Source organism: Balaenoptera borealis, assembly GCF_965194805.1.
Source record: "Balaenoptera borealis genome assembly, chromosome: 2".
Taxonomy (NCBI): Eukaryota; Metazoa; Chordata; class Mammalia; order Artiodactyla; family Balaenopteridae; genus Balaenoptera; species Balaenoptera borealis.
Genome location: NC_138867.1, coordinates 99,408,573 through 99,550,220, shown reverse-complemented (window position 1 = coordinate 99,550,220; position 141,648 = coordinate 99,408,573). Strand labels below are relative to the sequence as shown.

The 141,648-nt window shown below is 35.8% G+C and overlaps 1 protein-coding gene across 1 annotated transcript; it reads left to right on the top strand.

The window, feature by feature from the left end:
* The first annotated feature begins 22,393 nt into the window (after positions 1-22,393).
* On the top strand, positions 22,394-141,369 carry DTWD2 (DTW domain containing 2). Its single transcript, XM_082378407.1, has 6 exons — positions 22,394-22,615; positions 46,761-46,851; positions 50,831-50,925; positions 53,737-53,929; positions 135,402-135,530; positions 140,884-141,369. The coding sequence occupies exons 1-6, from the start codon at positions 22,398-22,400 to the stop codon at positions 141,052-141,054; spliced, it is 897 nt and encodes a 298-aa protein (XP_082234533.1). The 5' UTR covers positions 22,394-22,397; the 3' UTR covers positions 141,055-141,369.
* Positions 141,370-141,648: the final 279 nt, after the last annotated feature.

The following is a 141,648-nucleotide window of genomic DNA, read 5'->3' as shown; positions in this document are numbered from 1 at the left end:
AGGCCCCAAATGGCATCACTTTACTAAAGCCCATGATACCAAAGCTAGATTTAATACCTAACCTAATTGCAGTTTTTCAATCTTCACCAGAAATGTAAGCTGAATCAACCAGTCTGGAATTTTCTGGTTAGCACCAATGAAGTAATCTGCCACGTGGGCCCTCTTTATCCCCCCCCACCCCAGGGGAAATAGGCAATTTGCATGATAAAACTCTTTCACCTTTCCCTTCTCCCCGCCAAAAGATGTCCTGGTCCCAAATTAATCCTTTCTTTTGCTAATAGCTTCCTTGCCCCATCTATACAACCCCTCCAAGCTCCCTTCCAGTTGCTAGATGGAATGTTGCCCAATTCCTAAGTGGCCTAATAAAGCCAATTAGATCTTCAAATGTACTCAGTTGAATTTTGTTTTTTAAGACTTGCTTGCTGCACTGGTTAAAATAAATCACCATTGAGAGAGTTGTGGTGTTATGAAGAGGGAGTGGACTTTTGAGTTAGAATTGGCTTTATAGTCTAAGTTTGTTGTTTTGTGCCTTTGTGACCTTGAGTAAGTCCTTAACTCTCTGAACTTAAGGGGGCGTGAATATTAAATATGATGTGTATAAAAGGAATGAGCACACTTGGTACCTAGTACATGCTCAATAAACTGTTAATTTGCCTTCCTGCTTCCCTGCCTTCCTTTCTCCCTTCCTCCTTACTTCCACTCAGGCTTGCTTGCTTCTTATACCATTCTGACTTCTTCTTTGTTCCACTTATCCTGACTCTTTACCCCACCAAATCTTCCCCAGATGGATACGAAATGCTTTTCAACATTCCACAAATTCCTAATATGCTGCATGGAATGCAGGCATGAATACTTAGCTGATGTGGGCATAGGTCTGAAGGCACTTTCTGGAGGGAGCCCTGACTTACTACACATGAAGAGGCCGAGCAAGGAACATCCGTGTTTGTGATAGTCATTTTTAGTTCACCAAAAAGTGTGGTTAATTCTCACATCAGTAGTGAGAATTTTCATTTTCATGGATATCTGGGCTGTTCTTTGCTTCCTTCTTCTGCTGAGTTCCTTTTTAGATTTTTTTCAGAGTGCATCTGTAATTTGGAGGGATGTAGTACAAGGGTTGCAGTACAAGTCAATAATTCCAGAGTAGCATTCAAATGTCACCCCTTCCATCACCTACTTTCTTGGCATCTGAGATGGTGTTGTCGTTTCACACAGTGGACTTGCTGTATCAATGGAGCCAGAAAGACTAAGAGAAACTGAGACTTGGAATTAGACATTCTGTTGAGGTACTGGGTAAATAGAACCCAGCTGGGATGATAATGAGAGCTCTGTTACGTTGTTGGAGGGGGACTTCCCTGGTGGTGCGTGGTTAAGAATCTGCCTGCCAATGCAGGGGATATGGGTTCGATCCCTGGTCCAGGAAGATCCCACATATCACGGAGCAACTAAGCCCTTGCGCCACAGCTACTGAGCTTGTGCTCTAGAGCCCACGAGCCACAACTACTGATCCTGCGCATCACAACTACTGAAGCCTGTGCACCTAGAGCCCGTGCTCCACAACAAGAGAAGCCACTGCAAGGAGAAGCCCATGCACAGCAACAAGGAGTAGCCCCCACTTGCCGCAACTAGAGAAAGCCCATGCACAGCAACGAAGACCCAACGCAGCCCAAAATAAATAAAATTTAAAAAAAGATTCTCTTAAAAAAATAATAATCTTAAAAAAAAATGGTTGTTAGAGGGGCTCTCTCTCTAGAGGTCTAACTCAGATGGCTTCAAGTCTCAGGCAGTTAAGCAAATTAATAAAGGGGCAGGTGTAATACAATAGGGAGTGCTGGAGACTGTGGCAAACTGGAGAACATATTTTTGGCCTAAAGACATTCACCTTTTAAAATTTCAAATACTGATAATGCCAAACCAACTGTTAGTGGGCCAAATTTGCCCTTTGGGCCATCTGTTTGTTACCTCCCCAAGACTTAACAGAACTTAATCCCTAGGAGATATGACAACAGATAATAGTGGTGAGCCACAGAAGTGGTCACCATCAGGAAGGCTTAACCAGATGTAAAAGGAGTGACCTGAAAGTGATGTTATAGCAAGCATTAAGAGGGAAATAAGCCAGCAGTTAATGGGTTTCAGGAATGAGACTGGCAAGAGGCAGGCTCAGTGAAGGTCTCTAAGCCCTCTGTGATAGTGGAGGGAAGAAAATAGAGTTCCCAACCAGGAAGGCCTAGGGTCTGAGAATGGTGATCATTACTGGGAATCAGAACTAGGATGTAACAAAGGGCAAGACCAGGTATCACTTATTACTGAATCACTTGCATATTGAACTCGTAATCCTTAAATCCCTTAAAAGTATTTTTATTGCTTCTTAAAAACTGATTTTTAAACTTGCTTATATAGAGAATTTAGAAAATACAGAAAAGCATAATAAAAAAGAACTTTTGAACTGTCCCACTGAAGGAAAGACAGCACTGTCTGCAAAGCATGGGGCCAGGCAGGGAATCAACAGTTTCTGTCTTTGGGAAGAGAACTTTGGGATATGGGGGCAGGAAACTGTGTTAAGAGCTAGAAGTGTGTTGGCTAGCCTTCATGGGTTATTTAGAGCAGGACTGATTTCAGACTATTTTAGATAATTCATCATGATTTTTGGTTTGAAAATATTGTAGTTAAGAACCAGAATATAAAACCTCACTCCTAGGACTTCCCTGGTGGTCCAGTGGTTAAAACACCACGCTTCCACTTCAGGGGGAATGGGTTCGATCCCTGGCTGGGGAACTGGGAAACTAAGATCCTGCATGCTGTGCAGCCGAAAAAATTTTAAAAAACCCTAGCTCCTGTCTAGTTAGATCTTCAGTATTCATAATACAACCTAATCTTTTTAAGGAGTTGTGAATTCTCAGGATGTCAAATATCCATGTCTTACTAAAATGCATGTCCTAAATTCCTTTTTGGAAATTATGGACTATTTTGGATCATATACACCACTGATGTTTCACATCATTGGATTATATTGTCTTAGAATAATTTTGGTTTGGCTAAATATATGCATAGAAAAATATGAATTTTTTTGGTCTTCAACTATTGGCCTGTTTTATGTAACAGGTGTGGGTCAATGTATGTGTTTTTAGTATAAGAGCACTTCCAGGGCAAGTAACAAGTCATTGTGACTGTAACCATATGTCTCAGACCAAAATTAATTCTTGTCAACTAAGATGTTACCGTATTGAGTTCTAATTCTGGAGTTTGTATTCAAAAGCTATTATTTGACAATGATTTTGTACAAAAAAAAAGAGAGATTTTAGAAGAGAAAGATGATACTTAGAGGAGAAAATTTCAACTTAACGATTTTCTGGGCTAGTCTTAAATGGTACTCACATCTTTTCTAAAATAAACTACAAAAAATCATCCATCATATGCCCATATAATGTGATTTTCACTGAATAGGGGCTTTGTGTATAACAGGTCTCAAAATGGAACATGTAAAACGTCAGATTTCCCATATGTGACTGCCACAATGAGTCTACTCAAGCATCCTAACACCTGATATTCTAACATTTATTTGTACATTTAGTTTTTCTTAAACTTCCTCTTTTTTTTTGGCCACAGCCACAACTGCTTCAGCAATTTTGTGATTTTTAAACTTCCTCCTGCAAGAGAGTTTTAAAAACATGAATTATCTCTGGAAACTTGAAAAAAAATGTAGTAAAAGTGGTAAGAAATTGAATTATAAGCATTCTTAAGAGAATTGATGCCAGGTATATTTTGCTCATAGGTTTTAGCTCAAGGTATTTATGTAGTAGAAATGATTTACAGTGGTAAACATCTCTAGCTGAATCATCAGTGAATGTTTAATGGATTAGTTAAGAAACAGCACCTTAGGAAATGTAGGTTCTAATCTTAGCTCTTTCCTATATAATTTCATGGTGTAAAGACATTCATTTCACTCTAAGTTATCTCAATTTTGTTTATTATGAAATTAGGGAAACGATTAATAAATATCCACTTAACGGTGTGGAAAAAATTAAAGAAGTTTTATGGTATCACAGAAAGAAACAGCCTCAGAGTTAGAAGATCTGGTTTTTGAACACAGTCTTGTCACTTAAAACAGCTATTTTTTCGATCCCTGGTCTGGGAAGATCCCATATGCTGCGGAGCAGCTAAGCCCCTGCGCCACAACTACTGAGCCCACGTGCCACAACTACTGAAGCCTGCACGCCTAGAGCCCGTGCTCCGCAGCAAGAGAAGCCACCGCAATGAGAAGCCCGCCCACTGCAACAAACAGTAGCCCTGTAGCCCCCGGCTCGCGGCAACTAGAGAAAGCCCGTGTGCAGCAACAAAGATCCAACGCAGCCAAAAATAAATCAATCAATAAATAAGTAAATAAATAAATAAATAAATTTAAAATAGCCATTTTAATTTAGACAAACCATTTCATTTTCAGAGGCTGTCATTTTTCCTTATCTGGCAAATAGAAATAAAAATAAACATCTTATTTACTTTGTAAGGCTGTAGGGAAAAACAAAATGAAATAATGTTGGTAAAGAGACTTTATAAATTGTAAAGTGCTATATAAATGTAAGTTATAATTTCAGAAATAACACCAGGGCTTTACTATAGTACCATCTGCTTCAGCATGGAATTCAATATAATGCTGCTCTATTTGAACTGTTCAAAGGGTTATGTCAGTGGCATGGCTATAGCACATTCACCTTTGCAGAAATTTTGAGGTTAGTGTTATAATGAAATTCAAAAGATATTTATTTTAGAATTCTAGTTCTGTTAAGTCATATATATGCTCTTTCAATGATTTACATTTGTTTTGAGAAATATCAGATTTTTCCCTGTTCATGTGTTCTCCATTCCTTTCACTACCAGTCTTACTCCCGAACAATAAACTAAAAACAGATATAGAAGCATCAATGGTCACCTTCATGTTCCAGGCCTCTTGAAAATATATAATATAATCAAAGGGATTGGAAAAGATCTATGGAGCTGGCTATAGTAAAAGCGACATATAGTACAGTGATGGCTTGTTTTATTTGCCGTTCCCTCTCAAATCAGACAAACCCCTGGTATTTCTAGGGTATAGCTGAATCTCTGGTTGTTTTTTTTTTAAATCAAAAGCACATTTAGTAACATCATGAATATAACTAACGCTGCTGTATGTTGTATATGAAAGTTGTTGAGACTAAATCCTAAGAGTTCTCATCACAAGAAAATATTTTTTTCTGTTTCTTTCATTTTGTATCTATATGAGGTGATGAATGTTCACTAAACTTATTGTGATAATCATTTCATGATGTAAGTCCAATCATTATACCTTAAACTTACACAGTGCTGTATGTCAATTATATCTCAATAAAACTGGAAGGAGAAAAAGCATATTTAATGTTTCTATTCCTGTCTTCTCCCTCATAGTCCAGATTCTTATATCCACTGCATACTTGATATTTCTGTATTAATTTCAATGTTGGTACTTGAAACATGGCATGGACAAAACAGCATTCTTGGTACCCTGTTTTGATACCCATCTCCCCCAGACATGTTCATCACTCCAGTCTTCCCTATCTCAATTGATGACAGCATTATCACTCAGTTACTCCCATCACTAATCCCCCACAGGTTTGCTGGGCCAGGCAGAGACAGTGCAACACAGAGAGCAATTTGTGTGTGTGTGTGTGTGTGTGCTTTCTAAGGTCTTGAAGTGTTTTAATTTTTTTAAAAAATTGGCATATAGTTTACTTACAATATTGTATAAGTTTCAGGTGTACAGCATAGTGATTCACAATTTTAAAGGTTATGCTCTGTTTATAGTTATTATAAAATATCGGCTATATTCCTTGTAGCTTATTTATTTTAAGCATAGTATCCATAGTTTGTACCTCTTAATCCCCTACCCTTATCTTGCTCCTCCCCCATTCTCTCTCTCCACTGATAACCACTAGCTTGTTCTCTATGTCTGAGTCTGTTTCTTTTTTGTTATAGTCACTAGTTTGTTTTATTTTTCAGACTTCACTTATAAGTGGTATCATAGATTATTTATCTTTCTCTGACTTGTTTCACTAAGCGTAATACCCTCCAAGTGCATCCATGTTGTTGCAAATGGCAAAATTTCATTCTTTTTTACGGCTGAGTAGTATTCTGTGTGTAAGTGTGTGTGTGTGTGTGTGTGTGTGTGTGTACCACATCTTCTTTATTCATTCATCTATTAATGGACACTTAGGTTGCTTCCATATTTTGGCAATTGTAAATAATGCTGCTATGAGCATTCGTGTGCGTATATCTTTTCGAATTGATGTTTTCCTTTTCTTCGGATATATACCCAGGAGTGAAATTGCTGGATCATATGGTAGTTCTATTTTTAGTTTTTTGAGGAACCTCCAGACTGTTTTCCATGGTAGCTGCCCCAACTTACATTCCCACCAACAGTGTAAAAAGGTTCCCTTTTCTCCACATCCTCTCCAGCATTTGTTATTTGTGGTCTTCTGATGATAGCACAGAGAGGAATTTTAATAAGTCGACTTTGCTAGGTTCCTCCCTGTCTACTACACCTAGTTCACACTATAGTTATCTACAGTGGTAGTTTCCTTCTTGGAATAGGTCCTCTACATTCTTTAGGCAGTTAAGGGAAAGGTCAAAATTTCTTCCTGATTCTTTTGGGTTTTCATTGTTTTCAGCTTGGAAATAATCCACATGCCAAAGAGACATCTTGGGGTGGCAAATTTTGTTCCCCTACAGGACCTTTAAGAAAACACATGAAAGGAAGTAAGGACTTGGCCCTATCTAGTACTGCCTTGCTGTCAGGTCTTTCATTAGTAACTTAAGATGTGTGGTCCTCAGTTTTCTTAGCTATAAAATAAATAGATTATAGAAGGTTATCTCTGAGGAGCGCAGTGGTTCTAGAATTCCATAATTCCATGATGATGATTTGTGTTTCCATATTTTTGTTGCCGGAAAGAAAGTGGGGCTGGAGAGGATGGTCACTTCCCAGGTCTCAGGTGAGTGCGCTGCCAAATGTGGGTTCTTGGCTTCTCCCAGGAAAGAATTCAAGTGTGAGCCATAGTAAATGAAAGGTTTATTCAGGGAAATACACACTCCACAGACAAGAGTGTGGGCCATCCTAGAAGGCAAGAGAGGCACCAGGGTACAGGGTTGTCAGTTTCTATAGGGCTGGGTAATTTCATAGGCTAATGAGTGAGAGGATTAGTCCAACTATTTTGGGGAAGGGATGGGGATTTCCAGGAATTGGGCCGCCGCCCACTTTACTGCCTTTTATGGTCAGCCTTGGAACTGTCGTGGTGCCTGTGGATGTGTCATTTAGCATATGCTAATGTATTAAAATGAGCGTATAATGAGGCTCAAGGTCTAGTGGAAGTCAGCTTGTCTGCCATCTTAGACCTATTTGATTCTAACCAGTTTATGTCGTATCCTCCGGCTATGTCATTCTTTTAAAGGTTGTGCCCTGCCCCCTTCCTTTCTCATTTTCACCTCAAGATGAATTCTAGCACCATTTTGAAGCTCCTTGTTAATGGATGGGCTCACTACATCAAGAATAGGATGATGAAAGGCACAGTTGTTGAGTTCAAGGTCCTAGCAGGTTGCTATAGGAGCTCACATACAGGGTTGTTGCTTTGAGTAAGGAAGATGAACAAAACCTGTCCCCTCTCTCTGCTCAAGGATTGTGACTCTATATACTGGTTTTGGAACTTCAACTTTGAAAACTAAAAGTTATTTAATAATTACTTTTGCAACATTTTCCCTCAAGGATATTTGAGGATGAAGAGCAAAACATAATTGCCAGGTTGCTTTTAAGCAAAGTTCATATTTCCCTCTATACTTCAATTCAAAACACAGAGAGAATTAAAAGGAGAACTAGGGTTGGGGCATATGCCTTTTAGTTATTGGCTCAAATGAGGTATTGCCAACAGATGACTTGTTAGATCAAGATGCCCTGCAGCTCAAAGCTACCAGGAGGTGTTTTTCCTCAAGGAATTTCAAGGTTGAAATTTTTTTTATCCCCTTAGAGAGACTGTTTAACATACAGGATGTCATTTCAGGATGTCATTTCAGGATGTCCCTGAAAGCAGAAAATAAATTTCTCATATGGAAGGTGCATTCCCTGCATCTGGAGGTAGAAGGACAGGCTTATCACCGGAGATAGGGAATTTAGGGTGGAGAAGCCTATATAAACAAACATTGTTACTACTTTAATTTACTACCCCAACGACAAACTGTTTAGGTTCTTCACTAATTAAGCACCCAAAGCCCAAGTTTCTTTGTCCTCTCAACTCCTCACAAATTTACTGTTTCTTCATCTCAAAAGTATAAAAGCTGTATGCTTTGGTCACTACCTAGATCCCGTTTCAATGAGACCTCCATGCACATTAATTAAAATTGTTTCTTTTTCTCCTGTTAACCTATCTTGTGTCAATTTTATTATTAGTTCAGCCACAAGAACTCAAGAGGGGTAGAGAAAGTTTCTGCCTCCTCAACAGCGGTAACAAATTATTGTGGTGAAAATGTCCCCTTAAATAGGATTGTAGTATATTAAAAAAAAATTATATCTGCCAACAAAAGCACAGACTGAAAATTTTAAAAGATAGAGGAGAGAAATTATGATTACATTCTGTTCTTTTCCTATGAGAAAAATCACCACTTTAGGTAAGATGCAATGATTCTCAACTTTGGTGCTCATCTCAACTACCTAGGGAGTGACCGATTCTGCTTCATTAGGCTGGAGGTAGAACTTTGGGCTTTATCAAGTAATTATGACTGTTCTAAAGAGGGTCCTAAGCATCCCTGTCTGGGAGGGAGAGATTTTCCTCTACCCTCCAGGTTCTTCAGGCTGGTCTAAAAATTGACATGAGCACATTAACAGAAGAAAAATCGAACAAAAGTTTAATAACATGTATACATGAGAGAGACTCAGGAAAACTGAGTAACTTGCCAAAATGGCTGAAACCCTCACCTTAAGTACCATTTTCAGTTGAACGTAACGGAGCGTGTTGGAGGTGGCGGTTTGGGGTTTCTAAGGGGAAAAGGAAATTGACTTCTAGGTAGAAAAGCAAATGTTTGGCAGACAAATGTTTGCTGGGCCGTGCAGAGTCAATGGGACACAGAGGAATTCTAGCAAACAGACTTTTCTGTCTCCTAGTTATCTATAACTGGAACAGGTCATCTACCTACATTCTTTTAGGCAGTTAGGGGGAAAGTCAAAGTTTCTTCCTGAGTCTTGGGCCTTGATCATTTTTTCAGCTTGAAATAATCTGCATGCTAAAGAGACATTTTAGGGTGGCAAATTCTGCTCCCTGACACGGCAAAGATTGGGAACAACAAGGGCAGGGGAAAACTCACTAGGTTAGAAGTCAGGAGTTTAAAATTTTCTACCTGGCCATTTCCCCTCTTTGGGCCTCAGCTTCCTCATCTGTAAAAAGCAGGATTTTAGGATTAGTGGTTTTCAACTCAAGCTGCAAGAAGAATACTGATGCCTGGGGTTCCCTCTTTCTTTCCAGGTTCTGATTTAATTGGCTTTGGGTGGGGCTCTTCCTCTGATTCCCATGTAAGACAGGCTGGAGAAGCACCGTGTTAGATGATCTTCAAATTCCCTTCCTGCTCTAAAACTCAGTTGTTTCTAATAATAGAGGTAATTCTTGGCCATAAAAATAGTTAAGTTAAAAAATTTGCCAGTCATCTGAATTGGATTTATAAATTTTAATTATTTAACTCTATGCAGGGATATTTAATTCAAAATGTAAAAATGAGTGTCTCCAAAACTAATTGGTAAAACAAACAAATCTAAGCAAACAAGATGCTTTAAAAAAAAAAAAATCCTGTGAGCAGAGGATCAAAGTTGTATGTGTAGATAAGGGATAATAAATTTCCAAGTTAATTAAACCTAGAAATTTTAGAAAATATGAAAGCATAACTGCACAGTCAGGAAATATAAAAATTAGAGTAGATCCTTGAGGAAAACCAGGCAGAAAAACAAGCATATTTTTTTTTTTTTTTCAAGCATATTTTTATGTAGAGTCATATTCAGAAAAATTAAAGAAAGAAAAAGACAAGCATTATACCAATGATGTAACTACTGAAGACATGGTGCAGGTGGTCTGGGAGAGAAGCTGGGTTAAAAGCACAAAGCTGTGAAGGAAGGCCTTACCCTGAGAAGAATCTCAACCCCTTCACTGGAATCAGAGGGAGCAGCAAAGGGTCCAGTGACTTGGGGGTGAGGGAAACGCAATCACCTCCCTATCATCAACTGGGTCACTTAAGAACAATTTATGTCAAAATAAGCATGACACATGTACTTAGGGAACTTGCATTAAATAAAAGAACCACTAGACTCACTACTAATTCACATAAAAAAGGCCCAAAAATACAGTCTTAAGGAAAGGTAGCCTAAGGAAAACAAGGAATGGAATTAATAGAAACCATCTTCCACTTTATATTACTTGCCATTAATCATACCATTTAATATTCTGATATCTAGTTGTTAATGTTCTGAATTCTTCTTTCTGAAAATGTGGTTTACATGGTCATTGTGCAGAACATTTGTAAGATAGAGGAAAACACACACTCACACAGAGACTTCTAATCCCAGCACCTTGGTGTAAGTATCAGTAATACTTTGGGTATATATTTTTCCTTTTTCTTTTTCATGTGAAGTTTGTATGAATTGCATCCGTAGATTTAGATGTGCAGATATGGAAGGTAAGATTTTGGCCCTCAAGTTCTGCATTCTCTGGTGTTATGCCTGAGACTATGTTACTTTACACAGCAAAAGGGAATTAAGGTTGCAGATGGAATTAAGTAGTTAATCAGTTGACTTTAAAATAGGGAGATTATCCTGGATTATCTAGGTGGAAAAGGAAGTGGAAAAGGAAGTGGAAAAGGAAGGCAGAGAATGAGTCAGAGAGATGTGACTATGGAAGAAGAGGCAGGAGAGAGTCAAATCATGGAGGGATTCAAAACCTGCCATTACTGGCTTTGAAGATAGAGGAAGGGGATGAGTTCAGAATATGCTCCCCCAAATATATGCCTCTCTGGCATATTGACTCTTTTGAGTTAAAGCCATGTGAAAAACTGCAGATAGAAGAAAACCACTCTGACTTTACTGTTTTTCCCTAAAAGCAGGAAGTGAAATTCCTATGTGAAAGATATCCTCCCTATACCAGAAGGAAGGTACATTCTAATCATCAAGGACAGGAAGTTAAGATCAAGAGAATGCTATCCAAACAGACTTTGTTAAAATAATTCCTATCTTCCTTTAGCTTGCCCACATAGTTGAGTCACTTTTCCACGACTGCCTCTTTGTTCAACCTAATATAAAAACAAGTTGGTGTCATATCTTTGGATCTTATTCCTTATGAAGGGTCTCGTGTGACAAAAAGCTTGTATTAAAAAAATTTGTGGGGCTTCCCTGGTGGCGCAGTGGTTGAGAATCTGCTTGCCAATGCAGGGGACACGGGTTCGAGCCCTGGTCTGGGAAGATCCCACATGCCGCGGAGCGACTGGGCCCGTGAGCCACAACTACTGAGCCTGCGCGTCTGGAGCCTGTGCTCCGCAACAAGAGAGGCCGCGATAGTGAGAGGCCCGCGCACCGCGATGAAGAGTGGCCCCCGCTTGCCACAACTAGAGAAAGCCCTCGCACAGAAACGAAGACCCAACACAGCCAAAAATAAATTAAATAAATAAATAAATTTTAAAAAAAGAAAAAAAAAGTATGCCTTTAAAAAAAAAAAATTGTATTCTTTTCTCCTTTTGATCTGTCTTATGTCGATTTAATTCTCAGGCCCAGCCAAAAAGAACTAGTTGGGGAGCGGGATATTTCCCCCTCTACCCCTGTTGAATTTTTGTGGCTTGACTAATAGTAAAATTGACACAGACAGATTAACAGAGAAAAAGAAACAATTTTAATTCACGTGCATGGAGGTCCCATAGAAATGAGACATGGGAAGTGGCCAAAGCAGGCACTTTTTATACTTGTTAGGTGACTTTGTGAGGAATTGGCAGGACAATGAAATGTAGGTTTTGAGTGCCCAATTAGTGAAGAATCTAAACAGAGTTTGGGCTTGACTAGTAAATTAAAGAAGTAACAATGTTTGTTTACACAGGCTTCTAGGCTGGAATTCCTTATCTTTGGCGACAAGGGCGGCCTTCTACCTCCAGATGCAGGGGTGCACCTTTCACATGAAACACTTATTTCCTGCTTTCAGCGAGACAGAAAGGAAGGTCGGAGTGTCCCTCTTGTGTTGGCTGTTTCTTAAGTAACTTTAATTCAAAATAATCAATATGCCCTTGAGGCACACTTTTCACAACCTACTCTGGGCCCCAACAGTTCCCTCCTCTGAAACTTCCCTGGAAGTTTCACAGAGTCAGAGCTGAGCTGGTGACCGTGGAGAGAGAGAACAGGTTAGCAGAGTCCTCCATTCCATTGAACCAGTTTCTTAGTTCTGAGAACAGGTCATTTAAACAGTTGTATCTCATTTCAGTGATGCAGCTGGGCTCCCAAAGCTAGGTCTATGGTGCAAGGAGTCGGGTATTTAATAAGAGGCACTTCTATGGCAACAAAAGAAAAACAAAGGTTAAGAATTGGAGCAGATTATAAACCAGTTTTTTAGCCCAGGGGGCAGTCAGTCAAGAGGATTTCTAGATATCAGTGTCCAAGCATCTTTTGCAGTTTGAAATGTCTCTGATGATGTCATTGGGTGTTCAGGTAAACTTTCTGCGTGACTCATACAGTAACAGGCACAAGGATTAATTAAATATAAGCTGTTGTGGCAATTTCTCTGAAGTTTATATCAAGTCGTTTAGCTTCAGTTTGAAGGGCTTCAGGAAAAGTTTTAGGTCTCAGTGATTCCAAGTCAAAAGGATGGGAAGAAATTGGAAAAGTTAGTTTAGAGAGTTGTAGCCAGATATTGGAGAAAACTCAAAAAATTCAGTCTAGTTTTTAGGTAAATTACAAAACCTCAAGGAAAGTTAATAGCAAAAAAATCTAATATCTACAAGTATGTATTATAATTTAATTGAAACGTAACTATTCTCTCTAAAATCTCACCCTAATTTCTAACAAAGATAGCCGAATTAACACTAATTTGTTTGCAAAGTAAGTCTAGATTTAATAAACTTGACCTGATTATTTGTATAAGTCTAGCAAGAGTAGTGACTAACCATATAGGATCCTTTAAATCTGTATTGCTTGAACTTTTATAAGGAATCTCTGGATTGAATTTTTAAATGCCTTTTGAGGCCAGGAATCCATACCAAAGACTTGCTTATCAGACTTGCCTGTAATACCTATAGATTTGGGTGAATTCCTCCCTTCCTGAGGTCCCCCCAATATCCTGAGTTTCCTGCACCTGCCAGGATGCAACCTTCCTTACTCACCTGGTAAGGCTGCTGGGACCCCTGTAAGCAGGAGATGAGGCTGTTTTTACAAGGGGCTTTATTGGTTCCATAAAGTCAACCTTAGTTCCTTTAAGCTGTCTGGTCACATCTGAATCTACATGTGTCTCTCTCAAATATGACCATTCTTGGGAATTCCCTGGTGGTCCAGGGGTTAGGACTCTGTGCTTGCACTGCGCGGGCCCCAGGTTTGATCCCTGGTGGGGGAACTAAGATCCCGCAAGCCGCAAGGTGTGGCCAAAAAAAAAAGACCATTCTAGTCAAAGCCTTGGTAATATAATCAGTGCTTCCAATTGTGTTCTGTTATAAGGAGAAAAGATTCTTCTTGAACTTATGCAAATAACTATATTGCCAAAAAATAAGGATACTCACTGAGAGTTTCTGAATTCTGATCAGGTAGAGAGGAAAAAGATGTTTCATTTCTGCTTACAAAGGTATAATTTACCAAACTGCTATAAACCTTTAAAAAAATAATTCCTTGTATCTGGAAAACAAAAGATTTAAAAATCAGTAATATTTTAGACAAAAAGTCATAAAAATTGTAACCGTATTCATTAGTTCATTCAATCCCATGTAATTAATTCTTGCTCTTCGAGTCCAGTTTTTCCATTAGTTCTGTTGTCCTTGCCTGATAATTGAGAGTGACAGGGGCAGTGATAATTCCAAGAAGTTTGCAAGGCTTTTGTTAAGGCTGGTATGATTTACCCAGTGAAGTGGGTACGTTGATCACTGGAGATTACAGAAAACCTCAACTGGAAAACATGTTTTTTTTTAACTGTCTCTTTGCCAGTGTGAGGGCATCAGCCTTGCAGCGAGGGAAGGCTTCAAGCTATTGGGAAAACATACATATAGTAACAAGAACATTTTGATAACCCATACTAAGTGGCAGTCGAATGAAGTCCAGCTGTAGGTGTTCAAAGTTACCAGAGAAAGGAGGTCTGAGGTCTCTGGGGACAAAAATAGTTTTTCCCAGGATTATGGACCTGACCTGTCAGACAGTGCTGATAGGCTGTTTTTGCAATTTTATTTTTATTTTTTAAAAATTATTTTTGCAAGTTATCACACACTAGGTGTAAACCTTTTTTACTTATATTATCATTCTTTTTTTTTTCTTGTTTTTGGCCCCCGCCATGCCACATGCAGGATCTTAGCTCCCCGGCAAGGGATTGAACATGCGCCCCCTGCAGTGGAAGTGCAGAATCTTAACCACTGGACAGCCAGGGAAGTCCCTGTTTTTGCAATTTTATAGAAATCTTCTTACCAATGTCTGTTTACAATTCGAGTCATTTTAAGTGAACTGTGGTGAGGGAGGAATCCAAGAAAAAAAAAATGAGGTTTGCCATGGGGCTGGGAAAAATCAAGTGGCTGTCTTGGGTTTCCCATAACCCAACTCTTTGTTTAATTTATAGCTATTGTTTACCCATCTTAATTTCTCTGATTCAGGAGCAGACTGTTGCTATGGTACGAGGATATCAACATGGCAAAAGTTTGGCAATAAGCAGTCAATTTTTTTTTTTTTTTTTTCAGAAGCAGAATGGACTTCATTCACACGTGTCACCATCCTCACAGATTCTGGTGTTGCTGCCTTTGAGTGAAAGTCAGTTAGGGCATTTCCCTGATACCTGGGTTCAGTCCCTTTAGTGTGAGTCTCAATTTTGATGACAGACAACATTTTATGCCAGGACATATACAACTTCCAGGAATTTCACATTATTTTTGGAACACTTATAATTCATATCTATACAGACACAACATAAAGAAGGCTTAATGTTACTTTTTATTTGATGACTCTTCCTATGTAATTTAACGTATCAAATACACCTAATTAGTTTAATCTCTGTTTTTTTATAAGGAGAGAGAACAAATTTTTGAGATATTTCAGGGGCCCTATGAAATATTTCATATTCCAAAGTTAGTTCTAAGTCAAAAAGACTTCATTTAGAATTTGATTTTTGGGAAGTTTGTCAAAAATATCAAAAATGTTTTAAAATGCTTAGTTAAATAGGTCTCTGTGAAACAATGCTTAGTTATTCATTTAACCAAAATAAGAATTAAAGATTTCATAGGCAAAGTTAGAAGGTTATATAGTTCTGAGCAGAACTTAGCTCTTTTAAAATTGAGAGGATTTGGTTTACTTAAGTAATCAAAGACCTGACAAAGACACCACAGAACATAAGTGATTATTTTGACAAGACATAAGATCTATTTTATTCCTAGGCAGATTACTTAAACGTAATGAAAAATCTTTCCTAATCTCTTATTAATATCAAGAGAAGACCAATGGGGGGAAAAAAACTTTGTCTTTTTAACAGAGAGAAAACCAAATTCCAATTTTGCACCAGTTTACTTTTGATATTAAAACTCATTTACTTAATTAAATTCATTCCAGTCTTAACCAGTCCTAGACACATATAAAATTCCTTCCCAAAGATTCCTTTATTTACAAACCTTTTATAATTTTCTATGTCCATGTTAGTTAGTCTCTTGTTTTCTTTCCCACTTAGAAGTAATCGCACTTGGACAAAATCACTTTCTTTTTCCTTAACAAAAACATCGCCGTACCTTATACCTCTTCTTACTCCCAAACACATCCTATTTCTATTATTATATCTGGTAGTTTTAACCACATATATTAATTAAAATTATTAATCCTTTGAAATCTTAATTTTTAAAAAAAATTTATTTATTGTTTATTTATTTTTGGATGCATTGGGTCTTCATTACTGCACGCGGGTTTTCTCTAGTTGCGGTGAGCGGGGGCTACTCTTCGTTACGGTGTGCGGGCTTCTCATCATGGTGGCTTCTCTTGTTGCAGAGCACGGGCTGTAGGCGTGCGGGCTTCAGTAGTTGTGTCACGTGGGCTCAGTAGTTGTGACTTGCAGGCTCTAGAGCGTAGGCTCAGTAGTTGTGGTGCACGGGCTTAGTTGCTCCGCAGCATGTGGGATCTTCCCGGACCAGGGCTCGAACCCATGTCCTCTGCATTGGCAGGCGGATTCTTAACCACTGCGCCACCAGGGAAGCCCTGAAATCTTAATTTTTTTAAGTGAAAATAAAGAAGTAAACACGTGTGAACTGAATACATTTTGTGGCTTGGCAAACTTACAAATACGTTTTAATTTTTAGAAACGTATGCTACTTCATAGTACAATCTTTCCATAAAGCACAAGATATATTTACTAACAGAGCCAAGCATACTTAGTCTTGAAACTGAGTCCCCCTAAAACGAATTTCCTTTGCCGAGTTTATGTTTACTCTCTCGATCCAAAATGTTATTCCCTGTCTTGTCCAACACCTGTTCCCCTCAAGATTGAGCAGTATCAAAGAAAGAGGGGACACGGAAAGACTTTTGTACCCGGGAGGGCCCCAGAGTGTCCTGCTTGTTTCAATTCCCCCTTTTCTCCTAGTAGTTTTGGGGTATATTTGTCTATTATCATAAGTCTTAGGGTAATTATTATTAAAATTTTTTCTTAAGTACAGGACAATTTTGCTCCAATATTCTGATCTTTTATAATGCCTATAAGCTTTTTGAGAGGAATAGGTAAGGTCTTGAGAAGAGTAAAGATAGGTGGGCCCTGACTTGCTTCTAGAGTTGTACTTCTGGTTTTGTAGACATTTACGAGACACAGACAGTTGTTTCTATTAGCCCTTGAATATTGGCCTCCAGCTGATTTATTTCCTGATTGTTTGTAGGAGGGTCTGGAGAATTGCGTTGGAGATGGGGCAGTTTTTAAGAAGGGAAATTTATGTTGGATTTTTGTTTCAAGTCTAATTTCTGTTCTTTCAGCTTAATAAGGGCTTCTTTAAGGCTAGTTGTTATACCTTTTCTCTCCTTTTGATTCTCCCGTAAGTACCAATATGACAGCTGTTTATGATGAGAGCTCTCAAAATATATTTTCTTTTTAAATACAGCCAATTTAAAGGATCCATCATCTGGCCATTGATGAGTAGAATCTTGTATTAATTTCAAATAGTGACTCAAACCAATAAGCATTTTATTATGGCTTAACTAAAGATTCAAGAGGTGTCTCACAAGAGTGTATATAACCCTAACAAGATCCAGAAAGTTCACTCCCAGAGTTAGTCTATGAAAGTAAAAGCCTTTTGTTGCTACAGGTGGTAAGAATGGTATAGTGAAAATGGTGTCTTTGGTTTCCCATAAAAATATAGGGCATCTCCAGTCATAAACCTACTAATTTATGGCACTGGGCAGGCGCTACTGGAGTAGGACTTTTCTGCACTAACAAGCAATGAAGATCACGAGGACAAAGGCACCTTTTGGACTGGGACCCCTTATGACAATTCCCCTGAGAGCTGGCACAGCATGACAAAGAGAGTGCTGCTTGTGACTTCATGTCTCAGAACACCAGTCTTTTTGACTGGCCACCAGGTACACCCTGGTAAGTGCACCTTTAAGATGGCGGAGACCAGAAAGAATATTCTCACTAGAGACAAAGCCAGGCTTTCAGGACATAGAACAAGATGGAAGGAAAAAGGTCATCCAGTTTTTCATGGAGGACTGACAACAAAGTTTGTCTCAATAGATACCGACCTGGTAAGAGCTGTTAGTTAACTCACTAGCCTGTGAGACTGGCTCTAACAGCAGGCTTATGAGGCTTATGCCTGTGTTCTGCCCTGTGCTTCTTCCTCCTTATGACCAACAACACAATAGACAGGGACAAAGAAAAACGGTGACCATCTCTGGGAGGAAAAGAATCCTCTTGAGTTGCTAATCCAAGGAAATAGCTCCACAAATATTTTCTCTTGCTTATCTAAATTGAAAGAGAGAGAGAGAAGAGGGACCCTCACCACTTTCCCTTCTAACAGACTTTGCAGGCAGAGATCCTGGAGGCTGATGGGATAAGAAATCTTACCTTCCACAGGCCTTTGTCATATGTGCCATGATATCTTAGCTGCACCAGCCTCAGGACAGAAAGCAAGGTCCAACCAGCTTCCTGGTTGGCTCACCAACTTTCGGGGGGGGGGGGGCGGGAAATTTCCTCCCCTACCCCTCCTGAGTTCTTGTGGCTGGGCTAATAATGAAATTGACACAAGACCAATTAACAGGAGAAAAAGGAACAAATCTTAATTCATGTGCATGGAGGTCCCACAGAGATGGACCTAAGAAGTGGCCAAAGCAGGCAGCTTTTATATTTTTTAGACAAAGAAACAATAAATTCTCGAGGAATTGACAGGACAAAGAAACAGATTTTAGGTGCCCAATTAGTAAAGAATCTAAATAGAGTCTGGGCTTGGGGTATTACATTAAAGAAGTAACAAGGTTTGTTTATATAGACTTCTAGGCCTGAATTCCCAATCTTTGGTGAGAAGTATGTCCTTTTACCTTCATATGCAGTGAGTGCACCTTTCAAATTAGAGATACGTATTCTTTCAGGGAGACAGAAGGGAGGGTCAGAGTGTCCCTCTTGCGTTGGTCATTTCTTAAGTAACTTTAATTCAAAATAATCAATACGCCATTGAGGCACATTTCGGGGTGGCCTGCTGTGGGCCCCAACAAACTTTAAGAAGTTTAGTAAATATAACAATTTGCCTCCTCCATAAGTCAAAGAACATGTGTGACCTCTAGAAGCTGGGAACAGCCCTCAGCTGATAGCCAGCAAGAAAATGCTAACCACTAAGAACTGAATTCTGCCAACAACCTGAAGGATAAGCAAGGAAATGGATTCTGCCTTAGAGCCTCCAAAGGAATGCAGCCTGCCACCGCCTAGATTTCACCTCTATGAGATCTTGTTAGATTTCTGACATACAGAACTATAAGATACTAAATATATATTATTTTAAGCCACTAAATTGGTGGTAATTTGTTACAGCAGCAATAGAAAAGTAATACAGCAAGGAATGTTTTGTCTTTACTTCATTTAAATCAAAGTTTATCCAATACTGAATCCTTATTCTGTTGGACTGGCAGGGTATTCAATCCGAGACGTTACTGAGGCCCTTTCCCGTACCGGTGACACACAAGGTTCCAAGGATCTTACCATGAGCCAAAATATCAGGGAGGTTCCCTTGGACCTTCTGTTATCACCGTTATCATCTGCTACCAATGAGATGCCATAGTCCCTGCCTTCTTGGTCCCATGTAGTCTGGTGGCAGCAGCAGGATCTTCACAAGGGGGGGAAACCTGGGATCTAGGGTTCATCTCCTCTAGGCATACAGGAAGTCATCCCCTCATTCCTCCAATCTGGATGCTCCATCATTACCTGGGAGCAGTGGGGGGTTAGGAGTGGGGTTTTGGTTACCCTTTGTCCCTTTCTGAGTTAGGGGAAATCTTCCCTCTAACAGTCTATAACAGTTTTTGCTTTTATCCTACGGACACATCCATCTCACCCCTAACATACATGTGCACAGACATCAGGCCTGATACTGAGGTCATCGCTAATCTGTTTTTACCTCTCAAACTCCCTTGAAGCAAAGAATCATGATGGTCTGGTTACTAGGAGTTGGGAGATAAATAAAATATAAATTAACATCTCAGTAGATTATTTTGCAATATTGATGCACTGGTAAGTTGGTTGCATCCCTTAAAGGAATTTTTGCTTGCCTTTCTAGTATCTTGGTATTTCTCAGAGGTTTGGTCACTGACGGTCTTTATTTTGATACCAGGGTCTGTCCCAGGCTGGTAACATAAAGTAGCAGCTCGCTGGATGGGTGATACATTTCCTCAGGCTTCTCAAGGTCAGGGTTCATAAACCTGGATTCTTGCTTCCAGAGAGAAAAATGACTCTCTTTTCTCCCAGCTCTGGCTGTATCCCTCCCACATGGGAATTTTCTTTGACTCTGGTCAACCTCTGGGAGAATGGACTACAGAGAAGCAAGGATGGAGCAGGGGACCACTTATGTGCTTATGGCAATAGTCTAGGCAAGAGATGACAGGGGCTTGAATCAGGGCAGAAGTAGTAGGAGAGATAAACGGTTGGATTTTGAATATTTTGATGGGTAGAGCCAGTGATCTCATGTGGGGTATTAAAAGAGAAAGCCAAATATAAATAGGCTTGTTAGGACTCACCTGCCCTCACATAACTCATAGTTGGGAGTCTGGAGTGACCTTAAATGACTTAAGAGAACATTCCCCATCTTGAGATTGGAGACGAGAGTTTAAGGGTTGTCACAGGAGAATTTAATTTTGGTAGTTAAAGAACTGGTTCTCCAACCTAAATCTGCAGCCATATTTCTTTATTTTCGGATTCACCTCCTTTTCTATAGTCTCTGGGATTTCATTATCTCCCAACTCCAGTTGGCATTAAGTTCCAGTTTTTTCTTCCATCCTACGTCCATCACCAGGCAGGTTTTTCAGCCTTTTTCTATCCTCCCTTAGAGTACTCCAAAATAAATGACAGGTGCCATTTCCACGGGAAAAGAATGCGGGAAAGTTGAAAACAATAGCCCTGTTTTCTATATACAGACTTGATTTTAAGATGACTAAAAACTTAATAGTGAGATAAACACTTTATTTTAAGAAATACAATACTGCTCTATTACTGTTAGTGATAAATCTACTTTGTTTTATATTTAATCTTTCATAGCTCTAGAATCAAGATAATTATGATTGCAAAACTTAGCTCATATGACTGGTGAAAACTTAATTTTTTTGTTTAAAACGATGAATGTTGGTAGAAGTAACAAAGTATTAATAAATGAAAAGAATCAGCACCGATATAGGGCAAGAAGTAGTCCCACTTTCATTCTAACGTGAAGTTCATTCTGGCTTTTAAAAAACTGCGGGTATATTGCTGTTTTCAAGAGCTGTAAAAACTTGGGCAAGGTAGTTATCTTTCTGTGGCTTATTTTTCCCCTCATACATGAAATCTCAGCTCTCTTACTGCCTTGGCTCTTAGGGGCCTCGGACAATTTAAAAACCGCATTTAAACAAATGTTTAGTGTCTAGCGTAAAATAGTATGCTTGATGACGAGTAGAAATACCAAGTACAAGACACAGGACACAGGTCCCTGCCCTTCTAGAGCAAGAAATCCGCTGAGGCAGACCAGCCGTGAATTCAACTTTCAATCGGTACAACCTCTCCTTTGTAAGCCTGAAACAAGTACACAAGCTGATCAAGTACATCAGATGCTGAGACTGCTGTGCGCACTCACCCAGCTAATTATTTTTTAAAATTTAAAAATTATTTTTTAAAATTTTACATTAATTAATTAACTAGTTAATTAATTTTTGGCTGCATTGGGTCTTTGTTGCGCGCGGTCACCCAGCTAATTCTTAAACTGCCATCCTAAGGCGGAAAACGCAGAATTCCATTTTATTTTCACTTTTTTTTTTTTTTATAAGGAATAGCAGGGTGTGGGAGGGAAGATTGCAGTTTTATTTTTCATTTTTTAAATTTAATTAAATTAATTTATTTATTTATGGCTGTGTTGGGTCCTCGTTTCTGTGCGAGGGCTTTCTCCAGCTGCAGCAAGCGGGGGCCACTCTTCATCGCGGTGCGCGGGCCTCTCACTATCGCGGCCTCTCTTGTTGCAGAGCACAGGCTCCAGACGCGCAGGCTCAGTAATTGTGGCTCACGGGCCCAGTCGCTCCGCGGCATGTGGGATCCTCCCAGACCAGGGCTCGAACCCGTGTCCCCTGCATCAGCAGGCCGACTCCCAACCACTGCGCCACCAGGGAAGCCCTATTTTCACTTTTAAAGGGGTGAAAATAAAGAAAGTACATTCAAGTTTGCCACCTGAGGTGTTTTCAGAGGAGATTCCTTTACTTCTCCCCGAGACGCTTTCCTAACCTCACCTGCTCCCCAGAACAATCCACACTTTCCTTCCGGGTTCTAGGTGAACTGGCCCACTGGGAACAGACCAATGGGTTCATTCCTTGTCCGCTGCGGGGCGGGATCTCCAGCCTGGGCTTCGGAGACCCGCCCCCCGTACGTGGCGTGCGTGCGTGGCGCCGGGCGGCGCAGGCTGGTTTCTCCAGCTTGTGGCGCCCCCTGGCGGCAGCGGGGCTTCAATGTGACGGTCGGACCTGAGCGCCTGCCATGGAGCCGCAGAAAGAGGCGCGAACACCCCGGGACCCCGTCGCGCGGCTACCCGGGGCCTCTAGCTCTCAGAAGCTGGACGAGGAGGAGCGGCGGGAGGGCGGCTCAGCGCCGGCGGCGACTGCCTTGGACGCGGAGGCGGACGGGGCTAGTGCGGCCGGGCTGTGGGAACTGCCCGTGGAGCCGGCTGAGCGGAGGCCCGAGTGCAGCCGCTGCAGGTGACCGCCGGGCGGGGGCGGGGGCGGGGACTGAGGCCGGCGGCCGACTTGGAGGGGGTTGTGTGTCGCGGTGGCTGCCGCGCCCTCTGCCGGGGAGGCGGCTGCTGCGGCTCCAGTCCGGGGGAGCGCCGGTTCTGGCATCTCCGCGCTTGGGGCGGCAGGGTCCGCTGGTTGACCTTGGAATCACTGTGAAATACCTGTCACAGCTCTTTAGTAAGAAGCCATTTCTCCAGGTTCAGGATTATTTAGCCTTACCTCCTGCAAGACACTGAGCGGGTCATGGGATGAGTAGACAGAAGTTCCGCTGTCAAGAAGCTTGAGCGTCTGATAGGGGAAGTAAGGCGTAATGACAGTAATATTTGTAAAAACACGTTTATGCTTATGTGACATAGTCATCTCACAGTAAAAAAAAATAAAATGGATCAGAGGAGACAATCAAGGTGGCTGTTACAGTAGTTGAGATTGTATTCAGAATTATGAATTCACTTAGAAATATTTATTGAGCACCTACTGTGTGGCAGGCACTGTTCTAGGTTCCTAGGAACCTAGGCATGGATAAAACATACGTTATCTCTGCGCTCACTGGATCATTTATAGTCTAATGGGGAGAGAGTTTATTAACTAGCAACACCAACAATTAACATTATTTGACCATTGAATTATGCTGGTGTACTTTCAGGATTGTGAGGATTGCTTTCCCTGCTTGTTTGAATCTCATGCTATACAGATATACTATTATATTTACCTCCTGGGTGTTCAGGATCATTTATCTTGGTTACTACCTCTCTGTTGTCCTTCACACTTTTAACAATTAGTGTCTCTACTTCCTCACCTGGGAATCACTCTGTAATTTGTTCTCAGATCCTACGTGCTCTGAAATGGCTCTCACTAAGGTCACCATTAACCTTAATGAGGTGAAATCTAATGGATCATTTTCTGTTCACTTTTTACTGGACCTCTTGGCAGAATTCTGCAGTTGAAATACTCCTTGAAACACTCTCTCTTTGGTTTCGCTTTGATTTATCTGACTTCTGTATCCTAGTCTTCTTTGCCTGTTCTGTTAAAACTCTAAATGTTGGGCTACCTCAAGGTCTTGGTTCTAGGTTCTCTTCTAACCCCATACACTTCTCACAGGTGATCTTACCATTTTTCATGGCTAAGTTATCACCTCTACCCCAGTCTCTCTAGCTCAGACCTTTCTCCTGAGCACCAGATGTACTCATTCATTTAATCATTGAGTACTGAGTGCTTTGCTGATTACTGGTAATATGGTGGAGTCTTTGTCCACATAGAGTGTTCAGTTTGTTATTGGATACAGATGATAAACCAGTAAACAAGCAACTAAATATGTAATTACAGATTGGAAAAAAAAAGAACAGCAATGAAAGAAAGAAGTGGGATGCTGCCATAGAAAATAGCAGGATGGTGTCAGCAAAGATTTGTGAAGAGATAGTCTTTATATTGAGACTTGAAAGATAAGGATTCAACCAAGAGAGAAGTGTTCCAAGAAGGGGAACAGAAGGGCAGGCTCGTTGATTGTCTTTAACATTTGCATACTTGGAGTCTCTCAGGGCCATTTTGACCTTTTCCCAGAGCTGAACTGTAAGACCTCAGAGGAAGGATCTTGAGTGTAAGGATCTTCTTATATTTTCTGAATGTACTATGTGCAGTAGATACTCAGTAGACCTTTGACAAGGGTAAATAATTTGTGTCTAAAAGAGACTGTGTGTTGGAACAGAAGGGGTGTGTGAATACAATTTATTTAAATAAGTTTTCTAAAGTTGTTAGGAGATAGCACTTAATAATGCTTCGGGGCTTCCCTGGTGGCGCAGTGGTTGAGAATCCGCCTGCCAATGCAGGGGACACGGGTTCGAGCCCCGGTCCGGGAAGATCCACGTGCCGTGGAGCAACTAAGTCCGTGTGCCACAACTACTGAGCCTGCGCTCTAGTGCCCGCGAGCCACAGCTACTGAAGCCCAGGCGCCTAGAGCCCATGCTCCGCAACAAGAGAAGCCACAGCAGTGAGAAGCCCGTGCACTGCAACGAAGAGTAGCTCCCGCTCGCCGCAACTAGAGAAAGCCTGCGCACAGCAACGAAGACTCAACACAGCCAAAAATAAATAAATAAATAAAATTAAAAAAAAAAAAAGAATGCTTCGAAGGGGTCTCACTAGGATATGGAAAGAAAAGTGTTTCAAATACAAATCCAGAGCTAAATTATGCTAGCTTTATCATGTAGTTTTTAGTCTACTCAGAACTGCTAGTTATAATAGTTTAAAAATTAGTCTTCTATGGCTAGCAAAGATTTATAATTTTTCTGATCTCCTCCTCTCTGCCCCATTAATAGACTTTATTCTTTAGAGCACTTTTATTTATTTTTAAAAATATTTATTTATTTAATTTATTTATTTTTGGTTGCATTGGGTCTTTGTTGCTGTGCCCTACTTTCTGTAGTTGCAGCGAGCCGGGGCTACTCTTCGTTGTGGTGCACAGGCTTCTCATTGCAGTGGCTTCCCTTGTTGCGGAGCACAGGCTCTAGGCACGCGGGTTTCAGTAGTTGTGGCTCGCGGGCTCTAGAGCGCAGGCTCAGTAGTTGTGGCGCATGGGCTTAGTTGCTCCGCGGCATGTGGGATCTTCCCAGACCAGGGCTCGAACCCGTGTCCCCTGCATTGGCAGGCTGATTCTGAACCACTGCGCCACCAGGGAAGCCCTAGAGCACTTTTAGATTGACAGCAAAACTGAGAGGAAGGTACAGAGATTTCCTATATATTCTCTGCCCCTACACATGCATAGCTTCCCGGTTATCAACATCTCCTACCAGAGTGGTACATTTGTTACAATTGATGGACTCCATTGACACATTATTATCACTTAAAGTCCATAGTTTACGTTAGGGTTCACTCTTGGTGTTGTACATATTTTGAGTTTGGACAAATTTGTAATAACATATATCTACTATTATAGTATTGATAGCATACAAGAGTGTTTTCACTGCCCTAAAAATCCTCTTGCCTCTGCCTTTTCATCCCTCTCTACCCTCTAACCTGATCTACTGTTTAAAAACTAAAAATGCCTTGCTGGATTTTAGCTTGTTTTCAGTTTCATTTAGTTAATCCTTTAGAATTATAATTCATTCTGACATTTCTGCACTTTGTTTTTTCTAGTGAAATTTTCTACCTTTTAAAGACTCTTCTCTCCCTTGGCATGCTATGCATTTTGTTTGTTTTAATTGGTTAGAGTGCAGTTCTAGAATTATGGAGAATATTTAGGTGTCATCAGTATAATATTTATAGCTCTTTATATTTTATTTTATTAGGCGGTTAGGGTTTTAACTAGTTCCCTGAGTGAACTTCTTTACATTTATGCTTATAGTAGTTTTTAAAATTAAAATGCATTCTTAGATTTGGGTGATTAGTAAGTCACAATTATTTGGCCATTTATTTAAAACGCTATTCATTTCTCTAAACACATTACTATAATTGTCACAGCCTAAAGAGTTCTAGAGATTGGTTTTGTTCAGGAGGTGCAAACTCAATTTAACTTCTCAGCAGAATCTTGCTCGTTAGAAATACAACATATCTTAAACATTAATGAAATATTCTTTAAAAGATCCCAAACTCATTTGTTATTGCAAGATACAGATTTTATAAAAAGTGTGTCCCTGTTAGAAGGAACAGCATGTACAGGAGTACATTGTATAGAGTACAGTGTATTTGGAGAGCTTGGCAGAAAGGAAGGAGAGATGAGGCTGCAGAGATTAATGGTGGTTGCACTGGGAAGGGCCAAATAAACTGTGTTAGGGAGTTTGAGCCTAAAGCACTAGAACCCAACAAAACAGCCACTGAAGTATTTTTATATTTGAATGGAGGTTACAACTTGACTTCTATAGGTACCTTTTATCACAATTTGTACTCTGTTTTATATATTAAGAAAAATGCAAACTGAATGGTGATACAATGGTAAAAGGCTTGACTGGGAAGAGTTAGGGCCTTATTCCAGTAAAATGCCAGACACCTAAATTATTTTTTTATCTCTTCTGTTTATATTCCTGCCTGAGGACAAGAGTTAGAAACCACTTGAAATTTATTGATCATAAGAATAATGGAATAATGTCTAAATACAGAGTATTTTTTAATTTGTCTGAGGGAGGAAGACAGCAGGGAGAACATGTACACAAACTGACACAGATAGGCCCTGAGACAGAAATTTTTCTCTCTCCAGTGCTTTCTTCTTAAAAAAGTACAAAGTTGTAAGGATTATAACAAGCCACATCAATATATTTAGCACCTGTTTATTAAGCACTGGTCATCTGCAGGTTATTCACCAAGCCTAGGTGCTTTATGTATAATATTTTATTTATTTCTCATAACAGCATTCTAGAATTGATGATATCATTAGCTTTTAAATGATAAGAAGGTAGAGGTAACAATCAAGTAGCAGAGTTGGGTCTCCAGCTCCAGTCCGCTTGGCTCCCAAGCTCTTGCAAACGCTTGGCTTTGCTCTTGCTCCATGCTTGCTGAAGAAGCCTTATGATTTTGTTTGCTGAGTGGATGTAGTCACTAGTTGAAGTGGAGCCACTAAGGCTGCAGGAGTAGCTCTGATTTTCATACTTTTTAAGCTGAAGTATGTTTACTTCAAGCTTAGTAACAAGATTCCTGAGCTTTGGTGTTCTTTAGCTCCTTTTTTTTAAAATAAAAATTAAGATATATTTGTTGTATAATTTTATATAAGTTTAAGGTGTACATCCTATTGATTTGATACATTTATGTATTGCAGTATGATTATCACTGGTAGTGGTTAGCTGTTGTCACCTAATTATCATTTCTTTTTTTGTGCTGAGAAGATTTAAGATGTAGCCTCTTAGCAACTTTGAAGTATATTAGACAGTATTGTTGACTATATCACAATGCTGTGCATTAGATCTCCAGCATTTATTCCCCTTCTAGTTCCAACTTTGTACCCTTTAACAACGTCTACTTCTTTATTCCATGTCTTAGCCTTTTCCGTATTCTTTAGGCTTGGTTATTCTGGAGAAGAAGGTGATGGGGAGAAAATAATGAGAAAGCCAAGCAGGGAAGGTTGCAGGTGTTTAAGAAGGATACAGGAGCCACAAACTGGCAGCCCCACGGAAGTTTTGTTTAAAACTATATTTTTACCAGTTTTAAATTACTAGTTGCTAATAGTTAAAAATGAAGGTGTTTTATATCAAAATCCAGATTTCTGTTTTCTGTGAGAATGGGAAGATCTAGCAGCTCGGGGGCCAACTTCCTGAGCAGTAGTTGGCTGCGCGGAGTATTGGTTGTGCCTTTAGATTGGGTGTGATCTGTCCAGGTCATCATTGCTCCCAGTCATTCCTGCTTAATTCAACTATGATTAACTGCCTGCCTCTCATAGGCATTTGCTTTTTGATCTGGGTCTCATGTACGTCATTGTGGGCTGGTCAGCCTGAGCAAGAGGGTAAATCAGTCTGCAGGTTTTGCAGGTAGAAGTGAAAAATGGTAATTCCCAAAGCAATTAGTTTACAATAGTTAAGATTGTTGAATTGGTATCAACACTTAGAAAACCAACTGTTTTGGTAAATTTAAAATAAACTAGATTATTGACGGTAATTTTTAGGGTAAAAATTTTGATGGTCTGCAAATTTAATTCTTTGTGCATTAACTAAGTTAATTTGTTATTTCTTGTTAATATAGAAAATATGTTTATTCTTTGAACTAGTTCGTTCCTAAGATATGTGGGAAGCTAACTGATTTACAAATTACTGTGCAAGCTAATCATATGTTCAAAGTTGAGCAAAGATGATATATCTCAAGAGGAAATTTTTTTCTTAATTAAGTCTCCAAAGAGGAGTGACCAATTTTAAGAAACCACTTTAGAGCTTTCTAAATGTTTGATTTATTTTCCCCAAGAAAAATAAGAACATTATTATTACCCTGTGATAGATAGAAGTTTTCTTCAAAGAATATCAAAGCACATTAATTTTTTAAGTATGTTCACATTTGCCCCAAATTAATAATTCATAGCTCTATTAGTGCTTATGTAGTGAGAGAATATATTCCTTAATAGTCTAGTCTAAAATTTGTCTTTTTCATTTATTTTTAAAAATATGTAATGTATTTTATTTTTTTCCTCCAGTTTTATTGAGATATAATTGACATACAGCACTGTATAAGATGTACAATATGATTTGACTTACATACACCATGAAATGATTAAGTTTATTGAACGTCTATCATGTTATGTAGATAAAAAATAAAAGAAAAAAAATTTTTCCTTGTGATGAGAACTCTTAGGATTTACTTTATTTATTTATTTATTTATTTAGATCGCTCTGCGTGGCTTGTGGGATCTCAGTTCCCCGACTGGGGATTGAACCTGGGCCACAGCAGTGAAAGTGCCGGATCCTAACCACTAGACTACCAGGGAAGTCCCAAGATTTACTTGATTAACAACTTTCATTTATAATGTACAGCAGTGTTAATTATATTATGTTGTACATTATATCCCTGATACTTATTTATCTTACAACTAGAAGTTTGTACCTTTTGACCACCTTCATCCAATTCTCCCGCTCTCACCACTCCTCGCCTCTGGTAACTACAAATCTGATCTTTTCCTTTAAGTTTGTTTGTCTCTTGAAGTATAATTGACCTTCAGCACTATGTTAGTTCTTGGTGTACAACATGGTGATTCGATACTTCTATACATTAGAAAGTGATCACCACGATAAGTCTAGTTACCATTGTCACTATACAAAGATATTACATAATTATCGACTGTATTCCTCACACTGTACATTTCATACAGGTAACATTTATTTTGTAACTACAAGTGTGTACATCTTGTATTTCCCTCACCTTTTTCACTTATCCTCTCACCCACCTCCCCTCTGGCAACAACCTGTTTGTTCTCTGTGTCTAAATAAATTTGGCATTATTTTAAAAGACTTCACAGGTTACAAAGTGCTTTCTTACATGTACGTTTTTATTTACTATATAAGACAACTTTGTGACTTAAATAGTTATTCTCTTTTATATATTCTTAAGGTCAGGTGAGTAGTAGAGGCAGAGCTGCTTTAACTTTCATATTTTCATTACTGCATCACGTAATAATGAATTATACTGAAATGAACAGTATGACTTTCTTTGTTTTCCTGTTGCATAGAATACATACTTCCAGTGAGGTGTTCCTTTGCCTTCTTCTAATCCATAGATTCTTTTCCTTTTCCTTTTCCTTTGTCCATGGCTATTTTTAATTATTTTGAGATGGGCAATTTTATTGTCTTTTTTAAGGTCCACCTTTTACCTCCTGAATCCTTTACCTGCCTATGGTCAGCTTCTCATTTCACTTGGTGGCTCTCCACATTTCAATTAGAAAGGCAAATTTGAAGGTATGATTGATTGATAGGTTTTTTTTTTTTTTTTTTCTCTGCTGAGTTTTTAGTTTGCTTGTTTCTTGTTTTTCGTCTGCTGGAAGCCTAGTGGAAAAGTTGTGGGGAAAAAGGGAGCAGTGAAGTGAAGTAAGTAGAAGTGTTCCAGGATTAATCAAGGAAAAAAATGGAAAGGTTTGGAATGATTCTCCTGACCTTGCAAAGAGTTAGAGAGATTGACCTGATAGAAATGTGTCTGATCTCACAGGTGTGACCCCTAGGAATAAATAAAAATAAGAATTAAAAAAAGAAAAAAATACTGAACAGACATACCAGTGACTCCACACTACAAGAGGAGGGAGTCTGCAGGTTAAGTCCAGGCAAGTTTCCAAAGAACAGCAGCCAGAAAAATTAAATAGAATCCAGAGTTTCTACACTATACTGTCTAAAACGTCTAGTTTTTAACCAAAGCTTACTAGACGTGCAAAGAAACAGGAGAGTGTGACTCACATACAGGGAAAACAACAGCAAATAGAAACTGTCTTTGAGTGGATCCAGATTTTGGATATAGTAGAAAAATACTTCAAAGCAACTCTTATAATAGGTTCAAAGAATTAAAGGAAAAAAATATAATGACCATGACTCAACAGAGACTCAATAGAGAGTTAGAAATTATTTTTAAAAGTCTATGCAAACTGTCAGTGTAGGTTCATCATTTGTAACAAATGTACCACTCTGGTGGGAGATATTGATAATGGGGAGGCTATGCATGTCTTGGGGCAGGGGGTATATAGAAAATCTCTGTAGCTTCCCGTCAATTTTGCTGTGAATCTAAAACAGCTGTAAAAAAAAAAAGTCTTAAAAAAAGAGATGTGTATTATCTACTTGTTTATGTAAATCTGTTACTTGGCAGGTCAATTTAAAAAAAAAATTATGTTAATATGTATATAACATATTTATCATTTGAACCGTTTATAAGTGTACAATTCAGTGGCATTAAATACATTCATAATGTTGTGTAAGTATCACTACTATCTATACCCAGAAAATTTTCATCATCCCCAGTATAAACTCTGTACCCATTAAATAATATCTTCTCATCCCCTCCTCCCCCCAGCCCCTGGTAATCTCTATTCTCCTTTCTGTTTCTATGAATTTACCTATTCTAGATACTTTGTGTAATCATACAATATTTGTTCTCTGTCTGACATTTCACTAAGAATAATGCTTTCAAGGTCCATCCATGTTATAGCATATATCAAAATTTCATTTTTATAGCTGAATTGTATGTATATGCCATCTTAATTTATCTGTTTTCCATTCTTTTGTTGATGGACACTTGGTTTGTTTCCACTTTTTGTGTATTGTGAATAGTGTTGCCATGAACGTTGGTATACAAATATTTATTCTAGTTCCTGCTTTTAATTCTTTTGGATATATACCTAGGAGTGGAATTGCTGGGTCATATGGTAGTTCTGTGTTTAACTTTTTGAGGAATTGCCAAGCTGTTTTCCATAGCAGCTGCAACCATTTTACATTCCCATCAGCAATGTACAAGAGTTCCAATTTCCACAAAATTGAAGGTACACAGTTATCTGAGTAGTTAACAAAGCATATATATCACCCTTAATGTACTTGAAATTGAATCTTTAATGCAAACCCTCAAAGAAAGAAATCTCTGAAAAAATGCAGCAATTACCATTGCTCCAGCAAAACATGGATTCTTTTTTATATTTTTATTGAGGTATAATTGACATATAACCTTATATTAGTTTCAGGTTTATAACATAATGATTTGATATTTATATACAATGCAAAATGATCACCACAGTAAGTCTAGTTAACATCTGTCACCTTAAATAGTTAAAAGTTTTCTTTCTTGTGATGAGAACTTTTAAGATCTACTCTCTTAGCAACTTTCAAATATGCAATTTATTTTATCACTGAAAGTTTGTACCTTTTGACCCCCTTTATCCATTTTTACCACCCTCTCAACAAATAATGAATTCTTTGAGAGGAGAATCTAATGTAGTATGTACAAGTTTTACAGTGGCAATGATGACTCATTATTATTATTACTTTCTTTTGGAGTATAGGAGTTGGAATTTGGCTACTGATTGATTTAATTTTACCTGAAAAATAATTTTAGACTTACATGTTGTAAAAATAGTACAGAGAGTTCCGAATACCTTTTTGTTTTGTTAATAGTTTCCCTTGCTGTGCCAAAACTTTTCAGATTGATGTAATCCCTTTGTTTCCCTTGCCTGAGGAAATGTATCCAAAAAAATAGTGCTAAGACCCATGTCAAAGCATACAGCCTATGTTTTCTTTTAGAAGTTTTATTTATATATTTATTTATTTTTAAAAATAAATTTAATTAATAAATTAATTAATTTATTTATTTTTGGCTGAGTTGGGTCTTCATTGCTGCACGCAGGCTCTCTTGAGTTGCGGCGAGCAGGGGCTCCTCTTTGTCGTGGTGCTTATGCTTCTCATTGTGGTGGCTTCTCTTGTTGCTCAGCACGGGCTCTAGAGCACACGGGCTTCAGTAGTTGTGGCATGCGGGCTCAGTAGTTGTGGCTCGTGGGTTCTAGAGCTCAGACTCAGTAGTTGTGGTGCACGGGCCTTTTAGAAGTTTTATGATTTCAGGTCTTACATTTAAGTCTTTAATCCATTTTGAGTTCATTTTTGTATATAGTGTGAGAAAGTAGTTCAGTTTGATCCTTTTGCATGTAGCTGTCCAGGTTTCTCAACACCATTATTGAAGAGGCTGTCTTTGCCCAATTGTATATTATTGCCTTCTTGTCATAGAGTAATTGGTTTATTTCTGGGCTTTCTATTCTGTTCCATTTATGTATGTGTCCGTTTTTGTGCCATACCATACTGTTTTGATGACTGTAGTTTTGTAGTGTACTTTGAAATAAAGGAGCATTATACCTCCAGGATAGTTCTTTTTTCTCAAGATTGTTTTGACTATTCAGGGTCTTTTGTCCTGCTATAAAAATTTTTAGAATTATTTGTTCCAGTTCTGTGAAAAATGTCATTGGTATTTTGATAGGGATTGCATTAAATCTGTAGATTACCTTGGATGGTATGATCATTTTAACAGTATTAATTCTTCCAATCCGTGAGCATGGTATATCTTTCCATTTGCTTGTGTCATCTTCAGTTTGTTTCATCAATGTCTTATGGTTTTCAGTGTATGGGTCTTTCACCTCCTTGGTTAGATTTATTGCTAGGTATTTTATTCTTTTTGATGCAATTATAAATGGGAATTTTTTCTGAAACTTTTTTTCTAAAAGTCCATTGGTAGTGTATAGGAATGCAACAGGTTTCTTTACATTAATTTTGTATCCTGCAACATTACTGAATTCATTTATTAGCTCTAATAGTTTTTTTGGTGGTGCCTTTAGGATTTTCTATATATGGTATCGTGTCATCTGTGAACAGTGACAGTTTTACTTCTTGCTTTCCAATTTGGATGCCTTTTATTTCTTCTTCTTTTCTGATTGCTGTGGCTAGGGCTATGTTGAATAAAAGTGGTGGGAGTGGGCATCCGTGTCTTGTTGCTGATATTAGAGAAAATGCTTTTTACCTTTGAGTATGATGTTGGCTGTAGGTGTTTCATAAAAGCCTTTATTATGTTGAGATATGTTCCTTATATATCCACTTTCTTGAGAGTTTTTATCATAAATTGATGTTGAATTTTGTCAAAAGCTTTTTCTGGATCTATTGAGATGATCATATGATTTTTATTCTTAAATTTGTTAATGTGGTCTGTCACACTGATTGCTTTGTGGATATTGAACCATCTTTGCATCCCTGAGATAAGTCCTACTTGATCATGGTGTATGTTCCTTTTAATGTATAGTTGAATTTGGTTGGTTAATATTTTGTTGAGGATTTTTTTTTTAACATCTTTATTGGAATATAATTGCTTTACAATGGTGTGTTAGTTTCTGCTTTATAACAAAGTGAATCAGCTACACTGTTGAGGAGTTTTGTTTCTATGTTCATCAGTAATATTGGCCTGTAATTTTTTTCTTGTTGTGTCTTTGATTTTGGTATCAGGTTGAAGCTGGCCTCATAGAATAAGTTTGGAAGCATTCCTTTTTCTTCAAATTTTTGGAATAATTTAGGAAGCAAAGGTGTTAACTCTTCTTTAACTGTTTGGCAGAATTTACCTGTGAAGCTGTTTGGTCCCTGACTTTTGTTGGTGGGAATTTTTTTTATTACCGATTCTATTTTGTTGCTGTTAATTAGTCTATTGATATTTTCTGTTTCTTCCTGATTCAGTCTTGGGAGATTGTATGTTTCTAGGAATTTTTCCATTTTTCTTAAGTTCTACATTTTATTGGTGTATATAGTATTATATCGGTGTTCATAGTGATCCCTTATGATTCTTTGTATTCTGTGGTGTTGGTTTTTACTTCTTCCCTTTCATTTCTGATTTTATTTCCTTTTTTTTTGGCCGCACCATTCAGCTTGCAGGATTTTCCCCAACCAGGGGTTGAACCCAGGCCACTGCAGTGAAATCCTGGAATCCTAACCACTAGGCCACCAGGGAAGTCCCTGATTTTATTTATTTGGGTCCACTTATTATTATTTTTTGATGAGTCTGGCTAAAGGTTTATCAATTTTGTTTATCTTTTCAAAGAACCAGTCTTAGTTTCATTGATATTTTCTTTTTTTTTTTAGTTTTTATTTCATTTACAGTTGACCCTTAAACAACGCAAGTGTTAGGTGTGCCAACCCTCCGCACAGTCAAAAATCTGCACATAACTGTACAGTTGGCCCTCCTATCCGTGGTTCTGCATTTGTGAATTCAGCTAGTTACAGATCTTGTAGTACTGTAATACAAATTTATTGAAAAAAATCTGCGTACAAGGAGACCCATGCAGTTTGAACTCATGCTGTTCAAAGATCAATTGTATTTTTGCTCTGATCTTTGGTATTTCTTTTCTTCTACTGACTTTGGGTTTTGTTGTTCTTTTTCTACTTCCTTTAGATGTAAGGCTAGATTGATTGTTTGAGATTTTTCTTATTTCCTGAGATAGGCTTGTATTGCTATAAACCTTCCTTTTAGAACTGTTTTTGCTGTTTCCCATAGATTTTGGATTGTTGTGTTTCCATTTTCATATGTCTCCAGATATTTTTTGCTTTTCTCTTTGATTTCTTCAGTGACACATTGGTAGCATATTGTTAAGTGTCCATGTGTTTGTGTTTTTTGCAATTTTTTTTTATTGTATTTGATTTTTAGTCTCATATCTTTGTGGTTAGAAAAGATGCTTGATATGGTTTCAGTCATCTTAAATTTGTAGAGACTTGTTTTGTAGCCTAGCATGTGATTTATCCTGGAGAATGTTCCATATGCACTTGAAAAGAATGTGTATTCTACTGCTTTTGGATGGAATGTTCTTTCTTTGAGCTTTCTTTGACTTTGACTTTTTGCTTCTTCCTTGTCTCTTTCAGACTGTTAGGTTTATCACCAAATATTTTAATTTTAGTGCTAGGCCTTCTGGGACCTAGGGCAGCTCTACAGAGTTATGTTAAGACTTTTCATTGACATTAAATGCTTTTATGGAATCAACAAAATGTATTGGTTAAGGGCGTACACTTTGGAATTAGAACAGGGTTCTAGCCCCAGCTCTGTTTTCTCTTGAGAAAGTTATTTAACCTTTCATAGCCTTGGTTTCTTCATCTGTAAATTAGGGCAATAATACTACCTTTCTTTGACAGGTTTTGTAAGAATTAAATGAAGGTAAAGTATTTAGCATAGTGCCTATAGCATATGCACATATGCACAAAGTTGTGCAGTTGTTAAACTCTTCCTCTTTCCCTTTCCTCCTTGTTCTCATCTCTTATCTTTTTCTCTTTCCTCCTCTTCCTTCTCCTTTCTTCCTTCTCCTCTTTTTCTCCCTCCTCCCTCGTTCTTTTTCTCCTCCATGAATTATCATTATTATTATTTATGAAATTGGTTTATTTTGTAGTTAGTCAACTTCTTCCCTGTTTGGGTTGTTTTTCTAGATTCAGAGATTAAGGGCAAGTAAATAACTTTGCATGTGTTAATGTTGCAGGTCACCATAATTAAATTGCCTCATGATGGAGATTTTATAATCCTAGGACTTTTAAAATACTCACTTTCCAGCTACAAATAAATATTCCATTGATGAAAAATACTTTTTTTAGGGACATCAAAATCGGTGGCTTATTCATAGCATTATTGTGTTCTCTTATGTAGTAAAGTAACCCTATCTTAAACCTTATGTATTTTTCTCTCTTATATCAAAGAAAATTCTCAATTCTCTTTTGAAGAAATGGACCTTTATATAAATTTAGGAGGAATATTTCCTTAATAAATCAGGTATTCCAAATCTGCATTTTAAAATATAGACAGCTTTTAGGCAAGGGAAAGGAGAAGAAAGAATAAAGAAAATGAAAATGTTTTCTAGTAACATGGTCCCTTCATTCTATGCTATTCTTTGTAAAATATCTCTACTGAGCTATAGCTGGTCCTTGGGACAGTTTAACCTCTGACTCCTTCCTTGTCAGGATGGCCGTTCATGCTGTTCCCTTTAGTTGACCAATGGCTAAGGAGCATAGAATTCTGCTGCACATGGACCTGGAGGCTTAATTTGATGAATCATATGGGTAGTCTTTGTTCATTCAATCATTATTAATTCAGTATGCAGTAAAGGCACAGCTTGGGTCATAGAAAAATAATTAAGAAATTGTTTCTTCTAGAATTCATAGTGAATTGAATGTGAGGGAAAACATGTCTATGTAATAAATATTTAAGACAAATTATGAAAGTATAAAGTAAGAGTTTGTAGAGCAAAGAGTGATTTACTTAACTTGCTATTAAGAAAGATGTTTATTTTTTTATATTTGTTTTATTTCTATATAAGAAGACAAAGTAAATAATAGGATAATTGACTATAGATGATTACTTTATGACAAGATTCTCAGTTGATCTGTCATTTTGTCATTGCAACTCTAGTAGGGGCTTTATATAGATGCTGTATATAGTCATCTCTCTGGACACAAGGCTTTTGTTTTCCAAGCATCTGGCTCCTCTGAAGGCTTCTTTAATTATAATAACACTTACTAAAATTTTTCTTAGTTATAGATCTTGTAGTAGGAACAAGCTTATCTCTAGGCCAGTGATCTCTAAATTATTTTGAATACATACCACAGTTGGTTAAAATATTTAGGATGTAATTCTAATAGGTATACATATTTATCTATGATAATATACATTTATCATATACTAATGTATGACTTGCATCTTAAACCATAAAAAAACATAGATAAAAGGGAAGAGATAATGGTGAAATAAACTATTTAAAAATGTTTTACTAATTGTGATGGAGTCCTAGTCTTATTATTTAGTATTTTTGAGACATAATATATACTTACAGTAAGGTTTATGATAGTAACTTACTGATAGTAAGATGTGATTTCGCAGTTCAAATAATCTTTATAATTTCTACTTTTTAAAGTTATTGTCATCTGATTAGATTTATTAACTCTAATGAAGAGTTTGAAGTAGCTGTAAGAAAGGAACAGCTCTGCCATATACTTGTTTATTTGTGATTATGTAATTAGAATTTCTTCAGTATAGACTCTTTGTGGGTACATACAGTTTCTTTGAGGGTGCTGTTGTTAACACTTCATGTTTTGAAACTCCTTCTTTTCTATTAGGATACTGCATATCCTGACACATTACCATGTGATATACATCCCACAGAGGGAGTGTTATTCTATGTACTAAATATTAGTTGTTTAATTAAAAATAGAAGTGATAATATTGATACTATCTTCTTGCACCCCATTGGGATATTTTACTTAACTCACTTTGGATACCACTCTTCTAACCATGCCTAGGTCAATATGTCTCATCTAAAGATATTATTGTCTTTAGAGAGTTACTTCCTCTCCTATGACAGTGATTTTTTTTTCTAAGTCTATTGTTCCTCTACTGAAGGCATTTATAAAATAAAATAATGTAGTGATAAAAAACAGATTTAAGGGGTTATGAGAATATCATTTTTTTTACACTTGAAGCAATCAGACATGGTTGAGATTGCTTCTCTTTATGAGATGAAATTTTATTATAATATTATATTAATAATGAAAAACTGTTTCTTCTTTCATTGATTATATTAGATATAGTTTCAAAAATGTAAAACCTAGAGTTTATTTTACAGATTATTTGTTTATTTAAAGTGACAGTAGAGGGCACTGTGGCATTTTGTTTTTCAAAGTCTGTTTTAAAATTAGAAAGTTGTTGCCATTTTTATGTGTAATGCAGTGTATCTATTCAACTGATCTATTGAAAAGTAATGAAACTCTTTGTTCTTTGCTTTTTCACTCTATGGGACTAAAAATTTTTTGTTCAGTGTTGGAAAATTTGAGGTGCGTTATCTTTCTGGGTTCTACATTTGCTTTTGTTTAGTGGGTAAAATAAATTCTTTTTAAGATAGTGATTCTTGTAAATCTATTCACTGATCTTTTTTTTTAAGATTTAATTTTATTTATTTTTGGCTGTGTTGGGTCTTCATTGCTGCGTGCGGGCTTTCTCTAGTTGTGGCAAGTGGGGGCTACTCTTTGTTGCGTTGCATGGGCTTCTCTTTGTGGTGGCTTCTCTTATTGTGGAGCATGGGCTCTAGACGCGGGAGCTTCAGCAGTTGCAGCACGTGGGCTCAATAGTTGTGGCACGTGGGCTCTAGAGCACAGGCTCAGTAGTTGTGGCGCACCGGCTTAGTTGCTCCGCGGCATGTGGGATCTTCCCCGACCAGGGATCAAACCTGTGTCTCCTGCATTGGCAGGTGGTTTCTTATCCACTGTGCCACCAGGGAAGTCCCGTATTCGCTAATCTTTAAAGTATGCCTTATTAGTACTATGAGAAAAATAGCTTTCAGTGAATATTATGTTAGAAATTAATTAAACTTTCAAATATTAATTAAACTTTTGGAAGATGTTTTTGTAGGTTTTAGCATCTCTAGTCATATGTCAGATATAATTTTATTTCCCTGCAGGCTGTCAAAGATAGCATACCCAGAGTGACAGATTACCCCTGTTTTACAGCATTCACTTCAGAAGCCAGTCAGTCCTAGTCTGACAGAAAGCCTACGTATTTATTTCTACAACCTTATTGAGAAAAGAAGAAAAAGCTTATTTCATAAAATTTGTTCAGGGAAATTATTTGAAAATTCCATTTATATGTTAAGAATATAATTAACATTAATTGGTTGTATAGATTTTAAAGAAGATAAACCCCAGTGATAGAAAACAGTATTTATAATACATTTCAGTGTGTTGTAAGTGTAGAAGAGGGAAAAATCTCAGCTCTTACTTTGGTCATTCTGTTATAAGTTAGTTGAAAAATAGTCATAAATGATTACATTTTTATTACATTTGCCTGTGATTCAGTAGTTATTCACCAGAACTTTCTTGGTGCCTTATTACTAGTTCTATGAAGAAGGAAATTGAAAACCTCTGACACAGTCAGGATCACATAGCAAGACAATGATATTGTCAGTGACATATCTTAATAGTTACTCCCTAAACCTATACCCAATTTACCAGTTGATATTTATTCAGATACTAATTTTTCTTCCTTAGATCTATATAAATTCTAGAAGTAGTTTGATTTTTATTTTAAGATGAATGTTCATTATTTATTAATAATGATAAATAATAAATAATAAGTTTTTATGTGTAGTTATCTGATCTGTTTTTTTCCTATCATCCATAATAGTTCATAGAAAGCAAGGAACTTTTAAAAAATTTTTTCTGACACAGTGAAAACATACACATTCAATGAAAGCAGTAATCTTTCTCTCTTTTATTGTCCCAAGTGCCTAGTGTCTGGTACATAGTTAGATGTACAGTAAATATTTGAATAAAATTTTGTTGAATTTACAAATTATTTAATCCATTATTGAGTTGAAATATTTAAACCTTCAAGGATTAAGTTTGAATGTAGGGAGATTTTTTGTTCTTTGGAAAAAGATTTTATTTTTATTTAAAAATTTTACTTACTTTTTTGTTCAATTTTTTTAAACTAAAAAATACAAAAACAGTTCATCCATTTCTCCCCCTTCCATCCCCTGCCTCTGGCAGCCAGCAATCTTTTCTCTGTATCTATGAGCTTAGGTTTTTTTGTTTTGTTATGTTTTTTTAAAGATTCCATATATAAGAGAGATCATATGGTATTAATCTTTCTCTGTCTGACTTATTTCACTTAGCATAATGCCCTGGAGGTCCATCCATGTTGTCACAAATGGCAAGATTTCATTCTTTTTTTATGGCTGAATAATATTCCATTGCATATATATCACAATTTCTTTATCCATTCACCCACTAATGGACACTTCATCTGTTTCCATATCTTGGCTATTATAAATAATTCTGCACTGAACATGGGAATGCAGATATCTTTTTTTTTTTTCATAGCACCATTAATTATTATTTATTTATTTATTTTTTGGCTGTGTTGGGTCTTCGTTTCTGTGCGAGGGCTTCCTCTAGTTGAGGCAAGCAGGGGCCACTCTTCATCTCAGTGCGCGGGCCTCTCACTATCGTGTCCTCTCTTGTTGCGGAGCACAGGCTCCAGACGCGCAGGCTCAGTAGTTGTGGCTCACAGGCCTAGTTGCTCCGCGGTATGTGGGATCTTCCCAGACCAGGACTCGAACCCGTGTCCCCTGCATTAGCAGGCAGATTCTCAACCACTGCGCCACCAGGGAAGCCCAGATATCTTTTTGATTTAGTGTTTTCATTTTCTTTAGATAAATATCCAGAAGGGGAATTGCTGGATCATATAGTGGTTCTATTTTTAATTTTTTAAGGAATCTCCATACTGTTTTCCATAGTGGCTGCACCAATTTATATTTGCACTAACAGTGTAGGAGGGTTCCCTTATCTCTACACCTTCTCCAGCATTTATTGCTATTCTCTTTTACAGTAGCCATTCTAACAGATGTGAGGTGATATCTCATTGTGGTTTTGGTTTGCATTTCCCTGATGATTAATGATGTAGAGCATCTTTTCATGTACCTGTTGGCCATCTGTATATCTTCTTCAGAAAAATGTCTGTTCAGATTTTATGCCCATTGTTCAATTGGATTGTTTGGTTTTTTTTTTTTGCTCTTGAGTTGTATGAGCTCTTTATATCCCCTTATGAGATATATGATTTTCAAATATTTTCTCCCAGTTTGTAGGTTGTCATTTCATTTTGTTGATAGTTTCTGTTTCTGTGCAGAAGCTTTTTAGTTTGATGTAGTCCCACTTGTTTATTTCTGCTTTTGCTTTTGCTTTTGGTGTCAGATTAAAAAAATCATTACCAAGACCTAAGTCAAGGAGCTTACTTCCTATATTTTCTTCTAGGAGTTTTATGGTTTCCAGTCTTACACTCAAGTCTTTAAACCATTTTGAGTCGATTTTTGTGTATGGTGTAAGATAGTAGTCCATTTTCATTCATCTGTATGTCTAACTTTCCTAACACCATTTAGAAGAGACTGTCCTTTCCCCATTGTATATTCTTGGCTCCTTTGCAGTTAATTGACCATACATGCATGGGTATATTTCTAGGCTCTGTGTTCTGTCCTGTTGATCTATGTTTGTTTTTATGTCAGTATAATACTGTTTAAGTACTAGGGCTTTGTTAGTATAGTTTGAAATCAAGGCACACGATGCCTCTAGCTTTATTTGTCTTTCTCAAGATTGCTTTGGCTGTTTGGTTTAATGGTTCCATACAAATTTAAGGAATTTTTGTCCTATTCCTGTGAAAAATGTCATTGGAATTTTGATAGGGTTTGCATTGAATCTGTAGATTGCTTTGGGTAGTATGGACATTTAAAAAATGTTAATTCTTCCAATCCACAAGTACAGAATATCTTTCCATTTATTTGTGTGTTCTGCATTTCCTTTCATTAATGTCTTATAGTTTTCAACATACAGATCTTTCACCTCCTTAGTTAAGTTTATTCCTAGGTATTTTATTCTTTTGGAAAAAGATTTTAAATTGAGGAGAGCAATTTCTCTGCACTTATTCACTAGTTTGGTAAGAGATGGTTTAACATTTGGATAGCTAGTCACCAGCATAGTACATGCAGACAATTGTGGAGTAGGAAAGTATGAGAAAAATTGCTGTTAATAATAAATAAGCCAAATTCTTAATTAATTAATAAGGTTAATAAAGGGGACATGCTTTCAAATAAATGGGTAATGATATTTTATGAGCATGTTAAAGCATAAACCAAAACAATTAAGTTTAGCTTAAATCACAGTTACAGTGTTTGTACGTAAAGTGCTTAGCTGTTTTTTTTTTTTTAAGTAAATATTTTCTTCAGTAAATATTTTGGCCCCCTATATGGTATTGCTTACCAGAAAGATCACAAATGATAACAAAGGAAGATCTGAGGGAATTCCCTAGTGGTCCAGTGGTTAGGACTTGGAGCTTTCACTGCCAGGGTCCAGGCTCGATCCCTGCTTGGGGGACTAAGATCCTGCAAGCTGGACATTGCGGCCAAAAGGAAACAAAACAACAAAAATGTCAAAGGAAGATCTGAGACTCTGAATTTCATTTATAATACAAACTAATTGCTTTAGTACTAGAGAGGAAGTGAGGGAGAGATCAGTATTTGATATGCAAGAAAATGAAAGGATAGGATAAGAAATTGTGTAGGAGGAGAAAGGAATTTCAAGGTTGAGGTAAGAGGGAATGCAAAGGTATTCCCTCATGTATTCAACAGTATTTATTGATAGTTGACTATGCTAGGTGCTGGGATATAAAAGTGAAAAAAGTAGGTCAAGTCCTTGCTCTTAGGTAGCTTACATTGTAGAGAAGGAAACCTACCTTAACATAACATGATGTCAAATAGTGGTAAAATGCCTCTTTCTTACTAATTAGGTTGAACATTCTTTTTTCATTGCATTTTTATATTAAAAAAAAAACAGCTTTATTAAGATACGATTCACAGACCATGGCATTTATCCTACTAAAGTGTATAATTTAGAGGTTTTCTGTTATATTAGCAAAGTTGTGCAAACACCACCAGTATTACAATGATTTTAGCAGATTATCTTTGAGTATCTCTTTACAACATCTTTCTTTAAAGCTGCCTTCTTCTTTTGGTATTGCATCCTGTCCATTAGGCTCCACTAATTATCAGTTGATCATTTTATCATTTCCATACAGTGCCCTGGAGAATAAATTGCTCAGCAGTCTGATCCAGTTAAATTTGGAGAGGGGTAGTTTTTGAGGCCACTCTGAGTTTTTTTCTGACTGCATGTGTGTTCTTCTTAGCTGTCTCTTTCCATGGTTCTTTCTGATAAACTAGCTGGCCTATGATTTAGCTGTTGCTCTTAATTAAGAAGAGTTATTGTTTTTGAGAGCACTCTTAGGCTTGAACTTCTCACACTCCATTTCAAATAAAGTCAGTTACTTTGGGGAGAGCTTCAGAGCTCTCTTTTCTTATAGTCTGCCTCTCCTCTAGGGTGGATTCTCTGAGCCACTGTTCTGGGCACAGGGCTGGTCAGTAGCCTCTGACTTGCTGCTTCTGGTGTAGAACTTCTGTCCTACAAGTGAACTGGGGTGAGAACAGTTGGGGTCCCAGCATTTTCAGCCTACTGCACTGTGGTAAAGCTTCTGTTTTTTAAGTGGAGGCTGGGTGGAGGAAGGGAGACTGCTCTGTTGGCCACACTCACCAGGAATTTATTTTCTTCAATTTGGAGTTGGAGGGATGAGAAATGCTGATGGTCTACCTTTCTCTGTGACATATGGTAAGTCTTGATTGAAAGCTGAGAGGAAGCTCTGTTCTCTTGGCCACACTTACCTGGAGTGGAGTTTCTGTCAACCTAAACTGGGGCAAGGTAGTAAATGGGTTATGGATCAAATGCCACAAACTATCCCAATACCAAGTTTTCATAGATTTTCTTGAATAATGTTTCTTCATTTGAATATGCCCTTAGGACAATTTCCAGAGACTTTATTTATTTTTTTAAGTTTTTAAAAAAAGATTTATTTATTATTTATTTGTTTATTTTATTTATTTTTGGCTGTGCTGGGTCTTAGTTGCAGCACGTGGGAACTTCGTTGAGGCACGTGGAATCATTTGTTTGTGGCGTGCGGGCTCTTTGTTGTGGCGTGCGGGTTTCTCGTTGTGGTGCGTGGGCTTCTCTCTAGTTGTGGCGTGTGGGTTTTCTCTTCTCAAGTTGTGGCACGCGGGTTCCAGAGTGCATGGGCTCTGTGGTTTGTGGCACGCAGGCCCTGTAGTTGAGGCGCACGAGCTCAGTAGTTGTGGCATGCGGGCTTAGTTGCCCCGTGGCATGTGGGATCTTAGTTCCCTGACCAGGGATCGAACCCGCGTCCCCTGCATTGGAAGGCGGCTTCTTTACCACTTGTCCACCAGGGAAGTCCCGCCAGAGACTTTAAATGGTTGTTTTTTAAAACAGTATTTGTCAGTTTTGCTTGTTTCACTGGAGAGTGGGTCTCTGAAGCAACTTTCCTTGTTATCCTGGAAGCGGAACTCTCCAAACTACTTAATTCTAAATCTTCCTAAAGATCAAACATGTCCTTCCAGTAAAGAAATTACTATCCCAGGTAACTTTTTTCCCCCCCATGAACAGAGGTTTTGGTCAGACATGAAACCCAGAGCTATCAATAGCTAAAGCAGTTCTTTGCACTATCCTGTCATACTAAGGACTTTTATAATTACTATATATGTCATGAGCTAAAGATGTTATTTTTAGTGTTTATTTTACCTAGTTTTCTGCTCCCCGCAGAAATCTACAGCTTTCACTCAGCTTGTTTACTTGTTGGGTTTTGCAGTTCTTTGGCCCTGCTGATATGTAGATGCTTCCTACATAAAACATATGACATTTTTGCACTCTTTCATATTCTTAGAATCATATAATTTATAAATATGTAAGTTGATATCCATTTAAATTCTGATTTTTTAAAAATGGCTTCATCTGATCTTAAATTACATTTTATGAAAGAATTTTACTGACATCTGATCATGCATTGCAGTCATATGCAGAGTTTCATATAAAAAAATCAGAAACTTAGGGACTTCCCTGACAGTCCAGTGGTTAAGACTTTGCCTTCCAATGCAGGGGTTGTGGGTTCAATCCCTGGTTGGGGAGCTAAGATCCCACATGCCTCGGGGCCAAGGGACCAGAACATAAAGCAGAAGCAGTGTTGTAACAATTCAATAAAGACTTTAAAAAAATGGTCCACATCAAAAAAGTCTTTATAAAAAAAATCAGAAACTTAAACTTTTAGAATTCTAATGTATCTTATTCTCTTCCTCCTCCTGTTGAATGGGAAATCCTTTCTAATTGCAGCCCTTGATCTGTTTGTCAGTATACGTAGTCCCATCAGTCACTGCTCCTGTGTTTACTTATGTTTAAGTGGTCTTCTTGGGACCACTGAAAGACTCTCCATTCCTATAAATCTGCTCACATTCCTGAGAAGGAACCCATTGTAGGACTGAGTAGTCACACGGAATCATTTCAGACATCACTGGAAAGCAAGTATATTGATTTTCCTTTGGTTAATCATCCACTCTGGGTTCAGTGGTGGAGAGGGGAAGTGGGGTCATGTTGTACAATACATTTCTACCTCTGCGTAAGATATTATCTAGATGATTTCTTCAGCAGGAACAAAGGTTTGACAGTTTCTTGCAGAATGAGGTGGTAGATATAATTGAACCAATTTACTCACGCTGTGTTTTATTAATATAAGTATTTCTTACCTTAGGCTATAACTCAACATAAGTAAAATTGAGGGAACAGTTGATAACGATCAGTTTTCTAGTAGTAAATATGCTGTTGGGAATTCCCTTTAATATAACATTCACTTGTATACTGTTGTAATGGCATGTAACATCTGCCTATAATAGTGATCCACTGTGAAAATTTACTTCCATCATATACTGTATCTGGCCGTTTGTTGAATTTCATATTATAAACACACATATTAAATATAGGATATAATGGTAAACTACTTCAGTACCTTTGGAAGGACACACAAGAAACTAATCACTGGTTGTCCTTAGGGAAGAGAATGCACCAGGCTGGAGGACTGAGATGGGAAGTATACCCTTTTATTCCATCTGAATTTTGTAATAAGTATTTTTGAAACAATAGTAAAGCACTAAAAAGTAAGTAAAACAAAAATAACAAAGTAAACAATAACAAAAGGGAAAACAAATGGATAGACTGGCGTTCTGTGGATATAATTCTAGCCAAATATACTTTGGTGGCCCGTTTGGGTTTCTTCTCACAATTGGTAAGCTCTCCATGTTGACTGATGGCTAAGTTTGATTAGAACTCTCTTCTAGGTGGTAATTATATTCTAATATTTTATCATCATTTTGTTCCCTCCAACTTCAGATGATTTAGATCAGTTGCCAGGTTTCTCTTTGACATGAGATCTGTTCTTGATTTGGAATGCAAATTATTAGAAGTATTTCTTCATGAATAAAAAGACAATGGTGGTGACTTATGAGTATTCTTCCATTGAAGATAATTAAGGCAAGATCTTTTGAGGTACTTTGATCTATATGGATGGTAAAAAATTTACTTGAGTCTTTTTTCAAATTCTCATATTGAAAATATGATTGATTAAATTCATTCTTGGTATCATTTTAAAAGAAGGCAGCTTTAGCAAATCTATATAATGAAGTGAGATTATATTCAAATTTTAGGTTATTGTTATATAATTTTATTTTAAACATACAGGTTTTCATTTTTTTTCTGCCCTTTAGCCGACCTCAGAAAGTGTGTTTGTGTCCATTTCTACCAGTGCATCCTCTACACATCTCTACCCACTTGTACATAATTCAGCATCCAGCAGAGGTAAGATGTCATAAAATGCACAATTTCAGATAGAATATTAGGACACAAGAGGGAGCATACGGATGAACATACTCGTCCCTTTCAGCTCTTCAGCATTTTTGAAAATAAATTGATGATAAATGCTTTCTCTTTGGGAAAAAATAGTTTCTTTTATATATTATATGATAGTATAGTATCATATGCTTTATAGACAGACAAAAATTGTGTAATTTCATAAAAAGTACATTACTGAATTGTATAATGAATATTGAATATATAGAAATTTAGAACTCCGACAATTTTGTATGGAGGAAAAAAAGAGATTTTGTGAGTAGAGAGCTAAGAAATTATTGCTTTTTAAATTTTGGTCATAGCTTGTATCCTTTGATGTCTTTTCTTGTTAGGGCAGAGGTAACGCTCAGCATTTTAGTGTTATAAAATGAATGCGTAAAATAAATTTTTTACTTCTTTAAGTGAATAGAACAAATATGTATATTTTACATGTATATATAAAAATAATTATATAAAATATGTATACGTGTTGTATAGAAAGACTTTTTAGTTAATTTCATCTGTTGGTGAGAATTATGCATGTGCTAGTGTGTACGTATGTTAGTAACTCTTGATTAACTGCAGTAATGAAGAGAGGAGGGAAGGAGATCATAGAAAACCAGAAATTATCATCAATACCAAACTAGTTGATGCATGGTACAAAAATGGGTTTAGTGTAAACTGAAGTTAAAACTCTTCCAGGCTTTCGAAGGGGGAATAATTTTTTTCTTAAATTTCTGAGGTGTATACCACTTGAAGACTTTAACAAAGACATTAAAGGATATTAATCTGTCACTTTCCTTTTCCAAATGATGAAGCAATTATTCTTTTATTGCAAATTGTTAAATATTTCACTTGTCGGGCAACCTTTTTTTTTCAGTGTTAACAACATGCTTTTGTCAGGATTGTGACACTTTAATCACTAGCATTATTTTACTGCGTTTAAACTTACAACACGGTGCAGCTCAAATTTACATAAAATGATAGCTTACTGGCCATAACAGTTGTGGCTAAAACTTGACTTTTGATGATGAATGCTGTTTTCATTTTGCCATATACATAGTATGGGGCCTTTTCATTGTTGTATGGTTCCAGACATAAGATGGCTTCTAAAATGTAGGTGTTTTCATTGATTTGTGGCAGTTTTAATGTTTTCATATCTCTTATTTGTTCCTTTTTTTGTTCATTCCTCTCTTGTCCTCCACATCCCCTCCCCCACTTTCTCCTCCTCTCCCTCCTTCCCTTCCTTCCTTCCTTCATAGTTAATTCACAGTTTAGATGATTCATCCATAATTGTGTGTGCTATAAATGTATTTTATGTATGTACAAGTACATCCATATTGTTTTTCCTTAAAGTTCCAAGGAACTTTACAATCTTAATCTAAGTCAGTCATACTTGGCTGCCTTGTGCTTAATCTCAGCATACTGTTTTCAATAAAAGAATAGGCCAATTTGATGACTTCCCCTAAAAAGTGATTGAAAACCATTTGGATAGGCTCTAGGAGGGGGCTTTGAGAAAAGAAGACTTGATGGAGTGGATGAAATGGAGGTGATATGATGGAGCATTTAAAGAGTAGGTATATGCATATAGAAAATTACTTAAGGATAAAAACAAAACAGTTATCTCAAGAATAACAAAAAACTTTACAAGAAAGAAACGTTGTGTTAAATTGCTTGGCCTTTTGTGAACAACGTATATATAGGCATTAATGATGTAAATACTGTTTATTGATTTAACTAAAAATATTAGAAGATGTAAGGGTAAGGAGTGTTGTCAGAAATCTAAATTTTCATTTATTACGAGAGGCTGTAGTTATAGAATGCTGTAGTTAAGAGTAAGGCTCAGGAGTTTAAATCCTTAACAGCTCTGTAAACTCTGTAACACTGGGCAAGATAATTAACCTCTCTGTGCTTCAGTTTTGTCGTTAGTGAAATGGACATAATAAAAAATATACTTCATTACTTGTTTGTGGTGCATAGTAAATGAATAATATATAAAATGCACTTAGAATTATATACGTTAAAGTTAGCTATTATGATGATAATAAATGGTAGTTTGTAGATAATATCTAAAATTGATAAGAAATAGCAAGACATATATAGAAATATGGACATAACTACTGGAAGAAATAGCTAGAAGAGTTAAAGTGATTGCCTCTAGGAAGTAGTATTGGGGAGTGTATCTGGGAACATTACAAATCTTTAGGCACCATTTAATTTGACTATTATACATGTGTTACTTTGACAAAAGTTTGGAAAGTGATTTAATTATGTGTCGAAGTCTCAATAGTGATGGTAAGGAGGGAAGAAAACAGTATGAGACACTGGAAAATGTCCTGAAACTTCCCTCTCGCCTATCTCCTGCTAGTCCCATTCATCATAGGAGCTGCTCCAAATAGCTGTTTTCAGGCTTCTGCAGAGTGCCAGCCTGCTACATGTTCTTTTTAGTTAAAATCCCAGCAAATTCTGACTCTTCTGTTTCCTTTTTGAACTTTTTATTAGGTAGATCAGTTTAACTACTCTCAGCATCTGTAAATTTACCTTTTACATGTTATTTTAATCAATACTTCCAAGACCCAGGGGTGAAAGAGGTAAACACAAAAATGTCCCTGAGGGTATATCTATGTGTGTGTTTGTGGTTGTTGAATACTGTTACTACAGTACTTTTGGTTTCTGTTTAAATGTAAATAATGTAATTATAAATTTATTTTTAATTACTTTTATAAATTCATATATAACTTTATTATTTTGTATATCAATTTGCTAAATAACTCTGATATTCCTAAAGGAAAGTAATATTTGATATTCCTTTAGTACATTGTCTTTTTTACAGACACAAGTTATTCACTGTGAGGATATATATATGCAGGATTATATAAACTGGTAAAGATAACATTGGGCTCTATGTAAGTAAACTGATTAGAGAGGGCCTCTGTCACTTATTTGATCAAGCATGACATTCCCAGATGGGCCAGTGGAGAAGAGCCAGGCAGTGACTGAGCACTATAGACCAAAATAACCAAGAAAAGTACGAGGCTAAAGCAGAATAGCTAAGCACCTGACTTTACTAGGATTAAGAATGGAATTCTTGTGGCAACCAGAAAGGTGGTTTTTAGTGTTGGAAGTTAGGACGTTGAAAAAAACCCACTGATTTATGGTGAACATTAACTATGATGATAGTTAATGCAATTTACAGAAATGGTCACCAGCTTTTTTCACACTGAAGTTATAACTTTTTTTCTCTTTCCATACTTTATTCCTTGGAAGGAAAGCCATAAATCCAGCCCACACTCAAGTAGGAGGGAGAGATTAAACTCCACCTCCTGGAGAGGGGAGAGTTTATGTTTATTACTTGGAATTCTTCTATGAGGAAGATTTGTCACTTCTCTCCCATTTATTTATTCATATCAGTCTAGACTCTGTATTTATTTTATACTTTGGGTTATAATCCAAATACTGTTATTTTGTTGCTTAAGTTGTTCCATTGGGTGCTCTTTAAGATTGGCTTCTGTGACCCTTTGATATGCCCTATTGTTTTGTTTTTTTTGAGCACTTCCTTGCTTTCGGGGCATAAATATCTAGGCAGTTATCTTCAAGTTGACATACTACAAAATGTAATTACTAGTGAAATAAGAAGTTTGTCAGAATAAATGATTCAACTTAGTTAAACACAAATTTACATTTTTCATAATCTTTATTATTTAGATTAATGTTATCCTTTTTGATCAGTAAACATGTAAACACACCCAAATCAAATAAAAATATACACTTGTATTATATTTAATACTGATAAGTCAGAGAAACTATAGCTCTTTTTATTAAACTGTGGTCTGTAGTAAAAGACTTGTGAAAATTATACATAATGCTGTGAATCAGATGTTCATCAAAAAGTTTTAAAAGCGTGTTTATCTAATTAGAATCTACATTTTAATAAATTTTTTAATTACAGGAAAACAAGGTGTTGCGGACAGTTCCTCTGCTAGCAGCTTGTCTCCCCCAAGATAAGTGTAAAGTCAAGATTGGTCGTCGCTTCAGTGAGGAAAGGTAAATTAACTTTTAGGGCAATTTAAACAAATTCTTTTTTTACTTTAAAAATGGTTTCCTTCAAGTTATCTATTAGACCTAGAACATGGTACATTGGAAATGGTTAAAAAATTTAATTTCTGCCTTTTCTCTCAAAATAATACAAGATAAGCAAAACATAAACAAAAACAGACCAAAATGGAATAAACAAATTATAGCATTATCTAAATTCCATGGTATATATGTTGAGCCTAAAAGGCATGTATATTTCCTGTTTATTTCATTTTTGTTAAGATATTTTATTTCAGGATGTTAGGGTACTTGTATTAGATTTACAATTTTACAATTATATATGATACACATTTACATAAACATATATTCATTTCTAGCCCATGAAGGCTTTCCTAAGGTACAGTGACTAGGACTATATTTAGTGTTCCAGTTACAGGCACATCCATATTTTAAAAAAATGATAGAATGCCTTCTCTTGTTGTGTTTAAAATATATATATATATTTTTTGATGAGGCCCAGTATGTGCAGCAGTTTGTTAGTTGATATCTTCACAGACAGTTCTGTAATATTCTTGGATCTTATTTTACACTGTATTACAGAACCCATTATTATAAATATGTATAATATGCTGGATGTATATTGAAATTTTTCTACAAGTTGTTTCTTACCTTTGAAGCATATTTGTTGCTTTTCTACCTATTCACAGGCTTCACAAATTACCTTGATCCTATCTACACAGTTAAATATATTTTTAGATGCAAAATTTAATTTCTCTTGAAAATATTGAGATTTCTTTTTCAGTTCACTTATGAAAATGCTAAGTAAGACTAGTGCCAGCACCAAGCCCAAGGAATTGACCAAACTTTTTCCTTCCTTTATTATTTTAGCTTTATATTACAAAAATAACATCATGTTAGAACTTTATAAAATCATTTTTTCCTTTCTCTGAAACTATTGGTTAGGCATTCTTTTCTCATATAGATTTTTCTTTTGCACAGTTTGCATTGCCTTGTCCCCCAGAGGTGAGCTTTGCTCTGGGCTTGGTGCTGCTGTTGCAGATTCTGCTGTTTCGTTGGGAGTGGAGGCACCATCCAGAGCTCTTCACATGGGGAGCAACCACATAATTTACACTGTGACACTTCTTTCACACAGAGGCTCTTTATAATGATAGTTTCTCTGTAATTCTTGGATAGGTGTGGATATATAATCTGCCAGCTTGGATCTCGGTTATTTTATTGCAAAAATGGTGAGCATCTATGGTGGTAGAAGTGGAAACTATCTGAGTCATCCCTGACATTTGGCTGTCTAACCCTTCCACAGATGTGCGTGGGGATGAGAAACTTGATATTTTTCTAAATAGCCTATCCCATTTTGAGCCTATGATATTAAGTTCAGTATTTTTGATGGTACCAAATATAGTGCTTACTCAGTAAATTATTATTCACTTATGGATTTTAAACTAAAGCTGGTTAAGATTATTGACTTTATTAATCTGGTAATTGAATGATTGATTTATTTTTTTCATAAATGTATTTATTTTATTTATTTATTTTTGGCTGCATTGGGTCTTTGTTGCTGCATGCGGGCTTTCTCTAGTTGCGGCGAGTGGGGGCTACTCTTCGTTGCGGTGCGCAGGCTTCTCACTGCAGTGGCTTCTCTTGTTGCAGAGCACAGGCTCTAGGCGTGCGGGCTTCAGTAGTTGTGGCACGTGATGTCAGTAGTTGTGGCTCATGGGCTCTAGAGTGCAGGCTCAGTAGTTGTGGCGCACGGGCTTAGTTCTCCACAGCATGTGGGACCTTCCCTGACCAGGGCTCGAACCCATGTCGCCTGTAGTGGCAGGCGGATTCTTAACCACTGCACCACCAGGGAAGTCCTGAATGATTGATTTAGTTTTTTGTTAGAGTATGTGATGTAACCATGGGGGAATGATTAAGAGACTTACTACTTTTAGTATCCTTTGTAAATGGAATTTAAAAATACTTATTTTCAGTTTTTTGCCACTAGTATATAAGAAAGCAGTTGGGCTTTGTATATTAACCCTGTATACTATGACTTTCTAAATTTATTTGTTAGTTGTAGAAATTGTTTTGTAGATTCCCTAGAACTTTCTATGTAAGTAGCATTATCTGCAAATAGAGTCATTTATATTTCTTCCTTTCTGATGTTTATGCCTTTTATTTCTTTTTCTTGCCTTATTGTAGTAACTGGGACCTTCAGTACAATGTGTATTATGAGTGGCGAAAGCCCCTATCTTTACCTTGATCCCAATCTAAAAGGATGTTGTTAGAGCTGGTATTGGCTGTATATTTTTGTAGATGCCACTTATTATTATAGTTTGAAGATTATACCATTTATTGTCTTTAATTGACTTTTAACTTGTCTCCTTCCCCCTCAAGTTTGTTTTGTTGCTTGCAGAGAGAGGCTGTGTCATTCTTTTTTTTTTTTTTTTTAATTTATGTATTTATTTATGACGTGTTGGGTCTTCGTTTCTGTGCGAGGGCTTTCTCTAGTTGCGGCAAGTGGGGGGCACTCTTCATCGCGGTGCGCGGGCCTCTCACTGTCGCGGCCTCTCTTGTTGCGGAGCACAGGCTCCAGACGCGCAGGCTCAGTAGTTGTGGCTCACGGGCTTAGTTGCTCCGCGGCATGTGGGATCCTCCCAGACCAGGGCTCGAACCCGCGTCCCCCGCATTGGCAGGCAGACTCCCAACCACTGCGCCACCAGGGAAGCCCTGACATGTATTTTTGAATGAAGTTCAATAAGAATAATAAAACTTCACCCCCACCCCAGGCTAATAAAGACTTTTATTTTAAACTTTTAGAGATCCTGAACTTTCAGCTGTTTGTCGGAAGTCTGATACATTAATATTATATCCAGGGGCTGACGCTGCTAATTTGGAAGAATTTATATTAGCTTCTCCTATTTATCCTTCCACAATCATCATCATCGATGGTACATGGAGCCAGGCTAAGGACATTTTCTACAAGAATTCCTTGTTCCGGCTGCCTAAACAGGTAAACTAGTATTTTAACATAGAGTAAATACAGATGTATAGTTACACATGTAGTATATATTTTCTGTGAGAGGACACACACATGCGTTTATATATGAATTTGATGGTGTTTAGCTATGTGAATGTATGTACAGAGGTATGTATATGCTTGTGTGTATGTTTTATATGTAAGTAGAAAATTTCAAATTTGTCCTTCTTTGTCAATTACTACCATCAAATTTCACCATAGTTTAGGCATTTAGCTGTATTAAAAGTTTCTCAGACATTTAATCAGAGAAGTGTAAGGATTATTTATTTCTATGTGTATTAATGTTTTTGTTAAGAAGTGTTATGTTTAAATATTTTTGGGATACTAAATTACTTTGTTCTTATTAGGCATGACTGAGTTTTTATGAAATAATTTTTTTGTCATTCATGATTATAATCATATGGTTTATCCTTCAATTTGTTGATATAATTGATGATACACTTCCTAATGTGGGACTGTTCTTGTGTTATTAGAATGAACTCTACTGGGTCATATTGTACTATCCTTTTGATATATTACAGAAGCTTATATTTTATTTAATGACATTAAATTATAATTTATATATTTTATGTACTTTTATTATAATATTTGGGTACTAAGATAATGGTAACTTCACCAAATAAGTAGGAGAGATTTTAATATTTTTCTATGGCTTGGAATAGTTTAAATAATAGTTAACCTAACTTCATTTAGGTGAACTTGAGGTGCTGCCATTTTGTTGTATATGTACAGGATGGTGAGCTGGGAAGCCTTTGTCACGAACCTATAGTACCTATTTCAACTGCCCCCTAAATGACTCCTTCCTGAATTTGTTTTCCTTGGGGGAGGGGGGATGGATTGTACAATGAATAAGAAGTATTAATTTTTTTAAAGATAAATTGACTTTGAAGATATAAAAAGTTCACTGCAAGAAATAAAAATTGTGAATGAAGAAAAAAAAAAAATAGTTTTGCTCCTTAGAAATTACATGGAACTCTATGGTGAAGCCACCTGATACTGGTCTCTTTAAAAATGGTAACTTTAAAACCCTTCTTTCAAACTCTTTTATGAAAATTATTCAAGCTTTCTACTTCTATTTGCTTCAGTTTTTAATAGTTTATCTTTTCTGGGGAATTATTCCTTTCCCTTGGGTTAACAAATTGTTTGCCATATACCTATATATTCTTAAGTACTTACTTTAATTTCTTCTGGATGTTTCCCTTTTTTTTTCTAATCATACACACCCCCCCCCCCACACACCCACACACTTTTTTTCCCCATGAACAGACGCAAGAGGGGTTTCCCTGTTTATTGAGCTTTTAGAAGTATTAGCCTTTAGATTGTTTTAATGGCTATTAAACTTTATTCTTACTTCATCAATTTGAACTTTTACCTTGATCAATTTATTTTACCTTTTTCAGCTAAATTATTTTTTCTGATTTTGTAAGATTTGTGCTACAAGTACTATGTTTCTTTATTAAGATTAGTGAGTTTCTTCTTTAATAATAAAGGGAAAGAAGACTGTAATGTTTCTTCTTAGTATAATTGTCATTGTATCCTATAGTTTTGGATTGATGTGTTTTTGTATCTATAGCATTGATATAATTTGTAATTTGTTTTGATTTCTTTCTACCCATGGATTATCAGAGTTCTTAATTCTCAAGTGTTATAACATTTTTGTAGCTATTTTTATTTTTATTTCTTATTTTGTTGGATCATGATAAAATAACATTGCCAACAATATTGTGAATAATTTTATGATTTTTATGAGGGTAAGTACATGGCAAATTTTTGTGCATGTTCTATGAATATAAAAAATTTACCTTCTCTACTTAGCAATGAAAGTGTTTACATTTTTTTAGAGTTTGTTATTTGCGGTTTTACTTTATGCTTTTATTTTTGGCATGCTTGGGCTATTTTATATTGAAAAAGGTATATGGAAAGCTTCTATTTGTGTGTTTTTAATGAAGTTACTCCTACATTTTCTTCTTTTTAAATTTATTTATTTTATTTATTTATGTTTGGCTGTATTGGGTCTTCATTGCTGCACGCAGGCTTTCTCTAGTTGAGGTGAGTGGGGGGTACTCTTTGTTGCGGTGCGCGGGCTTCTCATTGCAGTGGCTTCTCTTGTTGCAGAGTGCAGGCTCGAGGTGCAGGAGCTTCAGTAGTTGTGGCATGCGGGCTTAGTAGTTGTGGCTCATGGGCTGTAGAGCGCAGGCTCAGTAGTTGTGGTCCCTGGACTTAGTTGCTCCACGGCATGTGGAATCTTCCTGGACCAGGGCTCGAACCCATGTCCCCTGCATTGGCAAGTGGATTCTTAACTACTGCACCACCAGGGAAGCCCCCTTTTTTTTTTCTTCTACATTTTCAATAGTTTTTGTGTTATGTATTTTTTTTAACATTTTATTGGAGTATAATTGCTTTACAATGGTGTGTTAGTTTCTGCTTTATAGCAAAGTGAATCAGCTATACATATACATATTTTCCCATATCTCCTCCCTCTTGCGTCTCCCTCCCACCCTCCCTATCCCACCCCTCTAGGTGGTCAGAAAGCACCAAGCTGATCTCCTTGTACTATGCGGCTGCTTCCCACTAGCTATCTATTTTACATTTGGTAGTGTGTATATGTCCATGCCACTCTCTCACTTTGTCCCAGCTTACCCTTTCCCCTCCCCGTGTCCTCAAGTCCGTTCTCTACCTCTGCGTTTTTATTCCTGTACTGCCCCTAGGTTCTTCAGAACCATTTTTTTTAATTCCATATATATGTGTTAGCATATGATATTTATTTTTCTCTTTCTGACTTACTTCACTCTGTATGACAGTCTCTAGGTCCATCCACCTCACTACAAATGACTCAATTTCATTTCTTTTTATGGTTGAGTAATATTCTATTGTATATATATGCCACATCTTCTTTATCGATTCATCTGTCGATGAACACTTAGGTTGCTTCCATGTCCTGGCTATTGAAAATAGAGTTGCAATGAGCATTGTGGTACATGACTCTTTTTGAATTATGGCTTTCTCAGGGTATATGCCCAGTAGTGGGATTGCTGGGTCCTATGGTAGTTCTATTTTTAGTTTTTTAAGGAACCTCCATACTGTTCTCCATAGTGACTGTATTGCTTTACATTCCCACCAACAGTGCAAGAGGGTTCCCATTTCTCCACACCCTCTCCAGCATTTATTGTTTGTAGAAGTTTTGATGATGGCCATTCTGACTGGTGTGAGGTGATACCTCATTGTAGTTTTGATTTGCATTTCTCTAATGATTAGTGATGTTGAGCATCCTTTCATGTGTTTGTTGGCAATCTGTATATCTTCTTTGGAGAAATGTCTATTTAGGTCTTCTGCCCATGTTTGGATTGGGTTGTTTGTTTTTTTGATGTTGAGCTGCATGAGCTGTTTGTAAATTTTGGAGATTAATCCTTTGTCAGTTGCTTCATTTGCAAATATTTTCTCCCATTCTAAGGGTTGTCTTTTCATCTTGTTTATGTTTTCCTTTGCTGTGCAAAACCTTTTAAGTTTCATTAGGTCCCATTTGTTTTTGTTTTTATTTCCATTTTTCTAGGAAGTGGGTGAAAAAAGATCTTGCTGTGATGTATGTCATAGAGTGTTCTGCCTATGTTTTCCTCTAAGAGTTTTATAGCCTTTACATTTAGGTCTTTAATCCATTTGGAGTTGCTTTTTGTGTATGGTGTTAGGGAGTGTTCTAATTTCATTCTTTTACATGTAGCTGTCCAGTTTTGCCAGCACCACTTATTGAAGAGACTGTATATTCTCCATTGTATATTCTTGCCCCCTTTATCAAAGATAAGGTGACCATATGTGCATGGGTTTATCTCTGGGCTTTCTATCCTGTTCCATTGATCTATATTTCTGTTTTTGTGCCAGTATCACACTGTCTTGATTACTGTAGCTTTGTAGTATAGTCTGAAGTCAGGGAGTCTGATTCCTCCAGCTCCGTTTTTCTTTCTCAATATGGCTTTGGCTATTCGGGGTCTTTTGTGTTTCCATACAAATTGTGAAATTTTTTGTTCTAGTTCTGTAAAAAGTGCCATTGGGAGTTTGATAGGCATTGCATTGAATCTGTAGATTGCTTTGGGTAGTATAGTCATTTTCACAACGTTGATTCTTCCTATCTGAGAACATGGTATATCTCTCCACCTGTTTGTATCATCTTTAATTTCTTTCATCATTGTTTTATAGTTTTCTGCATACAGGTCTTTTGTCTCCTTAAGGTAGGTTTATTCCTAGGTATTTTATTCTTTTTATTGCAATGGTAAATGGGAGTGTTTCCTTAATTTCTCCTTCAGATTTTTCATCATTAGTGTATAGGAATGCAAGAGATTTCTGTGCATTAATTTTGTAGCCTGCTAGTTTACCAAATTCATTGATTAGCTCTAGTAGTTTTCTGGTAGCATCTTTAGGATTCTCTATGTATAGTATCATGTCATCTGCAAACAGTGACAGTTTTACTTCTTCTTTTCCAATTTGTATTCCTTTTATTTCTTTACCTTCTCTGATTGCTGTGGCTAAAACTTCCGAAACTATGTTGAATAATAGTGGTGAGAGTGGACAACCTTGTCTTGTTCCTGATCTTAGAGGAAATGGTTTCAGTTTTTTACCATTGAGAATGATGTTGGCTGTGGGTTTGTCATACATGGCCTTTATTATGTTAAGGTAAGTTCCCACTATGCCTACTTTCTGGAGAGTTTTTATCATAAATGGGTGTTGAATTTTATCAAAAAGTTTTTCTGCATCTATTGAGATGATCATATGGTTTTTGTCCTTCAATTTTTTAATATGGTTTATCACATTGATTGATTTGCATAAATTGAAGAATCCTTGCATTCCTGGGATAAACCCCATTTGATCATGGTGTGTGATCCGTTTAATGTGCTGTTGGATTCTGTTTGCTAGTATTTTGTTGACGATTTTTGCATCTGTGTTCATCAGTGATATTACCCTGTAGTTTTCTTTCTTTGTGACGTCTTTACCTTGTTCTGGTTTCGGGGTGATGGTGGCCTCGTAGAATGAGTTTGGGAGTGTTCCTCTCTCTGCTATATTTTGGAAGAGTTTGAGAAGGATAGGTGTTGGCTCTTCTCTAAATGTTTGATGGAATTCGCCTGTGGAGCCATCTGGTCCTGGGCTTTTGTTTGTTGGAAGATTTTTAATCACGGTTTCAATTTCATTACTTATGATTGGTCTGTTTATATTTTCTGTTTCTTCCTGGTTCAGTCTCAGAAGGTTGTGCTTTTCTAAGAATTCGTCCATTTCTTCCAGGTTGTCCATTTTATTGGCATAGAGTTGCATGTAGTAATCTCTTGTGATCCTTTGTATTTCTGCGCTGTCAGTTGTTACTTCTCCTTTTTCATTTCTAATTCTGTTGATTTGAGTCTTCTCCCTTTTTTTCTTGATGAGTCTGGCTAATGGTTTATCAATTTTGTTTATCTTCTCAAAGAACCAGCTTTTAGTTTTATTGATCTTTGCTATCGTGTCCTTCATTTCTTTTTCATTTATTTCTGATCTGATCTTTATGATTTCTTTCCTTCTGCTAACTTTAGGTCTTTTTTGTTCTTTCTCTGATTGCTTTAGGTGTAAGGTTAGGTTGTTTATTTGAGATGTTTCTTGTTTCTGGAGGTAGGATTATTGCTATAAACTTCCCTCTTAGAACTGCTTTTGCTGCATCCTGTAGGTTTTGGGTTGTCGTGTTTTCCTTGTCATTTGTTTCTAGGTATTTTTTGATTTCCTCTTTGATTTCTTCAGCGATCTCTTGGTTATTAAGTAGTGTATTGTTTAGCCGCCATGTGTTTGTAGTTTTTACAGGTTTTTTCCTGTAATTGTTATCTAGTCATATAGCACTGTGGTCAGAAAAGATACTTGATACTATTTCAGTTTTCCTAAATTTACCAAGGCTTGATTTGTGACCCAAGATATGATCTATCCTGGAGAATGTTCCATGAGTACTTGAGAAGAAAGTGTATTCAGTTGTTTTTGGAGGGAATGCCCTATAAGTATCAATGAAGTCCATCTTGTTTAATGTATCATTTAAAGCTTGTGTTTCCTTATTTATTTTCATTTTGGATGATATGTCCTTGGTGAAAGTGGGGTGTTAAAGTGCCCTAATATTATTGTGTTACTGTTGATTTCCCCTTTTATGGCTGTTAGCATTTGCCTTATATATTGAGGTGCTCCTATGTTGAGTGCATAAGTATTTACAATTGTTATATCTTCTTCTTGGATTGATCCCTTGATCATTATGTAGTGTCCTTTGTCTCTTGTAATAATCTTTATTTCAAAGTGTATTTTGTCTGATATGAGAATTGCTACTCCAGCTTTCATTTGATTTCCATTTGCATGGAATATCTTTTTCCACCCTCTCACTTTCAGTCTGTATGTGTCCCTATGTCTGAAGTGGGTCTCTTGCAGACAGCATATACACAGGTCTTGTTTTTGTATCCATTCAGCCAGTCTGTGTCTTTTGGTGGGAGCATTTAATCCCTTTACATTTAAGGTAATTATCAATACGTATGTTCCTGTTACCAGTTTCTTTATTGTTTTGGGTTTGTTGTTGTAGATCTTGTTCTTCTCTTGTGTTTCCTGACTAGAGAAGTTCCTTTAGCATTTGTTGTAGAGCTGGTTTGGGGGTGCTGAATTCTCTTAGCTTTTGCTTGTCTGTAAAGGTTTTAATTTCTCTGTCGAATCTGAATGAGATCCTTGCTGGGTAGAGTAATCTTGGTTGTAGGTTTTCGCCTTTCATCACTTTAAATATGTTCTGCCACTCCCTTCCGGCTTGCAGAGTTTCTGCTGAAAGATCAGCTGTTAACCTTATGGGGATTCCCGTGTATGTTATTTGTTGTTTTTCCCTTGCTGCTTTTAATATTTTTTCTTTGTCTTTAATTTTTGCCAATTTGAAACTGTGTGTCTCGGTGTTTATTGTTTTATAGGATAAAAGGATTTATCCTTTTATGGGATAAAAGCGTTTATCCTTTTATGGGACTCTCTGCGCTTCCTGGACTTCATTGACTATTTCCTTTCCCATGTTATGGAAGTTTTCAACTATAATCTTTTTAAATATTTTCTCAGTCCTTTTCTTTTTCTCTACTTCTGGGACCCCTGTAATGCGAATGTTGGTATGTTTAATGTTGTCCCAGAGGTCTCTGAGACTGTCCTCAATTCTTTTCATTCTTTTTTCTTTATTCTGCTCTGTTGGTAGTTATTTCCACTATTTTATCTTCCAGCTCACTTATCCGTTCTTCTGCCTCAGTTATTCTGCTATTGATTCCTTCTAGAGAATTTTAATTTCATTTTTGAGTTGTTCATCATTGTTTGTTTTCTCTTTAGTTCTTCTAGGTCCTCGTTAAACATTGATTGTATTTTCTCCATTCTATTTCCAAGATTTTGGATCATGTTTACTGTCATTACTCTGAATTCTTTTTCAGGTAGACTGCCTATTTCCTCTTCATTTGTTTGGTCTGGTGGGTTTTTACCTTGCTTCTTCATCTGCTGTGTGTTTCTGTCTTCTCATTTTGCTTAACTTACTGTGTTTAGGGTCTGCTTTTCTTAGGCTGCCTGTTCGTAGTTCCTGTTCTTTTTGGTGTCTGCCCCCTGTGGCTAAGGTTGGTTCAGTGGGTTGTGTAGGCTTCATGGTGGAGGGGACTAGTGCCTGTGTTGTGATGGATGAGGCTGGATCTTGTCTTTCTGGTGGACAGGACCGTGTCCAGTGCTGTGTTTTTTGGTGTCTGTGGCCTTATTATGATTTCAGGTAGCCTCTCTGCTAATGGGTTGTGTTGTGTTCCTGTCTTGCTAGTTGTTTGGCATAGGGTGTCCAGCACTGTAGATTGCTGGTTGTTGAGTGGAGCTGAGTCTTAGCGTTGAGATGGAGATCTCTGGGAGAGCTTTTGCTGTTTGATATTACGTGGAGCTTGGAGGTCTCTGGTGGAGCAATGTCCTGAACTTGGCTTTCCCACCTCTGGCGCAGGCCTAACACATGGCCGGAGCACCAAGACCTTGTCAGCCACATGGCCATGTACGTGGGGAGTTTCTTGCCTTTTGGGAATTCTGAGGTCTTCTTCCAGCGTTCAGTAGGTATTCTGTAGGAGTTGTTCCACATGTAGATTTATTTCTGATGTATTTGTGGGGAGGACGGTGATCTCCAAGTCTTATTCCTCCACCATGTTGAAGGTCTCCCTTGTGTTATGTATTTATCTACTCTCTTTTTGGGTTTATACAAGCCATGCACTTGGTGAAAAATAAATGTAAAACCCTGATTCTGAGATCTTAATCTCAAATTCTTCATAGTTTTCTTTCTCTTTGACTAAAATTTTGCCATGGTTTTTAGATGAGACTCAAATATGCATAACAGTTCCAAAATACAGTTAACATGTTGAGTGCTTTGAATGGGCCAGTCCCATTTCCAGGTGCTTTACATATATTACCTTATTTAATCTTTCTCCAAATCCCATGAGGTAAGTATTGTTATTAGTTAACAGATGAGGAAACTGAGGCTCAGAGATGTTAAATAATTTGCTTTAGAAAACCACAGTACTTCATAGTAGAATTGCAATTTGAACCCATCTAGTTTAGAGCCAAAGCCTCTGCTCTTAAACAAAGTAGTATCCCTCTTCTAAAATGGAAATTTTCCATCTGGGATATTTACATATAATAGCTTCTGTAGGTTTATCTAACTTCTTTAGTCCCTGTGTTCTCAAGAGCCAAATAAAAGGAATGCATGCTGTTAGAATGTAGCACATTCCAGGTAAAATTTTATGTTCACATTACATTTAGATATTTCTCAATATACAAAAAAAAGTTTTGATGAAAGTGTTACATCTGTAAAACATTTTTGCAGATATTCGAATTTTTTTTCTTTTTTGCATGGATATGCTATGTCTGCATCTCTAATCTTTCATTTTGTGGTAACTACATGACTACCACAGAAATGAAGTACATAGTCACATTAAAAAGATTAAAAGCTATTTTAAAAATGAAAATTCACCAAAACTATTTATCTCTTTTAAATTGAGTAGCAGATAAGGAAATAGGTAAATAATCTTCCTAGTCCTACCACGCCATACATTTCTATCTTCTTTTCCTCTTCTTGTTTTTCCAAACTAGAAGCAAATATAGTCAGATATATATTAAACCTTTAAATGGGTATCTCACAACCAGAAGATAAAATAAAATGCTTAAAAGAAACATCAGATAGATTTGAGATGGGGGAAAATACCACCATAAACTAAAGTGAAATGGTGAATGGCTCTTGAGAAGAGTATGAATTAGAAAAATGCTTCATAAGCTTGGAGTTCTTAGAAATGAATAAGATAAAGTGAAAATCTCAAAAAGTGGGTTGTAGATATAAAAACAAAGTTTGCAAAATAGAAAATAAATGTACTTTTAAGGATCATCATTTACCCTAGTAATCATATGTCAACAAGATACTAAGTTGTAAACTTATATGCTGAAATAATTTCAAACTTAAAGAACAGTTTCAAGAATAATACAAAGATCCCTTAAATACCCTCAACTACTAACTTTGTTCCATATATGTTTATCATGCTCTCTCTCCGTATAATTATGGTTTTCTGAACCTTTTGAGAGTAAGGAATAGATATCCAAGTTTTACTTTTTTAAAAATGTATTTATTTATTTTTTTTGAGTTTTATTTATTTTTTTATACAGCACGTTCTTATTAGTTATCCATTTTATACATATTAGTGTATATATGTCAATCCCGATCTCCCAGTTCATCACACCACCACCACCCCCCCACCACATTCCCCCCCTTGGTGTCCATACATGTGTTTTCTGTATCTGTGTCTCAACATCTGCCCTGCAAACTGGTTCGTCTGTACCATTTCTTTAGGTTCCACATATATGCATTAATATACAATATTTGTTTTTCTCTTTCTGACTTACTTCACTCTGTATGATAGTCTCTAGATCTGTCCATGTCTCTACAGATGACTCAATTTCGTTCCTTGTTATGGCTGAGTAATATTCCATTGTATATATGTACCACATCTTCTTTATCCATTCGTCTGTCGATGGGCATTTAGGTTTCTTCCATGTCCTGTCTATTGTAAATAGTGCTGCAGTGAACATTGGTGTGCATGTGTCTTTTTGAATTATGGTTTTCTCTGGGTATATGCCCAGCAGTGGGATTGCTGAATCATATGGTATTTCTGTTTTTAGTTTTTTAAGGAACCTCCATACTGTTCTCCATAGTGACTGTATCAATTTACATTCCCACCAACAGTGCAAGAGGCTTCCCTTTTCTCCACACCCTCTCCAACATTTGTTGTTTGTAGATTTTCTGATGATGCCCATTCTAACTGGTGTGAGGTGATAACCTCATTGTAGTTTTGATTTGCATTTCTCTAATAATTAGTGATGTTGAGCAGCTTTTCATGTGCTTCTTGGCCATCTGTATATCTTCTTTGGAGAAATGTCTATTTAGGTCTTCTGTGCATTTTTTGATTGGGTTGTTTGTTTTTTTTAATATTGAGCTGCATGAGCTGTTTATATATTTTGGAGATTAATCCTTTGTCTGTTGATTCGTTTGCAAATATTTTCTCCCATTCTGAGGGTTGTCTTTTAGTCCTGTTTGTAGTTCCCTTTGCTGTGCAAAAGCTTTTAAGTTTCATTAGTTCCCAATTGTTTATTTTTGTTTTTATTTCCATTACTCTAGGAGGTGAATCAGTAAAGATCTTGATGTGATTTATGTCAAAGAGTTGTTTCCTACCTTTTCCTCTAAGCGTTTTATACTGTCTGGTCTTACATTTAGGTCTCTAATCCATTTTGAGTTTATTTTTGTGTATGGTGTTAAGGAGTGTTCTAATTTCATTCTTTTACAGGTAGCTCTCCAGTTTTCCGTGCACTGCTTATTGAAGTGACTGTCTTTTCTCCATTGTATATCCTTGCTTCCTTTGTCATAGATCAGTTGACCATAGATGTATGGGTTTATCTCTGGGCTTTCTATTCTGTTCCATTGATCTATATTTCTGTTTTTGTGCCATTACCATATTGTCTTGATTACTGCAGCTTTGTAGTATGGTCTGAAGTCAGGGAGTCTGATTCCTCCAGCTACGTTTTTATCTCTCAAGACTGCTTTGGCTATTTGGGGTCTTCTGTGTCTCCATACAAATTTTAAGATTTTTTCTTCTAGTTCCGTAAAAAATGCCGTTGGTAGTTTGATAGGTATTGCATTGAATCTGTAGATTGCTTTGGGTAGTATAGTCATTTTCACAATATTGATTTTTCCAATCCAAGAACATGGTATATCTCTCCATCTATTGGTATCATCTTTAATTTCTTTCATCAGTGTCTTATAGTTTTCTGCATACAGGTCTTTTGTCTCCCTAGGTAGGTTTATTCCTCGGTTTGTTATTCTTTTTTGTTACAGTGGTAAATGGGAGTGTTTCCTTAATTTCTCTTTCAGATTTTTCATCATTAGTGTATAGGAATGCAAGAGATTTCTGTGCATTAATTTTGTATCCTGCCACTTTACCAAATTCATTGATTAACTCTAGTAGTTTTCTGGTGGCATCTTTAGGATTCTCTATGTATAGTATCATGTCATCTGCAAACAGTGACAGTTTTACTTCTTCTTTTCCAATTTGTATTCCTTTTATTTCTTTTTCTTCTCTGATTGCCATGGCTAGGACTTCCAAAACTATGTTGAATAATAGTGGTGAGAGTGGACATCCTTGTCTTGTTCCTGATCTTAGAGGAAATGCTTTCAGTTTTTCACCATTGAGAGTGATGTTTGCTGTGGGTTTGTCATATATGGCCTTTATTATTTTGAGGTAGGTTTCCTCTGTGCCCACTTTCTGGAGAGTTTTTATCATAAATGGGTGTTGAATTTTGTCAGATCCTTTTTCTGCATCTATTGAGATGACCATATGGTTTTTTTTTTCTTCAATTTGTTACTATGGTGTATCACATTGATTAATTTGTGTATATTGACAAATCCTTGCATCCCTGGGATAAATCCCACTTGATCATGGTGTATGATCCTTTTAATGTGTTGTTGGATACTGTTTGCTAGTATTTTGTTGAGGATTTTTGCATCTATATTCATGAGTGATATTGTTCCGTAATTTTCTTTTTTTGTAGTATCTTTGTCTGGTTTTGGTATCAGGTTGAGGGTGGCCTCATAGAATGAGTTTGGGAGTGTTCCTTCCTCTTCAGTTTTTTGGAAGAGTTTGAGAAGGATGGATGTTAGCTCTTCTCTAAATGTTTGGTAGAATTCACCTGTGAAGCCATCTGGTCCTGGAATTTTGTTTGTTGGAAGATTTTTAATCACAGTTTCAATTTCATTAACTGTGATTGGTGTGTTCATATTTTCTATTTCTTCCTGGTTCAGTCTTGGAAGGTTGTACCTTTCAAAGAATTTGTCCATTTCTTCCAGGTTGTCCATTTTATTGGCATAGAGTTGCTTGCAGTAGTCTCTTAGGATGCTTTGTATTTCTGCGGTGTCTAACTTCTTTTTCATTTCTAATTTTATTGATTTGAGTCTTCCCCCTCTTTTTCTTGATGAGTGTGGCTAATGGTTTATCCATTTTGTTTATCTTCTCAAAGAACCAGGTTTTAGTTTTATTAATCTTTGCTATTGTTTTCTTTGTTTCTATTTCATTTATTTCTGCTCTGATCTTTATGATTTCTTTCCTTCTGCTAACTTTGGGTTTTGTTTGTTCTTCTTTCTCTAGTTCCTTTTGGTGTAAGGTTAGATTGTTTATTTGAGATGTTTGTTGTTTCTTGAGGTAGGATTTTATTGCTATAAACTTCCCTCTTTGAAGTGCTTTTGCTGCATCCCATGGGTTTTGGATCATCGTGTTTTCATTTTCATTTGTCTCTAGGCGTTTTCTGATTTCCTCTCTGATTTCTTCAGTGATGTCTTGGTTATTTAGTAACGTATTGTTTAGCCTCCATGTGTTTGTGTTTTTTACGGTTTTTTCCCTGTAATTGAATTCTAATCTCATAGCACTGTGGTCAGAAAAGATGCTTGATATGATTTCAATTTTCTTAAATTTACTGAGGCTTAATTTGTGACCCAAGATGTGATCCATCCTGGAGAATGTTCCGTGCACACTTGAGAAGAAAGTGCAATCTCCTGTTTTTGGATGGAATGTCCTATAAATATCAATTATATCTATTTGGTCTATTGTGTCATTTAAAGCTTGTGTTTTCTTATTAATTATCTGTTTGGATGATCTGTCCATTAGTATATGTGAGGTGTTAAAGTCCACCACTATTACTGTGTTACTGTCAATTTCCTCTTTTACAGCTGTTAGCAGTTGCCTTATGTATTGAGGTGCTCCTATGTTTGGTGCATATATATTTATAATTGTTATATCTTCTTCTTGGATTGATCCCTGGATCATTATGTAGTGTCCTTCCTTTTCTCTTATAACATTTTTTATTTTGAAGTCTGTTTTATCTGATATGAGTATAGCTACTCCAGCTTTCTTTTGATTTCCATTTGCATGGAATATCTTTTTCCATCCCCTCACTGTCAGTCTGTATGTGTCCCTAGGTCTGAAGTGCGTCTCTTGTAGACAGCATATAGATGGGTCTTGTCTTTGTATCCATTCAGCAAGCCTGTGTCTTTTGGTTGGAGCATTTAATCCATTCACGTTTAAGGTAATTATCGATATGTATGTTCCTATGACCATTTTCTTAATTGTTTTGGGTTTGTTTTTGTAGGTCCTTTTCTTCTCTTGTGTTTCCCACTTAGAGAAGTTCCTTTAGCATTTGTTGTGGAGCTGGTTTGGTGGTGCTGAATTCTCTTAGCTTTTGCTTGTCTGTAAAGCTTCTGATTTCTCCTTCAAATCTGAATAGGATCCTTACCGGGTAGAGTAATATTGGTTGTAGGTTCTTCCCTTTCATCACTTTAAGTATATCATGCCACTCCCTTCTGGCTTGTAGAGTTTCTGCTGAGAAATCAGCTGGTAACCTTATGGGAGTTCCCTTGTACATTATTTGTCGTTTTTCCCTTGGTGCTTTCAATAATTTTTCTTTGTCTTTAATTTTTGCCAATTTGATTACTGTGTGTCTCAGCCTGTTTCTCCTTGGGTTTATCCTGTATGGGACTCGCTGTGCTTCCTGGACTTGGGTGGCTATTTCCTTTCCCATGTTAGGGAAGTTTTCGACTCTAATCTCTTCAAATATTTTCTCGGGTCCTTTCTCTCTCTCTTCTCCTTCTGGAACCCCTATAATGTGAATGTTGTTGTGTTTAATATTGTCCCAGAGGCCTCTTAGGCTGTCTTCATTTCTTTTCATTCTTTTTTCTTTATTCTGTTCCGCAGCAGTGAATTCTACCATTCTGTCTTCCAGGTCACTTATCCGTTCTTCTGCCTCAGTTTTTCTGCTATTGATTCCTTCTAATCTATTCTTCCTTTCAGGTATTGTATTGTTCATCTCTGTTTGTTCTTTAATTCTTCTAGGTCTTTGTTAAACATTTCTTACATCTTCTCGATCTTTGCCTCCATTCTTTTTCCAAGGTCCTGTATCATCTTCACTATCATTATTCTGAGTTCTTTTTCTGGAAGGTTGCCTATCTCCACTTCATTTAGTTGTTTTTCTGTGGTTTTATCTTGTTCCTTCATCTGGTACATAGCCCTCTGCCTTTTCGTCTTGTCTGTCTTTGTGTGAATGTGGTTTTTGTTTCACAGGCTGCAGGATTGCAGTTCTTCTTCCCCAAGTTTTAGTTTTTGAAGTTGAAATATTGCCAGCTCTAGCCCAGAAAGATTATCTTTTCCTAAATATTTTTTTGCTTGAAATAAAAAATAGTAATTTAAAACATGACATAATTTATAAAAGCTCATTTTATATATCTTGAGACAGTTTCATCTTAATGTATTTGGGAAATATGGGTCATTTAAAAAATAATACACAATAATATGCATGGCTTTTTAGAATATCATACTGTATCCATCCCTCATATGTGAATATGGCTTAGTTAGTAAAGATATGTTTCTAGTTGTTGCAATAAAACAATGAAATCTGTATATTTACTCTTTCTTAAAAAAGCATTTGAATATATACTTTGTATATAAATTATATGTATAATATATACAATATAAATATATAGTTTGTATATTTATATTTTGTATATTTGTAAATGTATAATTTTTGTATATAAATATAAATATATTTATATATAAATTTACAAAATAATTTTGTATATTTATAAATATAAATATATTTATATTTTGTATATCTTTGTATACTTTGTATATACAAAGAGAAATAGTAAGATGAATTGAAAAATGGATTGATTTTTAATGGTAACTATACACGTATCCTTAGACATCTATACAATTTTAAAATGGTATTGATAATTGTAGTGATTTTATAGTAAGTTTTGAACTAATTTCTGTAACACTAAAAAAGTTTTAGTGTGTTTTTAGCATATCTTCTAATTCTTGAAAACTTTCCCATATCTGTGTGATGATTTTTAGTTAATTTGTAACTTTGTTTCTCAACTTGCATGGAAAAAAATTTTTATTTTATTACATAATAGACTTTCCTAGGTGCCCTGCTTTAATATATGCATACAAATAAGTGTATGTAACATGTCTCTCTCATGAGTAGTGACAGAAATTCAACTCAAACTAAACAAAAGGAAGTATATAGGTCATGTTACTGAGAAACTCATAATAGATAGGAATGGTCTCAGACTTGGCTGAACCTGGTTCTCAAGCAGCTCTGTTTTTCGGGTTTGATTCCCTTTGTGTTGTTCTGATTTTCTCTTATTATGAATGGACTTCCTCCCTGCCACTGGAAGTTGTCTGTGGGAAGCAGCAGATTAGTCTCCTCCTGGTTTTATTTATCTTAATGGAAAGATGATTTCTCCTTCCCAGAGTAGAATCCTGGGTGGTCCGTTCGTTGGAGTTGGTTTGGATGGTGGTGCCATTACTGACAGAAGGGCCATAAGAATTAGGAAGAAGTTCCTTAGGGGATTTGGGCTGTTGCTGTCAGTAAGATGATTTAAAAGCATGAATGGGCAGACCAAAAACCCCATAGATAACTACAGTCTACTATACATCACTTGTTTACTTGTAAAGCATGCTTGTTTATGCTTTTCTTGGTTCATTCAAAGCTAGTGCTCTATATAAATATTTTAATAATTCTTTCTTACAGTCTTGTTCACCAAGTGAAAAGTAAAAATGAAAAAGGAAATTTTAATTTCTTGTCTAAGTTTCCCAAATCTATAATTAATATAGTTTAAGTTAATTAGGTTTTATTTCTAAATGTAATTTGCTTGTCATTTTTTTACCACCCCCTCAATACACATATACCCATGTACCTGCTTTTTGCATAAATTCGTCTTAACTATTATTCTTAGTTTAGTTGATCTGTTTAGTTTCTGTAGTAGTATAAAATTTTTGCTTCAAATACATGAGAGAAAAAATTACAGAAAGAGAACACAAATCAGAATTAATGTCCAAAGTATTGGTTTTTTTTTTCCAAATAAGAAAGTAATCACATGTGAACTTCATACTTACCTAATTGAGGAATGAAAGAATTGTAATGCAAACCCATTAACTTCACCTCATTTTAATCTGAATTTCGAATATATCCAGACTATTTGGCAATGAATGAATCTCTTCTCTCAGAAGAATTTTACACAGGAGACTCTTGACGTGTGCTAGGAGTAAGTCCAAGGTGAATATGGAAATGTTTGCAGAGGCTCCTGGCTTTCTTCATAAACTTATTTTCAGCCAGTGTTTTTGTATCCTTGCTTTATTGCCTTTAAAACTTCCACTAAAGCATTAAAGACCTAAGTGTAAGGCCAGACACTATCAAACTCTTAGAGGAAAACATAGGCAGAACACTCTATGACATACATCACAGCAAGATTCTTTTTGACCCAGCTCCCAGAGAAATGGAAATAAGAACACAAATAAACAAATGGGACCTAATGAAACTTAAAAGCTTTTGCACAGCAAAGGAAACCATAAACAAGACCAAAAGACAACCCTTAGAATGGGAGAAAATATTTGCAAATGAAGCAACTGACAAAGGATTAATCTCCAAGATTTACAAGCAGCTCATGCAGCTCAATAACAAAAAAACGAACAACCCAATCCAAAAATGGGCAGAAGACCTAAATAGACATTTCTCCAAAGAAGATATACAGATGGCCTACAGACACATGAAAGAATGCTCAACATCATTAATCATTAGAGAAATGCAAATCAAAACTACAATGAGATATCATCTCACACCGGTCAGAATGGCCATCATCAAAAAATCTACAAACAATAAATGCTGGAGAGGATGTGGAGGAAAGGGAACACTCTTGCACTGTTGGTGGGAATGTAAATTGATACAGCCACTATGGAGAACAGTATGGAGGTTCCTTAAAAAACTACAAATAGAACTATCATACGACCCAGCAATCCCACTACTGGGCATATACCCTGAGAAAACCATAGGTCAAAAAGTGTCATGTACCACAATGTTCATTGCAGCTCTATTTACAATAGCCAGGACCTGGAAGCAACCTAAATGTCCATCGACAGATGAATGGATAAAGAAGATGTGGCACATATATACAATGGAATATTACTCAGCCATAAAAAGAAATGAAATGGAGGTATTTGTAATGAGGTGGATGGAGTTAGAGTCTGTCATACAGAGTGAAGTAAGTCAGAAAGAGAAAAACAAATACAGTATGCTAACACATATATACGGAATCTAAGGAAAAAAAAAAAAAAAGGCCATGAAGAACCTAGTGGCAAGACGGGAATAAAGACACAGACCTACTAGAGAATGGACTTGAGGATATGGGGAGGGGGTGGGGTGAGATGTGACAGGGTAAGAGATTGTCATGGACATATATACACTACCAAATGTAAAATAGATAGCTAGTGGGAAGCAGCCGCATAGCACAGGGAGATCAGCTCGGTGCTTTGTGACCACCTAGAGGGGTGGGATGGGGAGGGTGGGAGGGAGGGAGATGCAAGAGGGAAGAGAAATGGGAACATATTGTATATGTATAACTGATTCACTTTGTTATAAAGCAGAAGCTAACACACTATTGTAAGGCAATTATACTTCAATAAAGATGTTTAAAAAAAAAAAAAAAGCCATCAAGTGAAGTTAAAAAACAAAAAACAAAAAACAAAAAAAACTTCCACTAAAGCTTAATTTCTCACTTGATAAGCAGAGCACTTTTGGGAGCTCTCACTGGCTAAGACGTTTCCATAAAAACTTTTTCTTGTGTCTACATAGAGCTGTTAAGGACTGGTTCATGTTACATCTAATCTGTTGCCAAATTCAAATTCATCATTATCCTCAAAATTTTTTTTATTGAGGTATAATTGCCATATAACATTATATTAGTTTCAGGTGTACAGTATAATAATTTGATATTTGTATATTGCAAAGTGATCTCTACAGTAAGTCAAGTTAATATCCATTCGTACACATAGTTACAGAGTTTTTTTTCTTGTGATGAGAACTTTTAAAATCTACTCTTCTTAGCAACTTTCAAATATACAATACAGTATTCTTAACTATAGTCATCATGCTGTACATTACATTGCCATGACTTATTTTATAACTGAAGTTTGTACCTTCACCCATTTTGCCCACCCCTCACCCCCCTACCTCTGGCAACCATTAGTTGTTTTCTGTATCTACAAGCTTGATTTTTTTTTTAAACTTCACATATAAGTGAGATCATACAGTATTTGTCCTTCTCTGTTCTCTGACTTATTTCACTTAGCATAATGCCCTCAAGGTGCTTCCAAGTTGTCACAAATGGTAAGATCTCCTTTTTTATGGCCTAATAATATTCCATTGTATATACATATATTACATTTTCTTTATCTATTCATCCATTGATGGGCATTTAGTTTGTTTCCATATCTTGGTTGTTGTAAATAATGCTGCAGTGAACATGGGAGTGCAGATATCTTTTTTAGTTAGTGTTTTCATTTTCTTCAGATTATCTTTTTAGTTTTATGCAAAATTTCAGTTTTTTTTACTTCTATCACCAGCATTGGGAATTGGCTTACTTTTTTTTTTTTTTTTAATTTTTATTTATTTATTTATTTATTTTTGGCTGTGTTGAGTCTTCGTTTCTGTGCGAGGGCTTTCTCTAGTTGTGGCAAGTGGGGGCCACTCTTCATCACAGTGTGCGGGCCTCTCACTATTGTGGCCTCTCTTGTTGCGGAGCACAGGCTTCAGTCGTGCAGGCTCAGTAGTTGTGGCTCTCGGGCCCAGTTGCTCCACAGCATGTGGGATCCTCCCAGACCAGGGCTTGAACCCGTGTCCCCTGCATTGGCAGGCAGATTCTCAACCACTGCGCCACCAGGGAAGCCCTGGCTTACTTTTTAATGCCCTTTTCCCCCTAAAAAGAAGCAAATTTTTTTTTTTTTTCTTCACAGAGTTAAATATGTAAAAGTTTCCAGAGAACTAGGGAACATACATCTATATTGAGATGTAGATTCTGAATAGCCTGTTCTACTTCCTGTTTGTTAAATGACTTGTGTACTTTACCTTCCAGTAAATATGCTTTCATTTAGTACTGCAACAAAGTAACTATTTTGTGTCATGAAACTTCTGTGTCCTTTGGACTTAGAACCATTGGGTGTTAAATGCAGAATGCCAAAGACTTACTATTATCAGTGATTAACTCTTTTGACTCTTGCATAGTATTTATAGTTTTGTTGACAGAATGTATCCATACCTTCTGGATCTTTCTGGCTCATGTGTTGGGCTGTTGTGTACTCCTCACAGGCTATAAGGCTGATCTTCAAGGTTGTAGATAGCATTACATTTACATGTAGAACTTGAGTTAACTTGCTTTTATTATTCTAGGTGATAGAATGTGAAGTGATAGGAACTATGATCTTGCTATATGTAAAGGACAGTTTAAAGAAAGTTATCAGAGATCTCAATGTGGAATTCCTCGCCTCCCTAGTTCCATCTGTTCTTTACTGAGTTCTTAAGTGTGTACTCACTTCCCTTGCTGAGAAAGATTCTCAAATCCCTTGGCAGATAGTAGTATAATTTTTGAACTGGAAAGAATCTTAAAGATTAATAAATTCTCAGCATTTCAAAAGTGAGAAAGGTAAAGGCCAGTAATAAGTGACTCTTCTAAAGTTGCAGCCAGGTAAGGGGAGAACTTGGAGTATAATATGGTTCTCCTGCTTTCTAATTCAGCATATAATGCTATCCCTAGAATATGCTAATTTAAAAAATTCGGATTTAATTTATTTTAAAGTTAACCTAAATTTAGGACTTCCCTGGTGGTGCAGTGGGTAAGAATCTGCCTGCCAAGGCAGAGGACACGGGTTCGAGCCCTGGTCCAGGAAGATTCCACATGCCATGGAGCAACTAACCCCATGCACCACAACTACTGAGCCTGTGCTCTAGAGCCCACGAGCCACAACTGCTGAGCCTGCGTGCCACAACTACTGAAGTCTGCGTGCATAGAGCCCGTGGTCCACAGCAAGAGAAGCCACCGCAATGAGAAGTCCCCGCTCTCTGCAACTAGAGAAAAGTCCGTGTGCAGAAATGAAGACCCAATGCAGCCAAAAATAAATAAATAAATAAATTTTTAAAAAAAGAAAAAAACCTAAATTTATGATTTTATGTCACAAATCATTTGGTCTAACTTAGTGCCTTAAATATAAGGTATTTTCATCCTCAAGTATAGTAAGTAGAGGTGTACAGTAGCAGAGTGTGAAAGGCTGTGCTCTGCCTTCCTTCCCAATGTGATTCATGGACTAGCCAGCAGCACTGGCATCAATTGGTAGTTTGTTAGAAATGCAGAATATTAGGTTCCACCTTAGAACTACTTAGAGTCTTCATTTTAACAAGATACCCAAGTAATTCTTTTGCAGATTAAAGCTTGAGAAGCAATGCAGTCTATATGTTTTTAAATTGAGATATAATTCACAACCTTAAAATTTACTCCTTTAAAGTGTACAATTCGGGGCTTCCCTGGTGGCGCAGTGGTTGAGAATCTGCCTGCCAATTCAGGGGACGCGGGTTCGAGTCCTGGTCTGGGAAGATCCCACATGCCGTGGAGCAACTCGGCCCGTGAGCCACAATTACTGAGCCTGCGCGTCTGGAGCCTGTGCTTGGCAACGAGAGGCCGCGATAGTGAGAGGCCCGCGCACCGCGATGAAGAGTGGCACCCGCTTGCCACAACTAGAGAAAGCCCTCGCACAGAAACGAAGACCCAACACAGCCATACATACATACATACATACATAAATAAAAAGAATGTAAGCAGACAAGAATAGCATTAAAAAAAAAAGTTAAAGTGTACAATTCAGTGGATTTTAATATATTTGCGAAGTTGTACAACTATCTTTTCCCACAGTATTTTCATGTTCAGTACCCATTAGCAGTCAGTTTACCCCTTCCTCCATTTCCAAGTCCAGGCAAAGACTAATCTGCTTTTTTTGTCTTTGTAGATTTGCTTATTCTGGACATGTCCTGTAAATGGAATTATGTAGTCTTTTGTGTCTGGCTTCTTTGACTTAGCCATGGGTGCTTCAAAGTTCATCCATATTGTAGCACAGGGGTCTCCAACCCCTGGACCACGGACTGGTACCGGTCCATGTCCTGTTAGGAACTGGGCCGCGCAGCAGGAGGTGAGTGGCGGGTGAGTGAGCGAAGCTTCATGTGCATTTACAGCTGCTCCCCATTGCTCGCGTTACCACCTGAGCTCCGCCTCCTGTCAGATCAGTGGTGGCATTAGGTTCTCATTGGAGCGCAAACCCTACTGTGAACTGTGCACGTGAGGGATCTAGGTTGCACGCTCCTTATGAGAATCTAATGCCTGATGATCTGAGGTGGAGCTGAGGTGGTGATGCTAGCGCTGGGGAGCGGCTGCAAATACAGATTATCATTAGCAGAGAGGTTTGACTGCACAGAGACCATAATAAATCAGTTGCTTCATATTAAAACCCTATCAGTGAGTGGCAAGTGACAGTTAAGCTGCATCTTACCGAGTAGACTGGACATAAGCAACACACTTTGGATGTCACTGTCTCCCATCACCCCCAGATGGGACCATCTAGTTGCAGGAAAACAAGCTCAGGGCTCCCACTGATTCTGCGTTATGGTTAGTTGTATAGTTATTTCATTATATATTACAATGTAATAATAATAGAGATAAAGTGCACAATAAATGTAATGTGCTTGAATCATCCTGAAACCATCCGCGCCCCACCCCCCCCGGTCTGTGGAAAAATTGTCTTCCATGAAACCGGTCCCTGGTGCCAGAAAGGTTGGGGACTGCTGTTATAGCATGTATCAGTCCTTCATTCTTTTTTTTTTTTTTTTTTAAACAATTTAAATTTATTTATTTATTTATTTATGACTGTGTTGGGTCTTCGTTTCTGTGCGAGGGCTTTCTCTAGTTGCGGCAAGCGGGGGCCACTCTTCATCGCGGTGCGCGGGCCTCTCACTATCGCAGCCTCTCTTGTTGGGAGCACAGGCTCCAGACGCGCAGGCTCAGCAGTTGTGGCTCACGGGCCTAGTTACTCCTTGGCATGTGAGATCTTCCCAGACCAGGGCTCGAACCCATGTCCCCTGCAGTAGCAGGCAGATTCTCAACCACTGCGCCACCAGGGAAGCCCGCCTTCATTCTTTTTTATGGCTGAATAATATACCATTATATGCATGTACTGTCCTACATTTTGTTTATCATTCATCCATTGATGAACATTTGTTTTGTTTCTACTTTTTGGCTCTTGTGAATAATGCTGTTATAAATATTCATATTTGTGTGAATACCTATTCTGAGTTTTTTTGGTACATATCTAAGAGTGGAATACTTGAGTCATTTACTGACTCTATGTTTAACTTTTTGAGGAACTGCCACACTGTTTTCCAAAGCAGCTATACTGTTTTACATTTTCTCTATCCAATTGAATTTCTCCATATCTTGACCAAAACTAGTTATGCCCCCCGCCCTTTTTTTTAAGTTGTGGCCACCATGGTTGGTATGAAATAGTGTCTCATTGTGGTTTTGATTTGTGTTCCCTAGTGACTTATGACGTTGAGCATCTTTTTATGTGCTTATTGGTCATTTGTATATCTCCTTTGGAGAAATATCTTTCAAATCCTTTGCTGATTTTAAAATCTAGTTATTTTTCTTTTTATTGTTCAGTTTTAAGTGTTCTTTATATATTCTGTAGAATAACCCCTTATCAGATTTATGACTTGCAAATATTTTCTTTCGTTCTGTAGGTTTTTTACTTTCTTGATTATGTTCTTTGATGCAAAAAAAAGGCTTTTAATTTTGATGAAGTTCAGTTTATCTATCTACCTGTCTCTCTATCTATCTGTCTAGGTTTCTTGACTACTAGATATTTTAACACTCAGAGAAAAAAGTAAGGAATGAAATATTGGAGGCTCCAATTTCATATTGGAGTATAAAGTAAAAGGAAAGTTCAGATTTGGGAGAAGTGCTTAAGATTCCTTCAGTACCAAATGCTAGAAATATTTTCAGGAGTCAAAAAGCTGTTACTCTGTTCTTTATTAATATAATTTTTTTCCCAAACATTCTTATTATGGTTATTATGTCTCAGTCACTTTTCTAAATACAAATATTAACTCATTTAATTGTCATAATGATTTCATAAGCTAGGTGTTATTAAGATTTCTATTTTGTAGAAGTAGAAACTGAGACACAAAGGTGCTCAGTAATGTCATATAGCTAGTAAGTGATGGAACCAGTAAAGAGTTCTAACACATATTTTTCAAGTTTATATATAAAATGTGATGTTATTAAGAGGTTGAAAGACTGATTCCTAATCTTGATCACAGAGAAAGGTGGACAAGATATTGTGTGAGAACATATTGAGAATGGGTTAGGGCTGGTTTGGAAAATTTTGCTGCAATTTGGGTAAGCATCAAATACCATTCTAGTATTTTTTCAGGTGTTTTATCTCTGGGGATTCATTAAATAAACTTCATTTTTGTTATTTTAAATTAGACTTGCCTATATACCACTTAAATATATTTTATATACCTTTCTTATGAGAGTTATACCGTTCCTATATGTAGATGGTAATTATCAGCTGACATGGTGTCATATGTTTGTTTTGGTTTTGGCTGTAGGGTTTACTGCATTGGTCTTGGGCTAGATTTTTTTTAAAGCTAACTTTGCTTGGGAGAGGGGCATCCTATCAGGGCCTATTCTTTAAACAAACAAGGTGAAAATAGAACCTGAGTTTAGCTGGGAGCACTATCTTATAACTTGGCTTTTAGCTTTGCGTGTTAGGTAGCGAGAGGAAGCAGAATTATTCCCTTTCTTTATAAAATATTATTACATTGAAGATAATTTACCTGATAATTTTGATATCTTAGCACATAAGATATAGTTTGTAATATAGGATAAAAAGGCATTAGAAGAAACAAATGCCCTTTAAGTGTGTATCTAATTTAGATAACTTTTTATTTAAAATAAGATTCAATTGAAGAATATATTGTTTTATTTTATTTTTCATTAATGGAAAAACATCATTGCCGGAGGTTATATGAAAACTAAAAAATAACAGGTTATATAAAATCTTAAATATTTAGAGTCAACACAATAAATACATTTTTCTTATGAATTCTTACATAGATGGTCAGAATTTTCAATGCAAACTTTCTCAGGAATGGCAAAAACAATCATTCAGTAATAAAAGAAATTGAAATTTTTGTTTCTCAGGAGTTTCTTGTTGACCTTTTAGAACTATATATCAAGATAACTTTCTATAAAGATCTGTTATAGGACCTTCTTTAGATACCAAAGGAGGGAATGGTGTAGAAGTTCATGACATCTATCTGTCCTTTTTTTTACTTTTTGCTTTTCTTTTTTTGTGGTGTTGGAGTGTCTACTGCTCCATGGTAGATACATAGTCTCCAATGGTAATTTCTGAATTGTCTTTTATCATTTGCATTATCCTGCCCACAGGATAGTGAATTGGTATATTCTGACATCTTGGATTTGTCATTAGTAACCCAGTAAACACATTGTCACAATTCCATTGTGTGGATTGTTCTGGTGTACAGATGCCTATATGAATAATCTTTACACACTTTTCTTCCCATAAAGCCTCTTAAAATTTTCATATATCATTGCCTTGTATTTATTTTTGGAATGTATTATAATCCTTTTCCCCTTTTTATTTTAACTCTCATGCAATAAACTGCACATGTTTAAAGTGGACAGTTTGTTAAGTTTCGACATATGTATGTACCTGTGAAACCATTACCACAATGAAGATAATGTATCTATCACTTAACAAGTTTCCTTGAGCTTTGTAATCCTTACTTCCTACCCTTCTCCTATTCTTAGGCAACCAATGATATTCTTTCTGTCTCTATCAACTGGTTTGCATTTTCTAGAATTTTATATAATCATACATTGTATACTTTTTTGGTATGACTTCTTTCACTCTGTGTAATTATCTTGCAGTTCATTCTTGATCATGTGTCATAAGTTCCTTTCTTTTTGTTGGTGAATAGTATTCCTTTGTGTGGATATATTATACTTTGCTTATCTGGACATCTGTTGATGACCATTTGGGTTGTTTTCAGGTTTTGGCTATTACAAATAAAGTGCTATGAACATTTATTACAAATCTTTGTATGGATGTATGCTTTCTTTTCTCTTGCTTTCACCAGAAGTATATGTTTTCACCTAGGAGTGGAATGCCTGGATTTGTATGATAGGTATATGTTAAACTTTTTTTTTGGCAGTTTTGGAAAATTGCCAGACTTTTTTCCAAACAATTGTACCTTTTTACGTTCCTACCAGTAGTTTATGAGTGAACCAGTTTCTTCATGTCCTTGACAGTGCTTGATATGGACAGTTTTTAAAAGTTTAGCCATTTTAGTAGTTGCATAGGGCTATCTCATGTGGCTCTAATTTGCATTTACCTAATGGCTAATGATGCTGAGCATCTTTTCATGTCCTTAATTGCCATCCATATAGCTTCTTTGGTAAAGTGTAAATCAAATCTTTTGCCTGTTTTTATACTGACTTCTTTGTTTCCTTGTTAATGAGTCTGAGATTTCTTTATATATTCTGGATACAAGTCCTTTCAAATCACATGTGTGATTTGTAAATATTTTCTCCTAGTCTGTGGCTTCCCTTTTCATCCTTTTAGCAATCTTTCTGAAAGTTTAGAATTTCTTAATTTTGATGAAATCCAATTAATCCATTTTAAAATTCATATACACGAATTTTAAGATAAAAAAATCTACCAGATAAGTCAGCTTATTTTACCTTTATGCACAAAGGATGGAAAGAGATAAAGTTTCAGAGTTTTTATGTTTTAACAAAGCTATGTTACAGGTATTTGTATCTTCAGAAATAGAAATGAAATTTACAGTATTCTTACCAATATTCTTGCATTCACTTATCAAGCAAGACAACCAATTAAAAAAAGAGATTTTTTACATACAGGTTAGAGTCACAGGACCTACGAAGATTCTTTGAATCTAGATGACTAGAGAGACTCCTTTGTTACAAATAAACATTTATAAGGATGTTTTATCGTAGACAATAGAACAGGATGATTATAGTTGTAACTTAACATGCAGCCTCTATGCTAGACTTACGGTGAATGCTTTCTGTTCTGTATGTTATCAAGACAGGTCCTCTGACTCAGAATGTTCTGCCCGCTGCAGCTGTAGGAGAAAGAGCCTGAGCATCTCTTGTTTTTCTGAGATTCCTTTCACTAGCAGTTGCTAATTAGGAGCGCCTGTCTTCTAAAAGATAAACCAGAAATTGCATTCGTTACTAGCTCCTTGGAGAAAACAGCAAGGCCATGAAGCTTAAAATTTACAATATGAAATAGAAAAGGGAAAATTTATTTTAACAAATCAAATGTGTGTAATGAATTTTTTGTTTTTAAAACACACTGATGTAAATGTGTATATACATAAATATATAACGCATATACACTTATATACACTCAGGTATATCAATAAATATACACACACACATATAATGCAGTTGTTAACAGAGGTTGCTTTATCTTTTAAAATTTAAGTATGATTGTCTCACTTTCCTTATCAAATCTGCTGTGGAAGTTTTTTGCAAAAAAGTTATAGTCACCTCTTGCTCTGAGTTCCTACTCTGCTGTACTTTCTTTTTTTTTCTTCCAGTTTTATTGAGATATAATTGACATACAGCACTGTGTAAATTTAAGGTGTACGGCATAATAATTTTACTTACATACATAATGAAGTGATTACCACAGTAAGTTTGGTGAATATCCATCATCGCATATAGATACAAAATAAAAGAAATAGAAAATTAAAAAAATTTGGTGATGGGAACTGCTAGGATTTACTCTCTTAACAACTTTAAAATGTTTAAAGCAGCCCTAGCATAGTGTTGAAGTGCTATCTAGTGTTCCTGAGCACAAGAAGGCTGTGATGTGCCTTATGGAGAAAATAACATGTGATAGGTAAGCTTCATACAGGCATGAGTTACATAGTGCTGTTTTCCAAGAGTTCATTGTTAATGAATCAATGATATATATTAAATAAGGTGTCTGTAAACAAAAACACACATAAAATAAGGTTATGTATTGATTGATCAAACCAAAAGTCTTATGACCAGAGGCTGAAGGGAACCTAATCTTGTATTTTCCCTAAGGGCAATGGCTCAGTATTTGCTAATTCCATGTTTACACCAACTTTATAAAACCTATCACAAATAATAAGAATCAATTGTATATAAACTTCTTATTAAAGTTTAAGTTATATAGAAGTTGGCCCAAATCATGTGTTCAGCTCCATGAATCTTCACAAAGTCAACATACCTATAAGCAGTACCCAAATCAAGAAACAGAATATAACCAGAATCCAGAAACCTGCATGTCCTTTTCCTGTCAAATGCCCTCCCACCCCTGTAAAAGAAACTGACCTTTATCTTGACCTCTGAAAGCATAGTTTTGCCAGTTTAAAACTTTATATAAATGGAATTATGTAGACATACTTTTTAATGTCTGGCTTCTTTTATCAATATTAAGTTTATGAAATTCATTCATGTTGTTACTTGTAGTTTAGTTTTTATCCTTGTAGAGCATTCCATTGAATATACTACAGTTTATCCATTCTGTTGTTGATGAGAATTGAGAGTATTATAAACAGTGTTAATATGAACATTCTGGTACTTGTTAGCCTAATATTGTTATTTTTAAAAACAATTCCACTTAAATTATATGGAATACAAATATGAGAAGTTACTTATTATCATATGAACATCTCTAAATAACTGTAAACAAAATAATGCCGTATAACTTTATGTAAGCTTAGCAGACAAGGTATTACTATGAAGATAATAAGGGCAAAGCTGTGACAATGGACTGAATAAAGGATAGCTTAGTTTGCAGAAAAGAAAAACTTTTATCCATCCAGAAACTATAATCATAATCCTGACACATAAATAAGATAAAGTATTTTGTTTTAAGATGGACTGGGTAACAAAGTTAATAGGGTAAACAAAAAATCACTGATGGAAAAAACTACCCAGAAATTTATTTCCTGCTGTACCTACTAGCAAAAGTTCTCAAAATCATTACAAAATATTTATGTATTCACATATATTTTACATTCTCTCAGGATTCACCCTTATTATAAACTGCCATATGCGAATAGAATGAAATTTGTGATTATTTCTAATAATGATTGTTAAAACTTCTAGTACCAGTTTATATATTTTCTCTTAGATACTTTGCCTGTATTTTTTGATAACCACAATATAATCAATACCATGTGATCTCCCTTTAAATTGCAAAATTCTAAACATTGGAAAAAAAGGGGAGGATTCTAAATGCACATAAATGCATATGTTACATCGTAAGTATGCTTGGCAATCTAACATTATCAAATGTTAAATTACATTTAAAAACATAATGAAAGTAAAGAAGTAGCGTTAAAACAATACAATTTGGGGAAGACCAGACACTACATAGTTTCACAATCCTGATCAGTTTAGTTTTTAACAATTTAATTTTTACTGAGAATCAAATTATAATAGAGACCAGAATGCCCCAGATGATTCCTTCTCTAAAGCTTACTATCTTGCCTAAGTCATACCTTTCATGTAGTTGAAGAAAATACTATACGTAGGTATACAGTATAGTGAGGTATACCATGTTGAGTTTAAAGGAAGGAAATATATTTTTTCTAGTTAAGTATTACAGTGGGCTGCAGGTTGTGTCTGAGACCTGTTAACATAGATCAGAGAAGTTCTTTGTGTGTCCTAATTATCCATAAAGTAGATTATCAACTCAGATCAAGAGATCAAAATGACTTAGTTAGGAATATTTATTTTTAACCCAAGCTAAACACAAAATGAAATCAGATGGTTCACTGTAATCTTAAATTCTTCTGAGTGAATCATACTTAATTCCTTTTTATTGTATCTATATTTTGGGTAATTTACCATTAAATTTTCTAATAATATGTATGATCACATAACAATACCTTTTCTCATTTTATGCCATATAGATATAGATACCACTGTATCTAGTTATCCTCTAAGAAACAAAATAAATAAGTACTAGGGAGATAATGTATAACATGATGAGTATAGGTAACACTGCTGTATGATATACAGGAAAGCTGTTAAGAGAGTAAGTAAATCTTAAGAGTTCTCATCACAAGGGGAAAATTCTTTTACTTTTTTCTTTTCTCCTTTCTTTTCTTTTTATTGTATGTATAAAAGAAGATGGATGCTAGCTGAACCTATTGTGGTAATTGTTTCACAATATTTGTAGATCAAATCATCATATTGTGCACGTTAAACTTATACAGTGATGTATGTCAATTATTTCTCAATAAAGCTGAAAATTTACCTTCTGATTCTTTACTGATCAGGAATTCATTGTTTTTACCCAGTTATCAACTGACCTTTACATTAGTACTTTTCAAATGAGGTAATGTGTATCCTTCAGAATAAATTTTTATCAAGATCAACTTTTAGGAGACTTCAAATGTACCAGTATAAAACACTAAGATTAAGAATCAGTTTTCAAATAGTAATTTTACTTTGAATTTATTTGCCATGATGCATATTTTAAAAGAGTATCATTTAGTGCATTTTGTTTTACACAGATTCCTTTTAACTACTTTTAATTTAGTGTTTTCACAGGAACAGAAGATATGCCATTTTAGGCCAGTCTGGCCAGTGGTTGGTACAGCCTAATATATTGTTTTTTTTTTTTTTTATATTGTTTTTGACAGTAAAGTGTGGCTGTTGTTCCAGTTGTCTATTGTTACATGTGCAGAAAGCAATTAACACAGCAGGTTTGAGACTGCTATCCTTAGAAACATTCTTGCAAGAATGGCCTTTGGCATCTGAGAATGTGAATGGTAAACAGTTTCCTGCACAGATATAAATTTTCCCTAAAGGATGAGTGGCTCACTGTTGTACAAACGATGTGGTGTATAATGAATACTTGCTTTTCTGTAGGAGCCTGAGATTTTGGTGCGTGCCAGGCAGAGGGTGTCTATGTAACTAATCTCCAGTAAAGACCTTGGGCACTGTGTCTCTAATGAGCTTCTCTGGTAGGCAGCACTTAACACAGGTTGTCACAGTTTAATGCTGGAGGATTTAAGTGCATCCTCTTCGACTTCACTGGGAGAGGACTCTTGGAAGCTTGAGCCTGATTTCATTTGGACGTGTGTCTTTTCCCTTTGGTAATTTTGCTTTGTGTTCTTTTGCTGTAATAAGTCTTAGTCATACATTGAACTAGATGCTGAGTTCTGTGAGTCCTAGTGAATCACTAGACCTGTGAGTAGTCTTAGGAACCCGTGACAAACTGCATAACAAAATTCTGCAAAACTTAGTATCTTAAAACAGCCATATTATTGTATCTCATGATTTTGTTGGTCAAGAATTCAGTTTGACTTGTTGACAGAGGTCACTCGGTGATTTTCATCTAATAGTTGGTTTGGTCTGGTGGGTCCAAGAACTTTCTCCATGAATCTGGCACTTTGGCAGCAATGGATGGAAGGCTGTGCTCAGCTGGGACTGTTGACTGGAATGTCTACATATGGCCTCTCCTGTATTACAGCCCTAAAATGCCAATTAAGAATCAGACTACCCTGAATAGACAGATCATTTATTTATTTTATACTGCTGAAATAGCTTATATTATTATTTTTAGCTGGAATAATTGGAGTTCTGAATTCCCTGTATTACCACATATTTTGTAATGTGTGGTTATTAATTCCTTTTGTTTTCCCCAAACTACCTTCCCTTCGAGTGTTAAGGGATATCTTTTTGTTGTGCTGAATAATTCTGTGTTCATGTTACCTATACTCTATGTGATTTTATTAACATGTAACATCTTCTTTCGGCTTTCATATTTCTAAGAAGAGAATGTTTTTATTATATCCTCTTTAGAGAGTGACTATTCTAGTTATTTTTATCTTAACCATTTCCAGGTTCATTTTTTCATTTGAAAATGAAAAAATCTGACCTATATGCAATATGATAGACTGAGATGCACCATATATATATTTTTTTCCTCCAGAAGAACCATAGAGGTATGAATTCCCTTTGCAGAAAATATTATTACTTTTTATGGCTAGAAATTATTCTTAAGTGGAAAATTTTCAAACCTGTGATTAGAAATATTTCTTTTTTACTCACTGGTTTGTAGTTCCTTGAGAGCCCTTGGAGCCTTTTTTTAAATGAATAACATGAAAAATTCTTGAAATCTTTCAGTGGCTTTTACAAATTTTAGCTCATAGTTTGATAGCTTCACATTTGAGTTCCTTCAGGACTCCTGAGTGAATGTTATTCAATCCTAATTTATTTGTATTCAACAATCATGTTTATTTTTTGGTATTAACAATAAATGACATCTCTGTTGGATAATATTGCATGTTAGAAAATAATTTTAGCATGCATTATATAATTTCATTCTTTAAGCAAATTGTTAGATGATTTGAATAAGTATTTTTTAAAAATTGAATCATAATGTTTTATAATAGCAGTTAATTTGGCATTCTGTATATGCCATGGATTGTAATATTTCATATTTGTGAATATTATGTGGCTCTCATTTTAAGAAGTTGGCTCTTTTCATAGCTTACTCCAATATATTTACAATACTATTTTTTTCTGTTTTTGAGATTCAAATAAAAATAATCTGCTCTAAATTAGAACGTTAGACTTAGAAGGAAGTTCAAATCTCTGGGTACTAGGGACACAAGAGGTTTTTCATTATCCTCTTTGTACTTATTTTGAAAATTTTCTACTTTGAGCAGGAAATTTCAAAAAGGAAAATAAAAATTGCTTGAAATCCTACTATCCGTAAATAATCATAGTTAGCATTTTGGTCATTGCTTTTCTTCTCCATCTTCCTGTGGATTTGAATAGTATTGTTAATTATCCCACCTCATAGATGAGAAACCTGAGGCTCAGAGTGGTTTTTTAAGTTTGAAAAGAGAAGAGCTAGAGTGAGAATGGAGATCTTATGACTCCAAATCCCACTGCTCATGGGCATCTGTTCAGTTTTAGGGGCACCACACTACCACCCTGAGTCCTGGTGTTTAGATGATTGTTGTTGTTGTTAATGTTGATCAAGGCGGGCAGGATATTATGCAGTCCACTTGCATCAGGGATGTTCTGAGATTGATATTTGGATACCTGAGGTGAACCCTGGACACTCATGATCACAGTGAGTCTCCCCTCTGCTTTACTGCACTTAGAGTGCTCAGTTAGGTGATTGAATTTCAGCCTTGATTTCTGACTTATCATTCCATTTCCCCCAGTGGGATTGAACTCTGTCTTAAATCCCCACCTCCCTAGTTCTTGCTCCTAGAAACTGGACCACAAAAGCTCCACCCACTGACTGGAATCTTGTTCCAAAGATAGGATCATGGTGGTACCATCCACCTGACTCTTCTGACCTTGTCTCACTCACTAGTTAGAGTGCTTTTGGCTATTTGACCACCATTTCAGTGTCACTAAAGATATGGATGTTTGCACTGTTGGTCACTGTCTTTGGGGGGGCAGCCCTACAGTGTGGACTCACTCATATCCACTTTCTTCCTTTTTCTCACCAGCATATATATATTGAAGTTGAAATAGTAGGGACTTTCAGGTTTTTTCCATCAGGGTATACTACTTCCTTAGGATAATCCTAAACTATTAATTAGATATTGAATCTCTGCACTTACCATGTTTTCATATATATATATATATCTTCTGAACTATTCCCAGTAAAATGAACTTGAGAATTTAGAATCCCTTTAAAGTAATAATTTTCAATCTGAAGTTTACGGGAGTGGTTAAAGCCTGAGGTATATACATTTGTGAGTCATTTCCACTTAGGTGGCAAGCAAAACCAGGTTATGGATGATATTATCTAGAATGAGAATATGGAATTAAAAACAAGTATTTAAGATTGGACCTTGAGGAACTTGAGTATTTAATAGCCAGGAGAGAAGGTTGAAACCACAAAGGAGACAAAGAATGTGTAGCCAGATGGGTAGAAAGAAAACTAAAGGAGTGTGGTGTCTTGAGAACAAAGGAAGAAGAGTGTTAGCAAAGTTGAATGCTCCTGAGAGATCAGTTAAGGTGAGCACTGAGAAGTATCCATTAGTTTTAGTGACATGACGGTCATTGTTTATTTTAGTCAGAGTGTTACAGTGGAGTGATAGGATGGAAACCAGGCAGTCAGGCTTAAGTGGCAAGTAGAGGTGAAGAAATGGATCCAGTTGGTATAGAAAACTATCTTAAGTAGTTTGGTAAGAAGAGAAGTGAGGTAGAAACAAGGGAATTGTGAAGTTGGTGGAAGGTGTTTTCGTTTATTATTATATATTTCAAGTAGGGGAGACTTAAGTATAATTAAAAACCAGCGGGAAGGATTTAGTTGAGAGGGAGAGGTCAAGTGTATCACAGAAAGAAAGGATGTTTGATAGTATATTATGTTTCTGAGGAAGCAAAAAGGCTGCATAAAGCTGCTTTGAACGATCTTTTACAAGTCTTTTTGTGTTGCATGCTTTCATTTCTCTTCAGTAAATACCTAGGTGTGGAATTCCTGTGTCTTTTGTTTAACTTTATAAGGAATGGCCAAACAGTTATCCAAAGTGGTTATACCATTTTATTTCCTCATCAGCATTGTATAAGAGTTTCAATTGTTCCACATTCTTGCCAACACTTGTTAGTGTTTTCAATTTTAGCTAATCTAAGGGCAGAGTAGTGGTATCTCATTGTGGTTTTGATTTGCATTTTCCTGGTGATTAATGATGTTGAGCATCTTTGCATGTTTTTAGTTGATCATCATATTTTTTATTTAGTGAAGTGTCCTTTTCTATTTTGGGGAGATTGATTGTTTTATTATTGAGTTACAGGAGTTTTAAATATATTCTGCAGAATAGTTCTTTCTCAGACATATGTATAGCAGATATTTTGTTCTGATCTATGTTTTGCCTTTGCATTTCTTAATGTTGATTTTGAAGAGCAGAAGCTTTTAATTTCAATCAAGTCCAGTTTATCAGTTTTTTAAAAAATGGTTTGTATATTTTATATCCTAAGAAATCTTTGTCTACCCACAGGTTACAAAGATTTTCTCCTACTTTTTCTTTTAGAAGTCATATATTTTTATTTGAGTGATACATTTTGAGCTGATATTTTTGATTTGAGTTAATTTTTTGTGTGTGGTGTGAAGAAAGTAAAATTTCATTAAAAAGATATGGCTATGTAGTTGTTCCAGAACTTTTTGTGGGTAAGATTTGTCATTCCTCTAATGAATTACTGTGATTCATTTGTTGAAAATACCTTGACCATCTATGGGTCTGTTTCTGTTCCACTTATGTATGTGTTTATCTTTAATGTCAATACCATTCTGCCTTGATTATTGTAGCTTTGTGGTAAGTCTTAAAATCACATAGTGTAAGCCAACCAACTCTATTCTTTTCCTTTTTTTGTGTGTGTGTGTGTGTGAAAATTGTTTTGGATTTCCTTTGCATTTCTGTATACCTTTTAGCATCTGTTTTTTATTTTCTAATACAAAATAAGTGGGAGTGGGATTGTATTGAATCCCAAGTGAGGATGGGTAGAAAAAGTGAAATGACCTTTTCCAATCAGATTTACATTTTAGAAAGCTCACTCTTCTGACAGAGTGCAGGAGTGCATAAAAAGAGAGTAGGATTGGAGACAGAACAACTTATAGTCCAGGTGATAGATGGTGAAGACTAGAAGAAAGACATTGGTGCAAGTAGATACTTTTGAAACCTCTATCAGTTTTCTATTGCTGCCCTAACAAATTACCATGAATTTAGTGGCTTACAACAACACAAATTTACTATTTTATAGTTCTGAAGATCAGAAGTCTGGTACAGTTCCTGGACTAAAGTCAAGGTGTTGATCTACTATGTTTTTTTCTCCTGTGTTGCTTTCTGGAGGATCTTGGGGAAAATCTGTTTCCTGCTCCTTTGGGTTGTTGGAAGGATTCCATTCCTGTGCTTGTATGTCTGAGATCCCTGATTTTTTGATGGCTGTTGGCCAAACGCTGTTCCTAGCTTCTGGAGGCTGTCCGCCTTCCTTGGTTAGTGGTACTCATCATCCATTTTCAAAGCCAGCAATAGCAGGTTGAGATCCTCTCACGCATCCTTTTTTTTTTTTCTTCTTTTTTTTTTTTCCCTTCAGTCTTATCTCTCTGACCAGCTGGGAAAGGTTCTTTGATTTTAGAGGCTCATGTGATTAGATTGGACCCACCCATATAATTCAGGATAGTCTTCCTATATCAAGATCTGTAATTTAGTTACATCTATAAAAATGAAAACTGTATAAAAACTATACTCAGAGAAGTCTCACTCTTTTTCATATCCCTTCTTCCTCGTTTCCACATATTCTCCATGGGTAATAACTTTGACTAACTTCTTGTTTATTCTTATACTATAGGATTTTTCAAGAAGCAGGCAGATACATACATATATTCATAGTCTCATTTCTATGTTTTTTACACAAAACTCTCTTTATACATATTCTTTTGCATGTTTTTTAACTTAACACCATTATCGTTGAAATCACTCCATATCAGTTTATAGAGATCTTCCTTATTCTTTTGCTTATAGTACCTGTACTCCTTCTATCCTTTAAATAGATGAAGTATATTTTATTCAGCCAGTTTCCATAGAAAGGCATTTAGATTATTTCCAGTGTTTGCTCTGACAAATAATGCTGCATTAAATAATGTTGTATATATGTTGTTTCATGATTGTGTAGGTGCTTCTTTGGGCTAAATTCCTCGACATGGGATTGGTAGATCAGAGGGTAAATACTTACGTAGTTTTATAAATATTAACAGATTCCTTTCCATCTATTTTCTCTCATTTTACGTACCTATCAGTAATGTATGAGAGTGCCTGCTTCCGAACAGCCTTTTCAACAAATTTGTTGTCAGGCTTTTGAATTTTTTTTGTCAATTGGATAGGTGAGAAATGGTATCTCATTATAGTTTTAAAAAACTAACTTTACTGAGGTATAATTTATAGGAAGTAAAGTGAATTTATTTAAAATATACAGTTGATGATTTTTGACAAATGCATAATCATGTAACCACCACAACAATCAAGATGTAGAATGTTTCCATGATCCCTTAGAGGTTCCTTGTCCTTTTTGTGCTCAATTTTTCCATCCTTCATCCCAGCCCCAGACAATCACTGATATGATTTCTGTCTCAATAGATTCCCCGCCCCCTGCCTTTTGGAATTTTAAATAAATGTAATCATATAGTATGTACTGTTTTATGTCTGATGTCTTTTGATTAGCAAAATGCTCTTGAGAGTCATCCATGTAAGCATGTGCATGATTTATTCATTTTTTTTACTCAGTGGTATTTCATTGTATGGGTAATTATTTATCTGTTTACCTGTTGATAGATATTTGGGTCCTTTCCAGTTGTTACTATTATTAATAAAACTGCTGTGAAAATTCTTATACAGGTTTTTGTGTGGACATATATTTTCATTTCTCTTGGGTAGATACCTGGTAGTGAAATTGCTGGTAAGTGTATGTTTTACATTATAGGAAACTATTAAACTGTTTTCTAAATACATATCATTTTATATTCCCACCAATAGTGTTTGAGAACCAATTGCTTCACATCCTCTATAACATTTGGTATAGCCTGTGTTTTTAGTTTTAGCCACTCTAATGGATGACTAGTGGTATGTAACTGTGGTTTTAGTTTTAGTTTGACTGTTGACCATTTATGTATCTTCTTCTTATTAAGTTATCTTTTTATGAATGAGTTGTAAATATTCTAGATATCAGTATATTGTCAGATATATGCAGTGGATTTTCTTCCACTTTGTGGTTTATCTCTTCATTTTCTAAATAATGTCTTTCACAGAGCAGAAGTTTACAATTTTGATGAAGTCCAACTTATAATTTTTTTCTTTTATGTTTCATGTTTTTCATATCCTAAGAAATTGTTACCTCCTTCCAAATCACAACTAGTTCTTTTATGCTTTCTTCTAGAACGTTTGTAGTTTTTTAAAAAAAAATTATTTATTTTATTTTTTATTTTACTTTTGGCTGCATTTGATCTTTGTTGCTGTGTGTGGGTTTTCTCTAGTTGCAGTGAGCGGGGGCTACTCTTTGTTGCGGTGTGCGGGCTTCTTACTGCAGTGGCTTCTCTTGTTGCGGAGCATGGGCACTAGGCACACGGGCTTCAGTAGTTGTGGCTCGCAAGCTCTAGAGCGCAGGCTCAGTAGTTGTGGTGCATGGGCTTAGTTGCTCTGTGGCATGTGGGATCTTCCTGGACCAGGGCTCGAACCTGTGTGCCCTGCATTGGCAGGCAGATTCTTAACCACTGCGCCACTAGGGAAGCCCCATTTGTAGTTTTGCTTTTATGGTGGTCAATTCTGAGTTAATTTTGGGTAAGTGTGACATAAGGGTTGAAGTTTATTTTTTTCCCAATGACTATCCACCATTTATTGAAAAAATTATCTTTTTTTTCATTGAATTACTTTAACATCTTTAAAAAAATCAGTTGAATATGTATGGGTAGATCAATTTCTGGATGCTGTATTCAGTTCCATTGATCTGTGCCTTTCCTTATAGTGATAATACTCTGTCCTGAATACTGTAGCTTTCTTTATAGACCACCTTGAAGTCTGGTATTGTAAAGTCATACAATTTTGTTCTTTTTAAAAATTGATTTGACTAATTCTCAGTCATTTGCATTTTCATGTAAATTTTAGAATCCTCTTGTCAGTTTCTGCCAAAATGCCTGCTGTGATTTTGATTTGGATTACCTTAAATCTTTAGATCAGTTTTGAGAAAACTGACTTCTTAACACAATTGAGTCTGCCAGTCCATAAATGTGAACATGGTATATCTTTCTGTTAATTTTTCTTCCTTAATTTGTTTTAACAAATTTGTGGCTTTCAGCATTTAGGTCTAGCACATATTTTGTTAAATCTATCTGTAAGTGTTTCATGTTTTTTGATGCTATTATATTGACATTGTATTTTGTTGATTTAATTTTCTAATTGTTTGTTGTAATATATTGGAATACAATTCAGTTTTGTATATTGACCTTGTTTTCCAGAGACCTTTTAAAATGTACTTATTATTTACAGTAGGTTTTTAATAGATTTCTTAGGTTTTTAAAAACTTACGTGATCACATGTAAGTCATTTTTAGATGGTGAAGTGGTAAAAAAGATGATTATGTTGTGGAAATTTTGCTAAAAACTTAGGAGAATACAAAAAATATAAGATTTTCACTTAAGGCACTGTACAGTAGCTCATAGGATGTAAGATCTTTCCCACAATAGCAAAGATTAGTTGATTCAAAATTTGAAAACTTGCATGTACTTTTATTTAGTTTATATGAGTCATGTGGTAAAAGAGACACAGTCCAATTAATACTTTGGGTAAAAAATAATTTGGTAAGCTCAAATGTAGGAAGAAGGTGGCTTTGGGTAAGCCACTGCCAGGGTCCCATGATCCAGGGACAACCTCCCCGAGAGAACACACGGCATGCCTCAGGCTGTTGCAACTGTCACACCGGTCTCTGCCACCACAGACTCACCCCGCAATCCAATTATAACTACCGTACTCCTCCCTCCCCCTGGCATAGGTGAGCCAGAGCCCCTTAATCAGCTGCTGCTTTAACCCCATCCTGTCTGGGTGGGAATAGATGCCTGAGGGTGACCTACACCCAGTGGTGGGGCCAAAACCAAAGCTGAAGCCCAGGAGCTGTGCAAACAAAGAAGACAAAGGGAAATTTCTCTGTACAGCCTCAGGAGCAGTGGATTAAATCCCCACAATCAACTTGATGTAGCCTGAATCTGTGGAATACCTGAATAGACAACAAATCATCCCAAAATTGAGGCACTGGACTTTGGGAGCAGCTGTAGACGTGGGGTTTGTTGTCTGTGACTGATTTGTTTCTGATTTTGGTGTTTATCTTAGTATAGTTTTTAGTGCCTGTTATCATTGGTGGATTTGTTTATTGGTTTGGTTGCTCTCCTCTCTTTTTTTATTATTAATTTTTAAAACTTTTAATAATAATTTTATTTATTTATTATTATTTTTATTTTATTTTATTTTATTTTATTTATTTTCTTTCTTTTTTCTCCCTTTTCTTCTGAGCCATGTGGATGACAGGCTCTTGGTGCTCTGGCCTAGTGTCAGGTTTGAGCCTCTGAGGTGGGAGAGGCGAGTTCAGGACATTGGACCACCAGATACCTCCTGGCCCCACGTAATATCAATTGGCGAGAGCTCTCCCAGAGATCTCCGTCTCAATGCTAAGACCCAGCTCCACCCAATGACCAACAGACTCCAGTGCTGGATGCCTCATGCCAAACAACTAGCAAGACAGGAACACAACCCCACCCATTAGCAGAGAGGCTGCCTAAAATCATACTAAGTTTACAGACACCCCAAAACACACCACCGGATGCGGCCCTGCCCACCAGAAAGACAAGATTCAGCCCCACCTACCAGAACACAGGCACCAGTCCCCTCCACCAGGAAGCCTACACAACCCACTGAACCAACCTTAGCCACTGGGGACAGACACCAAAAAACCCCAGAAATTACGAACCTGCAGCCTGCAAAAAGGAGACCCCAAACACAGTAAGTTAAGCAAAATGAGAAGACAGAGAAACACACAGCAGATGAAGGAGCAAGGCCAAAACCCACCAGACCTAACAAATGAAGAGGAAATAGGCAGTCTACCTGGAAAAGAATTCAGAATAATGATAGTAAAGATGATATAAAATCTTGGAAATAGAATGGTGAAAATACAAGAAACGTTTAAAAGAACCTAGAAGAACTAAAGAGCAAACAAACTGATGAACAACACAATAAATTAAATTAAAAATTCTCTAAAAGGGATCAATAGCAGAATAACTGAGGCGGAAGAACGGATAAGTGACCTGGAAGATAAAAGAGTGGAAATAACTACCACAGAGCAGAACAAAGGTAAAAGAATGGAAAGAACTGAGTACAGTCTCAAGACCTCTGGGACAATATTAAACGCACCAACATTCGAACTATAGGGGTCCCAGAAGAAGAAGAGAAAAAGAAAGGGACTGAGAAAATATTTGAAGAGATTATAGTTGAAAACTTCCCTAATATGGGAAAAAATAGTCAATCAATTCCAGGAAGTGCAGAGAGTCCCATGTAGGATAAATCCAAGGAGAAACATGCCAAGACACATATTAATCAAACTATCAAAAATTAAATACAAAGAAAAAATATTGAAAGCAGCAAGGGAAAAGGAACAAATACATACAAGGGAATCCCCGTAAGGTTAACAGCTGATCTTTCAGCAGAAACTCTGCAACCCAGAAGGGAGTGGCAGGACATATTTAAAGTGATGAAGGGGAAAAACCTACAACCAAGATTACTCTACCCTGCAAGGATCTCATTCAGATTTGACGAAGAAATTAAAACCTTTACAGACAAGCAAAAGCTGAGAGAATTCAGCACCACCAAACCAGCTTTACAACAAATGCTAAAGGAACTTCTCTAGGCAGGAAACACAAAGGAAAGAGAGACCTACAATAACAAGCCCCAAACAATTAAGAAAATGGTAATAGGAACATACATATCAATGATTACCTTAAATGTAAATGGATTAAATGCTCCAACCAAAAAACATGGACTGGCTGAATGGATACAAAAATAAGATATGTATATACGCTGTCTACAAGCGACCCACTTCAGACCTAGGGACACATACAGACTAAAAGTGACGGGATGGAAAGAGATATTCCATGTAAATGGAAATCAAAAGAAAGCTGGAGTAGCAGCCAACATCGTTCTCAGGGGTGAAATACTGAAACCATTTCCACTAAGATCAGGAACAAGACAAGGTTGCCCACTCTCACCACTATTATTCAACATAGTTTTGGAAGTTTTAGCCACAACAATCAGAGATGAAAAAGAAATAAAAGGAATCCAAATAGGAAAAGAAGAAGTGAAGCTGTCACGGTTTGCAGATGACATGATACTATACATAGAGAATCCTAAAGATGCTACCAGAAAACTACTAAAGCTAATCAATGAATTTGGTAAAGTAGCAGGATACAAAATTAATGCACAGAAATCCCTTGCATTTGTAGACACTAATGATGAAAAATCAGAAAGAGAAATTAAGGACACACTCCCATTTACCACTGCAACAAAAAGAATAAAATACCTAGGAATCAACCTACCTAAGGAGACAAAGACCTGTATGCAGAAAACTATAAGACACTGATGAAAGAAATTAAAGATGATACAAACAGATGGAGAGAGATACCATGTTCTTGGATTGGAAGAATCAACATTGTGAAAATGACTATACTACCCAAAGCAATCTACAGATTCAGTGCAATCCCTATCAAACTACCAATGGCATTTTTCACAGAATTAGAACAAAAAATTTCACAATTTGTATGGAAACACAAAAGACCTCGAAGCGCCAAAGCAATCTTGAGAAAGAAAAATGGAGCTGGAGGAATCAGGCTCCCTGACTTCAGACTATACTACAAAGCTACAGTAATCAAGACAGTATGGTACTGGCACAAAAATAGAAATATAGATCAGTTGAACAGGATAGAAAGCCCAGAGATAAATCCACACACATATGGTCAGCTTATCTTTGATAAAGGAGGCAAGAATATACACTGGAGAAAAGACAGCCTCTTCAATAAGTGGTGCTGGGAAAACTGGACAGCTACATGTAAAAGAATGAAATTAGAGCACTCCATAACACCATACACAAAAATCAACTCCAAATGGATTAAAGACCTAAATTTAAGGCCAGACACTATAAAACTCTTAGAGGAAAACATAGGCAGAACACTGTATGACATACATGACAGCAAGATCCTTTTTGACCCACCTCCTAGAAAAATGGAAATAAAAACAAAAACAAACAAATGGGACCTAATGAAACTTAAAAGCTTTTGCACAGCAAAGGAAACCATAAACAAGATGAAAAGCAGCCCTCAGAATGGGAGAAAATATTTGCAAATGAAGCAACTGACACAGGATTAATCTCCAAAATATACAAGCAGCTCATGCAGCTCAATATCAAAAAAACAAAAAACCCAATCCAAAAATGGGCAGAAGAATAAATAGACATTTCTCCAAAGAAACTATACAGATTGCCAACAAACACATGAAAGGGTGCTCAACATCACTAATCATTAGAGAAATGCAAATCAAAACTACAGTGAGGTATTACCTCACACCGGTCAGAATGGCCATCATCAAAAATTCTACAAACAATAAATGCTGGAGAGGGTGTGGAGAAAAGGGAACCCTCTTGCACTGTTGGTGGGAATTTAAATTAATACAGCCACTATGGAGAACAATACGGAGGTTCCTAAAAATCTAAAATTAGAACTACCCTATGACCCAGCAATCCCACTGCTGGCCATATACCCTGAGAAAACCATAATTCAAACAGAGACATTTACCACAACGTTCATTGAAGCACTATTTACAATAGCCAGGACATGGAAGCAACCTAAATGTCCATCGACAGATGAATGGATAAAGAAGATGTGGCACATATATACAATGGAATATTACTCCTCCATACAAAGGAACAAAACTGAGTTATTTGTAAGGAGGTGGATGGACCCAGAGTCTGTCATACAGAGTGAAGTAAGTCAGAAAGAGAAACAGAAATACCGTATGCTAATGCACATATATGGAATCTAAAAAAGCAGTACCGATGAACCTAATGGCAGGAGCAGAATAAAGATGTAGACATAGAAAACGGACTTGAGGACACGGCGGGGGTGGTGAAGGGGAAGCTGGGGCGAAGTGAGAGAGTAGCGTTGATACATATACACTACCAAATGTAAAATGGATGGCTAGTGGGAAGCTGCTGCATAGCACAGGGAGATCAGCTAGGTGCTTTGTGGTGACGTAGAGGGGTGGGATAGGGAGGGTAGGAGGGAGGCTCAAGAGGGAGGGGATATGGGGATATATGTATACATATAGCTGATTCACTTTGTTGTACAGCAGAAACTAACACAACATTGTAACACAATTATACTCCAATAAAGATATAAAAAATTAAAAAAAGATGAACCAGTTTTGTCAATGTGTATGAAAATATTGAAGGCATGTGTTTATGTGGTACTTGAATGTGTTATTAGAAAACTTTGAAGTATATTTGGAACAACTTAGATACATGAACTACTTTTTAAACTCTGATGAGATCTAAATACAGATTAAAAATTTATGTTTGATATTTGGCCCCTTAATTAAGATGTTATGTATATATAAAATATACAATGGATTTCAAGGACTTGGTTTTAAGAAAAGAATATAAAATCTCTTAATAACTTTTATAGTGATTACATGTTAAAATATTTTATTTTTGATCTTTTTGGTTAAATAAAATATATTATTAGAATTAATTTCACCTTTTCCCTTTCCTTCTAAAAATGCAGCTATTACAACATTTAAAATTACATACATATGTTGCAATATATTTTTATTAGACAACATTGAGCTAGATTATTTTATTGTCTTGCTTGCATAACAGTTTGTGAGTGTCTTCTGGATGCTTGAGGTTAAGAGAAGTTTAAGATAAGGGCTGTTTTGGTCTTAATTCAATCAGTAGTAATTCCTTGGTTATCCTGGTCACTTCAGTGACTGTTATAAGGTTTGTAATGCATTTTATTTATTAAATATTAATGGTTTGATCCAATGGATCTTACTGGGTTGTGATATGTGAAAGTACTAATGTGAAATGAATTTGTGTTTGTATATAAATTACTGTAACTTCTTGTGAGCCATATTATGATACTGATGGCATTTAAGCCTCTAATTGACTGCATTCTTTCAGAGGAGTACATTATTCAGAGATGTTTTGCACCCAGTTTAGGGTGGGATGTGAGTGGCAGTGGATGCACTGTAGACTTTCTTGCAACAGCTGTCACAGTTGGCAAAGGTAATGCTGGAGAAGCACCGCATTAAATTGGCCCAGTGGACACAATTATTTCAGAGAAAGAAGAGCTGTTTGCATAGCGGGCATGCTTGGACTAGTTGGGCAGCTGGTATGATTATGTGCCTCACTTACAGGGCATGGTCGATAAAACTGCCTCTGTTTATGAAGTGATGTGGATGGTGTAGTTGGAACAGATGGCTAAAAAATACTTGACCTTCTAATACTTTGATATACTAATAATGAAAATAATTTTTTTAAAAAGAAGCAGGAGAATTCTTTATAGATTTGGGAAACAACCTGAATACAAATGGAAAAATGTAGCCAAATTTAGTCAGAAGAAAGAAGACATACTAAAATATCTCTTTTATTGCATCTACAGATTACTTATGAAATCTCATTTTTGATAAAATTGTTATATAAATATGTAAGAATGTCACCCTGCAAAATTTCACACTTAGCCCTCCATGTATTTTTGTTCTGTTCTTTTACCTGATTAATAATAATGCACTATATACATTTAAAAAAACACTTTCTGCCTGTGCCTTTATTAGACATCTGAATTAAAGAAGGTAATTCATGTAATTAAAGCACAAAACTTGTGAAACTAGGAGTTTGCCTTTTGGTGACTTGCTGTAATTTATATCCTAAGGAATGCATTCTATCTAAAAAGTAAGGTCCACCAGTTTTCAAAGATACATAGATCCTAGAGGAATGGAAATAAAAACAAAAATAAACAAATGGGACCTAATGAAACTTAAAAGCTTTTGCACAGCAAAGGAAACCATAAACAAGACCAAAAGACAACCGTCAGAATGGGAGAAAATATTTGCAAATGAAGCAACGGACAAAGGATTAATCTCCAAAATTTACAAGCAGCTCATGCAGCTCAATATCAAAAAAACAAAAAACCCAATCCAAAAATGGGCAGAAGACCTAGACATTTCTCCAAAGAAGATATACAGATTGCCAACAAACACATGAAAGGATGCTCAACATCATTAATCATTAGAGAAATGCAAATCAAAACTACAATGAGATATCACCTCACACCGGTCAGAATGGCCATCATCAAAAAATCTACAAACAATAAATGCTGGAGAGGGTGTGGAGAAAAGGGAACCCTCTTGCACTGTTGGTGGGAATGTAAATTGATACAGCCACTATGGAGAACAGTATGGAGGTTCCTTAAAAAACTAAAAATAGAACTACCATATAACCCAGCAATCCCACTACCGGGCATATACCCTGAGAAAACCATAATTCAAAAAGAGTCAAGTACCACAATGTTCACTGCAGCTGTATTTACAATAGCCAGGACATGGAAGCAACCTAAGTGTCCATCAACAGATGAATGGATAAAGAAGATGTGGCACATATGTACAAAGGAATATTATTCAGCCATAAAAAGAAATGAAATTGAGTTATTTGTAGTGAGGTGGATGGACCTAGAGTCTGTCATACAGAGTGAAGTAAGTCAGAAAGAGAAAAACAAATACCATATGCTAACACATATATATGGAATCTAAGGAAAAAAAAAAAAAAAAAGAAAAGGTCATGAAGAACCTAGGGACAAGACGGGAATAAAGACACAGACCTACTAGAGAATGGACTTGAGGATCTGGGGAGGGGGAAGGGTAAGCTGGGACAAAGTGAGAGTGGCATGGACATATATACACTACCAAATGTAAAACAGATAGCTAGTGGGAAGCAGCCGCATAGCAAAAGGAGATCTGCTTGGTGCTTTGTGACCACCTAGAGGGGTGGGATAGGGAGGGTGGGAGGGAGGGAGATGCAAGAGGGAAGAGTTATGGGAACATATGTATATGTATAACTGATTCACTTTGTTATACAGCAGAAACTAACACACCATTGTAAAGCAATTATACTCCAATAAAGATGTTAAAAAAAAAAAGAGGGCTTCCCTGGTGGCGCAGTGGTTGGGAATCTGTCTGCCAATGCAGGGGACACGGGTTCAAACCCTGGTCTGGGAAGATCCCACATGCCGCGGAGCAACTAGGCCCGTGAGCCACAATTACTGAGCCTGTGCGTCTGGAGCCTGTGCTCTGCAACAAGAGAGGCCACGATAGTGAGAGGCCCGCGCACCGTGAAGAAGAGTGGCCCCCACTTGCTGCAACTAGAGAAAAGCCCTCGCACAGAAACGAAGACCCAACACAGCCAAAAATAAATTAAAAAAAAAAGATACATAGAAAAAATTTTTTAAATTAATTAATTAATTTATTTTTGGCTTCGGTGGCTCTTCGTTGCTGTGCATGAGCTTTCTCTAGTTGAGGCTAGTGGGGGCTGCTCTTCGTTGTGTTGTGCAGGCTTCTCACTGCGGTGGCTTCTCTTGTTGCGGAGCTGTGGCTCTAGGCATGTGGGCTCAGCAGTTGTGGTGCACGGGCTTAGTTGCTCCGCAGCATCTTCCCGGACCAGGGCCGAACTCGTGTCCCCTGCATTGGCAGGCAGATTCTTAACCACTGCGCCACCAGGGAAGTCTGATACATAGAAATTTAAATGAATTAATTCAAAATCTAAGAACTTCAGAGTTTATAAAATATGAATTACTGAAGAGTATATACAAGATTATCTGCCTAGAACTTTATTGTACCTTATTTAATGGAATGTGTAGGATAGGCCTCATGGCCTAATGAGTATCAGCCCAGGCCCTGATGTCAGACTGCCTCTCTTTATACCTGGCTCCACAACTTACCTTCTGTTTGACACGGCAAGTTACCTCTGCTCTTAGATTCTTCATTTGGAAAATAGATATAATGATAGCATTTACTTAATAGATTATTGTGACATTCAAATGAGATAATACAGGCAAAGTATTTAGCATAGCTCCTGGCTCATAGTGTGTACCTACTAAGTATTATTTACTTATAACGTATATAATGTCGTTGGCTAACTGAGGCTTGCCTAATTCATTTACTTTTTTCTTAGTTAATAAATTGTACTTTGCTTCATATTACCACATAGTAACAGAATGTAGTATATATTTCTGAAGCTAGAGGGTCTTGAGTTTCAATAGAAAACTGAGTAAAGTTCTTCATTCTTTCCTAAAAAACTGTATTTTTTAAGGGATACAGTTTAGTCTCAGAAAGCAATGACTTAATCTTTTTCTTGCATCACAATAATTAAATAATTGTTGAAAAGTATCATGATAAGTATCATTCAGTTTTTTGAATTTAATTTTTAATAAAAGTGAGATATTCACATGGCTGAAAATTTAAAAGATATGAAAGAGTATAGAGTGAAAAGTCTTCTTCTCGCCTCTATACCCCGTGTACCCATTTCCCCTTCCCAGAGGTAACCAATATATCAAGTTCTTATGTATTTTTCCAGATTATTTTATTTATATACAATTAAATCCCCCCTTTCCTAGATATGTGGTAGATACCTGCTCCTCTGTTCCTTGCCTTTTTCATTTAACAATTTATTTTAGGACCTGTCTGTATCTGTATGTAAAGAGATTCCTTATTCATTTTTAGCTGCCTTGTATCTCATGTATGGATATACTGTAATTTATTGCTTGATGTTAAATTATTCTTCCTTTGTCATTTGTTTTTCCTATTCATTTTTCTCCTTAATTTTCTGGTAATACCTTTGTATGGATCCTGTGTTTGTTTCTTTTTTCTTTTTTTGCTTACTCATTTTTCTTTGAGGCCTGTTAATGCAAGGAGTTACCTGTGAGAGAAGGACTAGAGCCCCGGGAGAAGTTTTCTTTATTATCTTAGGTTTGTTTAAGATTTCACCCAAAGCACCATCTGTAAAGGAACAAATTGACTTGGGCTTTCATCAGAATAAAAACTTCTGCTTTTCAAAAGTCACTGTTAAGAGAATGAAAAGAAAAGCCACAGACTGAGATAAAATATTTGCAAAGAATAGGTTGAAGAAAAGACTTGTATTCATAATATGTAAAGAACTTTCAATTTTCAGTAATAAGAAAACAAACATCTCAGTTAAAAAAATGGATGGGCTAAAGTTTTGAACACTTCTACCAAAGAAGATAGATGAATGGCAAATATGCACATGAACAGATGCTTAATATCACTAGTCATTAGAGAAATACGAATAAAACCACAATGAGATACTATTACACACCTATTAAAATGGCTAAAATTAAAAAAGACTGTTCACACCATGTATTGGCAGAGCTGTAGAGTAACTGAAACTCTCATACACTCCTAGTGGCAATATAAAATGATGCAGCCACTTTAGACAATAGTTTGTCAGTTTCTTAAAAAGTTAAACACGTACCTAACATATGGTCTAGTCATTCCACTCCTGGGTATTTATGCAAGAGAAATGAAAGTAAGTGTCCATGCAAAAACTTCTTCATGGATGTTCATAGCAGCTTTATTTGTAATAGACCCAAACTAGAAACAACCCAAATATCTATCAACAGGTGCATGGATAAACAAAGTGTGGCATATCCATACAATGGAAAACTACTGAGCAGTAAAAAGCAATGAGCTACTGATACACAGTATAACATAGATGCATCTGATAATAATTATGCTGAGTGAAAGAAGCCGGATAAATATGAGTACATACTGTGAGATTCCATTTATATAAAATTCTCAGAAATTGAAATTAATGTATCCTGTCATAAAGGAGATCATTGTTTGGCTGATTGGGTGGAGTGGGGAGAGAGGGAGGGATGAGAAGAGATTACAAAGGCTTAAGAGGGTGATGGTTATGTTTGTTATCTTGATTGCAAGATATATATGCAATCTGTGAATGGTTTCACAGATACATACATATATGTATATGTCAAAGCTTATCAATTGTATACTTTAAATACGTGCATTTTACTCTGTCAATTTTACCTCAATAAAGTACTAAACAAAAAAAAATCTAAATAAATCAGAAGTTCACATAGCTAGCATGATCAGCAATACAGTCCCAGAGCTCAAAATTCTTGCCTGGGTGTACACCAGTTGCAGTTGATAATGTCAAGTGAGTGAGAATCTCATTAAAATGTTTAGAAGTTCAACCATTCCCCTTTGGACAGTCTTTTATATACAAAAGGCTTGAGCAGTATATTAATCTGGATATGTTCAGGGAACCATCTCATGTGGCCGGTTGTACTCCATCTGCCTCATAGTTAAACAGTATGTACTGTGAAAGTACAAATCTGTAAACTTGAATGTGAACTCAGTCTTAATTGATCACTGTTACCCTTCCCAGACAATCAAAACCTGGTCCAAGCACGTGACTGAACTTAGTGCCAGTTGTCCAGAACAAGAGTCAAATTAATTGGAAATTTTTGTGAATCACTCTAGTAAGTCCTTGTATCAACTTTATTAGGGTCCATCCCTGTATTTCCTGTTTTGAAACAAACTTTTAGGAAATCAGACGTTGTTATCACAAAATTTAAGTCAAAAGACCATCTAGGAGGTTAAGTAAGTGGCAAATCTAGGATTTGAAACTGGCTCTAAAGCCTTCATTCTTTCCACTATACCATTCAGCCACTCAAACCTGTCAGAAGAAAGTTTTGCTAATAACAGTAATTTCCAACTGGTTTTCTCTAACTTCTTCCTTTAGGAAGAACATCCAAAATAGATAAACACTTTTAAAAAATAGATAAACACAATATTTTTCCTATTGTTAATTTGGATTTTTTATTAATATTAATTTCTTACCTAAATTTCCTACTGTTGTGAAATTATTAGAATCAGAAAATCAAAGGATTATATTTTCTTACTAATACTATGCTAAGAAGTTTAATTCTAATGTTCTTTTAAAAAAAAACCTCACCTAGCTTTTTAAAATTAAACATTATTTTAAAAATTGAAGGATAGTTGATTTACAATATTAGTTTCCGGTATACAACATAGTGATTCATTATTTTTATAGATTATACTTAATTTAAAGTTATTATAAAACAATGGCTATATCTTCCTGTGCTGTAAATATATCCTTGTTGCTTATCTATTTTATACATAGTAGTTTGTAATCTCTTAATCCTATATCCTACCTTGCCCTTCCTTCCTTCTTTTCCCACTGGTAACCACTAGTTTGTTCTCTTTATCTGTGAGTCTTTCTGTTTTATCATATTCATTCACCTTTTTTATTTTTTATACACCATATATAAGTGATATCATACAGTATTTATCTTTATACCACATCTTTATCCATTCATCTGTTGATGGACACTTAGGTTGCTTTCATATCTTGGCTATTATAAATAATGCTGCTATGAATATTGAGGTACAGTGCATGTATCTTTTGGAATTAGTGTTTTTATTTTCTTCTTATTTGTATACTCAGGAATGGAATTGCTAGATCATATGGTAGTTCTATTTTTAGTTTTTTGAGGAACCTCCATACTGTTTTCCACAGTGACTGCACCAATTTACATTCTTACCAGCAGTGCACAAGGGTTCCTTTTTCTCCCCATCCTGGCCAACATTTGTTATTTGTAGACTTTTCAATGATAGCCATCCTGACAGGTGCAAGGTGATGTCTCATTGTGGTTTTCATTTGCATTTCTCTAATGATTAGCGTTGTTGAGCATCTTTTCATGTGCCTGTTAGCTATCTGTATGTCTTCTTTGGAAAAATGTCTATTCAGGGCTTCTGCCCACTTTTTAATTGGGTTGTTTGTTTTTTTGATATTGAGTTGTATGAGCTATTTATATATTTTGGATATTAACCCCTTATTGGTCATATCATTTGCAAATAATTCCTCCCATTCAGTATGTTGTCTATTCATTTTGTCAGTTGTTTCCTTTGCTGTACAAAAGCTTTTAAGTTTAATTAGACCCCACTTGTTTATTTTTGCTTTTGTTTCCTTTGCCTTAGGAGACAGATTCAACAAAATATTGCTACGATTTATGTCAAAAGGTGTTCTGCCTATGTTTTATTCTAGGAGTTTTATAGTTTCTGGTCTTACATTTAGGTCTTTAATCCATTTTGAGTTTATTTTTGTATACAGTAGGAGGACGTGTTCTAATCTCATGATTTTACATGTGGCTGTCCAGTTTTCCCAGCACCACTTATTGAAGACACTGTCTTTTCTCCACTGTATATTCTTGTCTCCTTTTGTCCTAGATTTATTGACCATAGGTGCATGGGTTAAATTAAACCTTTTATTTTGTAATAATTGTAGATTCACATGCAGTTGTAAGAAATACTTCAGAGAAATATTTAGCTTTTTAAACCTTACAATTTCAATAAAAACTTAATATAGCTGAAATAGTATTGGATAGAGAACTTGTAGTACACAGCATCATCTCTCTCCACTAGCCCTCTGAACTCTATGTCCACTAATAATAGATTCTTTGTGGTTCCCTGACTTCTTCATGAATTCTCCCACCTCTTGGTTTTATGTGACATTCCCTGTGTCTAGAAGCCCCATCCCACATACATTTCTCTAATTAACTTATATTTGTCCTATAGGTCGAGCTTTCAACTTCCTTTCCTCTAATTGTCTTCCTTGACACGACTCTGCAAGATTAGGCTTTTCTTCTAGGTATTTTCATAGTACCCACAACTTATTCCTGTCCCAGGGACTTACTCCATGCTATAATAATTGCCTGTTTATTTGCCTGTGTTTTTCTAGATTGCATGATAATTGAGAAAGGGATTGTCTCTTATTCATCCTTGTATTCCCAATGACTGTTAACTCTTTGAAGGCAAAATATTCTACTTATTTTCTCTAGTGTCCAGAACAATGCTTGTTACATACAGGAACTCAGTAAATGTTGGAGGATGGATGAGAAATTATGGAGCAGAGATGAATAGACAATTATATTTTAATTGAATAGTAGTTCCACTGAATAAACACAGTCTATAAGAAAAACAGAAACCAGACTAGAGTGTATAGTGGTTGCTGTATGGATCTGGCTTATTAGGAAAGCCTTAGTTCTTAAAAGGTTATTTTAACTGCCCAGAGACATGGTATAGGAAGTCTTAGAGGATGTTTGAAGAAATACTTTTTGTGAAAAGAAAAAACTATAGCTGAAATAATACTGGATATAGAACTTGTAGTATACAGCATCATTTCTCTCCACTAGCCCTCTGAACTCTGTGTTCACTAATAATATATTCTTTGTGGTTCCCTGACTTCTGCATGAATTGTCTAGAAAGAAAAAACTATGCATATGATTTTTTAAAAGTTTAATTGGCTAGAGTAGAGATTAGTGGTGAAATATTTTCAGAAAACAAGTTCTTTTGGGTTGAGTAAAGTAATAGAGTGCCTATACTAAAATAGATTTAAATATGTATTTGGTGAACATTTTATGTAAGTATGCCAATACTTTAGTTCAACTTTAGTTACACCAAGTTCATATAAAAAGGAACTGTTCTCTCCTGTCATTAATTTCTGAAGAAAGGTAGGAGATTAATAATATGGTGCATAATTAACATCTCTAGACCTCATATTAAGTAAAACAGCATAATATTTTATTTCTTGAAATAGCCAAAAAGAATGAAGGATTTAATATTCTTCACCTTCTGTGGGTGACTTTTTGAAATGCATACAAAAGGAGCTTCATGTAGTCCATGTATATAAATACATAAATTTGTTAGTGAAGTGAGAAGTGTACATTTCTCTTAAGTTTTAGTGCTTCTGGAAAATTTTTATTAGCAATATTCTATATATGGTTCAACAGAGATGGGGAATGTTCATCATAGTTTCCATGTTTCTCTTTGCCTGTTCCTTTCTCATTTGATAACTGCAAAGTTGTATCTACAGAAGAAGAACCCTTGTAAATTTACAAAAATCTGATGTCTAATCTTTGTTTTTTTAAATTTTTATTTATTTATTTATGGCTGTGTTGGGTCTTCGTTTCTGTGCGAGGGCTTTCTCTAGTTGTGGCAAGCGGGGGCCACTCTTCATCGCGGTGCATGGGCCTCTCACTGTCGCGGCCTCTCTTGTTGCAGAGCACAGGCTCCAGACGCACAGGCTCAGTAATTGTGGCTCACGGGCCTAGTTGCTCCGCGGCATGTGGGATCTTCCCAGACCAGGGCTCGAACCCATGTCTCCTGTATTGGCAGGCAGATTCTCAACCACTGCACCACCAGGAAAGCCCCCTGATGTCTAATCTTGAACTATACTATTCTGTCTCTTCTACTCATTAGGGACAAAAATATAAATATTTGTCAAACTCATAGCACCACCATTTTCAAGTGTCATTTTTGCCAGCTGTTTATTTTTTGAAGTAATTTTACCCTCTAAGATCAGTAGTGTTTGATTTTCCTCTATTTTTTGAGAGAATTGTTGATGTTCTAGAAAAATGAGTTTCAAATAATGTTGGTAGTCATTAGAAGGAAATGATATTTTCAATTGACAATACTCTTATAAACCATGTTATTTCTTAGGTGTATGAACTTTCAAAATCTCAAATCTCATTTTTTCAAGTAAGCAATGGAGGTTTAAAAAAAATCTTAGATCATGGTATTTAGAGTCATAGGAATCGGTTAAAAAAGAAAGCAAAAACAAAAAACAAAAACAAAAAACAAAAAACAAAACAAAAAAAAAGAAAGCAAAGATAGCATTTGGATCATGTTCTTGTAAGATTCATGTCACTTAATAGATATGTTAAAAATTGGTATTTAGACCTTCACTGTTTGCTTTTTCTGTGTGAATTTGAACATATGATAAATACAAGGTAGTGTTCTTGTTAAGTGTTTTGTTGGAGAAATAAAATGTATATTCCAAAATAGATGTATATTAGAATGCATTCAAAATCTGATATAAAACTAAAACTGTGAGATTAATTCGTTGTACAAAGTTACTAGTCAGTTAGGATGATCGAATCATTTGCATGTAATGTTTTGCTGATAGCATCAGGATTTTAAGGTGATTGAAATGATTTTCAGTGTGCTTCAGTAAGCTATATGAAAATACCAAAAAGCATACTTATTTTAGTTGTTAAGGAAAATCCCAAAGCAAAATACTTACTTAAATTAGAGAGTTTAGGTCTTGGTTCATATATAAGTTTGAATGCATTTTAGTACTTGATATTTGCCAGTAGTGTGAGTTTATAGAGGTCCCAAAGCCTAACAAATGTGTGAGAATTGAAATAATATGGGAATGGAAAAAAAAACTGAGAGGTATTTTTAAAAAAGAAATAAGGAAAAATAATAACAAGTTAGTTGTGTCTGGAACCTAATGAAAAAACCCATTCCAGTTGAAAATTAGGCAGTGTGTTTTTAAGAGATTTTTAAAAAGTCAAAAGAGAATCCCAACTGTTAGCACTTGATTATGATGAATGTTTTTGAGTTCATTAACTTTTAAAACAGTTTGTTTCTGAAGTTTAGGAATCTAAAATTCTATTTATTATAAGACATGTTCTAATTTTAGAGATGTTGAAATGTGGAGAGAGAATGCGTGTCTAAGAATCAGTAAAATACAAGGCTATTGTTTACAAGCAGAACAAGGTAGAAAAACTTGTCTAAAGTTATAAAAAGTGGTTAACAGTCTAGATGTGAATCGAGTTCTAGTCTGGCTTTAGAATTCTTTCTTTCAGCCACTAAAATACAGTGCCTCACCTATAGACATCTTTGTATGTCAGTACATAAGATATACAAAAAAAACCCCCAAACCAAAAAACTGTACTTCATGGCATTCCATTGAATAGATGTGCTGTAGTTTATTTAACCATTTCCCTACTGCTGTATATTTAGTTTGTGTCCAGCTCTTTGCTGTTATATAAGCAGTGCTACAGTAAACATCCTAATACATGTGTATACATGTGTATTTATCTGGTGGATAACAGGAAGTAAAATGGCTGTGTCAAAGAGTATTCATGTTTCAAATTTTGATAGAAACTATAAAGCTACCATATCAGCTTTGGCCATTGGGAGTTCTTTCAGATTGGTTCCTTTCAGATTGGTCCTTCTGACATGTCTCAGCCTTTTTTTCCCTCTCTCTCAAGTACTTCCTTACCTTCTGTCACTATAATGTACTCCAGGCTCATCTTCTATTTTTCCTGCCCCAGTCCTAAAATTTCTCCAGCTCAGCCATTTCTCCAATGATCCCTGGTTCCTTCCATTGACAAATTATATTTAGAAACTAAGCTGTGGGCTGTAGGTATGCTTGCTGCTACTGGGGTGTCACTTTGATAGGGCCTCTCAGTTGACAGCCCTAGAAAATATATGTGTACATACATCTCTAATTATTTCTGCATCTAGCTATTCTGTATCTGCATACATATTAAAGCAAGTGAGTTTGTACTGATGTCTCCAACTGTAATCCAGCACCACAGGGTTCATTCCAGCCTTTCTCCCTTGCTTATTTGTAAATTCGTTCTCTGACCTTGAGGAACCTCGTTTCCATTACTACAGTTTGTCTATTTGTTCAACCTGAATTCAGTACATGTAAACTAGTTTCAGAGTTATTAACTTCCGTCCCCATAAGAAAACACACCAACAAGACTACTATGTTTATGTACAGTTCTTTTTATCTTCAGCTCAGTAGTATCAAGTTAAAATACCATTTTCCAAAGTTACTTAGGTCAGTTTTATTTTTTCTCATCATCTCCAGGGATATTATTTTATATCACTTTTAATCAATTTTTTAATTTATTTTTTTAACATCTTTATTGAGGTATAATTGCTTTACATTGTTGTGTTAGTTTCTGCTGTATAACAAAGTGAATCAGCTATATGTGTACATATATCCCCATATCCCCTCCCTATATTTTTTTTTAACATCTTTATTGGAGTATAATTGCTTTACAATGGTGTGTTAGTTTTTGCTTTATAACAAAGTGAATCAGCTATACATATACATATATCCCCATATCTCCTCCCACCCTCCCTATCCCACCCCTCTAAGGGGACACAAAGCATGGAGCTAATCTCCCTGTGCCATGCGGCTGCTTCCCACTAGCTATCTGTTTTACATTTGGTAGTGTATATATGTCCATACCACTCTCTCACTTCATCCCAGCTTACCCTTCCCCCTCCCCGTGTCCTCAAGTCCATTCTCTATATCTGTGTCTTTATTCCTGTCCTGCCTCTAGGTTCTTCAGAACCATTTTTTTTTTTTTAGATTCCATATATATGTGTTAGCATACAGTATTTGTTTTTCTCTTTCTGACTTCATGCCGTATGACAGACTCTAGGTCCATCCACCTCACTACAAATAACTCAATTTCGTTTCTTTATATGGCTGAGAAATATTCCATTGTATATATGTGCCACATTTTCTTCATCCATTCATCTGTCGATGGGCACTTAGGTTGCTTCCATGTCTTGGCTATTGTAAATAGAGCTGCAGTAAACATTGTGGTACGTGACTCTTATTGAATTATGGTTTTTTCAGAGTATATGCCTAGTAGTGGGATTGCTGGGTCCTATGGTAGTTCTATTTTTAGTTTTTTAAGGAACCTCCACACTGTTCTCCATAGTGGCTGTATCAATTTACATTCCCACCAACAGTGCAAGAGGGTTCCCTTTTCTCCACACCCTCTCCAGCATTTATTGTTTGTAGATTTTTTGATGATGGCCATTCTGACCGGTGTGAGGTGATACCTCACTGTAGTATTGATTTGAATTTCTCTAAGGATTAGTGATGTTGAGCATTCTTTCATGTGTTTGTTGGCAATCTGTATATCTTCTTTGGAGAAATGTCTATTTAGGTCTTCTGCCCATTTTTGGATTGGGTTTTTTGTTTTTTTGATATTGAGCTGCATGAGCTGCTTGTATATTTTGGAGATTAATCCTTTGTCAGTTGCTTCATTTGCAAATATTTTCTCCCATTCTGAGGTTGTCTTTTCATCCTGTTTATGGTTTCCTTTGCTGTGCAAAAGCTTTTAAGTTTCATTAGGTCCCATTTGTTTATTTTTGTTTTTATTTCCATATCTCTAGGAGCTGGGTCAAAAAGGATCTTGCTGTGATTTATGTCATAGTGTGTTCTGCCTATGTTTTCCTCTAAGAGTTTTATAGTGTCTGGCCTTACATTTAGGTCTTTAATCCATTTTGAGTTTCTTTTTGCGTATGGTGTTAGGGAGTGTTCTAATTTCATTCTTTTACATGCATCTGTCCAGTTTTCCCAGCACCACTTATTGAAGAGGCTGTCTTTTCTCCATTGTATATTCTTGCCTGCTTTGTCAAAGATAAGGTGAACATATGTGCATGGGTTTACCTCTGAGCTTTCTATCCTGTTCCATTGGTCTATATTTCTGTTTTAGTGCCAGTACCATACTGTCTTGACTACTGTAGCTTTGTAGTATAGTCTGAAGTCAGGGAGCCTGATTCCTCTAGCTCCATTTTTCTTTCTCAAGATTGCTTTGGCTATTCGGGGTCTTTTGTGTTTCCATACAAATTGTGAAATTTTTTGTTCTAGTTCTGTGAAAAATGCCATTGGTAGTTTGATAGGGATTGCATTAAATTTGTAGATTGCTTTGAGTAGTATAGTCATTTTCACAGTGTTGATTCTTTCAATCCAAGAACATGGTATATCTCTCTATCTGTTTGTATCATCTTTAATTTCTTTCATCAGTGTCTTATAGTTTTCTGCATACCTGTCTTTTGTCTCCTTAGGTAGGTTTATTCCTAGGTATTTTATTCTTTTTGTTGCAGTGGTAAATGGGAGTGTTTCCTTAATTTCTCTTTCAGATTTTTTCATCGTTAGTGTATAGGAATGCAAGAGTTTTCTGTGCATTAACTTTGTATCACTTTTAATCATTGATTATTAAAATTATGGGGGTGTATAAAATAATGATATATTGTATGGTAACCTGACATATTGGCAGAAAAATAAATAGATAAGAAACCTTTTGTAGCTTTTATTTCAAATAATATTTTAACATAGATCTATGATAAAAAAGATTTCAAGGAAATATGGATATTCATTTGTTTTTCCGAGTAGTTCTCTTTAAAATGGAATTATTTTCTCATACATACTATCTTTAATACATTTAAAAGTTCAGATACACCCAATTGTAATGATTTTTTTTCTAAGATAGGAAAATAATATAATTAGATAAGATTATTATTTCATTGGTTTATAGAACTATAAGGATGAAGGAATCTATTCTGTTTATTTATTTGTTCATTTTACCTTATTTAATCTTCGCTAGCCTATCATGAATGAGGGAATATTATTAGTAAAAGCTAAGGGTAAGAAAAACAAGTTAGAAGAATAATGAAGTTACACAGTGTTCTGTTTGCACATATTTTTAATTAATGGGAAGTCATTTCCTAATCCAGCTAGGGAATTTTGTTTAGCTTCATTGTTCTATAGTTTTGAAAATCTCATAGTGTTCCTGCTAAAGGTTTATTAAAAAGTGAGCCAAATCTAAATAAGTCACAGTAGTTAATTCATCAGTCTCTTAACCAAAATCTAATTTTTTTACTTTATATATTTCTGTTTGTTTAAAGTGGTGTTTTCAACAGCAAATAAAAATTTGCACATGAAATATAAACTCTGGAATATCATTGAGTATCAGTTTGGGAAACAGGTTTGTCCTTTCTTTTACTTGTTTAGTACTTTTACTTAAAAAAATTCTATTACTGTCATGCTAAATCGTTTTTAAACAAATCACCTTCCTGAAGTCGCATTTTAATATTTACTGAACTGTTGTTACTGGACCAGATTCCTTATCCTTTTTTTACTTTTAAGAGTAGCTCCCATAATAGAGACAGGAAACATATTTGGAGCTGTGCAGTATTTTGTGATTCAGAGTACTTATGGAGAGCTGTGCTATTGTATAAAATTTTTATTTTCATAACTATCACTAAGTATCTGAGTACAGAAACTGCTTTTCTATTTGCTGTCTTCTTCATAAATCTTAGGTACTTTTCTGTCAGTTAATGAGATCCTATTCCAGGGTACTTTCCTTAGTGGTGAGGAAAAAGGGATAGAAAGAATTAGAAGGTAAAGCTCCTCCTTTCTGCCCTGGGAGGGGAGTGTGAATGGTTGGCTTGTCTGCTTGTTTACTTGTGTGTGTATTTATAAAGCAAAATTATATTCAGCACCTCTTATGTGCCAGGCCCTTTCTTAGGTACCATAAACACAAATATGCGGAAAAAGCAAGGTTTCTTTTCTCTAGTTGCACAGTCGAATTGGAGGAGACGAATGTGTAAATATAATTACAGTACAGTGTGTCAAGAACTTGATAGTAGGTATTTTGGAAGAAGAGAAATATCATGTGTCCTGGCAAGGGAAGTTATGGAATGTTTCCTGTAGAAGAGGTGTTACCCTCCTAAGGAATGTGTTGAGTCACCCAGAGAGAGTAGCAAAGAGAAGGAAGGACGCTTCTGTAAAGGGGAAAGTGGGAGCACAGTCTCAAGAGAAAAAGCATCATGTATGTAAGGATGATCAGGGTCCTTAGAAAATAAGGTACAAGTAGTAAAAGGGCAAGAAAAGACACTAGTGAGTAAGATAGGGCCTAGATTGGGGATGAGTATTTAATGCCATCCTTGGTATTAATACCTGGCATTATGTAATGGAAAGATCCTTTCCATTTTTTACTGTGTTAAAATACATATGACATAATATTTACCATTATAACCATTTTAAGTGTACATTTTCAAGTGTTCAACTATCTTATTGTTTAGATAGCAGAAGAAGATCTTATTTTGAAATATACAAAGCTCTGTGATTCCTTTAAGACCAAAGTGAAAGTTTACACGTGTATCAGTTACATGTTGCCACAATAATTCTGTGTAACAACCAACTGGAAGCATTTTAGTAGCACATAATCTTAGTAGTATATAATAAGTTTATTGCTTACAGAGTCAGGTGGGTGTTGGCTAGGCAGCTCTGCTGGTCTTGGCTGGGCTCACTCTTATAACTGGTGTAGACTGGCTCTTGGATGGTCACCGACATGATTAAGCTCTTCCACTTCTCATTCTCCTGTAGGCTATCCCAGTCATACTCTCATGATGATGGCAGACGTGTAAGAGGAAGCAAGCGAGTATAACTGTATGAGCACTTTTCAAGTGCTCCGTCTAGGGCTGCGTGTTCCCCACTATAGAGGAAAGACCTTTCTGTGTACTCTGCTCAATAACCTATGAATCATGAGATTTTCTAGTCTGGCTGGTGGGAACAGGCCCATACCCAACCTGTGTGTCTGCAGGTACCATTGTCACTCTTCTTTTTAGATGACTTTGGTGTCTAATATTCCTTAAACATAGTATGAAAAGCAATAACCATAAAGTAAAAGGTTGATAAATTATACTTCATTGATTTTAAGAACGTCTAGTCATTAAAAGACATTAGTAGAGTTAAAATGTACTTTACAGTTAGAAGATGTTTGTAATACATAATATAAAGAATAGTACAAATCACTAAGAAAGAGGCAGAAAACCCAATATTATAAAAATTGGAGCCAACACATACACATAGGTTTTACTTAAGTGAAAAAAACAAAACTTAAAGCTCACACACACACACCGATAGGAAAAGTCACTCACCTAGTTAGGGTCAGAGTAGAGACTACTATTGAGGTCACTTAAATTTTTAAAAACTTTTGTTTTACTTGTAGCTTAGTCAACTTTCTGGCTTTTGAAATTATAAATTGCACAGCATAGATGTGCAAGTTTGAACATTATCAGCATTAAAAATGTTATTAACTCTATATTTGTAAAGCATTTTACAGTTTACAGAGTGATTTACCATACTCATATTCATTTGATCTTTCTCATATCTCTACCAAGGCACAACAGATACTATAGAAAACTAAGACTCACAGAAGTTAATATTGCTTGGCCAGAGTCATAAAGATGTATTTGGTGACCCTAGCATTAGAACTCTTTTATCTTCTCATGCCCAATCTAATGCCTTTTCCACTTCACATGGATATCTTTCCAAAAACGCTCATAAACCTCTTATGTTCAAGATAATGTCAGATTCTAAGGATGTCAAGATACAAGTCAGCCCACCTTCAATGGTGTGACAGGCGACTAGTAGAAATTACTAAACCAAGATTCCTCCAGAATCCTAGGCTGGCGTCGAAATTGAGGTCATTCATAGTAACGATCACTTTTGTTTCACTGGTTCCTGCTCCTGCCTCATAGGGTCTGACCATGGTCACCAGTAAATCTTCCACCATTGGCGATTGCTGAAAATACTCAAATGGTGTTCTATGTGAGCTCTGGAAACAGTGTAATCAGCTACCCAGATTTAATTCTTACTTACAACTCTGAAGTTCTGTTTCTGGACCAAGCTTGTGTCTATTTTCTTTCCTTTTGAGTAGTTTATTGTTTTTTCTTCAGAGGTCTCTAAGCTTCTTATATACACGTATTTCTGTTGGGTCTTTTAAAGATGTCCCATTTAAGATACGCATCCACATTTCTTCTTTTGTAAGTAGATGAAAGGAAAAATACAAAATATCCACAATGAGAAACTCTTTATTCCCATCAGATTAACAAATATTTTAAAATGTCTGATGATATCAAATGTTGGAGATGCAATGGAACAAGTGGAGCTCTTATTCGCTGCTGAAGGGTGTATAAAATATTACTACTTTGGAACACAGTTTGCCATTATTTCATGAGGAAAGCATAACCCAATACTTTGATATCAGTTTTACTCCTAGATACGTACTCTGGTGAAACTCCTGCACTTCTGTACTAGGACACACAAATTTTTATTAGTTTGCTTATAATAGCAAACAACTCTAAACAGCTCAAATGTTTCAGTGAATATGTAAATTGTGGCAAATTCACATACAGGGATACTGTAAGACAGAAATGAAAATGAATGAACTGCAGCTATAGGAATAAATATGGATGGATGAATCCTGAAATATAATGTTGTTAAAAAGACAAGTCACAGACGAATATAAACCTTTTTTATAAAGTTCAAAAAGGTAAAATTGAACAATGTGTTATTTAGGATACCCAAAACTAAGAGAATAATAAAAAATTAAGACTGCTGGTTATCTTGGAGGAGGTCAAGTTTATTAGGAGAGGTTTCACTGTTTTACTAAGGATATTCTTTTTCTTTTTTTAAACTGAGGTATAGTTGATTTACAGTATTATATAATTTCAGGTATATATCATAGTCACAATTTTAAAAGGTTATACTCCATATATAGTTATTATAAAATATTGGCTATATTCTCTTTGTTGTATATTTTTGTAGCTTATTTATTTTATACATAGTAGTTTGTATCTTTTACCATACCCGTATCTTTTCCCTCTCTCCTTCCTGCTTCCCACTGGTAACCACTAGTTGGTTCTCTTTATCTGTGAGTCTGTTTCTTTGTTGTTGTATTCACTAGTTTGTTTTATTTTTTAGATTCCACATATAAGTAATATCCCACAGTATTTGTCTCTCTCTGTCTGACTTAACTTCACTAAGCATAATACCCTCCAAGTCCATCCATGTTATTGCAAATGGCAACATTTCCTTCTTTTTTTATGGCTGAGTAGTATTCCGTGTGTGTGTGTGTGTGTGTGTGTGTGTGTGTGTGTGTGTGTATGTGTATACCATATATATATAATCTCACATCTTCTTTATCCATTCACCTGTTGATGGGCACTTAGGTTGCGTTCATATCTAGACTATTGTAAATAGTACTGCTATGAACATTGGAGTGCATGTATCTTTTTGAACTAATGTTTTTGTTTTCTTTGGCTGTATACCCAGGAGTAGAATTGCTGGATCATACAGTAATTCTATTTTTAGTTTTTTGAGGAACCTCCATACCAGTTTCCACAGTGACTGCACTAAGGACATTCTTAACTGAAATTAGATGTATAGATGGATCTATCTGTCTATCTGTCTATCTTTCTATCTGTCTATTTCTCTGTATTTCTGTGAGTGTGTGGAGCATACTGGGAGGGGTATCCTGAGAGTGTCAATCATTTTGGTTATTTCTATTGTATTTCTTAAATAGTTACTAAAAGATTCAGGGATGCCAGTTTTAGTCATTCTTCATGACTCAAATATTGCATATTTTCTTTTGTAGATATTAAAATTTTATAATTATGTATTAAAAATTAAGGTGTTGGAAGAAATAATACTGTATGGTAGTCATTTTTTCTTGGTGGTGACATTACAGGGTACTCTCACTTTTTATATTATGCATTTCTAAATCTTATAGGTCTTTTATAATTGACATGCAATTTTAATATCTAGAAAAGACATAGATGATTATTGAAAGTAAAAGCACAAATTCAAAGTTTTTTCTAATATTTTGCTAATGAGATGTTAACCTTGAGTTATATGCTAGTCTACAAAGCTGTCGTGTCAGACTTAATACTAAGGATATTTGTTTTTGAAAATCACCAAGCCCAGCGCATTTACTCTCACTTGAGACTTTCAGATAAGCATATTTATCTTTCACCAGAATTTTAATAAGTCCAAATTTGGGTCAGTGTTTTCTACACTGATATAAAGTATATCTAAATTTAAAACTAAAGCTGACGTTTGAGTGGTCAAAAGACCACTAATATATGTTACATTGTTACAGATACAGTACTTAAGTATCCACTAGTATGCAGTATTATTAAACAATTCCAAAACCATTCACTATAAATAAAAGTTTATTTTGTAAGTTTTTCAACAAATATCCTCTGCATGGCACTTCATCTTTTTATAATTTCTTTTAGCACCTGTAACTAAATGTAAATATGTTATTATGAGAAGTCGGGGCAAAAGATTATAAACATTTTTATTTAAAGGGAAGAAAATAGAAATGATGTGGTTACTAAAAATGAGTCTCTGTGATTATTTGAAAATCTTTTAAAAAATTCCAACTTTATACAGAATGTTAAATGTCTTAGAAACATATGAATGATATAATGTAAGTGACCATGAAACACTGGCTTCCCATGGTATCAAGTTTATACATATTCTTGAGTTGACAATTTAGAAGCTTTTGGTATCTCCATTTTTATGGTAGAATAATTATGCATGTGTTTATGTACATATATATGTGATTAGACAAATATAATAATTATAGAAAAGGTTTTTGTGACTTACTTTCCTTATATGATTTTATAATTTAAAAAATTGCATGACATTTATTCCCTTTAGAATTTTTTCTCCAAATAGGTGCTCTAAAAATGTCACTTTGAATTAAAGCATAGTGTTTGGAAAAGATAACTTATTTATGTTCTTGATGTAGATTTCAATAACATGCTGAGTTTTGCTCTGGTTGAATTTTTCCAGTATCTCAAAAGAAATTGCTGAAAATATTTAGATGTAAGGTTTTCAGATTTTGCATTATAGAAAACAATGTTAGAATTGCATAGAATAAAAGAAGGTAATCCCTTTAAAATTCCTAGAAGAGGATTTGATACGCACCATATATATATACATATATATATTTTTTCATTAAACAGTTCATATTTGCTTCACAAAGTCCAATTTTTTTTTTTTTTTTACAAATTTCTCGGCTTAAAAGGAATTGCATTTCTTTTCCTGTAATATGAACAACTGGCTAAATTTCTAGTTCTTAAAGGATTTGTGTGACGTCAGTGGGCTCTCCCTGCTTAATAAACTTACTAGGCCTCTCACCTTCTGAGATGGCCTGAACTCTGTCTGTGGAGGGTGTTTCTCCCTTGGCCGCTCTCACTTTCCAAGATGACCGCATGCCCTGGGGCCACTCTTGCCTTTTGAGATGGTCTGCATTCTGTCTATGGAATGTGTATCTCTAAATAAATCCACGTCTTACCTAAAAAACAAAAACCAAAAAAATAAAACACAACTTACTAAAGTCCCTCAAAAGAGATAAATTATGACTAATAATATTTGTTTCCCATTTCCAACTTTTCTATATAAAATTTAATAATTGAGTAAAGCAGTTGTTTATCAACTTTGTAAGTTTATTTTACTTATTTATTTTTTTGGCCTATGTTACGCAGCTTGTGGGTTTTTAGTTCCTCGACCAGGGATCGAACGCAGGCCCTGGCAGTGAAAGCGTCAAGTCCTAACCACTGGACCACCCAGGGAATTCCCTCAACTTCATAAGTTTAAATTCAGACAGAGAACCCTAATGTCTTTATACAAATCCTTTCTCCACTTCTCATTTCCAGGTCTCCTTGCCCAGTAAACTTACCAAAAACCCATAAATTTAAGTATTTAACTGCTGGGTTTGAATTCATAGCTATAGTTTTTTCTTTTCTAATGATTATCATCAGCATTCATTCATTCAACCAGTATTTATTGAATACCAGCCACTATGGGGCACTGTTATTGACACTAGAATACAGTAAGTTGTTAGTAAAATAATCCATGCCTTAATGGAGCTTACTTTGTGTGGAAATAGCCACTTAGGTCAGTATATAATTACAAATTAAATTCTGTGGATGGCATATAGGGGGTGCTTTAAAATGGCAATTTGATTGAAGTTGGGAATTCATGAAGACCTCTTTAGCTTTTGAGAACTGAAGGATAGTAATAGTTAGCCAGACAAAGAAAAGGTAAATACTTTTTTATACTTAGGCTGGCTATGTAGTGAGGGAGGTGGGGAAAGAGTGTTCTTCATGAAATGGATAGTTTATAGACCATGGTAAGGAGTTTGCCTAGTGGCAAGCTAAGTATTTTAATATGAGTAATAATGTGATCAGTTTGTTTTTTAGAAATTCACTTGGCTGATACATATAGAAGGATTTATAAGAAGATTGAAGTGGAAGCAAGATGTCCAGATAGGCATTTGCAGAGATTCAGTCTAGAAAGGATATTGACTTGGAATTGAGTACTGTTGTTGGAAAGAATGTTATTTAAAAATAAAAGTCATGCTAATAGTTACAAAGACATATGTGTTTGTGTCTCTGGCTTAGACTGTTAACCTTATCTAGTAGAAAAAGAACTAATTAATACAGATAGATGGAATTATGCTCTAGATATTGCCAATAAATTAAATATATGCAAATAGCTTTTATATGGATCAAGGAGTTGATGGGAATCTTAATAAAATAATAGTAAGTTAAAGTACAGAACTTTTCATTAAGCAGATGGTGAAAAGCAACATAACAGTAAACCACAATTTGTTAAATATTGTGTATCATCATAGTGATACTTTTATTGTAATTAATGCTTTCCATAAAGAAGTGTGGAATTAACATGCCAATGTTTTATTTATTTATTTATTTATGAGGATGATCTGTCTTTTATTTATTTATTTTTTTAAACTTTTAAAAATGTACAGAAGTATTGAATTTTTTTTTTAAACATCTTTATTGGAGTATAATTCCTTTACAATGGTGTGTTAGTTTCTGCTGTATAACAGAGTGAATCAGCTATACATATACGTATATCCCCATTTCTCCTCCCTGTTGCATCTCTCTCCCACCCTCCCTATCGCACCCCTCTAGGTGGACACAAAGCATGGAGCTGATCTCCCTGTGCCATGCGGCTGCTTCCCACTAGCTATCTGTTTTACATTTGGTAGTGTATATATGTCCATACCACTCTCTCACTTCATCCCAGCTTACCCTTCCCCCTCCCCTTGTCCTCAAGTCCATTCTGTACATCTGTGTCTTTATTCCTGTCTTGCCTCTAGGTTCTTCAGACCTTTTTTTTTTTTTTTAGATTCCGTATATATGTGTTAGCATACGGTATTTGTTTTTCTCTTTCTGACTTACTTCACTCTGTATGACAGTCTCTAGGTCCATCCACCTCACTACAAATAACTCAATTTCATTTCATTTTATGGCTGAGAAATATTCTATTGTATATATGTGCCACATCTTCTTTATCGATTCATCTGTCGATGGACACTTAGATTGCTTCCATGTCCTGGCTATTGTAAATAGCGCTGCAGTGAACACTGTGGTACGTGACTCTTATTGAATTATGGTTTTCTCAGGGTATATGCCCAGTAGTGAGATTGCTGGGTCGTATGGTAGTTCTATTTTTAGTTTTTTAAGGAACCTCCATACTGTTCTCCATAGTGGCTGTATCACTTTGCATTCCCACCAAAGTGCAAGAGGGTTCCCTTTTCTCCACACCCTCTCAAACATTTATTGTTTGTAGATTTTTTGGTGATGGCCATTCTGACCTGTGTGAGGTGATACCTCATTGTAGTTTTGATTTGCATTTCTCTAATGATTAGTGATGTTGAGCATCCTTTCACGTGTTTGTTGGCAATCTGTATATCTTCTTTGGAGAAATGTCTATTTAGGTCTTCTGCCCATTTTTGGATCGGGTTTTTTGTTTTTTTGATATGAGCTGCATGAGCTGCTTGTATATTTTGGAGATTAATCCTTTGTCAGTTGCTTCATTTGCAAATATTTTCACCCATTCTGAGGGTTGTCTTTTCGTCCTGTTTATGGTTTGCTTTGCTGTGCAAAAGTTTTTAAGTTTCATTAGGTCCCATTTGTTTATTTTTGTTTTTATTTCCATATCTCTAGGAGGTGGGTCAAAAAGGATCTTGCTGTGATTTATGTCATAGAGCGTTCTGCCTATGTCTTCCTCTAAGAGTTTTATAGTTTCTGGCCTTACATTTAGGTCTTTAATCCATTTGGAGTTTATTTTTCTGTATGGTGTTACGGAGTGTTCTCATTTCATTCTTTTACATGTAGCTGTCTAGTTTTCCCAGCACCGCTTATTGAAGAGGCTGTCTCTTCTCCATTGTATATTCTTGCCTCCTTTGTCAAAGATAAGCTGACCATATGTGTATGGGTTTACGTCTGGGCTTTCTATCCTGTTCCATTGATCTATATTTCTGTTTTAGTGCCAGTACCATACTGTTTAGATTACTGTAGCTTTGTAGTATAGTCTGAAGTCAGGGATCCTGATTCCTCCAGCTCAGTTTTTCTTTCTCAAGATCGCTTTGGCGCTTCAAGGTCTTTTGTGTTTCCATACAAATTGTGAAATTTTTTGTTCTAGTTCTGTGAAAAATGCTATTGGTAGTTTGATAGGGATTGCATTGAATCTGTAGATTGATTTGGGTAGTATAGTCATTTTCACAATGCTGATTCTTCTAATCCAGGAACGTGGTATATCTCTCCAACTGTTTATATCATCTTTAATTTCTTTCATCACTGTCTTATAGTATTCTGCATACAGGTCTTTTGTCTCCTTAGGTAGGTTGATTCCTAGGTATTTTATTCTTTTCGTTGCAGTGGTAAATGGGAGTGATTTCTTAATTTCTCTTTCAGATTTTTCATCATTAGTGTACAGGAACGCAAGAGATTTCTGTGCATTAATTTTGTATCCTGCTACTTTACCAAATTCATTGATTAGCTCTAGTAGTTTTCTGGTGGCATCTTTAGGATTCTCTCTATATAGTATCATGTCATCTGCAAACAGTGACAGCTTTACTTCTTCTTTTCCTATTTGGATTCCTTTTATTTCTTTTTTGTCTCTGACTGCTGTGGCTAAAACTTCCAAAACTATGTTGAATAATAGTGGTGAGAGTGGGCAACCTTGTCTTGTTCCTGATCGTAGTGAAAATGGTTTCAGTTTTTCACCATTGAGGACGATGTTGGCTGTGGGTTTGCCATATGTGGCCTTTATTATATTGAAGTTAAGTTTCCTCTGTGCCTACTTTCGGGAGGGTTTTTATCATAAATGGGTGTTGAATTTTCTCAAAAGCTTTTTCTGCATGTATTGTGATTATGATATGGTTTTTACCCTTCATTTTGTTAATATGGTGTATCACATTGATTGATTTGCATATATTGAAGAATACTTACATTCCTGGGATAAACCCCCTTGATCATGATGTATGATCCTTTTAATGTGCTGTTGGATTCTGTTTGCTAGTATTTTGTTGAGGATTTTTGCATCTATGTTCATCAGTGATATTGGCCTGTAGTTTCTTTCTTTGTGGCATCTTTGTCTGGTTTTGGGAGCAGGGTGATGGTGGCCTCATAGAATGAGCTTGGGAGTGTTCCTCCCTCTGCTATGCTTTGGAAGAGTTTGAGAAGGATGGGTGTTAGCTGTTCTCTAAATGTTTGATAGAATTCTCCTGTGAAGCCATCTGGTCCTGGGCTTTTGTTTGTTGGAAGATTTTTAATCACAGTTTCAGTTTCAGTGCTTGTGATTGGTCTGTTTATATTTTCTGTTTCTTCTTGGTTCAGTCTCGGAAGGTTGTGCTTTTCTAAGACTTTGTTCATTTCTTCCAGGTTGTCCATTTTATTGGCATATAGTTGCTTCTAATAATCTCTCATGATCCTTTGTATTTCTGCAGTGTCAGTTGTTACTTCTACTTTTTCATTTCTAATTCTATTGATTTGAGTCTTCTCCCTTTTTTTCTTGATGAGTCCTGCTAATGGTTTATCAATTTTGTTTATCTTCTCAAAGAACCAGCTTTTAGTTTTATTGATCTTTGCTTCAATAAGCAATCATTTCCTTCATTTCTTTTTCATTTATTTCTGATCTGATCTTTATGATTTCTTTCCTTCTGCTAACTTTGGGATTTTTTTTTTCTTCTTTCTCTAATTGCTTTAGGTGTAAGGGTCATTTATTTGAGATGTTTCTTGTTTCTTGAGGTAGGATTGTATTGCTATAAACTTCCCTCGTAGATCTGCTTTTGCTGCATCCCATAGGTTTTGGGTCATCGTGTATTCCTTGTCATTTGTTTCTATGTACTTTTTGATTTCCTCTTTGATTTCTTCAGTGTTCTCTTGGCTATTTAGAAGTGTATTGTTTAGCCTCCATGTGTTTGTATTGTTTATACATTTTTTCCTGTAATTGATATCTAGTCTCATAGTGTTGTGGTTGGAAAAGAAACTTGATACAGTTTCAATTTTCTTAAATTTACCAAGGCTTGATTTGTGACCCAAGATATGATCTATACTGGAGAATGTTCCATGAGCACTTGAGAAGAAAGTGTATTCTGTTGTTTTTGGATGGAATGTCCTATAAATGTCAATTAAGTCCATCTTGTTTAATGTATCATTTAAAGCTTGTGTTTCCTTATGTATTTTCATTTTGGATGATCTGTCCATTGGATGAAAGTGGGGTGTTCAAGTCCCCTACTATGATTGTGTTACTGTTGATTTCCCCTTTTATGGCTGTTAGCATTTCCCTTATGTATTGAGGTGCTCCTATGTTGGCTGCATAAATATTTACACTTGTTATATCTTCTTCTTAGATTGATCTCTTGATCATTATATAGTGTCCTTCTTTGTCTCTTGTAATAGTGTTTATATTAAAGTCTATTTTGTCTGATATGAGAATTGTTACTCCAGCTTTCTTTTGATTTCCATTTGCATGGAATATCTTTTTCCATCCCCTCACTTTCAGTCTGTATGTGTCCGTAGGTCTGAAGTGGGTCTCTTATAGACAGCATATATACGGGTCTTGTTTTTGTATCCATTCAGCCAATGTGTGTCTTTTGGTTATAGCATTTAATCCATTTACATTTAAGGTAGTTATCAATATATATGTTCCTGTTACCATTTTCTTAATTGTTTTGGGTTTGTTGTCATAGGTCTTTTCCTTCTTTTGTGTTTCCTGCCTAGAGAAGTTCCTTTAGCATTTGTTGTAAAGCTGGTTTGGTGGTGCTGAATTCTCTTAGCTTTTGCTTGTCTGTAAAGGTTTTAATTTCTTCGTCGAATCTGAATGATATCCTTGCTGTGTAGAGTAATCTTGGTTGTAGGTTTTCTCCTTTATAACTTTAAATATGTCCTGCCACTCCCTTCTGGCTTGCAGAGTTTCTGCTGAAAGTTCAGCTGTTAATCTTATGGGGATTCCCTTGTATGTTATTTGTTGTTTTCCCCTTGCTGCTTTTAATATTTTTTCTTTACATTTAATTTTTGATAGTTTGATTAGTATGTGTCTTGGCGTGTTTCTCCTTGGATTTATCCTGTATGACACTCTCTGTGCTTCTTGGACTTGATTGACTATTTCTCTTCCCATATTAAGGAAGTTTTCAACTATAATCTCTTCACATATTTTCTCAGTCCCTTTTTCTGTCTCTTCTTCTTCTGGGAACTTTATAGTTCGAATGTTGGTGCGTTTAATGTTGTCCCAGAGGTCTCTGAGACTGTCCTCAATTCTTTTCATTCTTTTTTCTTTATTCTGCTCTGTGGTAGTTATTTCCACTATTTTATCTTCCAGGCCACTTATCCATTCTTCTGCCTCAGTTATTCTGCTATTGATTCCTTCTAGAGAATTTTCAATTTCATTTATTGTGTTGTTCATCATTGTTTGTTTTCTCTTTAGTTCTTCTAGATCCTTGTTAAGCATTTCTCCATTGTATTTCGAAGATTTTGGATCATCTTTACTGTCATTACTCTGAATTCTTTTTCAGGTAGACTGCCTATTTCCTCTTCATTTGTTTGGTGTGGTGCATTTTTACCTTGCTCTTTCATCTGCTGTGTGTTTCTCTGTCTTCTCATTTTGCTTAACTTACTGTGTTTGGGTCTCCTTTTTGAAGGCTGCACGTTCGTATTTCCCGTTGTTTTTGGTGTCTGCCTCCAATGGGTAAGGTTGGTTCAGTGGGTTGTTTAGGCTTCCTGGTGGGGAGGACTAGTGCCTGTGTTCTGGTGGATGAGGCTGGATCTTCTCTTTCTGGTGGGCAGGATTTCGTCCTGTGGTGTGTTTTGGAGTGTCTGTGGACTTACTATGATTTTAGGCAGCCTCTCTGCTAATGGGGGAGGTTGTGTTCCTCTCTTGCTAGTTGTTTGCATAGGGTGTCCAGCACTGTAGCTTGCTGGTTGTTGAGTGGAGCTGGTCTTAGCATTGAGATGGAGATCTCTGGTAGAGCCTTCGCCGTTTGATGTCACGTCGGCCCCAGAGGTCTCTGGTTGACCAATGTCCCGAACTCAGCTCTCCCACCTCAGAGGCTCAGGCCTGACACCCGGCCAGAGCACCAAGACCCTGTTAGCCACTCGACTGCTTGTGTTGGAGGGGCTCTTGCGGAGGCGGGGGGTGGCTGTGGCTCACCATGGGGACTAGGACACTGGCAGCAGAAGTTCTGCAAAGTACTCCTTGGCATGAGCCCTCCCAGAGTCCACCATTAGCCCCACCAAAGAGCCCATGCCAGTGTTTTGATTAACCATCTAATAGAATTTTCATTTAAATCACTTGAAAAGTGACTGATAAGCTTTGGGGAAATTATGTTTTAATTTGAAATCAGAATCTTTTCCTACTGAATAGAAAAGAAATCCCTGTAATTTTTAAGGAATTCTTTACCTTGTATTCTTTTCCCATATTATTTTTACTCTTCATTGCAGTTATCGGTCTTTCATCCCTTTTTTTGGGTGGTAATTTTTCAGCCTTATTTGTGTCACTAAAAACTAATTCACTTGTCAAATTCAGTATCTGACATTTATGCACATATTCTTCATACTATAAAGTTGACAGAATTATGTTATATTTCTGAGGTGAATATATTATATCATTAATGGCTATTATGCAGGGTACTTTATGTTGTCCAAATTGTGTTTGAATGGATTTATTTAAGAAACGCCAATTCACTTTTTGGATTTCACTAGCTCTATTACATAGTCTAAGAAAATAATTAACAGACGTGGAGGCATCATGCACCCTGATTTCAAACTGTACTACAAAGCTATAGTAATCAAAATAGTATCGTGCTGGCACAAAAACAGACACATAGATCAAAGGAACAGAATAGACAAACCAGAAATAAACCCACACTTATATGGTCAATTAATCTATGACAAAGGGAGCAAAAATATACAATGGGGGTAAAGACAAACTCTTCAATAAGTGATGTTGGCAAAACTGGACAGCTATGTGCAAAAGAATGAAACTTAAGCCACTGTCTTACACCATATATAAAAAATAAAGTCAAATGGATTAAAGCCTAAATGTAGGACCTGAAACCATAAAACTCCTAAAAGAAAGCATAGGCTGTATGCTCTTTGACATAGGTCTCAACAGTATTTTTTTGGACCTGTCTCCTTAAGCAAGAGCAACAAAAGCAAAAGTAAACAAGTGGGACTACATCAAACTGAAAACCTTTTGCATAGTGAAGGTAACTATCAACTGAATGAAAAGGCCCCTTACTGAATGAGAGAAGACATTTTCAAATGACAAGTTCAATAAGGGGATAATACACAAAATATGTTAAAAAAAACTCATACAACTCAATATCAAAAAACCCAAACAATTTAATTTAAAAATGGGCAGAGGACATGAATAGATATTTTTTCAAAGAAGACATACAAATAGCTAACAGGCACATGAAAAGATGCTCAACTTCACTAGTCATCAGGGAAATGCAATCCAAACCAAAATGAAATAATTACCTCACACCTTTCAGAGTGGCTGTTATCAAAAAGACAAGTAATAACAAGTGTTGGCAAGAAAAGAGAACCCTGGTACAATGTTGGTAGGAATGTACATTGGTACGGATGCTATGGAAAACAAAAAATTAAAAAATTGAACTGCCATATGGGTCAGCAATTTCACTTCTGGTTATTTAACTGAAAATGAAAGCACTAATTAAAAAAGATACATGCATACCAGTGTTCGTTGTAACATTATTTACAATAGCCAAGATATGGAAGCAACCTAATTGTCTGTGAAAAGATGAATGGATAAAGAATATGTGGTATATATACACAATGGAATATTACTTAACCATAAAAAGAACAAAATCTTGCCATTTGTGACAAAATGGATGGACTTAGAGGGTATTATGCTAAGTGAAATAAGACAGAGAAAGACCAATACTGTATGATATCACTTTTTTATTTTTATTTTTGGCCACTCTGTGTGGCTTGTGGGATCTTAGTTCCCCAAGCAGGGATTGAACCCGGGCCATGGCAGTGAAAGTGCTGAGTCCTAACCACTGGACCGCCAGGGAATGCCCCTGTGTGAATCTAAAAAACAAAGCAAACATAATAAAATAGAAACAGACTCATAGACACAGAGAACTAACTGGTGATTGCCAGAGGGGAGGTGGGTAAAGGGATGGGCACAATAAGTGAAGACGATTAAGAGGTACAAACTTCCAGCTATGAAATAACAAAGTTATGGAGATATAATGTACAACAGGGAATATTGTCAATAATATTGTAATAACTTTGTATGGTGACAGCTGTTAACTATCCTTATCCTGGTGATCATTTTGGTATAAAATGATCAAAGGTAAAAAAAGGTATAAAAATATCAAATCACTATGTGGTACACCTGAAACTATTTAACATTGTAAGTTAATTATATTTCAATTAAAAAAATTGTGATATTCTGCAACTCACAATTTCTTATCATTTAAGTATTCTGTACTCTGTATTCTTCAAAGGAACATAGCAACCTATTGTTAGCCAATTCTTTTTTATGTCCGTCTGCCAGTTTTACTGTCATAAAATCAATTAAACATTACAGATAAGTTACACATGTGCAGAGGTAGAAGAAGAGAAAATATATTGAAAATATTAGGCAGATAAGAGTCATGCAAGGTCATTCAAGAAATGAAAAAATTTCATTTTAAAAGTATTTTCAAAAATCATTATAAATTCTTGGTCTGTCTCTTCTGTTACGTGGTGTTGTTTGGGAATGTTTTAAAGAACTATCAAAGATTTAGATACAAGATTCAGTACTTTGGGGAATATTGCACATTTTAATGATGCTTAGATCATGTACTTAAAGGACAAAAGAGTAAAATATGAATATTTTCCTTGTATATAAATTATATCTTTAATGAAAATATTTCTGCCTTTGTTTTTCAGGATTCTTACTGTTAGGAATATTTTATTTATCTGGCAATGTAACTTGTTCTTCTCTGTTATTCAGTGAAACTCTTTTCTGGTTCTTTCTCCTGCTTCTAAGACTGCTTTTTCTCTACCTGTTCAATAGCTTTTCTTCTTCCATCTTGTAAAATTTGACATTCTTCTGGCTCTAAGTTTTATCTTATCCCACACTCTTGGTCAGGCTACTCATCTGGCTTTATTGCGATAAAGCTGAGTTGCTTCACACTTATTCATTAGATTGTGAAGAAAGCATTGTAAATCATCACTAGCACTCTCCTGGTTAACATCAGTAGCATCAGTACCACCCTCATCAACATCTTTGCCTGTATTGCGTGCTTACTGTATGGCAGGCATTGCTGAGTACTTCACATATATTAGCATCTTAAAGCACAATAATTCTTTAAGGTTGTTAATGCTTTAGGCTCTCAGAGTTTAAATGTTGTTTGAGGTCATACTACTATTATGTAGAGTTAAATTTAAATAAGTCTAATTTCCTTTCTTATGCTTTTAGTTGCTGTGCTTTTCTGTCTCCCAATTCATGCACATTATTTTAATTCAAGGTTATAGAAAAGTGTTGTTAATAAAGTAAAAGAGTGTACAATTTAACTCAGTAAATTTTAAAATAAAAATTTTATGTGACAAATTGAACTTATGAAGTAATTGTAAAATGTGTGCTTTATTTCACACCTAGGCTAATTTATGATTTATTTTCCAATAGCTGTTTATGAAGCCATGACAGCTTTTGAAATGAGTAGAAATGATAATTGTTAAATGAAATTTATCTTTGGTGAGAAAATGTTTCACTAGCAAGACATTATAAAATTGGTTATTACTTAGGTGAGACTAGTAAATCAATTTCTAATATCCTAAATCAGTTTCTGTTCTAAGTTTCCTAATAAAGGATATAAATTGATGTAAGCCCAGTATGAATAAATGCATACATGTAGACATGCTTAGTTTGGACAATTTCAATTTCAGGAGATATCACAAAAGTTAGTTTCTATAGCATTATTCAACAGAGACTCGTCTTCATTAAGTATTGCTGTGAAAAATAGCAGCAGAAAGTAATGCCAAGACGTGTAATCTATAGTCACATTATTCTTTCTGGCTTGTTTAATGGTGTAATGTTTTGTTAATTTACTGAAATCACTCTGAAGTTACTGTAGCCAATAATGTTTTTTTTTTTTTTTTAATTTTTTTGGCTGCGTTGGGTCTTCGTTGCTGCGTGCGGGCTTTCTCTAGTTGCAGCGAGCAGGGTCTACTCTTTGTTGCGGTGTGTGGGCTTCTCATTGCGGTGGCTTCTCTTGTTGTGCAGCACGGGCTCTAGGTGCGTGGGCTTCAGTAGTTGTGGCATGCGGGCTCAGTAGTTGTGGTTTGCGGGCTCCAGAGCACAAGCTGAGTAGTTGTGGCACACGGACTTATTTGCTCCGCGGCATGTGGGATCTTCCCGGACCAGGGCTCGAACCTGTGTCCTCTGCATTGGCAGGCAGATTCTTAACCACTGTGCCACCAGGGAAGCCTTGTAGCCAATAATCTTAAGGAATTTTTGTTTTCATGCCTCTATTAATTCTTTTTTTTTTTAAAGAGGAAGCTTAAAAACTCAGATAAAACTTTTTTTTATTTAAGAGAAATTATTATATTTCAATATTATTTTAAACTTTAATTCTGTCATTCTAAACTTTTTAAAAGAATAATTATGCCTGAGAACGTGGAGATTACTATTTGACTTATAAAGATAACTTCCAATTCTGTGATCTCATGAATCTATGTGTTTTTACTTTCCTTCTCTAGATATTTCCATACCCATAGTTCTTAGTGACTTCAGATATGCACTACTTGGAGTTATGTGAAAAACAGTGGTAGAGTAAATATTTTTATTAGTAGGAAAAAACACTAGTCAAGATATTTGATTAAATATGTCACTCAACAGAATTTTAATTTTGTATCATTATTTAGATTTGCTTAAATTTGAAAATTGTAAGTGCTTAATTTTTAGGCTTCTGAATTGTATGTTTGCAATTTTAACATCAAAGTTTTTGTGTGTTGGAAAAGCAATGTGTAACTTTAATTATCATTTTAATGTGTAAGAAAGTACTAAATTTTAAACCCAATGTCTTCTACAAGTTCTTTGGTAATTTTGGAATTGTGCTTTACCATAGAAACTGTTATGAAATGAAGTTTCTCAGGTCAACTCAGAAAAAAAAATTTTAAACAATAATGTGTTTTGGAAGTAGCACAATATTATCATTTTATCTATAACTAATGCCCCCTTTAACCTTATTTTTATCAAATTTTCTGAATTTCAACATTAATCCTGGAATCTTAACTTTCTGTAAAAACTTTACAGGCTTCATAGTGTGGGAAGATGGGAGCAAGACATATAGATATTGACATTTGTGAGAAACTTTCATTCTTGAGAAGACTCCTTCCCATATATCATTTTTTATTTTTACACTGTGTTCATAAGAACCCTAAAATTATTCAGGAGTCCCTCAGCCTTGCTTTCCAGCAGAATAGCTTTGTTTTATTTGTTTTATATGTTGGGATTTGCCTAAGAATTCATCCATTTAATTATTAGCCTAGTTATGAAGAGCTCAGGCTCTCAAAGAAGACTTTATAAATTCATTTATCTGCTTTACCATGATTGATTTTGGAACCTTAGGTAAGTTACTTCACCTCTCTCTACTTTGGTTTCCTCATCTGTAAAATGGAGATAATAGTACTTACTTCATAGGGTCTTTGCGAGAATTAAATGAGACAATATATGTACATTTTCTAGAATAGCACTTAGTGTCCAAGTGCATGAGGCTTTGCATATAAGTGGTTAAGTCTCTATTCAAACTGGCAACTGTCTGATGCCAAAGCTGGACTCATCACTATTAGATCATAGTGTTGAACTAAACTGAGGAAATGAAAGGAATGAAGTAGATGGAGGGATTGGGGCTAGAAGAAAAGATTTAGTACCTCTCCTTCAAAGGGCAGCTCATAAGCTCAGATACTGATTCTTGTTTGTGAAAGATCATAGAAAAAAGGGTGCTTCAGAAAGGAGGGTTTTTATGTGTGTCTTCCACTGATAAGGAATTCAGAATGTTAGTAAAACGTTTATTTTAGCTTGTTCTAGACTAGGGTTTTTGAGAAAGCCTGCAAAATAGATTGATTTTCCTAGAAACCTTTAAGGAAGCTGATCAACTGATTAGAAAGTCTTGTGACTCTTAATAATTAAGTGAGAAGCACAGTAGTTTTATGTAATAATGAAACTTGTCTTAAAAGAGCCTGAGAACAGATAACACGTAATCACCATCAAATTATAAAAATACAGCATTTGTTGCATGGCAGGGGGTGTGAAGATGATTAAAATTTTAATTTTGAGGCCTTTTTTAGTTTATTTTTCTTGACAAAAGAATTAACTATATTATAGTAAATTATTTTAAAGACATGTTATGCAAACATAAGCCATGGCATGTTAATCCTTTGGATATTTTTTTGAGTCCTAAAGGTCATTACTAAACCACTGAACATGCTATGACTTCTACACTATTAATGACACAAATCACAAAAATAGCTAAAGGTCTATCTAGGAAGGAGACATTTGAAAAAACCCTTTTAAAAGGCATCTGAACAGTGATCATAGCTGTCAAACTGTTACCTGGTATTCTTATATATTAAATATATATTTAATATTTAATGGAAGAAAAAAAGGAAGGCATTAACAACAAAATAATTTTAAGGAATTCAAATTTTAGCCAATCCAGAGAATCAGTGGAAAAGATCTGAAGCTCAGTCTAGAAGTAAAATTTGGATGAGTTGGCTGTTTCTAAAATGGGAGTTATATTATAGGCTTACAACCTATACCCGTAGAATTCTAAACCAACCAGTGATACTCCTGTTCCTAAAGAAGTCACATTAAGAGCACTCAGACAACTTCTACCCATGGAGAACCAACTTCCAAGAAGATCAAAATTATTGAAGCATTCTTTGCATCAACATGGCTTCCAAATATTGGAAATGAAGATTGTATATAATAATTATACATAATGTATTAATAATAATGATATATAATTAATGTAGCATTATAATTACATATACATTATATGATCTTGGGATTGATCACTAAAAAATAGGTTTTAATACCATCAGGTCCAGCTATCTGATTTTTATCAAGTGAGCAGGAACTGAGAAACTAAATGACTGAAATTAAGTGATTAATTATTGTCAACTTTGATATAATAATATTGGTCTTTCAATAGTTCCTCTTTCTACATACCATACTTTCATCATATGTTAATTTTTTTCCTTTCTTATAATAGTTAATTTTGCCTTGGATTTTCTTGAACTTTTATTCACGAAGATGAGGCAGTTTCTGAAAAATTATTATGATGCTTATGACTTCTCAACAAGATGGATCAACAGGGTTTCTTTTTAGTCTTGCTCATTTACTCACTGAATTAAGTGTGTGATGAAGGTGATATAGCACATAAGCATAAAAGGAGGTGCTGTGAGATCACATTAGCATGCTTTAATAACATGTATCGTAATAATATGGCAGATCTTAGTTATATATACTCTTTTAATATATCCAGTTACTAGATAACTCCCAGAGAGATGATTTGTGAAGGATATTCTGAAGTCTTTTAACAAATGATATATTTCAAATTGTTTTCATACAGCCATGTGAGCCACAGTAAGAAATAAAACACCCTCCTGAAATAACAAATTTCTTTTAAAAATCAAATTAATTCCAATAAACAAAATCCACTGTGAATTTTGCATGGTTTCCAAAGGTTTTGTTTTAATCAGATGCTTGTTATAAATTCCTCCAGTGATGACTTGGAATTAAGTATTGAAAGCAGTAGTTGTCTGTACTCTGTTCTACTAGTTGACCTGATGAAATACCAAAGCTTTTAGTAATTACAATTAATCAACATCATGAATTATTCTTACAGTTATTTAAACATAGGCTTTCTTTTATCATTATACATGTTTCTCAACCATTTTCTTCCATCTCTTTCTCTCCCTGCATCTGTTTTTCATCTTGTCCATTGGTAGAAATGCAGAGTAATTTTAATATGATATCTAAAACATAATTAGTCAAATATGCTTTAAAGAATATATTCCAAAATCATATATAGGGCAATACATTCTATAGTGAATCTTTTATGATGCCCACTTTGCTTCCCTCTCTCTCTCCCTCCCCCTTTACCCCTCATCTCTTTTTGAGGAAGGAAAGGAAACAAGTTGTAGAGGATAATTTTTTGAACAAAAAGCAATCAGAGTGGAAAAACCATATTTCTCATCACATATCCTTAAATGTGATTTTGATCAGAGTGTGGGCTTTATGAGTGTAAGCTTACTTGAGTTTCATTTAATTAAAGTAGGAATCAGACGACCAAAATGCTGACATTCAGTTTTCTATTGCCTTTCTCATGTCTGACTCTGTCTCAGCTAAAATATTGTCTCGATGGAGAAAAGTATCTGTAGTATGCAACTTTTATCTAAAAAGAGGAGATATATATATATATGTGTGTGTGTGTGTGTGTGTGTGTGTGTGTGTATGTGTGTGTATCTCTGTGTGTTTATATAGATTTACACCCACACAGACATATGCTTATCAGTTTAAGAAATAATGGAAGAATAAACCAGAAAATAAAAAATCCCAATTATCAATTCTCCAAAGTGATTAAACCATTTTCACTCCCACTTCAATGTATGAGAGTTTCACTTGCTCTATCCTCATTTGGTGGTGTTAGTCTTTTCGATTTTAACTGTACTAATGAGTGTGAAATGTTATCTCCTTGTGATTTTATTTTATTTTATTTTATTTTTATTTATTTATTTTTGGCTGTGTTGGGTCTTCGTTGCTGCACACGGGCTTTCTCTAGTTGCGGTGAGCGGGGGCTACTCTTCATTGTGGTGTGAGGGCTTCTCATTGCGGTGGCTTCTCTTGTTGCAGAGCATGGGCTCTAGGTGCACGGGCTTCAGTAGCTGTCACTCACGGGCTCTAGAGCGCAGGCTCAGTAGTTGTGGCCCACGGGCTTAGTTGCTCCGCGGCATGTGGGATCTTCCCGGACCAGGGCTCAAACCCATGTCCCCTGCATTGGCAGGTGGATTCTCAACCACTGCACCACCAGGGAAGCCCCTCATTGTGATTTTAATTTACATTAAATCATGTTGAGCCCTTTTACATGTACCTATTTGCTACTTGTATATCTTCTTTTGTGAAGTGTCTATTCACTCTTTTGCCCACTGGAAGGGGGTTATTAGTCTTTTTATTTTTGATTTGTAGAAATTTGTATATATTTTGAATACGTTTTCTTTGTCAGATGTGTAACTGTCCTCTTGCTTCTATTTAACAAAATAATAAAAGGATATTATATATAGAAGATATTGATACATTTAATATTTATAAACTGGCAATTTTGGAAGGAAATTAGAATAATTAGTATTTAAAATACAGACCTTATAGTTTTAAACTTAAAACAAAAATTACATTCTATTCTGTTTTTGATTTCAGGTGCAATTAAAAACTAGCATTTCTAGTCAGTATGTAATTCGGGCACAACCAACTAATAGATGCCTTTCTACACTGGAGTGTGCAGCTGTTGCTCTTTCTATCTTGGAGAAAAATAATTACATACAAGAGGTATGTCTTTGGAAAGTTATATAGTTTTTGAAAGTAGGAATTTGGTTAGATTTTTGTCTAGAAAATTTAAAAATGCATAACTTGTTAAATTTGTAACTTAAGTGACAAGTAGACTATATCTGTGATAGAAATTTGTGCACTTTTATAACCTTCCTTTCCCCTCTGGTGTTTTCCTGTTAGTTTAACGTTCCAGATTGCATTATTTAAATATTCATTCTAAGCTGTGCAAACAGCATTTGTAATATGCTAAATCGTTTTTAAGTAGCATAACATTAAATATAGTTTTTTTGGCTAGATATGTCTTTCAGTAGTCTGTATTTCTGTTTAAGTATTTTGTGTTCTCTTGTACTAGACTTTTTTTATTTAAAAGAACATTTTACAGCAAGATTTTTTCCATTGGTGCTTTTATTCGAGGAGATATACCAACTCCCTGTTTATCTTATTAACCTTGCTTAGGGTATAAAAAGATATAATTTTTTTTTGAGAAAAAAGCCTACAGAATATGAAAAGGTTATAACCTGCAATCAACATTTTATTTAATTTCCATGAAAGCCTGATGATTTCATATATAATTCATAATCATTAGTAAATAATAATGTTTCAGTGAGCTCACCAACATCTCAATCTTTTAGAACATGTTAGAAACTTTACAGTTATGACAAGAGAAAAAAATAGCGAACTAAATGGAGTTTTATAACTCCCTCCTCTGACACACACACACACACACACACGCACGCACAAAGTATGCTCTTTCCTGCCTTCTTTCTCTCTCTCTCATTATATACCATGGTTTCTATTATAAAAGTGTGCCTTAGCCATGAGGGAAATTCTAGTAATGGATAAAAGCTTAGGTCAGAGTAACTGGATAAGTGGATTAGTTACCAAGAAAAAGAACGAAAGACCTCCAGAACAAGGGACGTTAAAGAATGCCAGAAGCAGCATTGAATTGCCCTTTTCCTCTCCCCTACCCTAAGCCATGGTATGTGTCAGAGTTGGAGACTTTCTTCTTTTGAAAGAAGTAGGCTTTCCTGAGTAGGCTATTTTTCTGTGTATCTGTGTGAGTAGACTTAGTTTTGGGTCTAGGCAATTTCTCTTTCTCTCTTTTGAGGAAAAAAATGCGTGAGGGATCCTAAATCCTTCCTCCAAATGACCAGGGAGTGTTCTCAGACTTTTTTTTCTCCCCTCTGACTTTATCACCTACTCCCGTGTACCTTCCATCAATATAACAGTTACTATACCCCTATACTTGTCTCTCTGTTTTGTTTATTAACCATCATCTGTGTATGTTCTTCAGCAGAAAACATTATTTTTAGGTGTCTTAAAGGAAAGATGAAACCCAGGGCTGTTGTTTAAGCTTGCTTTCTGTACAGTCTCTGTATTTTCCTTTTTGTTGATGTAAAATCCTAGGATCAGCCAACATCAGACATAGGCCTCATTAAAAGTTTAAATCTTGAGGGAAAAATATAATGGTCTTTGGCTATAAATTTAAAATTTCTTTCCTCTTCTTCTTCTGGTTTATAAAAAGAATCTTCTATGGATTTATATTTATTATTCCCACAATTGGAATTGGATCTTTACTGCATTCCTAAACAGAAGCGTTAATGTTGGTAACGGTGGTGTTTTAGTAGTAGTAGTTATAGTATAATAGGGCTAGGGTTTGGCATAGGGTTTGTACTACTACTACTACTACTACTACAAATGCTGCTACGGCTTCCCCCTTTCCAGTTTTATAAGATATATTATTCTGGTGTTAATTACTGTCACAGCAGGAAACCTATCTTACGTTTTTAGTATAATATCTAACAACAGGCAAAGTTTAAGATACAGAAGGGTATCCGGATCTATCATCTCTTCAGCTTTTGGAGCTTTTATTTTTTTCTATCGATCAAATTGAACATAAAATCCCAAAGCAAAAGTGGGGTCCTAGAGTTCTCATTCTTTTTGCTTTGGTCACCAGGAGTGGTTATGCTATAGTGACCAGGAGTAGAAGAAGGATGCTTGATAATCAGACATGTGATTTGGGAGGTGCTGATAAGATGGTCGTAGGAACATGAGCAGAAAAAAAGCATATGAAACATCCCAAGTTGCTTATTATTACATCTGGCAAACAATTAGCTTTCTTAGTGGGGGAACACCAAGTCCAGCTTATTTAAATCTAGCTACAATAAAAAAATTAGTACATTATTCTGAACATCTGCTCTGAAATAGGTGTTTTCTTTCCTTCCTGGGGAGGAAAGCTATAACATGCCTTTTCCCCCCAATAACCTTTTATTAGGGGCATCCTAATAAAACCTTAAGATGATGGAGGAGAGTAGTAATTTTTCAGCTGGCTTCATTCTGTAGAGGTAGGGCTCCTCAAAATAAAGAACTTGGCATAGAATGGCCTTCTTAGTCTGTTGATTCATTCTCTTCCTTTATTCTTGAGCAGTTTTCAATCACTTGGAAATAGCATGATATGAGTTTTGAAGCAAGTTTGAGTTAAAACTTTATCACTTAGCATCAGCAGTTTTTGCCAGAAGGCAATTCATGTAATCTCTTTGTGTTTGTTTTCTTATCTGTAATATACAAAAAATAGTTACCAAATAATATTGTTATGAGAATCGAATGGGATAATGTATGTTAATTGCCTGACACCGGGCTCTCAGGAAGAGTTCATCTTTTTGCCTTTCCTCGCCTCTGATTCTTGTCTATAGATTAACAGAAAAATTGAACTGAAAGTTGGTGATTTTCATTTTGCCATTATAACATCTACCAGGGTTACTCATACCTTGGAAGCCTTATGAACTTTTGAAACTAGACGTGGCAGAGCTTTGTGCTGTAACCTAAATGTCTTAGCTCTACTCATCACCAGTAGTTGTTAATAACGGTCTTTTGAAACTGTCACGTTGCATCTGTAGACAAAGGATTTACAGAACACTGATTTTCCCCCAAATAAACTTTTAGAAACTAATTTTGTAAGTAGAGGATTTTCTTTATTCTTCTGAACCAGTAAACCTCTCATATAGCTTCACATTGCCCCAGATATAATGTTATGAATGTAGAGAGAAACATTATCATTTATTATCAATCAAGTCATATGCTAAGCACTTTAAATGTATCATGTAAGTGCACCATAATAATAACCTTATAAGGTGGACATAATATTCCTCACTTTACAGATGAAGAAAGCGAGGCAAATAGAGGTTATATAACTTATCTGGGAACACATAGCTAGTAAGTGATTGCATCAGTCACTTAAAACCCCAAAATCAGAATGGCATAACACACTGTCTGTACAGTGGGATTGCCAGGGGGACCTCTGCTAATTATAGTCACTTAGGGATCCAGGCTGATGGATGCACCATCTAGACACATCATTCTACTTTTATTAAGGAAGGAATAAAGAGAGGTGGGGAATCATACACCACTTTTAAAGCATCTGCCCAGAGGTGACACACATTATTTGTGCTCACATTTCATTAACCAAGTCAAGTTATATGGCCATGCCTAACTTTAGAGGGGGCTAGAAAATGCAGTCTGATCATGTATCATGAAAGAGGACTGGTGTATTTGTGAACAGCCCTAGTGACTACCACAGATCTGTCTATCTCCAAAATTCATTCTCTTAATTACTCAGAAAATTGATAGAATCTTATCTTCAGGAAGTAAAAGTTGGAGGCCTTTAATCATAGGAGTATTAATACTCTTCTATCTATGAAGAATCTAATAAATGTCATAAAATAGCAATAGAAACTTCAGTTGTCTCAGTCTGTATATGGTCCAAGGTATGTTTCCTAGGTATGATGTTTCAGGATTCAATCACTTCCTTATGTTGACTCTGTAAAGTAATATATAGTCATTCCTGTATTTCTTCTCTTGTTTGAAGAATTGAAGATACGAAAAGAAATGAGAACATACCTAAGAGACTTTCTGCAATAATGTCAGGCAGAGCTTTTCCAAGATGTTTGTCTTTTTCTTACTGGTGTGTCTCAGTTAGGAGTTAACATTTAGTTGCATGTAACAGAGCCCTTACTGCAGTTGTTGAGCCATATATGAGTTTATTTTTCTCTTGTAATAAGAAATGCTGAAGTTAGTGGTCTAGGGCTGGGGATGCAGCTGAAAAGGACTTCAGACACCCAGATTTCTTCTGTCTTTCTGTCCATCACTGTATGTATTTGGCTTTAATCTTCGTGTTTATTGTCCTGTAGTCACATAGTGGTTATCCCACAACTAGCAATCATGTTCCAGGCAAGAAGAAAAGGCAAAAGCCTATGCCTGCTAGGTCTGTCCCAACCCAAGGCCTTCCACTTACATCTTGTTGGATAAACTGTCATTAGTCAATGTAGTATTACTAGCTGGACACATTGCCACCTTGAATAAAATTTTAGATTTTTTTTAATAAGAAAGAAAAGAATGGATATGGAGAAGCAACTACCAGTGACTGCGACATATTTGTAAGAGTTCATTGTAAATTAAAGCTGTTAAGCCCTTTGCTGCCACTTTTGTTGTATATGTGGGGCAATACATTTTCACATAGACATTGTGAAATTTTTGTAGTTAAATCTATCTTTGTTCCTTTTATTTTCTTTTTAAACAATCTGCACCATCAAGTTTGTTATTTAAAAGTGTTAGATCAGGGATCTCAGGCCCAAGGAAAGACTCTGACTCAAATATGTTTAAAACACTGGGTTAATGTTTTTTTTTTTTTCCTAATTTTTGAATTTGAATAACTTTAAGAAGGACATGTGCTCAGTTGTTTGACAACCTCCACCATTCTCTGTTACCTTATAGGTCCACCTAGGTCACATGTTTATGTTATATGTCTGGCCCTATAGGTATTTGAGTTTAGACAGGTATGTATACAGTTACAGTTATTTCAAATGCACCCACACCTGGTTATCTAACTTGTATGTGGGCCATGGAGTAGTGTGAGAGAATTAGTAAACTTACCCATTGCTGCCATCATCCAGTTGTTAGCAAGTAGCGGGAAGTTTGTGTTAGTCTGTGATTGAAACTGAATTAACTAATTTGTACCTAAATGTCTCTTTTAGTCTGCTGTTACAGATTAGTTATTATAATGGCAATAATTTTTGTAGTGTTTGAATATATTAAAGTATAAAACTAAATTTAGACTTTATCACCTATATGGAAAATTAGTATTTGTGTCTTACTGGAATTCCTTAGTGGTATGTAAGGTATGAATTTAAATGAATTATTTATTTAGAAGTTATCATATATTTGAGTGCCTATTGCTTTTCATAGTTAAAAGCTAATAATAAAAAATATAATAATCCCTGTTTCTAAGGAAAAAATTTAGATAGAATATCATGATTTGTCACACTATTTTTAGTATCTTTTTTTTTTATCTTAACAGACTTTGCTTCGCCCTCTTCAAGCTTTATGCTCTTTCCAGCTTCAGCATGGTGCTCAAATTCGCCTCAGCAAGGAACACCTTCTGAAAACTGGATTATATCCTAAGCCGATGCCAAAGAACAAACGCAAACTCAGGAAAATGGAACTATTAATGAACAGCATTAAAATTTAGTACAGTTGTTCTTATGGTGCTAGTTTTGGTGTCTTCAGCTGACAATACCAGGTTAACTTTTTATACATTTTAAGTCTGTGGGTTTTTGTCTAAAGAATGAAAGTTACATACTAAACTTACCCAGAAGAAGAAAGTAATCCAAATAGCCAAAAAACAAACAAACAAAATTCAGTGATTCAGTAAAAAGCAAGATTTCGTACTGTATTTGTTTTTAAAATGTGCCTCTAATACATTTTTTCAAGTCAGTAATTTGAAATGTGATTAGTTGTTGAGCTGGGTTAGAAGTTCTTATTAATAAAAGGGAATGGAAGGAAATTGATGTGCCTGACTGGTTCAGTATTGTTTCCATTAGTGTTTATAGATAATTAGGTGTAGACCTATAATAGAGGATATGTACCTCAAGTTGCCTTCTTGCACATGAACTTTATAGTTTGAAATAAGTAACAAAAGAAAATAATAATCAAGTAATTTAGGTTGAATTTATTTATTTCATAAATAAGTATTCTTTAGGGACTAAACTTGAATTCAGCCAATGTGATTTAAGTGTGCGATTAATTGCCCATATTTTTAAAGTTAAAGTTTAATTAGAAAAAG

Excerpts from the sequence above, each read along its gene's own strand:
- DTWD2 (XM_082378407.1), top strand. The coding sequence starts at position 22,398 with ATGGAGCCGCAGAAAGAGGCGCGAACACCCCGGGACCCCGTCGCGCGG. Across the intron at positions 22,616-46,760 it reads CCCGAGTGCAGCCGCTGCAG|CCGACCTCAGAAAGTGTGTT; the intron begins GTGACCGCCGGG and ends TCTGCCCTTTAG. Across the intron at positions 53,930-135,401 it reads TGTTCCGGCTGCCTAAACAG|GTGCAATTAAAAACTAGCAT; the intron begins GTAAACTAGTAT and ends TTTTGATTTCAG.